The sequence below is a fragment of the Patiria miniata genome, unplaced genomic scaffold (assembly GCF_015706575.1).
Source record: "Patiria miniata isolate m_02_andy unplaced genomic scaffold, ASM1570657v1 HiC_scaffold_2, whole genome shotgun sequence".
NCBI lineage: Eukaryota > Metazoa > Echinodermata > Asteroidea > Valvatida > Asterinidae > Patiria > Patiria miniata.
In genome coordinates, this window is record NW_024037058.1 from 3,143,711 (window position 1) to 3,251,368 (window position 107,658).

The 107,658-nt window shown below is 40.6% G+C and overlaps 1 protein-coding gene and 1 long non-coding RNA gene across 2 annotated transcripts; one reads left to right on the top strand and one right to left on the bottom strand.

Moving 5' to 3' along the window:
* Nucleotides 1-562: 562 nt before the first annotated feature.
* Nucleotides 563-2,864, top strand: LOC119726942. The gene is made up of 2 exons (XR_005270872.1): nucleotides 563-853; nucleotides 2,601-2,864. It is a non-coding gene; the product is annotated as an uncharacterized LOC119726942 (long non-coding RNA).
* Nucleotides 2,865-56,854: 53,990 nt separating this feature from the next.
* LOC119727013 (protocadherin Fat 4-like) lies at nucleotides 56,855-107,446 on the bottom strand. The gene is made up of 32 exons (XM_038198895.1): nucleotides 106,956-107,446; nucleotides 101,749-101,959; nucleotides 100,720-100,835; nucleotides 99,427-99,674; nucleotides 97,863-98,130; nucleotides 97,112-97,240; nucleotides 95,948-96,070; nucleotides 94,741-95,059; nucleotides 87,781-87,893; nucleotides 86,234-86,392; nucleotides 84,817-85,101; nucleotides 83,262-84,137; nucleotides 82,180-82,362; nucleotides 80,994-81,143; nucleotides 80,138-80,271; nucleotides 78,437-78,622; nucleotides 77,961-78,165; nucleotides 76,419-76,633; nucleotides 75,532-75,690; nucleotides 73,635-73,979; nucleotides 72,293-72,491; nucleotides 71,716-71,915; nucleotides 69,914-70,814; nucleotides 69,574-69,770; nucleotides 67,347-67,458; nucleotides 65,791-66,393; nucleotides 64,687-64,881; nucleotides 63,092-63,274; nucleotides 62,275-62,460; nucleotides 61,439-61,540; nucleotides 61,016-61,253; nucleotides 56,855-59,783 (listed from the first exon to the last, which is right to left on the bottom strand). Exons 1-32 carry the CDS (start codon nucleotides 106,990-106,992, stop codon nucleotides 58,766-58,768), a joined length of 8,595 nt encoding a protein of 2,864 aa, XP_038054823.1. The 5' UTR covers nucleotides 106,993-107,446; the 3' UTR covers nucleotides 56,855-58,765.
* Nucleotides 107,447-107,658: the final 212 nt, after the last annotated feature.

The following is a 107,658-nucleotide window of genomic DNA, read 5'->3' on the forward strand; positions in this document are numbered from 1 at the left end:
CTTCTGACAATAAAACTGTTAATTGAAACACTTTGTCTGTTCTCTGAATATGTTGTCTCCTCCAGCAAGCTTGAATGTATTTTTATTTCCTCCACACAAAAGGTTTTGAACTGAAGGACACGTGGTAATGAGGCTCAGAAACAGTTATTGTTTGTTTGTTTGTTAGTTATGGTGTTTTTGTTTGTTTTTTTGTACACCCAACCTGAATGATATTATGTTAAGGAGAAATGACGAAAAAGTGGAGATTCTTCGATTCGAATGGGCAAGGACGCGCAGCGTCTGAGCCCTTTTGAATCAAAGAATCTCAACCTTTTGAGTCGTTTCTCCGACTTAAACTACGTCCCTCCTGCAACTATTTTCCAATTAACAAGGGAACAAAAAGCGTTGATTCTTATTAATGCTTTGAGGTATGATATGAATTCGATCCATTGTTCAGCAATGGATAGCTGGGTAAAAGCCTTATCCAGGGCCCTCATTATGCGCTTCAGTGTACAACTTTTGTTGCATTCTTCACGATGATGCATGCAGAGTTGCATACATACAGACGCCATTGGTCGCTTGTAGTACAAACACAATGTATCTCTGATGGAATTATACATGTACATGTATGTTAGTGCTGCAGCTAGCACATTATACTGAATTACAAAACTATTAAAATGATATCGATGCGAGCGTACGGGATGGAGGATTTTTAAACCAACCAAAAGGAAGTTTGGCGAGCAGCTTATTTGTAGAACACTTTGTCCACTGAGATGAAGACATGGAGTACAAATCGAAATATCTCAGTCACCACGGGAATTATTTTGTTTGGAAATTACATAACATTGGAATATCATCTGAGAAGTATTGATTGGTAAGTTTCTGGCAGTCAATTTGATTATTCAGTTACGTATCTATTTTCTATAATTGTCATCGAAATGTCTCTTTTGTTCTATTTTTACGGGTCATTACTTAAATAACAAAGAAAGAGTGATAATAAAACTGTAAGTAAATGGGTTAAGATATGAACACACAAAAAACTGAAAGCGAAAACGCGAAATTCAGTAAATATCATTACAAAGCTAATTTTAGAAATTAAAAAAAATAATTGACAAACAATAAAACATGACTTTCAGTTTTAACATTAAAATATAAATAATTCATGTAAGTAAACAAATAAGAATTAAAAATACTGGAAACTAAAAATATATTGAAAATAAAATTACAAAGGGAGAGTATTTTATACTATTTCACTTTGAATCCATAATCGTAACCGACAAAATTGCAATATCTGAGCGGCAAAATGAAAATGCAGAGAACATTCCATTGTGTCAGACACAATTCAAGAAATAACCGAAATGCTGACAGGCAACATCAAAGCAGTGCACTGTATAAAAATACTTAAATTGAGACGAAATCTTTTTGGAAATACTCTGTAAATTAAGCAGTTTACGGAGAGGTATAGTTGTAGTTTAGCTGTATTTTGCTCAAAGTTTTTTTGAATTTTCTGGGTTTTTTTGGTCTTGGCCAGCACGAAAATACACTGTTTTTATTACTGTAAAAGATTCCTTAAATCTGCGACGAAATTTTGGTGTTGTTATTAAGTCAGGAACCTTTTTTTTTCAAAATAACTTGAAAATTTTACAAACCGTTACTTTTCCAATTAATTCCATTTATGTATGGAATTGTTTGCAGGGGCTATTCACATTAAAGCCTGTTGATTCACAACTTATCTTCAGTTGAGTGTGCATCCTTTTTAAGAATGGTGCATCCATAAGAATGTACAGATAACTGTACATTCTTAGAAATAATCGACACTAGAGTGACGTCACAAGTTTAAAGGTCATTGTCCGTAGGCGGTCTCCCACTTCACTGTCTCGTGTGATAGCATATACACATACGACATGCGCACAACGCACAAAATTATGTCGAATCTCAATTTCTTCGATAAAGAGCGCCACCAAGTGTCCATTGGTTCTTTTTGAAGCCTCATAACCCCACAAGGTTTGTAGAACAAGCCTTTTTAATTTACCTGTTTTCATGGTTGTCTATCCATGCCCCTAGCGTGGCCTGCAAGCCCTCTATCATCAACCCAAATAAATATAATCAGTTGCAATAGCCATGCAAGTACTGGCCTATACCTGTCTTCTTTCATAAACCAGATTTACTCGACAACCTTCCAGACCACGGCCCATTCAGCCCGAGACAACAGCGAAAGCATTCCCCCGGCCACACCATGCTTACCCCTTGCTAATCCCTGCCCAATCATGTTCGCAGCCTCCCTTTCCTGTAAATCAAGTCAAAGGCAGTTTTTGTTTGTTTATTTCAGTGTTTTGGTCTCTTTTTTTGTGGGAGGGGGTTCTAGTTTAAAGATTGAAGTATATGTGGGGAATCAGCGAAAATCATCGAGGCGCTCCATACTAATGTTGTTATTATATGCGCCCCATACTTCTTCAGCTCCACGAAATGTATACATTTGCCCCACGAAATGTATACATTCGCCCCAAAATGTATACATTTCGGATGTGTACACAAAACGGCTACCACGTTTTATAGTCAGTACGAGTGTTCGACTATCGAATACAGAAAATCGAATCATAGCCTTTTTTTTGCATTGGCAGGTTACGTTTTCAAGCTTTTCTTGCGACTACCCCTGTTTTTGAACTGACCTGAAGGAGCTGTGAATCAAGTAATATCCTTTTTTGAACCTGATACCGGGGTATGTATCTGTACTACATTATTTTTTAAATCTAATTCTTAAAACGGAAACTTTTGTAATGGAAAAGTGTGTGAAAAAATGCCCTAGCCCGTTAAGTTGTTTACTAATTGAGCCTTAAACACGTAAGGGCCCTGCACAATAAAGAATAGATCAACTTTGGAGATGAGAGAAGCTTGCCATCCGTGTTTTTATTTACCGGCGAGGCCTGCCGACAAGGCGACTCTACACTGATGTGTGGCTCCAAATAAACTATGTAAATTGTTTTTCTTCATTTTAAAAAGGCCTCACAGGCTACATTTGGCACTTCAGGCCGACAAACCTTGCACACAACTCTTCATAAATTCGTATAATATTCTTTCAGGTAAATGAGACCATAGAGCAAGTATGATGAGACGTTTAAGCAATATGATGTGCAGAAAGCTATGTGAGAATTTAATATAATGGGTAGAAATATAATGGGCCGAAAGCTATCTTTATGTGTGGCCTATCGCATACTTTTTTCAATACCAAACTTTCGTCGACACCTTTCACTGCCTAGAAATCTTTGGAAAGGATGGTCCGTGTTTAGAGCAAACATTAGGCCGACAAACAGGGGTCCAGATGCCCCAGTTAGCACCCAGTGCAGGCTAGCCTCAGCTGGCCGGTGTGGCGCGGGTATTTAGCATGTCACATCTAGCCCTGATGGATGCTAACACCTTCCCACCAACTATCAGCACCTAGCAAGGTCGCCTCGTCTCCCCATTTGCGAGTCTTGGTGTTGCAGAAAGCAATGACTTTGCCCTCCTTCTGCAGTGCCTTGGTACAGGGTGTTGTTTCCAATCGGTGAAGGTCGGTCCCACGAACACAATTGATGTCATCATGAAGCCACATTGGTTATCAGCGACATCAACCAGCACAACATTTCGGAAATGATTTTTAAAAAGGGATTGTTGATGAACGTAATGCACTTTATCCTTGATATAGTAACATTATAAAGATCGATACATTCTGAAGAACCGAATTCTTGTACTTCTAAGAGATGTTGCAAAAGGTTTAGCAATAATCAGACAATATATTCGGAGCATTTAGAGAAAGTGTGACTCATTACATTACTCTCTCTTTACTCTGGCGACTTCCGTCGGACATTAGTGATGTCTGTCCAGCATTGTCTTTCTATCATGCAACTATGAATTTCCCTTGGTTGTAGCTGGGTGTCTTGGCAGAGTGTATCAACATATGTAGTCATTGGTCATCCCACGTTTTGTTTCCCTTAGGTTGGCTGCCACAGAGAATCAAGCTGGCCACTGCTTGGTTACTGGATCTTCTGCAATGCCCTGCAAACTGGAGCAGTCTCCTCTCGACAGTAGTTGTTAGTTGTAGTGGTCCGTTGAGCTCTGGATTGGTTGTGTGACTCTTCCAGCTGATGTTGAGTGCTGACCTAAGCAGTCTGGTGTAGCAACCATCAATTGACTTTCTTAGTTTTGTTGTTATTGTCCAGGTTTCTGCTCCATTGAGGAGAACACTTTCAACAGTTGCCTGGAAGACTTTTGACCTTTATCTTTCTTGACAGTCTGGATTGCCGTATCTTATTTAGCCTATTACAAGCTGTCCATGCCATAGCGTTTCTGATTTTAACATCTTGCCCACTGTGCTCCTGACCCATGATCCTAGATGCTTGAAGCCATCTACAATCTCCTGCTGGCTGCCATTCTGTGTTTTCAATTCAACATGATCTTGGTTGAATACCATACACTTGGTTTTTGCTGAATTCTTGTGCAGCCCAACTTGCATAGCTGCCAGCTCTACTCGCTCCAAGAGTTCTTAACTCATGACATAACGCTTGATTATTAGGTAATAAGCCAAATACAGCATTTACATCACACCAAGGGTTAAAAATGTCGCAAGTCGCAATGCATCCGCAAGCAATCGCAAACAGTTGTCGATTATCTGTGGTGACAGCAACAGAAAGGGCATATTAGGATCGCAGGAAATCGGTGTCTCCAATTTAAGGATGGCCAAAATGACACCTGTAATAGATGCATTGGAAAGACAACCCAAATGGGATTTTCTAAAAATAAATTAATTGAAAATATGCTGTTTCAATTTACAATAGACCCGCATGTCTATAAGTTATAATGTAACTACATGTAACAGGAAACTGGGACTTTTTAAAGGTAACAGGGTCTAACGTTTTGCCCGAGGTGATGGTGATGACCATTCAAACAAATAATGAAACAAGAAATTAGAATTTAATCGACTTTTCTGAAGCAGATTTTTTCTTCGAAATGAAATGAATGATTTTAGTACCAAACAATAGACAATACACATGGCGTTGGCTTTCATCGTTGGTAATAGTGTATTCAAACAATTAACTTGTAACCACAGAAACGTATTAAAGGTCTATGGAATGAAATTTTCTCAGGAACACATTTTGTGCAACTTTCTACTCCTCAAAATTTATGAAAACTATTAGACATCCCTTTTTGGTTAATTTGGTTGAAAGGTGCAATTCTTTACACATTTAAAATTATCCATGCTTTTCCGGACAATTGTTGCTGTAATGCCATTTCAGGAAGACACTGTGCAGTTTAGGGCTTTCCTGTTCAAATTGTCAACCCCAAAATGTACTCAGTGAAAACATTGTGAGTATGGCCATTGGCTTACTGCCATGTGCTGACAACAACGAATCATCAAAGAACAGTTTATGTCGTCAAAATATCCAAAATTCTGGGAACAGTTGGTGCTGAACTTGCTGTAACAGTGAGGTTTCTGCCTGAATTAACATCACACTTTTGCTCATGAATATGGAAATTTGAATTAGCATAAAAGCCAAAAAGGCACCAAAATACCCTTGAAAATGGCAAAACGAAAGTTGAAAATATGGTTAAACGGGACACAAATGTGCATTTTCTAGGATTGCATTAAAAAAATTGCATTGCATGGGCCCTTTAAAGAATTTCTATTTTGTGTACAGCAACATTGACAGTTCTCGTGTCTTAAAAGGAAATTTGACCAGCGCCGACTGACATCTGAAACGGTTAAATAGTGTCTTGAGTCTCGCCGCAAACTGCACCACGGAATAGTGTGACATTACAGCCTTCTTGCCTTGATCCTATCTGTTTGTATTGTGTTAAACTGCTAGTTTCGTTCTTAAGCCGCAAAATGTCAAGCGTTTGGTTCGACAGGGAACCGAGTCTATAACAAGACAAGTCGCGGAAAACACAACATTTATTTATAGTTTGGCGCGCGATTCAGTCTGTCAGCACTTCTGGTTTCAGTCAGAACTCCCAACGTCATTGTGTTGGTTTTTGTCGTCAGAACGTGGAGATTGTGATAGACAACTGTTACGCCGTCTGTCTATACAAACATAAAAAAGTCTGAACTTTTGCGACCTCTATATCCAAAGACCAAGAATGACCAAACAATATTGCAAGAAACTCCGTCCGATGGCCGGTCGAAAGGGAGCAAAAGGTCAACACCAACTACGCGTGGTAAAATCAGGTCGTCATTTCCCGCCTTGAAGTTGTGCTGCTACCTCGTTTTTGGCGCGCTGCGGCTGGCTGGAGATGCGCTTGGTTAGGTTCTGATTGGGCGCGCGGATAAATATTGCACGATGTGATTTATCTGGAGGGCTCACGCCGGCTTGGATACCCCGTCAAGGAAACCCCAGGAATACAGTGTCGTGCTTGAGCTCTTCTAGGGGACCGTTTTCCAGACAGATTAAATGCTTAGTTCACCCTCCATGCCACCACGTCCGTGTTTGTTTTACGAACACGCTGCCAGCGATTGAGACGAATGAACAGAAATTGAATTTTACGCAATCTGGAGAGACGATAAATTCCCCAATGTTCCAGACGTCCCCGCCTTTTTCCCAGAGACCTATGATGCGTAATGCGACTGGGGACCCATGAGTTTAAGATTTGGCCTACTTTTTAGCTTCTTATATAGTGCGATTATAATCTCTACAGTAAATGCAGTAGAAATCAATTAAAACTAGAAAAGTGTTCGTGTAAGAACACTAGCTGTTTCGTCTGTTTTTGAAATTGCTCTGTCACACGTGGTGACGAAATGATTCGTCATGATGTCACTGCATATCATGTATAACACAATAACACCAAGTTACAACTCAATCGGACCTTTAGTTCTCTAGATATAGGCCTCAGAAAAATGACCCTTTAATGTGAGGTCACATGACATGTTATGACGGCAGCATGACGTCACTTTAAAAAAAAATGTATAACACATTCCGGTATATATTATCAAGTTACAACCAAATCGGACCTATGGTTCTGTAGATATATACAGGGTGAGTCAAAAAAGCGGAAAAATACAAAATGGCCAATAGCTTTATACATTTGGTCCATAGGACATGTGTTACTATGTATTTTGTGAATGTGCAAAATAACAGATGTGACGCAATAGACAAAGATTCGCGTCAAAGGCAAATATAATCAAGTATATACTTTTTTAAAGATGAAAAAAGAAGCCGTGGGAAAAAGTTGTATTGACAACATAATTGCTCAAATAATTTCACAGTATTAAAATTCCCAGGTCAGATTCGAATAAGACATTTTATTCAAGGTTGTTTCTTACATACTAGTACAAAACTAATGTTATAAGTATATAAATCAAGAACTAAATCTATTCTTAATATGGATCAGCAAAACACATGTTCGTAACTGAACAACGTTCCATTTGACACGGAAAAGTGTCATTTTGACACCAAAAAAATGTCATTTTGACCTAGAAGAATATCAGGTCAAATCTAAACCGGATACTGAGTCGAATGACCCTGACTTTTAAGAGTGTAAGAGGTCATGCTTGAATAAACCCATTTTCCACAGAAACAAACTAATTAATGTGCAGTGTCCGTTTTGAAATGCGTGCCAAAAGCACCGCTACAGTAAACCATTGAGTAGCGTTCCAGAAAAGGCGCGGGAAATGGATACCCGCATCGTTAACGTTGCCACAACTGTTTCATTGGCTCCACGTTGTACCCTGATTCGAGGCAGGTGCGTCGATTAAAGCCAACCTTCCCCCCTAAATGTTTCACGATGTCGTTTGTCTGAACAAAGTATAAAGGTCATCAATCCATCTTAGTTTGTTTAGTCAAAACACAGGGAAATTGATAGAAAAACGCAGCACCCCAATCGACCCATAAACCAAACCACAGACTGGGCTCCTAAAACTTTTAAAGCCATTTTCTTTTCTTTTTAAAATTCTTTCCCACAAAGTGAATTCCTCAATAAAGTAAATATTAGTTTCTGCATTTTTTACCGAAGCAAGTTTATCACTTCTTATTCCCACGGTATAAAAGACTTGACAAGAATATAATAGTCGATTGGCGTATACATGCTTGTGAATGATCGAAATTGAACTCTTCCATACTTTTATGGTTAGGTATCTCCTTGTCTGTGCATGTGATATATTATTGGTATATAATCGATTATTGTCACAGCAAATTCTATAAAATTACTGATGTTTGTCAGAAAAAAACTCCATTAAACTAAGGTTTAAAAAATCGGAAAGAGGCCGGTTAAGTGGCTCATCAATTAATTGTTCAGGGAACAAGTTTTGCAAGTATTGCTCAGAAAGAATGAGTGCCTTCCAATCTTTTCCTTGCTGATTTTCGTCCTATTCGCAGACACAAATACCATAAGTTTTGAGTACTGGCAACCCTTGACGTCAGGGCGTGAAAGCTGCGCATATTTGTCAATCTTTGTATCTACCGAGGCTATGTTTCCGAATCGCAGCAGTTTTCTTATTGACATTTCTGTAAACCGATAATGCATCTATTATACGCAGGACGAGATAACCAAATTAAGTGATCTATCCGGTTTGTTTACACGTAAAGGCCCTCTTGGGTTAGAGTGCGTCCGTTTAGGCTCGAAGAAGACTTTATTACAGGTGAAAGTAAAGTTCCAAACGCTTATTGTTGCATTTGTACTGCAAGATCTATAACCCCAAAGGCGTTTAGCGGTTTTCAGGTCAGACCTACAACAAGGCCTATACGGACTTCCCAAATTGGCTTCTAGCTAATTTGTTTATCACGATACAAGATGCTTAAAGCGGCCGTCCGTGATGGGGGCGCTCGGTTTGCGGGCAGGAATCATCTATTAGCATTGAACTCGCGTGGGGAACATTGCTAAATGAATGATGGGAAACGGAAATGTTCGTTCAATTCTCGGGACACGTCTGCCTTTCGTCAGACGTCACATTTTACTCAGTGATTCCCCCCGTCACACGAGTGTGAGGGCGGGGTCGCACCGCGATATGCGGTGAAAACAGGGGGCTCCGTGCAGCACAGCGGGGGCTGCAAACTTCCTTGTGAGTGTTTTTGGTGTCATACATTTGCTTCTTCCCAGTTGGCCTCTGCACTAACTCAATTTGTAAGCTAAGTCTCATGCGTCAATCATTTCACGATTTCTTGTTTGTAAGTTGTCTCCTATCCTATTCCTAAGCCTTGGGTAGTCCACAGATAATGTTTTACATCAAATCTCATCCGGCTGTATGATCTAATAAACAGCTGCTGTCTTCGATAGTGAGTTGAAGCGCGGAATGATCATAATTTCTTCTGACACATCTACTTAACACTCCAAATCAGATACAGTTTTTGTTTGTTTTTGAGGCGAATTTTTCATACTTTTCTGGCTTCCTGATGTGCCGTGGAGACTGGGCATGACTGATGGGAAGGGGTCCCAGGGGACACGGGAGTTGATGAAGAAGAAGAACCAGCAGATGAAAATGGATCACATGGCTAAATGTTTGCAACAGTTTGCTGATGAAAGACACCCGTGATGGCCTCGTGGTAACATTTGACAAAGTGCAAGTCTGATACGTCACTCTTCACGGGTCAAAACTTGAACCTCTTTCGTCTTGTCGGTCGGATTGCCTATAGAGTTCATTGTTCAGAAGGTTAACATTAAAGATGACCACCACCAAAAACAAATTACCATTACAATCAGGGACGAAATGGATAAGCTTTCACATCGGTGCAATGAAAATCTAAATAATTTCTTATAAGATTGTTTCCACGCTCCCACTCCGGCCCACGGATCTATAAAGATCATTGGAGACATAACTAAGTTTCAAACAAGCAGACACAAAGACAAGTGTGAGTAGGTTAGGGGCGTAAACCCCTTGAGGGTGGGGGGGGGGAAAGTTTGCTCCCACTTTTGGACTAGAGGGGTTGATAGGATCGCCAGAACAAAAAAAGAAAGTGATCGACCTCCTCCCGTCATCATGACGACACAAGGCAATAAAAGCAAGTTGTCTGAAATGTTAAATAAGTTACAGAGAAAATGAATAAAGAGAAAGCACACAAAGTTTCTGTGAAAACAGCGCCACCGTTGCCAAATAGTTTCCAGTGCCACCTTGCCCTCGAAAATCCCCGATTATTGTAAAGCAGTAGGCCTATCATCGCCACGGTCCTGTGAACGTGATTACACGCAAGACATACAGAGCGGTTTCGTCTACCTAAACACCGCCCGCTCAGACTGCTGGTAACCGTTAGTAAGCAAAAATTGTTTGGCCTACAAGAATAACCAGTTGACTGTATGATTGACAAGACTGGGCCCCCGAAATGCCTGCGTGAAAATGATACTGGAGATCAAACTTAAAGGAGTCTTGTGTTGTTGGGACTAAGACGGACAAACTCACGAAGTTTCCGATATCCCCGGGATAAATTAAAGGGTTCATGTGATGAATTTGTCTTGGGAACACATTTGTGCAACTTTCTACTCCTCTTAAATGTATGAAAACAATTTAACATTCCGTTTGGTTAATTTATTGAAAAGTGGACTTCTAACACTGAAAATTGTCCATGTTTTTACGGACATCTGAGGGCGCTGTTGCTGTGATGTCATTTCAGGAAGACACTGTTCAGTTTATTGAAAGATGAGAATAAGATTAAATGGGACACACAGGTGCATTTTCAAGGATTGCATTAAAACAATTACATTGCATGGGCCCTTTAAGCCATATAAGACACTATTTGTACGAAGGGAGAACATTACATGACATTTTGTTCAATTTAAAATGAGAGAGAAACGAAATTTGGCAAGATAAAAATCAGTTTTGGTGGATATATATGTCAACTGCAATTCATCAATATCCTGCATATTATTCTGAGAAGACTGTTTCGGGGTACTTTAGGGCTGAAATTATACATGGCGCTGCTACGTACACAAATGGGTCGATGGCAGAGACGTTTATCATGCCGAACATTAGTTACGAGCCAAACTTTCATACTTAAAATTTCACATTCCAGTTTTCGGATAATTTGGCAGGTTGCGAGCCCATTCATAGAGTTAATTTATTTATTTATTTATTTAGTTATTACATTCCTTTACCCAGGGTATGCCCAAACAGGTCGAAACTGGTTTCCATTGGGCCCTACATACACTACAAAATGACTACACATAATGTACAAATACAATACATTACAAATACAATACAACACAATGAAATAAAATAAAAGCATATTGGATTACTGCATGATTGTAAAGCAATTATCAGAAATATTGTACAACTATTACAAAAAAACATGTACAGTTTGAAACGACAACGGACTTTCCTAAAGGCCTAAGGTGAATTAAGTGAACACGAAGAATTTGGACTTTTCTTGTGACATCGGGAAAATATATTTCTATACATTCGCTAATTACGGGAGGGGCGAAAAACCCGTGAAAAGCCCTTTTGGGAGAAAAAAGGGCAAATCCTTATCCGGATCCTTATTATTATGGCAGCCAAGTTGGTTAACTCCGTAAGTCAGCACAGATTTATATTTGTATAATCAAATCATAATCATTTGTATTAATATGACCTTTAGAGTTTAAGTATAATTTTAATTAATGTATGGCCCAATCTCTTTTGGCGAAAGGCAGATAAATTGTAGAGCTTCATTGTAATTTATGCATTAAAACACACTATAACATTCTAGCCGTGCAGACTTGCTGGGTGCATTTTTCCTCCTCTAGAACCTCCCACAATCAACTCGATTGACTACCCTCACTGACACAACAGAGGGCGGTATACAACGAACACAGCTCCTCTAACAACAATGGTTGTGTTCAATGTACGGAAGTTACGGAAGTAGAGGTAACATTTTCCACGTGATAAAAACCCACGATTGAAAAAAGACTTTCCAAAAAACACTGGGAACCCTAGCAATTACAGAACAATTGAAATAAAGAAAGTCTGTCTCTTTCCCGTCTCTCATCGTGTACTTCTTTTCAAAGACATCCACAGGGGTAAAATAAAACTTTATTGCTGCAAAATCCCACGTTTTTTTCCCGGCCGGCGCAAAACAAAGAGGCCGCTTTGGGCAATGAACGGGCCTAATTGAATAAGTCTATCCCAGGACGGGGCCATGACTGCATCAGTGCCGCTCTGTCCATAGTACCATGCCTTTTGTACAACTCAGACACCGTGAAATATAATAAATGCCGTCTGTGCTAGTCACGTTCTTGGGCTAGAGATCATCTTTCAAACTCGTCATTTTCTGCTTCCTGATTGTAATGATCTCGGGCTAGAGAGGCAACCCATCCACAACATGATTTTTTTTGCCCCAAGGGGAAACCAAATATTTGTATCAATATTTAATGAAGAGTTGATGAGACTGATTGCGCGAAACCGGAGAGTAGGGGATGGCTGGAATTTTTATTTACATAAAATACATATCTGATTATTTAAAATGTCGATATATGGTTATGGAACCGGGTGGATAAAACACTGCCTAATGTCATGGCTTAAAATGTTAAACCGGTCAATAGGATAATGACAAAACTTCACGTATTGTTATAGGCCTATAAAAAAAATGAAATATGTTATTTCCATTTCCATTAGTGAATTTGTTGTCCAGGAAAGTGTACACATATGATTGTGAATTCAAATCAGAAGTTGAAATTAAAAATGAACGATGAAATATTCTTTTTTCCCCCGTAAAAACAAAAGTTTTATATTTACTTTTTCAGCACTGATTGTTGATATTCTGTAAGTCCCTGACAAGTAAATGTGATTCTAAATTACAATCATGTAGATTTCCTTCATTATTATTTCTGAAATTTAGTCTAGACCAAAATACGAACTTTTTAAATTTAGTTTCTCATAAACGGAATGACTTTTTAAAACCCGTAGCACCGGCTTTTATTTATCTAAATCTCGTTATATCAAAAGCACAAACGACATTATTTCACAATTTTGCTAATCCCTCTCAGGCCTACAGACACATTTCTCTATCCAAAACCACAATTATTTCAAAAAAAATAAATCCCGACACTTTCAACAAAACATGCGGTCTGCAGGATACGCCCGACCCAAACACACGCACACACACAAAGAGAATACCCTGACGCAAGTGTAATGTGGAGTCGGTGTTCACCCCCAATGTGGATAATAGTTGGATACATGTATAGCGCAGGGGTGTATAGTGAAAAGACCGGCAGTTATATCAGATCAGCCGAGCGGCATTAAATCTTAGCTCGCGGGCTCCTGGCGAGCGCGAGCCCCGCAGAATACCGGGAGACTGCCGGGGGCTTCCCTTCCACACGATGAGGCCCGTAGAAAAGCGACAACGGCGGGTTATCGGCAGACTTGTTTTCCAACGTCGCGGGGGCACTCGCCAGTGTGAGACAAGCCGTTGTTCGTGGCTGTCAACCCGGGGAGCGGGCCACACTTGAACACGCTAAATTGTAACAGTCGCAAAATCAGCGTGTACCAGGAATAACGGCGTATAAAACATTTATCCTGCCACTGGAACTTGTTAATAATAAATCGGAGCGTAGTCGAACTTCTATTTGTTGTTGCCCCTTCTTCACAAATCATCTTTTAAAAAGAACCAATTTTGTATATTTATTCATGTTTAAGACATTTTTTTAATATAAGAATAAAGGAAGAGATTTTTGTATCTGCTAACTTTAAATTATAAGAATCGTACGATTTGTTGATTATGCAACCAGTAAATCGTGTTGTCGGATTATATGTCAATATGGACACGGGAAAATAGCATTAAAGTACATTTTCCAAATCAAACATGGTGGTACCTATACGCCCCTAGCAACGCATTCAGTACCAGAGCGATTATCTTGGTAAATTATCTTTAGTTAGATAATTGTATTAATCAAGGTTTTATCAAAATGACCTAAATTGTTCACAACCATTAATCCCGTAATAATAATTATATAAGATGTGTATAGGCCTACTTCATGAAAAATGTGGAGTATAAGATCAAAGATGTAAAATACAGAGCTGTTTCGGTATCTCTGTGTGTGATTATGTCCATATGGTTAAAGCTCTTGGCCTGAGCACTGCCATGCGGGCCATTGCTGCAATTCGATCAGTAGTTAGTTCGTTCGATCGATCAGTAGTTAGTAAGGGTTTTTAGTCCGCTGTACCGACGCCTCAAAATCTACAAGGAGAATCATATAATATACCTTTGGTGCATTAAAAAAATTAGTACTTTGATACCCTTCCTTTTCATTTTGTTATTACAAGATGTAAAATTGCCTCAATTATGAACAAGTGTTTTTCCCCTTTTTAAAAATAGATACTGATTCAAAAAGAGACAACACAGCGCAAAGATTTTAGGCCTACAGTTGCTTCAGCTTTTTTTTTCAGGATTAGTACTTCGAACTGCGCCCAAACTCTGAACAATAGGAAAGCTGTAATTGATGCTGTACGAATAGCATGAAGAACATCTCCTTGCAGAGAGCACGGTATGTATTCACACTGTGAATCTGCCAGCAAGATGATGGATGACGGTAATTAGGCTAACTGGTACCCGACAGCTGGTGCCCATTCTCAGTGCCTCAGGCAATGTGATGTAGCTTTAGGGACCTCAGATGGCTGGGGGCCACTATGAAGAAAAAAACCCGCGAATTTCTGATGAATTAGCTGTGTTGAGATCGAATGTTACTCGTGCAACGATCTGACAAGATTTCACAATGTGTCTTCTGGTCGATGCCTCATTCCCTCGCCTGACGAGCTCGCTAGCGGTCTGCCGCGATGCATTGCTAAGTGTCTTCGTTTCCCGTACTTACCTTTACACGGGACGTTTTACAGAGAACCGAGTTCAGTACCGACCGAGGCGTACGAGGGTCGGCAATCTTCACGGGCCGGTGACCGGGACCCATGCCTCTGGGGCCCCGCTTGGATCGCGAGCATGGGCCAGGCCTGGGTCCCTAAGGTGGTGGTCTTTCACTCCGATGGCGCCAAAAAGTTGTCGCCCGTAAACCGTGAACATGAAAAGCAATGTATCAAACTCGCCCGCTGACAGAAGTTGGAGTAGACTGATACTAGAATACCTGTGTTTCTGGGTCAGGGTTGCCTGCTAGGACAAAAACCCTTGAACATACATCAATGAAGAACAAAGAGTAAAATGTTTTCTCCATCAACCTATAATGTGAACTTACTACTTGCTATACATGTAGATTTGTATCAGTGCAAATGTAACATGTTCACTGCGTACTACAGATGGTCACCTCCACGAAACATCCCATCTGCTTGAGAATACAAAGAAAGCCCTGGTGTGGAGTCTGGGCGCTTGTTGAAGTAGAAATGTATTTTCATAACTTAAAAAAAGACATGAGACAATAATTCCAGATCATGTCCGCTTCTTATAACTTGTTGGTGGTCATCGCCCCACATGGCTCCCCATGATAGGAATGCGCACATATAAGCAAAGTATGACGTTGTGTCAAGGCGGTTAATTGTGAACTTTTGAGTTATGATTAGACGACATTTTCCAACATAGCCTACCGTCTGACTCTGTAAATAGAAATTCGTGAACCTTTTATTTATACAGAGAATGTTGGACTAAATTTTCAAATTTTACTGATGATACTGGCCATTGCGACCAACATAAATAAGGGATTATCATTAAAGTATAAGACACAATAGAAGATCTTAAGCAGTATCTAATGACATATTTCGTGTATATACACATATTCTAAACCAACTTTAAACCAATAAACGCCATTATTAAACCTAGAAAAGTAGCGTTTTCAGTGTCTGAAGAAAATCGGAAATTGCTCTATATTTGGGGTCGGCTTGTCTTCTGTCACAGCCGATAATCGTGTGGCCCCTCCAAAAACAAAACTCGTCTGGTTTTGTCGTCATGCAAGAAAATGGAGGGTCCATTGAATGGCTGCCTGCCGCATGGGTGTGATGCAGGCATCGTGACAGTGTACATGAATGGTGTGGTAATGATTCCAACACGTGACGCAGTGTTAGGTGACGGAGTAGGCGACCGGTCTAATTTTCACCGGCGTAAAGAAAAAACAGGTGACGGCCGCTCGTCACAATATGCCCGCCGGTTACGGGCGCGCTCTGCCCCCTTTTCCCTTTGACGAAAGGGAACTAAAAAGAATGGCAATATAACTGACAAAAATAAGTGATTTGGGTGCTGATTGTCCTGCTTATGAATTCTCGTATTTTTTTTTACCTCTGGCGCGCGACACCATCCGTCAGCTGCATTACTTTTCCAGGAGAGGAGAGCATTTGATGGGAACCGGGTTGCGCAGTGTAAGTGTTGTCAGCCACGCATGTTAAACTTCTTTTAATTTCTCACCACAGAAGTCCACGGAGGTCTACGGCCGAAAATGAAATGTGACTTTTATCCGTGATATCTTGCACATGCAGACTTTGATTGTCGAGATCTCTGGAAATCAAATTTGTCATCATATGCATTCATCCTGAGAATGTTGCTGTGAAATGTCATCATGTTCATTTCTCCATCGTGGGTCTTACCCGGAACATAATGAAACCATTTTTTCCTCGATTCAAATCAGTGAACAAGACGAGCTTTCAGTGACAAAAACGCCGCCAAAAACGTTTACCTCAGCCTTTTAATTCAATGAAACAGATTCTTCAGCACACTTTCCATATTAAAAATAAAGTGGGGTTAGGAGTTCGGGTACACGGGTAGGGCAGGTGTGTTTATACAATGTCACAGGGAAGGGCCGTTGGAGGCTGAGACTAATGCGTGGTTCAGGCCGGTTAGTGTTGTTCCGGAATCGATTCGTTGGACGCGCGTTCCTTTCCACTCGCATCCCATAGATTTTCGTGCTGTTGCCCGTTTTGATTGAGTTACAAGGCGTTTCAAGATATCGTATTTCGTACACGGGAACAATTTGGTTTGAATCGATGGGAAGACCGCGACCGGCGATCGCCAGATGCGCAGGCCGGCCGTAGCGAGAAATGAACGGTCGGGCAACAAGGTCAGGGTGGCCGTTTCTGGTGTCGTAGAATAAGTTTTATGTAATGATCTTAACTTCAGCGTAGTAACAGAAGTAAATCTTTTTGAAAGGCATTGGAGAAGATATGTTGTTTTTCCATTTTCTAAATGTATTGAAAGTTGAAAAGATGATAAATAAAATTGTTCATGGTGAGTTCTATTCCAAGCGCATTAATTTCCATGTATAAGAAAGCCCAAAGAATTTCTATTTTGAACATACGGTATAATGTAATATCGCAATTATGTATTTTGATCATTATTTGAGTAGTTGATCTTGCTCTGGGCTCGAATTTGGAGGTTTCAATAATCAGCCAGAACATGATTACCATGAGTGAAAATTTCATTATTATATCTCTGAGATTAGGACACTTTACACGGGCAGTTTGTGACCCGTTTTTCGATTTTGGCGCCGAGATATTTCACTGCTTGAATTAACCCCGTTTTATGTAGGCAATCACTCACAATTCCCGGAGTCTTTTGTGCTATGTTCCACTGTCATGCTTAAATGAAATAAAACTGCGCGAAGAAGCGAAGGGCAATTCGCGTGCGATCGGTGCCGTTGTTTTCCCCCGTCAAAAATAATAACGGCAAACAGAAGGGAGAAGAATCGTGGCAGAGATACCCAAGGCCAGAACAACAGATCTCTGACGCCGAGGAACACGCCAGAATTGTGATTATTTGAAAGGCAGGGAAGAGTGGGGAACAAACAACGGTCTCCCCCCCCCCCTCCTCCAGCCGGCTAGCCAATGGTCCCCTCTGGTCTATCTTGCCATCATCGTCCTGGTGTGATGATGGGCTTGCAGCACGGCGGCCTAACACAAGGCCATGTTCACCGCAGTGCTTGTGACGCGCTGCCGCCGACGCCCCGTTGGTGTTCGGTACCACCACCCCGTTGGCTGAAAACTCTTGTGTCACTCATTGTATGGAAAGATGAGCTTTGATAGGAGAAATGTTTGATTGATATGGTTCTGTGGTTGTATTTGTTTTGCTGTTGATGCTGATGTCAGCTGTGCCTCAGCTTTCTGCTCTTCTCCATACAGAATAACAAGCAGAAAAACAATCTCTGATCGCAGATATATATTCGTCCTTGTTACAGCAGGTAGCTTTTAAAGGTGTACATTCGTCCGGAGATCGCCAAATTATGTTTTAACATTTAAGTCTGGGTCACAGAAATCCCCATAATGTCACATTTTTAATGTACGGTTGGGTGTCCCTTTATATATTCGTGGGTAGCGCGTTTTAGAGCCCAAATTAGCGCAATCAAGACATATGTCCTTTTTAATTCGGAGCTTTCGGTACAGAAAGGAAAGAGGAAGAGCAAACAAAACTTAGCCAAAATTTAACCAAACCAAACCCTTTCAAACCAAACAGTAACCACATCAAACACCAAACCCAGCAGTTACACGATGAAATTGACAACGCCTTTAATGAGTTCCGCATACCAATTCTTAAGATATCCTAACACAATCCAATCGCGTAAAGGCGCATGCGATCGCATCTTTCCCAGAAAGAAAAACAATGCTTTGACTGACAGATCCGCTGAGGTCCGGTGATTGTCTCGGCTGCACAACCTCAATACAATGGAAACACTCTAGCAATTTCCCCAGAAACTCCATGATATTTCAGAAAATAATATCCCACCCCCTCCGGGGAATACGTCCGTATTTACCCACGTCTTTTGTACTCGCAAAGCGGCGCATTAGACGCGCTTTTCAGCGGTACATTTTAACCGCTGTCCGACTAGAATCAGGAAATTGTCCGGCAATATTAATCGGGGAAACATCCGCCGGATGAGAAGTTAAAGTTCATGGTTTGTAATGATACAATTTTTTTGGCTTTATTTACTGCAGTATCTCTCTCTTTTATTGTCCTGCCATTAAATACGTTTCGCTGTATTTCCCCCCCCCCCCATTTTTTTAAGTGCACAAATTACAGGGAATCTGAGCCAAGGTCCAAGGAGATTTGGCCTCTTTTCTTTAAAAAAAATTACAGTTGAATATTTAATTTTCGACCGTTTATTGCTGAAAAGGGATGTTTATGTTAAAATTTTATTTTCATGCGTGATTTTTTTTTTTAGAAATTGGTGCGGTATTGTAACGATTTTAAGCTTCGCACACTAATCAAGACCTGTTTTAGTAGCCATCTTCTTTAAAAAGCTTCTCGGCTTTAGAATGGGTTTTTAATTGTTTTACTTCTTTCATGTATGTCGGCACTCTTTAAAATGTTTCCTAAATTAAAAGATTGCTCTGATATTTTTCATTTTGAAAATATTAGCGTTGTTGATTAATAACCAAAAATACCATTACCAGAGCCTATAGAAAATTATAATGTTTTTCACCAACAAGATCAAACTCGTCCTGCAGTGCGAATAGATTTCTAACCGTACCAGCAATCCTTATCTAATGTGTATTCAATCTGATACTGTAAAGTTTTGCTTCGTAGAAACTACCGCACTTGCCTTATGCGGCCCAGATGGGAAGACAAATTGCAGCTCAGATGCTCCTCAACAATATAATCAAATATTAATGATCTTGAAGTAGGTTCCGACTCGCTGAAATATCGCAACAGATGCAGGCCTAAGAATAACACGACCTCCAATAAAACCTGACCTGAGAAACAGCCACCAATTCTAGTTCGTTCATTACAGCCGAACAATTAACAAATCCCATGCCGTAACAATGTTTGCCTCCATCCCCTTTCCATTTGTGCGCCTCATTAAGTCCTAAACCTGACAGTTGGCGAGACAGATAAATGGAGAATGTAGATATTATCAAATAAAGACAAGTGAGTGTCAAGGTGAGACGGCGAGGGAGTTGTTGCCGTATACACGGCTGGCCAGCAGGAACGCATTGGGTGTACCGGAGGCGCCTGGTGATGTGGACCGTGCGCCAGCAGACAGTTCCCCGGGGTGACACGGCCATGGGTCCGCCGTCCGCCTGCAACCCACTTGGCCAAGGTCATGGTCAAGTCCGTAATGAAGAGAACAGCCGGTTTACCTTATCTAAACTATGCGCTATCACGATGAGATGAACAGGGGACCATACATGCCGGCTGTTGAACTGATAGCACGAATGTATAGCTGGAGAAAGCCCAAAATATGTCACAAAATAGCTTTGCATGCTCTCTTGATAAGATGCTTAGACATTTGAAGCAATTTGCTCCGTATGAAAGAAATATTTCAAAGATATGCATGTGTAAATGTAACTGAACAATAAACGAACATCGAACTTGGATATGTTTCGAAGTGTTCAACTTCACTGGTCATTGAAACTATTGTTTAGATCAGGCTGGTTATTCTTTTGTAAATACAGGCATTACATTTAGAAAACAGCATTTCTGAAGATTCGCTACAATGAGGAAGACTCTTTCACCGAGTTCCTCATGCATCGATTGAGCCCCTTTGTGAACCCGATGAGCTAATCTTTACAAGAGTTTTGAGTACCTGTATATTCAAGCTTAAAATATCCATTTACTTCCATTTAAATAGTTAGCAGAGCTGTATGGGTCTCACTCATTCTATCCCGTTTCAATAAAATCTTCTTTTTTTAAATGCTTTTTCCCCCTCTGTAAGCGAATTATTCGAGGCACGAAACGTGTTAGTCTCACAGCGGGGCTCTGCTGCGCGATCCACGGTGCGTGAAGTAACCGCCTGCCCGCTGTGCCCCTCCCTTCAATCTCGCAAATTAAACAGATGAAGTTTCTCCGTGGGAAAGCTAATGGTGGCAGAATGCAACACTGATTCCGGCGAATCCGGCTAGCTGTTAGATGACCCGGGAGGGGAGCACACAATCGCATGGTCTGCCATACCGGTCTTTTGTCCAAACTTGCAATAATTTCGGAACCATTTTTTCTATCTCGGAGAATACACGACCTTGGAATGGGAGGTTAAAAGTTTAAGTTTGGATAAGACTTGTGCCACAAAATCATTTGAAGCTACGGTGGCCCTGAAAAGGCAAACTAAAGTTGATATTTTGTTTTACAGTATGAAAACAGCATAAGTATTTTTCCAAAATTCTCATTGCAACTTGAACGAGAATAAAGAGATTTTGCAATTAACCGAGTGCAATTTCAGTTGTCTTCCAAATCGGGAGTTCTGACATATTGCTCTGATATATTGTACGCTTGGGGGAGAGGTTAAATTAACCCGGGAGCTAAATGTTGAACAGACGCCTCAACAAAGTTTCCCATGGGAGGACAAAGTGAAGACACTGCCCCCACTGTCTCTTAGTCCGTCTTGTGTTGTACCGCAACATCCTCATTTTTTCTTGTAGCCGAAAAGTCAAACCCTGCCGCAGGAAGTGCACTTGTTTCCCCTCCCTACTCCCGAGTTAGACCTATTGTTCACTAATTCAAGGCCCCTGGAGCTTTTATCATGCGAATGAACATCAATATCAGGCTTTTTGAGACTTGAAAGGCAGTGATTAGAGCGCCTTGTCCCTGTACTGAGCAAACAGTTGGGCCAGTTAACAGCCCACTAACAAGATTGTCTGGCAGCCCAATTGTGATAATGAAGCGCGCTAAAGCGCCGGCCACGCTCATCTTGACCTTGAACGCTTGTTATCAAAGATTAAAAAAGAAACCCAGGCAGAAAAAAGAGGAAGGCTTCCTTATATCCGTCGAGATTTCACAATTTGGACCATTGTGGCGTGAATTATTCCTTTTTGTGTATGGATTCTTCTCTTTTGATACGAGTCAATAATGTAAAGTTAGTTACTCATACTTGGTTGAAGCTACCCATGGCGTCCTACAGCCAGATGAGTTAGTGTTGCCTCTTGGGATAGTCCGGTGAGATGAGCCTACTCGTCCCGTCGTCCCTTGCTTCTTCAACTCCCTTGGACCCCCTGCTACGAGGGAAGCGGGTACTAGCGTAGCAACTAAGAGTCATCCTAATCCAATCACGAGCATTTATAATTTACTAAGTACTTCTTATCAATTACAAAAAGAATCTGATTGCTCGACTGACCCATCATGGCGACATAGTGCTTTGTATTATTTGGATGCTTGTTGTTGCACTGGGACAACTTCTCCCCTTGAATACTGCTGCCTGAGACATGCAACACATGGTTGGCTGATCATTTCATGTCTTAACTCGAAGTAGAGTTGTTTAAGTCTTTCTGCACTTTTCGAGATGTGAATTTAATGGCGTGTCTTAGTAGCTGAGACCATGGAGGTAGCCAGGTCCCCTCCCACGTATTTGGCGTCATCCACTCTTGTACTGGTGCTCACTGTATATCGTCAGGTGTAACTCACCCGCGTCGACGCATGTCTTATGTTGGTGTCACAATAGTGCTTCAAAACTAGGGATGAGTTTTGATGCAAAATGAGATATAATACACGCTGTACGTTTTAAACAATTATCCTCATCTGTAAAGGGACTTTGACCAATTACTTTGTGCACATTAGTCGGATTTCCTGGTTACAGTTTCATTTTGAAGGCGTCAGAGAAGTTTGATTGTTTGTAAACATTGATTTGTGAAGAAGATGGCTTCTTTTGTAGTAATGTAAACTCTTTTCATATTTGGCCTTGCGTCTGAACTCTGAAGGTTGAAGTTTCGTGAAAAGATGCTTTGCCTGTCCCAAGACCATCCCAGAGAGCTCATTAACAAAACATAACATACAATCAAATTTGATCCAGAATCCGGGTCATAATTTAACCTGGTATTTTAGGGGTCAAGTGACACATTTACGGGTCAAATTGACACTTTTGCCGACGTTTCCGTGTCAAAATCACCCAATAGCAAGCGATCTAGCCTGAGAAGTGTCATTTTGAATCATGAGTGTCATTTTGACCCAGGAATGTCATTTTGACCCAGGAAGTTTGACCCAGAAGTGTCATTTTCACCCAGGAGTGTCATTTTCACCCTGAAAAGTATCAGGTCAAATCTGACTTGGATTCCATGACTCAAACTTGACGAGGTTGTACTCTTTAAACATTTACAGAACTGCCGATATATAGTTTCATTAACAATATAAAGGGTACGATCTGAATGATATGGCATTAATGGGATGACCCGTTTGATCGTGGGAATTTTTATGCCATCCTAAGAACAGAAAACAACTTGAATATATCTCCTACCTAATAAACAGATTCTTCGGGGACTTCACAATTTGACACTGTAGAGGTTAAAGCTTATTGTTCGACTTGCACAAGTCTAGTTTTACTCTTCTGAGTTGGACACGTCGCTTCACTGCAGGGCGCCAGCTAGGTCCGTCTCAAGGTCATGTACAGCGATTGATAAGTGCCACTAAATCCTTTTATAAATGTTACAAAATGAAGTACATCCATGATCTTATTACAACATGTTAACTAACGCCTCGCTAGGCTGCTTTGACACTTTTTTTCTGAAAGAGGGAGGAGAGAGCATAAAATTATTTGAGCGGAAATAATGTTCAGTTTCGAACTTGAACCAGAAACGCGGGTTAGCGAGTGCTGATTTCTGTTGGGAATTAGTGTGGTTTCAAAACAAAATCTTGGTACGGGACTGAGTTTTATTGATCACACGTAATGGTGATATACATGGGTATTCTTGAAATATCGAAATCTATATCGTGGTTGCCTGGAAGCAACTGCAGCTACAATCAACAACAAATAATAATATGCACTAGAATACAGGTGTGAACGAGAAATTTATGTAACGTCATGAAAAAATGCGACATTGATGTGTTACGCAAACCACAACATAAAAGTCCGGTCAGATTCACCATACAAAGAACGATTCTCAAATTCACGTGGAGTGAGCGTGTGTACCATATTTTCTTCATAATAACAAATTTTATTCTATTTTTGGTAATAAAAAGTCTTGCCTACACTTTCCCTAATCCACAGTTATCTCTTCCGCTGGCAGGCTAGAAGATGCAATATAAAGAAACAGCAAAGGCTCAGTGCGTGCTAAGTGTAAACTCCACACATGGAGTCTTCGCAATAATTAATGGCGGGAAACCTGCTGCATCTCAATCCGGCTAAATCCTCCTCTCCCACGGGTCCGGAGGACTCCTTCACTCCCCTCCAGTTTGCAACTCCGGACACTCGGAGTCAAACACCTGACGCGGAGGGGCCGTGATCCCCCGGGCCGAGTCCCACCGCCTTGCCGCTAAGCCCCGACTTTCCCACTCGTCATCAGAAGGAAACATAAAGCGGGAGGCTCTTAATTCGCCACCTGCACAACCAGGAGAATTGAGTGGGTTCGGGTCTTGGGATGGTACTTCCACAAATCCGGTCTTCTTCCGTTTGCTTCCCTTCAAGGAACAACGAACTGGTGGTGTTTAAAAACGACGCTTGAATCAGAAAAACAAGCTGTCTTTGATTGCTTATCAACTCGTTTACAAAAGTGAATGTGCTAAATGCAACATACATTGATATTACGGACCAAACCTTGCATCCCTCCTTAATTTCATTCTACAAAAAAAACCCACCGGTTAGCTTTGAATGGGTGGATTGCCCAACAAGGTTTTAACCTCATTGAAAAATAGCCATTACCTCAACAGTCTTTCAAAATCAATACATGGAGATAAATACATTTTTTCATAAGTCCTTTTACAAACAATGTCATGACACCAGCAACAGGGCACACTGTGGAGTGCATGATTGGCACTTTTTTTTTAGCTGCGGGATAGCAGCTCAACACATCATCATGCCTCTCCGTTAGTTAGTTAGTTAGTTAGTAACAAACGTTGACATTGTCTATTGCTCCTACATATTTTGACCGATTTCAACCAAACTTTGTCCAAAGTATCAGTAGCCCAGCCCCACCATGTCACATGACCAAACTGAGGTCAAAGGTCATCATAGGGTCACTAGGGTCAAACACCTGATTTTCTTTACAACTCAAAACACTTCTCCAGAAATTACATGGCACAATCACGTACTCGTTTCATGCATGAACACGAATTCGCTGGCCCGCAGCTTGCGAGATATTTCTGATCGAGCTCGTTACAAAAGGAACTATAATTTATTGATTCTTTAATGTAGATGGTCCAGAGCCGTATACACAGAGTTTGGTCAACTTGGTTACTGGGATGAGGCTTGTTAAGTCGTTCGATGGACAAGATAGACCACATCTCATTTGTTTACAAAATTGCGTGCTGTGGTCACGTGACGCCGACTTCCACTGTTGTTTTCACTGCAAGGGAATTTTTTAATGTGCATGTTACACCACTCAGAGGAATAGAAATGGAATGGAAAGGCTGTTCCTTCTGTCGGCAGCCGACAACATGACTTCAATTCAAAGGTGACATAGTCAACACTCTTAGGAAACTTATACAGGCGCCATTTTGTAAAGAGTGAGTGTTCTTTTCGCGACACGTACTGTACATTTGACTCTAGTACATTGCCCGCTGCTATACAAGATGCGGACTTACCAGTTTCGGCAAGTTGATCGAAAGAGACTTCCACAGTGGTATACATTGGTCGTGGGTTCGAATGCTACTCGAGTTCTCTGTTTACTCCAAGAACACAGTGTTTTTACGGGGAAACTGAATTTGGAAACGGATTTCAAATGTCACCTTTAGCGTACACGCCTCCGTGAACAAGACTTAGTGAAGATAGGTATACACTGTGCCTGTTGTTAAGCTGTATGTGTAAATTTTCATTGATAAACAGAGCAAAACCACTCTCTTTATTTGAAACAAACATCGGCTTTTCCATGAAAGTCAATCAATTTCTACCTTTGTTATTATCAACGGTATTATGCCACCTTTGTTATTATAAACGGTATTATTTCTGTGTTGTATAATTACAGCAATAGAGGGCGCCCCACATTTAGGGCAATGTCACGAGCGCGTCCTTCAAAAACATGCCCGACTCGAAGTTGGTAATCTTGTGCTTGCGCCCAGAAGTGGATTTTTTTATCAGCTGGACATCACAACTGGAAGTCATTAATGGCAGGGACGCAGTTGGCCAACAAAACAAAAAGGGGGACAAAATATGAAAGATCCAGGAACAAATAGCGCCCAGGCTAAAATAATTAGATTAAACTGCTTGGTGACAGATATTAAGCACATGTATGATAATTGCAGATGGGATGTATTTATGCGCGGAAGGAAACACAATTTCGCCGTGGAGTCATATTGGTAGAACCAAAGGACGTTGGGTGAATGGTAAATATTTGGTTAATGGGCTATGAGATTAGAAGAAAAATGATAAGATCACTCAAAAATGTACACTGGAAAACGTCGAGAATTTTATTACAAATACATTGTGTTTATCTAAAAGAGATAATGTGAAAACTGGATTAAGGAAACGTGAACTTAGAACAAAGAACCTTTTTCAGCACCATGACTATACATATTTTTTTATGAAGAAAAATGTACGAACTTTGATGATTTAGATGATGAAAAAATTACTTCACCCCTTATTCAGCGTGACTAAAAAGTATGTCAAAACTGGCTTATCATCCCTCATATAAGTCGATTACTGTACGGTGTCCCAAACTGAATTTGGTGCGTAGTTCGGAAGCGGTGTTGGGCCAAATTTTGTTTTACTTTGAATAACTTTTGAACGATGGGTTGTAAGACCAAATGATGTCACAAAGCATCATGTACCTTTTCTTGTTATTTTTTGTTTTTTAGTAATTTGCTAGGTCAAAAAATGACGTCACGCTCTGTTTATAAGTGTGTTGTCCAATGGTGACGAATCACCATTCTCCCAGGAAAGTGCACATGTAAATTATGTCTTTATGAGCTACTGAACTCACACCCTGAACACCTCCTCGTCCCCCTCCCCCACCCCCCTCAAAAAAATGGTCTCTGTCTTAAAAATAATTATTCCGGAATCACGTTGAAAATTGGGCTTTTATAAAGAGTATATAGGTCATCCTCTTGACCTCTGATTTCCTTTTTAATAAGACTTGTCGATCGGTTTCTATCACAGTTGATGCGACGAAATATCCAAGTGGAGGGAATAATCCAAATGAATAATGACACAGCATATGAGATTCTATTTTAGAAATAAAAACATCTCGATCTGATAGAAGACAGAATTCCTCTCTCACATGCGGTGTTAATTCAGTTGACTCAACGGTGGAAGTCTGGATTTATCCAACGGTTTCTCTCTTTGTATAGACGTGTCTTAATGTCAGTCAGACACGACTCGCCTGATTGAAAAACGGTTACAAATGACTGGTAAGTCTAACCAAGTTTGTCGCATGGCCAGTTGTCGACTGCGGAAGCAATCAAATGGTTACTGAAAATCTGGAACTCGCCGGGATCAGTGTCCTACAGAGGAACGCTATTAAGAAGCGATTAAGAGTTATACACACCAAGAACAAAATGCTTGTATTAGCACTGACTCTCAAGAGGCTCATAACGCCGCACTGATTGGTTAAAAACAGTCCAAGGCAGACGTAGGAGAGCGCTGATAGGCCAGACCCAGCCGCCGGAGGGGTCGCGACAAAAGGTCACTATCAAGCGGTCTGACAGATCCGAAGCGGAGCGTAACGCAAACTTGTAAGTAAACTTGGGAATCAAGCCGCGTGGGACTAGAAATGGAGAAGTCTAAAAGTGAGTCTGTTGTTGAGCGAAGGGGGGAAGACTGGGACACGGAGAGAGTTGAACTTGTGCCGGGGTCCCCCCTCAGCCTTTTCCTCATTCCAGGGCTAATTGCCGATTATGAAGACGGTGGATGTTGGCCCCCAAGAAGGCGCCAAACTTGACAGGGTGATGACGGAGAGCTGTCAACGCCTGGCCTGACTAGGCATTGATGACGGGCCCAGATACATAGCGCATCATATATATTGCACACACAGTGCCCTGGCCAATATTATGCACGTATTAATATCGCGATCATATCTCTGTGTGCGCCCTAAGGATTACGACCATCCCCTTGTAATACTCGTTGAAGTCAAACTCTTTGCGTGTTTACATCGTAGTATTCTCGGGACTTAAGACCCGTAGGCCGGGCTAGGGAGTAGGGGTTGATGATGGCCCTAGGGGTACGGGATGTCACCGGAGGTTATTGGGAATGTAACATTGGGGCAGGGACCCCCCACAGCCTGCTGGGAATTATGACAAATAATGTCTAATATCATGATGTGGCGCGTTACTAAGCGAAGCCTAGCCCGTGTGCTATGGCATTCAACGGAAACATTTGATTGATTTTGTTTCCCAGCGGATACTCGGTTTGCCATTTTGACTTGCAAGCGTCCAATTTACAATAGAGACAAGTTTTTGTTTGCTTGTGTTTTTCTGTTTATTACTGCACCCAAACTATACAAACGAGTTGAAACAAACTCCAACGTACAATTCAAATTACACAGCTTAAACACATTTCTGAACACTTTTTTGCACCCACTTTTTAAACATGTTTAAATCCACGACATGTTTAGCTTTATGGATGTCTGTGACATGTTTAGGCACGTACGAGCCCATTAGTACCATCTAGTACACATTGTAAACCTAAATCAAAATGACTTATCGGGTTGAAGCCAAATGACAGACTAAGTGCACACTTTTATCACACTTTCATTATCATCTGTCTACGAAAATGAAATGGGACATTAAAATATATATTTGACTTTTTATAAGTTATTATTAATGACACTTTCAGGCTTTCATACTGTGCAAAATCCTAAATATGTCTCGGACTAAACAATATGAAAAAATGGGGGTACAAGAAAAGTGTTTAAAAGCCAAGTTCTATTTTTAAAGTGTAGAACAACTTATCTTGCAGAACATGGGAAACTACCTGTATGTGAAGGCAAATCTGTCAACTTCTTCTTAAATAGAAAAAGTCGGGTAAAAATATTTCGATAAAGGTACTTTTCTCTGATGTTAGTCGAAGGAGTGACATCGAACGCTTTTTGACATCATTTTCTTGACCTACATATTGAGAGTCAAATCAATGCTTCGGGTCTATAACAGTTGTGACAGCTTTAAACCAATGGAATGACAATTAAAAAAAGAACGAACTTATTCAATTGATATGTTCGACTAACACGACTTCAGACAGATGTCAAGTAGAAAACACTGTGTATGTAAACGTCATTTCGTACTTAGTTAAGGGGCTTAGTTAGCGAAACTTTGCTCATTGTACGCGATTTAGATTCATTCAGTAGCGAATTACCATGAGCAAGATGTAGTTTCCAGTGTATTTTATTCGCCTAAATGCGGGATGGTTCTGTCGAAGCAAATAAAATCGAACAAAAGACTAAAATGACAGAGCCCAATATCTCAATGCTATATCAGTGCTATAGTGTCATAAGTTTTTCTGAATATCGAAAATTGTTGCGGAAATTCATCAATGGGCCATGTCGTAAATATCAGAGGTAGAGTAGACATCAATATACGCTCCTCTTATCAGTCCAATCACAGTGGAAGATATGTGTATCAGTCGAGCAAGATAGCCTCTTAAGATACACTTCGTTAAGCACAATTCACATAAATTAGAGAGAAAAGAGACAAGGCTTGATGGCCGCTTTTATCAGAAACGAAATCTCTAATAGCGCCGCCAACGCCAGACATAATAGTCGAACTGACCTGGCGATTGGAAGTTTTGAGTAGGTTAATATCTCATCATAATCTCTCCATAAGTTGAGGCTTTCTCAATTACAAAGATACACTTCACAGGCGTTTACAGTCACCCTTTAGCTCTCCCGAAGTTTATTCTTCATGTCTCGAGAGGTATGGGGTTCAGTCGCTAGTTTAGCGTCGGAGGGTTTTGCAGTAAATCTCTCCCCCCTTGAGACACGAACCAACCACAAACCGTGTACCGTAGCTTACTCCCATCCAATCGACACGTCTCTTGTAACACATGAGCGAAGAATTCTTCTCAGCTGGGTTTTCACGCTACTCGCTAATCGCGTCCGAATTACACGCATAAAACTCAAGGGAGGGAGCGGTCATGTAGCGGGGAGCGTGTTTTCGGCTAAGTTCAAAAGACCGTTGATTGAAACGGTGAGTCGTGCTAGCTGGCTTTTTCTGGGGGATGTTTTAGGTTGTTTTTATTGCACCCAGTTGTCCCTTTTCTTCATGAATTTGTGGCCGTTGGGTAACCGAACCCAGGCGATCTTTGCTGCCGAGATTTTAATCAGGTTGCAGTGGGGTTACAAACCGCGGTTCTCGCTTGGAGATGTTTTGGGCTTGTAACAGTAATGGTAAATGAGACATCAGTAACGCCGAGTCTCTCCACAACAACTGCCAACAAAATGGGCTGTAATTGAATCAGTGCATGCATAAAATAGAACCCGATACTCCGTTTACATTCGTCGGTTTGTTGACAATCGTGGAATCGATACTCGTTTTCAGACGTCGAGAGTGTTTCGGGGTTCATACCACTCGATATAATTGAAACCGGTTTGACCCTATATCAAAGAGAAATCCTTTTTTCGCCGCTGCCGTTTCTACTGAGAAAACTTGTTGTATAGTTTATATTTTGTTAGTATTGAGACCACCGATGGAGTCACGGTTAGCCAGTGAACGAACAGTGCGATAGCTATAGCGTAGGCCTATATCTTTGTTAGCGTATTTCACATTGTCACTCATAATATGACATAGCTGAAGGCTGAAAAAGAGTTCATGAAAAGAACAAATCCTTATGTGAAGACGTCTACCAGCGAAAAGGGTTTGGTTTCTTGATAGTCTGTTTTACTATCTGTACCAAAACGGCAATCACTGTCAAAGTGATTGTTTTCCACGTTAGTCGGTACGCCGGCCTGTCTTTTATTGTCTCTTACCTTCTCTCACGTTTGCTATACCGACATGTTTGGGTCTGAGTCTTCTTGAGTAACTATTCTATATGTTTCATTCTCCCCTTTCATTTTCTGCAAGGGTGGACAAGAAGACCACGCCCCTGCAAAAGCTCCTTGGGGTGTTGAGATGATTGGTTGAATGCATCCCTTCCTGAGGTGCTGGGTCCAGTAGCCTGCCTACCCCCCCCCCCCCCCCCTCCTCATGGGGCGAAGAACCACCCTGTTTCCCCTCCTCCAATAATCCAGTCTGAATCCGGCTTGTCCAAGGCCGTCTTGTTAGCTGAACATGCCACCTTGGACTAGACCGTAGTCTGTCAACACCTCCGGGCCAAATGCAGCCTTTCTGCGCCTAGTTGGGCTGTGACACATTGTTGTACCTTTGGTCTAGGTCTTCAAACAGACATGACTAATGCAATCATTCATGACAAGCTCAAGGTTGGGCTACTCAATGTTCTACAGCGTTTGTTAAAGCTAGTTTTGTCTTTTAATTTCCAATCAAAGAGGTTATATGTTAGGCATCTTTGGCCACCATTTCACGTCAAAGTTTTGCCTACTTTAAACCAAGAATACAGTTAGGTTATTGGCAAGTGTTCAAGTCCGCACATCCTTTCCGGTATTACACAGAAGATCGAGGAAACAAGGATATACTCTAACATAATTCCCATGTATGCTACATACCTGCCAACTATGTCGAATTTCTCGTTGGGATTAAATGATGTATCAATTGCTGGCATCGGATGTGACTCAGGTACAACAATCAGCTCACGAAATCAGGGGGCGGAAAGGGAAGATCTACCGCTCTAGTTCTCCCTGCTGGTCATGTCGATCACAAGATACGCATCATCCATGGAGGTGGCATTCGCAGACACTATAATAAGGCTTAGGTTGAGAGGAGGAAGTTGGCACACAAAGAATGGGACAACTTGGACTTAGTCCGCGATACGAAGTGACAAGGGTGTCAGTTAATGGTTTATATCGAGAAGAGGGGAATGTTGGTTGCTGGGGCCTGTTCGTGTCACTCCAGTTGTGTCGCAGCAATCTTAAACAGGAAAATGCCTTACGAAACATTGTTATGCACACGAAAGACTGGAGATCTAAAATTGTTTTGCAGATAGTCTACGGCGGAAAAGCAGGCATGACTGCCTTTGAAAATACGCTGCCTATGGCTCAAACATTTGATCAGGAAAACCACCAAAAAAAACCCAATAACCCTTTACAAATTCCCTGAATCCAAGTTCCGGAATTCAGAAGTTTTTGGGAGACCCTTAATTCATTATGAATACGATAATATAACACGGTATAGTGCATGCTTTCTACACCGGCTATACAATATCACGAATACGTTTCCATATCAGGGAATCCAGGATAGGTTTCCATATTAGAGACTGATCAAGGATAAGTTTCCACTTCAGGGAATCAAGGATAAATTTCCATAATCAGGGAATCGAGGATGAGTTTCCATATCAGGGAATCAAAGATACGTTTGCATATCAGGGAATCAAAGATAAGTTTCTATTCCAGGAAATCAAGGATACATTTCCATAATCAGGGAATCAAAGATACGTTTCAATATATGAGGGAATCAAGGAAAGTCTCCATATCAAGGAATCAAGGACATCTTTCCATCTATCAGGGAATCAAGGATAAGTCTCCGGGAATCCAGGATAGGTTTCTATATTAGGGAATCAATAAGTTTCCATAATCAGGGAATCAAAGATACTACCATATATCAGGGAATTAAGGATACGTTTCCATATATCAGGCAATCAAGGATAAGTTTCCATATATCAGGGAATCGAGTGTAAGTTTCCATATATCAGGGAGTCAAGGATAAGTCTCCAAATCAAGGAATCAAGGTTAAGTTTCCATATCAAGGAATGAAGGATGAGTTTGTATATCAGGGAACTTCAGGATAAGTTTAATATCAAGGAATCGAGGATAAGTTTCCCTATCAGGGAAACAAGGATACATATCTCAGTACTAACCCTTCCCGAACTTTATCTGAATACCCAGTGGTAAACCCAATGATTCATATAGGCCCAATACATATCTCGACTCCGGAATACAACTTTGTGTTAAGGACAACCTCTACTACCTCTATATCAAAATTCCATTTCCTGATTACATACCCATCAGCCGTATCTACACACTGACGTTATGTGACACGTGCCATCCTTATGACATTCATGTCATCGATTTACATGGAATGTGCACCCGATGTGACATGCTCGCATCCCGCACGCGCCTGATGATAATGCATGCGATAAGAATCTAGCTTTCACTCCTACATATGGTAACAGTTTAGCACCGCAAAAAATCTATCAATCAAAATCATTTCTCGGGAGATGAGAGGAACATGAAGGGAAGAAGACAGGAGGAGAAAATGACGAATGCACCTCTCACATGTTGAACGACAGAATATGACAAACGAACCGGCCAAAAAAGCACGATGAAATATGATCGGAAGAGAGGTCAAGATCCGGGCGCTTCCTGACCTGCGTTCTCGGCCAATCAGCGTGGTTTACGCAGCCATCAGGCCTAATTGGAGTCGACACGACTCTCGTAACCGCCAGCAAGCCAGCCCTGCTTGATGGACCCAACTTCAGTCCCTCCCCATGTATGATGGCGGAGGACTAGAACCCATCTTCGCATCTAGGCCCACTTTTGTCTCATGGAAGAGACTCCCACCGCTAATCAAGCCCCCAACAAACAAACAAACACACGAACGAGTTAACTATTCCACAAAACTCTTGTGCTGTGAGAGCCAACCGCAGCTTACACGCATTGAACCTAAACCTGTACCCTGGCATCGCCCACAGTTTGCCGAGCAGTTCATCATCGTCACAGTTTAGTGTTCCCGATAATTGAGAACAGTGATCTGATCCCATTCCCTAATTCTCCAACAGGAAAAACATTGGTCTGGTTTGTGTCTCAATCACTGCCTGGCCTGTCGTGGAGGTCTCGGCACCTTTCAGCACGAAGTATGCAATCGCAGCTTCCTGTATCCCAGTTGGGACTAGTTCATTTGACGGCTCAGTAAAAGAGAAAACTTTCAGTAAATGAATTTGGCGGGGTGATATTTCCCCCCGTCTTAAAACAATATCCAAGTTAAATTCCAAAAGCCGGGTAAACGTAATTATAAGCAGTCCTCACTGCTTCGTGATCTTGAGGTTGCAGACCAGTAAATAAACTGCCATAGACCTGAATGATAAATACAGCCACTTCTCAAGATCAGGGAAAATACTCACACAACTCTCTATAAAGTGTTTGAGAAGCCCATCCAATTAAATCTTATTTAATCATCTTTCATTTTCGGTTCAATTTTTTGAGTCCAAATGACTTTTGGAAGAAAATTCCATCCAAAGACAATCACGCCTAAAAGCAGTCATGAAGCCCATCGCCATTTAAAAAAACGATGCCTACGCTCCATTGCAAAATAGAGCAACATTAGGGCCTGTTTTCATCCAAATATCACAGAAATACAATGTTGAAGTCCTGATCACGGCTTCCACCCTTTGTTTTACAAACCCTCAAGTTCATGACCCCAAAAAATGCTTTAGTAGCAAAACAAAATGCCAAGGGCATACGAATCGTGATTTGGCCCGCTATAGGCAATTTTGGGCCTATTTACTGGCCTGCAACTTTGAGTATGGTGACCCGCAATGACAATCACAAGTAATACGCCATATTTTGTGAGCAAAAAAGGGGCTGTATCAAAACAATTTTGAGGATGCAAAACGGCAGAAATGTCACGTTTATTGAAGCAAATGTTCAAATTCGGAACTTCACATCAGTTTCAGAATTATAGGTTGTAAAAGTGTAATTTCTGAATTATAGCAACGTATACACTTACGCTTACGTCACTTAACTTACTTCTGTCGAAGTTACTTCAGTTTCCTCTACTCAATGTGGCCTAGTATTGCGCCCCGTTGAAATCCATCCAAACAACCGTGGACCAAAATACACGTGAAGTTCACTCAATTACAGCAAGTGCCCATGGCGAAGTCAAATGATTCCATGCAAACAGATAAGCCTCATTTCTTTTAAAAACTACGCAGTAGCCAATAAAATGTGTTTTTCTCGAAATAATTACGCTTAGGCCTAATGGTAACAACCACACCAATTCTCTTTCGTTTTGCTATCTGGTATATCGAGTTATCGGTATTTTTCGGACAAGCCACATGTAGCTTCTTTGTTCCAAGACATTTTTGTTTTATCTTTTCCCAGCTTCATTCGATCCTCCAGTGTATTCGATTGTAGCGCTTTACTACTCGATTCCTAGCTCTGATAACAATCGATGACTTTTATTCGATTCCTACTTGATCGAGAAGCGCACGACCTATATAGCTTTGTTCTTTTTCACCCGGCACTTGACTTTGACAACTCAACGTTTTCTGATATTTTCTGTTTCTCCCCTTGTTAACCCCTCGAAAATCCGGAAGGATATTTGGGAGGGGGACACATGCCCCCACTTAGTAAAAGCATTCTTTCCTACGTCAAAACGTGATTATGTGGGTCACACCTCCGATGACTGGCCCTACACGTTCCTGGCAGACCACACGCCGACCTAGATTCCCCACCCTCGTCTCCATACCCCGGACACCCTTTCCTCGAAAACAATAACCAGTCATGGTCAGATCACGTCTCATTAAATCAAGAGCAAAGTCAGCACGGTCATTGTATACGTCGTCTCGTCGAGCTTGCGCCTGTGTGTTACAATATTCCCCTTCTTATAGCCCCAAGGCATTTTACCTATATCCCCTACGGGGGTAATATGATTGTGAGTGTCCTGAGATCCCTTTTCACCTGGAGCCACCATGGCACCCGTCTACCTGGCTGGAAGGATACAGAGACGAGGGTCCTACAAGCTTGACCCTCTTACGTCTTTCAGGTCACAGGCTGTGCGTCGTTTCAGGCACTCATGGGCCCTTGCGTGAAGGCGTCCTACCCTCTTCCTTCCACTGATCCGGCCTGTCACTTCAGCTAGACTCCCTGACAATTGACTGCTTTCTGATTTACTCTTCCGTTTGCAATAAAATAGTGACAGAAAATATTTAGAAGTTGCCCCTTCTATTTCTGTACGTCTTTCTGTGTTCATCCTTTCATTTGTCCGTAGCTAGGGTGCATGGGGAAGTGCTGGGAAGGGCTGGTCCCCTTTACTGTGTATTTGTATTGGCAACATAAACTATTTAACCTAAAAAAATGTAGCCATTGGCAAGATATCTGCCGTTATTACTACAATCGTACAAATACCCACAACTGCAACGATATACATAATCAAAAATTATCGGCAGGCTATATCATGAGTCAAGTCCGCTCATGCACTTGAAGTAATAAGTTCTCGAATATTATTCCACCGACCCGAATTCATCATTTCCCGCGAAAGGCTCCTGCCAAACGTAAAAACAATTACAGCTGAAGGAATTGAGGGTTCAAAATAGTTATAAAAATGGCCCCTGGTGTATTGGCAAATCCCGTGCTCGGCTCGGCAGAGGCGGCTCACACTAAACACACCTGCCGTCACTCGTCGGCCCGTGTGATGCGCCGATCCCCGCTGATACGGGTCTGCCCGGCATTTTGAAAAGATCCGTCAACACTCAAGCCCAAGACTAATACGAACCTCTTTTCATTTCCCGAGATATTTTTATTTCTTTTAAAGGTGCGGTGGTTCTCTAGGCAACATATTAAAGGTGCACCGTCAATGGATATAAAAGACGATAACTTGACTAAATTTTGATCGAGCTTGGAGAACGGAAAGAGAAGTGCATTAATTCTATGGCAGATCTTCCGATGTACTTGAACAGGAACCTCTGTCTCGGAGATGTTGTAGCGAAGGCTTCTAAAAAAACCGGTCAATGGCCAAACCGGGGGGGGGGGGGAGGTAGTGGCAGAGTGCAAAGGGATAGCAAAAAAAAAGGGATTATAAATGCAATATCAGGAACGGGACACACAGCCGTCACTAGACGGGGGTGTTGGGGGAGTGACACCCCCTTAATTGTTTTTGTCGGTAAAATCGTTCGGCTGTCGGCAAAATCGCGTGCCCGTCGGAAAATGGGCCCCCTATAGGAGGATAATATCTAGAACCCCCCCCCCCCAGCATTTTTATTTTACGGAGGCCGGTTGGCCGCGAAAATTATCCTGTCTATCTGTCGGCAAATTTCTTGACACACTTTCACTTTCAAAGTGAGCGACGTTCCTGTTGGGCCGAAAATTCGACTTGGCAACGGGTATATACCCGGGTTACGCGACCTATAGCTGTACCCAGCACGATATGTGGCAGAGGGGTACCCCCATGTCCCTATACCGTAATCGCACCCTAGACTATTGCTACTAGCACACGCCCTTTTATATCTCAAACTAATTCTTGAGATTCTGGTAACACAATAACCAACACAAGGGGGGGGGGGGTGTTCCCTCTGTCACCGTGCTACATGTGACGTGACTAATAAAAACTAAAACGAAACTCAAAGCAAGTTTAAATCTTTTAAAGACCACTTTCCTAATACAACTTCGAAAACGACAAGTTCAATTACACGGATAATAAAACTAAAACTCCTACAAAACAAGAACGGTGCAAAATAAGTTAAACAACATACAAGTATGTATCAATCGTATCAATTATATATCAAATGATTGAAGGGCCCATGTAACGTAATCGTTTTAATGCATGCAGTCCTTGTACGCCGACATGCGCCTTTGTGTCTCATTTAATCTTATTTATTTTGCCATTTTAAGGGCATTTTTGATGTCTTTTATGTTTTTATGCTAATGCGAATCGGCATATTCATGTCAAAAGTGTGATGCCATTTCAAGCAGAAACCTCAATGTAACAGCACCAAAACTTGCCAGGATTTTTGATATTTTGCTGTGGCACAGTCGTAACTTTTCTTTTCTTTGGTGACTCGTTGTTGATTCAGTACATGACAGTAAGCAAAGTTTTCTCGCAAATGTTTTCAATGTGCAAGTTTTGGGTTGACAATTTGAACCAAAAAACCCTAAACTGAACCAGTCAGTCTTCCTGAAAATAATGAGATCAAAGCAACAGCTCACTGATTTGTTAGGAAAAGCATGGACAATTAAAAATGTTTAAAGAAGTGCACTTTTCAATAAGATTAGCCAAATAGGGATGTCAAATATAGTTTTCATACATTTGAGAGGAGTAGAAAGTTGCACAAAATATATCCCTAGTAAAATTCATGTTATGGGCCCTTCACAAATGTTAACTGTATGTTCCGGTATTCGTTTATTATTTGTCCAAAGATTTTGGCGTCGGTTGGACAGAACTGTCACGAAATACATATAGAACAGAAATCTGAGGAGGAACATCTTTTTTTTTCCTCAACCAATTTTTCATTCCCACATTTTTTGAAATAGACTTAATATTTCCAACTACCTTTGTCCCAAATCGTTCATTTAATCATTTTATATGGATGCCGAACAGCCGTCATTTTGTGGTTTTTATTGGCAAAATCGTGTCACTATCGGCAAATATATCACCATAAATAGAGCCCCCTAGTGTCGTATGCTGTCCAGTCCTGTACTCATTGAGCAGCGCCACCTAGTGCCAGATAATGTGTAACACCCCCCCCCCCCCCGTATCATTTTCTGGCTATAGGTTGGTGCCAGGATTTGTGGTCATGTAACCGCATTCAAATTGGCCTGACGACGTCCGTGATCCTCATGGTTAAACTCCACCATTTGGCCAGTGGCTCGATTCAGCCCCCTCCCCCTCCCCACGTACCCCCAGTCCACGGCCAATGACATGTGCTCGTTCCCCCCGACAAGATACTTCGTGTGCTGTCAATCTTCTTCGTAACGAATCTCTAGCAAAGTGGAGTTGGCACGAAGCAGCCGAGTTGATTGAGACCTCATATGCCGGGGTGGTCCCGACGGCAGTTCGTGGCCAATTCCAGCGTTTCCTCCATTTATACCATGGCTGGTTCACCTGGCTCTGATCATGGAGTCAAGGGTGATTGGCACTGGACCCCGATGTGACCTGACGTAAACCCAGCAAGCCCCCCTCCCTCCGCCCCCCCCCCCTCCCCCAACTTGGTATGACCACGACCACTGCTGTTATACCAGATCCCACTTTTTGGTTTTGTCCCAATTTATTTGATTTTGAAAGGAAAGATAAGGTCTTAAAATTAGTGGTTTTTTTTTACTTTCGTGAATAAACAACATGGTGATTGTGCCCTTGGGCACGACACTTTACCACAGTTGCTTCACAGTGAATAATAATTGGTAAACTGACTAAGGCGGAGTCGGTTTACATTTAAGTGTTCATAATCTTGAAATGAACCATTGTGGCCAATTTACATTCAATTTCAATCTTATTGCCATTTCGTATGGTGTTTCAGAGCCTCTTTGTTTGGTCTTATGCCAATGCAGTTGACTTTCAATGGCAAAGGTTTCAGAGTTTGTTACCAGAATTTGTTTTGTTGAGCTCGTTTCTCTGATAAATTTTAATGTTTATCCTGCCTGGCAATACATAACTTTGATATTTGTAGACAAACCAGTTCTCAAATTGTTGAAGTAAAACAGTTTCCATATTTCTTTTTTTGTCAAGTTCAGAGACATCGCACGCAGTTACTGACGAAAATATGTAGCGTGAAATGCGTTTAATGAATATTTTAATTTAATGGAAAGAGATGTGAATGAAAGTTAAGATGGGTCCAAATAACCCAGTTAATTTATAGGATGTTAATACACAGTTGTTCTTTGAAACCGATAACAAAATATGACTATTAGATCTATGTTTTTGATGCACCATCTAAAGTGATATTTTGATTACGATATCACCACATGAAAATAATGTGAAAGATGGGTGACATGTTATTAAGCAATGTTATTGACAAAAAGGGTGTGGGCATGCGGGATTACGTCAGGCGGTGAAAACATCTATCCATTCGCACACCAGTTTTCACCGGTTTCTATGAGTTGCCATTTAACACTCCAGACTCAAGAACCTGTGAGTTTTAAGTAACTAGGTCTGGGAACTAGACAGAGCAATGTCAGAAGCTCCCGGATGTTCGCGCTCACCTATAGCCAAACGCAAACTTACGTGTTTTTTTTTTACCAACATCGAATTATAAGCGCATCAGTAAAGGTATTGGAAACCATTTGCAAACGTTCAATAATATCACTGCCAAAATATTATGAAATATCAGACTTGATTGTAAGTAAATAATGGGACTATGCATCCTGTGAAATCATAGCGCCTATATCTATTATGTTGTCATTTTCGGGGAAACAAAAGAGACATTACCATCGTGTCCTGGCGATGGTTATAGTACTAAACCTTTGCGAGAACAAAAACTCTTTTTTTCCCCAAATACTACTCCAAATTGACAGAGTTTAGTGTAGTGTGCAATCGGTTACATATCCGTGAATGAAAAACTTTTCCATACCACAGGGGCCATACCACAAGAGCATGCAAGTCAGAACGTTTTAAGAATATTTTGGAAGGCAGAGCTTTCAACGGGAGCCTTGCTCTTCGTCGAGAAAAAATGAAGATACATTTTCACAGTTTTCTCAAAAAAGTATCTACTGAGCTGAAGTTGCATCAGATTTACTGTGTTGTTCTTTGAATCGACAACAATACGATTTTCTTTTTGGTAAATGGTGGTTCTTTCCTTTAATAACCATGGATGTATCCTTTTTGAGCTTGGGTGGTTTAATCATTCGTTTTAGATAAGAATGACAGATAAGAATGGCAGAAGTCCGATTTGAAGACACTATCTCTCGAGCTCCTGGGTTATTTTTATCCTTCACATTACCGTTTTACAACTCAACACTTGTCCTCCCAGTGTCATAGTTATCATATTACATATACAGTGAACCCCACAGGCCATCTTTGCTCTAAACGGAGAAAAAAAATACTCGGGCTACAAAAGAAGGTATTTAACAAAATAAATTTTGCTGATTTGGCACTGCTACTCTCATATCAGGAAGTGTCTTTTTAAAGACAAATGAGTGCATGTTTTACCATGGGACCGGTAATGGCAAACCACTTGCACCTGCACAGCATAGTTATATCAGACTTTGCCTACAGCGGGGGATGAAGACAAGGAACCGAGATAAGGGAAAGATGAAGATCAGAAGATGACGAGGAGTTAGGCCCAGGGAGCTTGGAACATGACAAGACACTCATGGTTAAAGAAAACCCAGACGGGGATTTAGGTTCTATGACGAGGGTAGGTAAAAACAAGAAGTGGTTATGCCCGTGGCCTGAGGCAGGAGTGGGCAGGGCAACAGCGTGAACTCTCGGAGAATTTCTCGGTCATCGCTGGAGCCAGGGTGGATTTTCAAAATTTGTTTCTGTAAAGTGTCCGGACCGGGAGCGGAAAAGGTGGTTACTTGGTGAGAGAGGAAGAAAACAAGGGTTCTTACCTGGGGTGATTTATGTCGATAGTATGCATGTAGTGTAAAGACAAGGGTTGGATTGATCTCGTGGAGTATACAGTGTATCCAAAAGTCGGGCAGGTTGATCTGATTGTAAGTCGTTAATCCCTGAAAGGGCCAGGGCGGAATCCGTTTTCCCTGTACATCTTCGCCTTTTTTTTCTTGGAGAGTTTTTTGGTACATGTATTATGTCTTGGACACCAATTTCATGCAAATCAGACGCAAAATGTCGATTTTTGACGCGAGTATACCACTGTAGTGTTCCGGTCTCGGAGCCAGTGTCCTCTCTGTATATCGCAAATTGTCTGACTGACGGACTCATTGATTCGCTGATTATCAATCGTTGGTATTTTTGCCAGTTTGTTTGTCGATTATATTTGTTTGTTCTTTATTTCTATTTACAGGTTCACTAAAAATGCTGTCATTACACTACATATTTTAAAAGCATTTCCCTTATTTGATTGATTGTTTGTGCTTTGTTCGCCCATTAGGATTGTATGCCGTCGCAGATAAGATCTTTATTTTGTTTCTTATAGTTAGTTTGTTTTCCGCCTTATCAGATATTCTTTTTCTTCAATTGGTTCATGCATTTCATTTGCTAGACAAAACTGGGTTCTATTTTCTGAAGGAATAAAGTATAAAAAGGCTATTCTTGTTTTCAAAGGTCTAAACAAAACGACTCCTTTGTACATCACGAATCTTTTAACACCATTTACACAGATTCGTGAAACAAGACAATCAACTAACAATGCAATATACATTCAAATCAGAACTACGCAAAGCCATCAGTTAGTGATATTTCTGCCAATAACACTCTGGTTCAAAATGTGCTGATCTACGGAGCATAAACTTGGTTGCCACGGCAATTTGGAGCCGCATCGGGAATTTCCTCGTGTTTTTTTCCAAAAGGGTTTTCGCTAGGTTTTCGCTCATCCCGTAATCAGCGATTCACCTTATACTTGCCTTATAATATTTCTAAAGTACTTGCATTTGTAAGTATTAATATTCGTCGTCTGTTTCACCAATGCACTTTTTTCTTATGAGTTTTACATTGCTTAACAGTATTGAATAAATAATTATTTCTTAAGATAACCTTGACCTTTGATCTCATATCAAGCCAAGAATACCCTACTAACCCCCTCGTCTTTATTCTTTTCAACTTTTGCTGGCCGATGTAATGTTACAGTTGCTTTGCAGTTACAGTCCAATCGCCAACATCCTCACTTCAATTTCACAACAGTTGTGTAATTGAGGGATTGAGATACCCCTGATCCATTCATGTCTCTGTATATTACGAGAGAGGAATCTTCCATCAGCGGGCCCCTGGAGCATTGCTGGACCGAGCGGACGGCGCGGCAAACGGTTGTCATCCAACTTGTTCTTCTGCTCGCCTCAACCGCCGGTTGAGGCGAGCCGAAGACGGCACGGAGAGAGAGTTTCCCCACAAAATGATCAAGTCCAATTCACTCAATTACGATAATCATATCAACCTGAACAAAACAGCGTCTCCTCTTGCGATTGCCTGTCAGAAGAATGCCCGGCAAAACCGTTCAAAGTCCACAGAAGGAAAACAAAAAATGAGCAAACAGAATGACCCTCTTATACACTGAGGAGAACAAGAGTCTCTTTTATCAAAAGGACGTCCAGTGGGACGGGGGATTTAATCTACCCGAAATGCCACACCATTGATGGCAAGTCATCGGGGGTTTACTGGTAGCCTCAACCCTCGTCATTGTTTTGCCAACTTAATATCTCTAATGTTATCCTCTGTCATTTTCCCGTTTTTTCATCTCTTCGTGTTTTCTTCTCCCCTCTTGTCTCCCCTATGAATCCTCCCCCTTTTATCGAATCTCCCCTCTCATCTCTTTACCCTCCTCTTAATCTAATCATTCGTTTTTCATCAAGATTCGCCTGAATAGCTTGAGGAGAGGAGGCAGTGAGATGCGGTCCCCATGGAGACCCTTAGCTTGTTCGACCCTGACGTCTCTTCAGTGTCTACCTTATTCTTATTTTCTCCCCCGCCGTATCCCGTCCACGCCAAGCGCGCCAACCACTTTACGGGCGGCCCCTTCTACCCAAGCACTTGCCCAGGGAGGCCCGAGGGAGCATCCCTGGACTCATGCATCCACGCTCGCGTGACTATACGCTTTCTTCCTCTTCGTTCTTTTCAAAACTTTCCTCCTTCGCGGCTTTTGCATGTGTTAAACTCCGTTAGTCCTTTGGTTTGATGTTGCAAATGGTTCTCCAAATCGCCGAGGCGGGGCGGCTAAAGTACAGCATGCACGCTCAATCGAGCTGCGAATGCGTCTTGATTGCCTGCAAAACCGCCAGTCTTTTCAAAGTCACACGCTTAATTAAACCCGAGAGTTTGGCCAGAAAATGCGCGGCATACGCTGAATAGTATTTGGGAGACAGGCTAACATGGAAATCTCCGGATTCAAATGACTGAACATTATCTTCGTTGTGAACATTGAAGGCAGTATTGAAAAGTGAGCCATGCATGGGTTGTGCCGGGATGGGGCTATTACCGAATGTATACAGGCAGAGCATGAAATGTTAATTGGATCATAAATGAGGCTCGCATGGTTTTCAAAGTAACTAATATTCCGCATTCATTTTTTATACAAGGTAATGCTCAAGAATATTTATCAGTAAATAACATCAAATTTCGTCCTGAAGGTTTGGTATGAAAGAAATCACGTGACAGTGCACCTTGTAATTATTTCGCTCTTTATCAATACCACATGTTGTGCTGGTTAAATCGTGGAAAAAATGTGAAAAACGAAAAGATACGAAATGTCCAATTACTCAGGTGTTGAAACAAATCGCCAACCTCATATAAAGGTTTACCTCCACATCAAGTTTTACATCACGAATCGTCAAAACATGCTGGGCCTACAGCTTGCATTTTAATGTCTATTACATGCCTGATGCGAATTCAATACCTCCAAATAATCAAGTATAACACGCTATCCCTAGGCATGAACATCACACCAAATCATTATCTTTCCATGTATCGTTTTTGTGAATGGAGCAACCAATCTGTCATCGTCGTACTATTGTTTTATTGTACTAGCCTCCATGCCTCTTCGAATGTTCTCTTAGTAAAAAAAAAATCGCTAAGAACCATTGTCAAGAAAAAAAAAAGCTGGGCGATGTGTTCGTAGTAACCATGCCCGTTTGAAGAACAAAACCACCGTGCCGCGCCGGGGGCTTAAGCCGGCTTGCGCGCTGTAATCCCCGTCCAACGGGACCCGCCACAAGAACCCTCCCCTCCCGAAATTATTATGGCGACTTGTAAAGCCAGCCCCTAGACAATTACTTTTCTGGGAATGCAATTGCAAAACGGCCCATGTTTTTGAGCTGGATCTGACGGAGACGCTAAGCCCCTCCGAAATATTGCCCCCACTTTTATTTCTTGCTCCTGTTTTTAATTTTCGTTATCATTTTGATATTGCGGAGCAGAAGACAGGGAAGGCCCTTTTCTGAGCGATTTGGAGATCACTGTTTTATTTTTATCAAGGCGCTTTTCATTTACCCCCAAGCGTAGCTCTGTAGCTCGTCAGAACAATTTTCATTTAGAAAATCTACTCCTGTTAAAACTAAAGACACTGTTGCGTTTCTACATGTTACACGCCCCAAATGTTGTTTCCATACTATTATGCATGTATGCTTCCCCTGCATTTTTTCCAATCATGTAAATAGTTTGCTATGAATTGTTTCATTTTCGAACAAAGCGATTGTCTTTACATAAGTCTGCAGAAACAAAGACATCTCGTTCAACGTTGTCGTTTCCCTTGATAAGAAAATAATGCACCTTTTACTTAGATGTAGAAATAGAGTTTTTAGGCATGTTCGAAAATGTCATCCTTGCCGTACTTTAAACCGATCAGCCGAAAATGTAAATCATTAATTAACAAACGACACGATGAAAATTGATGGCGAAAATATTGTTGCATTTTATATATTTCTGGGAAAAAATGCAAACCTGTTTGCGTTTTTCAAGCCTTTTTTTGTAATGATTGATAATAAATAAATAAAAAGGATATTCAGCTGTAGGCCTATTATGACTTGGCAAAATTGTTTTCTGGGAGGGGTCTCCTTCAAAAAGTCCAGATATTTTCGGACCGAATTACATGGGGCAGGGATGGCCACCCTTGCAATTATTATGGTAGAAAATGTTTAGTTATACATAACGCACACAAAAGGTTTTCATTGTGTACATATTATGCATTTACAGATGCGCATCCTCTACCCGATTGAAATTGAATCTTAGGTAGCCTATACGAAGAGGTATTAGTTAATCTTGGCTGCCTCTCATTATGTAGCACGGGTGAAATTTTAATGACTTTGATATAATCATTTCTTGGAGTAGGGGGAAAAGGATTCCAAAAGATGCAGGATATTTTAACGTCGTTCTGAAATCGAAGCTGAAGAGAAAACGCGGCAAAAATTGACATCAAAGAAACTATAGGCTTAACACATCTGTCAACTCAATATGTCGGTATCATATGACTTCTATTAGGAGCCCACGTCGGCACAGGCAAACGAACATCCAACACCACATCTTTATCTTAAATTTTCAGCTTTTTTCCCCTCCTAACCCGGCGCGAGAAATAATCACTTCTTGATGATTTTCCCTGCTTCCCAGCGGCGGCAAATTGGTAAGAGAGCAAGCAAGAAGGCACACGGCACGGCCGTGAAAGGAACGGTGGGATTAAGGCGGCCGTGTGTCGCGGACAAGACACGGAGCAATATCATCATCCGTCTTCGGTCCTGCGGCTGGCGGTGACTTCAGCTCTCTTTTTTTATATTTTTGTCTTAATCCGACGGCGGGAGAAGAGAAAAATGAGTCTCCGGTTTCATTAATCGCTACTTTGTTTCATCTTGCCAAGGTATCAGTTTCGTATTTAATACTGGTTATTAGACGGCAAAAGTGCGCGTGTTATATGCGGCGTTTTATTGACAGATTAATTTGGGTCGGTCAACAACACTTTTTTCGGCACCGATTTCGACTCCGGTGTCTCTGAAATTTGTCCCAAAATAACAGATGTGCGGAGAAAAACAGCTGTCGGAAATAGGTGCGAAAATAAATTATAAGTATAGCCTGGTTTTAAGCTCCATTACGAAATTTACCGTTACGTTTTGATGTTTTGAATTTTAATCACGTCACTCCGTTATGGTAATGTTTCACTTCTTTGTGTTAATGACTGTGACATTTTAAGTTTGGTCTGTGAATTTGTAAGTGTACAAAATATTATTTAAAATGTAGAGCAATGTGAAGATCGCAATAGTGTTCATTGCAAGCCCATTTGATTGTTTTCTACTCAGAGGAAGAAGCTTATAAGAAGTACTGTTGTTAGTTTAGAAATGAAACGAAATATGAATAATCTAAAAGCGAGACAGGTTTCAAATAGTTTTGTGTTATGAACAAGCTTGATCGGAAATATCTCGGAAGCTGCGTGCTAACGAATTCGTGTTCATGCATGAGTCAGGTGATTGTGCCATGTAATTTCTGGAAGGAGTAGTGTTTTGTAGTAGGTTTTTGACTCCAGTGACCCCATGATGACCTTTGACCCCAGTTTGGTTATGTGACATGTTGGGCTGGGCTACTGATACTTTTGACAATGTTTGGTTGAAATCGGTCAAATATGTATAGGAGTAATAGACAAAGTCAGCGTTTGTTACTAACTAACGGACTAACGGAGAGATAGGATGATTTGTTGAGCTGCTATCCCGCAGCTAAACAAAAAGGAACAGGAGTTCTAGCCCAATGTTTCGAAACAAGAGGTGTTTGCAAATACCAACCTTCGTGAGATTGAAATCCTTCTCAATTCGTTTCCACACTACCATCTCATCTACACGTGTTGAAATCAACACGGGTCTACCTTGAGCGGGACCGGGTGCCAAGCAAACACGTGTCGCAAGGCGTACCGTTCACACTCAACCGGGTTGTACTCGGGTCAGCTGTAGACGTAGGGTTTTCTACCCAGGTAAAGCCTCTCAACCCTGGTCCCGACCAGGGTTGGTTTTTACCCGTGCAGAACACCGGTACTAGTGTAGCAGTCATGTTTGATTCTTGCTAGTGTGAAAAGGGTTCCTGAAATCTCAGTGAGTCAGTGTTGGACCCGGTTCTTACACTGAGATTTTTGGATAGTATGAAAGACCCTTTTGTGGGAGTCCCCTTAAAGGTTGTAAGCTCCTCCCCCTTAAAAAGGTGACCCCAACCATTAATTAAACCCCTCTATCAAAATACCTCATCTTACATGGATGTACTCCAAGGTTTGAACCAAAAGAAGATTCATGTATGGGCCATACATGTGGGTAAAACCGCCACCCCTCCTTCCCCCCGACAACCCAAGAGTCCCTCAAAAAGTAATGTATCCAACTGCAAGCATTGAGCCACATTTTAGATGCTCTGGGTGGGATAGTTGTAGGTGCTTCATACTAACACAAGGCATTGATGGGTGACATGATGGTTTCCGTATACGAGGGGTTAGCTGTCCAATGACCGACGGGGCAGCGAGCAATTGAGCATTAGGCCTGAAATCCAAAAGATTCACTTGGAACTGTCTTGTCATATGAGCTACGATTTTGAGGCAGGTATGTTTCCTCCTTAAATCCATCCCATCCAGATACACAATCATGACACAGACACCGATCAATTTTTCTCCCACAATTGCGAGAAAGAAAAACGGAGAATTTTCCTGATTACAAATCCCCAAATCCCTAACAATAGTGATGGAGCAACTGATCAGAATCCGAGTTCGGGACCTATTGCATTAATCCCCTTCGGCTCAGTACGGTAAAAACCACCCGAGGCAACACACGCTGTGCAGGCAAGACCCATAATACCTGAGCCAGTCCCGTCTTCTCCCAAACTCCAGGCGTCTTTCAACAGCGTTTTTCAACCGAAATCCCCCTCTTCAAATCCCCCGCCGATATGCGATAGCCCCACGCCTCGCTCGAAGCGGTGCCGGCGGAAATTGGCCGCCCGCGACCGACTCGGTCCTGCCAGTACCGGTTAGGTCTGATGGACGCGCCACAACTACCGGCCAACAACCTCTTATCATGTATCCATTCTTCTTCTTTCCATTCCTTGATGCATTCTGCTGATTTGTTAGATTGCTCTGCTAGCCCATGTTCTTTTCTTTCTCAAATTTCAAAACAGTTTTTGTGACTTCTGTGTGATTGACTCTGGACAAAGTGATTTGGTATAACCTCCTCTTATAGGTCAGATGCAGGCATTTTCCAAAGCACCGGTGAAAGGAGGCAAAACTAAGGCAACTGTTCACCAATGTTCAAATCTGTGACGTTTTATGTTGTAGCGCTCTCTGTTGATACAATACGAAGCAGGCAAGTTAAAGTTTTGATCTTGCAGCTAGCATAAAATGATCAACTGATCGGTTGGACTTAGTGCAAATCTTTCTTCTGCAGGCTAGTAACGTCATTTACCTTAAAACGCATGCGTGAAACATAACATGTAATTGAATAAATATGTCATGTGATTTGCAATAACTTCATATCAGCCTAGTTTGAAAGGCCCATGTAATGTAGTTTTTATGAATGCAATACTAACTTGAAAATGCACTTTGTGTCCCATTTAATTTTCTTCTCCATTTTCATTTTGCCATTTTGGGGGGGCATTTTGGTGACAGTTTGGTTTTTATGCTGATGCGAATTTCCATATTCATGAGCAAAAGTGTGATGTCATTTCAGGCAGAAACCTCAACGTTACAGCTATTTCAGCAGCAAAATTTGTCAGAATTTTGGATATTTTACCGTCGTAAATGTTCATGCCTTTGGTGATTCTTTGTTGTTTCAGTACATGACAGGAAACCAATGTGCAAAGTTTTCTCACAAAATGTTTTAAATGAGCACATTTTGGGTTCACAATTTGAACAGAAAAACCTTAAAATGAACAGTATCTTCTTAAAATGACATCACAGCAACAACGCCCTCATTTGTCAGGAAAAGCATATAATGTTGGAAATTAAAAATGTTTAAAGAAGTGCACTTTTCGATAAATTTAACCCAAAAAAGGCTGTCAAATAGTTTCATACGTTTAAGAGGAGAAGAATGTTGAACAAAATATGTTCCCAAGTGAGATTCATGTCATGGGCCTTTTAATGAAATTCTACAGTGGAAAGCGTGGCACCACTGTGGCCTGCTACGCTAGGTCGGAGATCACAATGCTGCTTGTTGCGGATTCGAATCGCCGGATTTTACATTTTCATTTTTTCCCGCCAAGAGTGAACTTTCTTAAGTTGTGTTTAATCAAGTCCTATATACTGATCGATGAAATAAGTCCACTTTTTTTATTCATGGCCCAGGAGGATTTCTTTTACAAAAATGAAGTTAAGTCCAAGAACCGCTGCCAGCGGTGTATTTTGAAATAAAACTCTATGAACTACGAACCCATTGAATGTATTGCGCATGCCTCAGTGACGATAATTTGGATAGTGACAGGTCACGTGTGAAGGTTAGAATCCATATAAGGTATAAAGAGGCCGGATATCATAGAAGTCCAAATTTCATAAGAAAACGTTACCATTTGACGCATGCGCATTATGGTCCTTGGCTGTACTTGGTTGCAGAAAAAAGTAATTGCGGGTGGGGTTTATGAAGCGATGAATAGGAAGGACTCGGGATACCAGACCAAGATGGCGGCGCGCGGCACACGTTCAACCTGAAGCAGAGTGCATAGAGTGGTGCTAAAAACGACTCCATTAAACGTCTTATTGGTGGCAAATAGGATTCGGCTTCATCAGATGAATACCGCATACAAAATCGACTCAATTAATTGCAGTTTCAAATACTCTGACGCATTATTGATAACCATGCAACTCGTATTGAGTCATTTAAACTGTTCGCAAGCTAGACTTAAACCAGCATAGAATTTTTAACGTCAAAAGTCTAGTCTCGAGTAGACCAAATAGTAAATAATTTCGATACGTGTAAAGTTTTTGATCGAATCTTCAATTTGTATAGTGTATTCTGAATAAACCTGGTAATTTAAAAAGCAGAATCAGAAATACTACCTTCACCAAAACTGCAAATTTAAAGAGAACATTTAGTCCCACTCACTTGTGCAAAAACCGATCCTCAAGCAAACCCGAATCCATGGAACGGAAGAAGGCGCTTGCCTTTAATAATCAATTGCTCAGATGGATAGAGCTCCAACGGGCAAAATCAATTTCTGGCGTAAAACCTCTTATCCCGCGTGTTTTCATGACTTACATAGGATTTTGATCTGGATAATAAATATTCCGTGAACCCCGATGACAAGTCGTCAGTACGACCCCGTCGTCTAGGCTCCCGGCCCCGGCACTTAACTCATCCCTGGCCGCCTCGAACTCCCGGCGTCTCCGGCAAATTAATTTCCGAAAATTGTCTCAAGTTCTTCGATTTTTTCATCTCCAACCCCGTGGTTTCCCCTCTCGTGCCCATCATCTAAACATGTCCGTTTGTGAAATTACCAATTTTCTTGAGATGATGACGGTGATTTTTTTTTTAATCTTTCACTTCTTACTTCTTTCTTCGCCCCATTCTCTCCCGATCTCTCGCGATCGGCGAAGAGGGGAAAATTCTTCTTACACGACCCCGTCCTCTGCTGTCAGATTAATCGGTGGAGATTGAGGGACCTTAATTTTCTGTAATTACAGTCGGCCCGTCTTCAAAAAGGATTCTTGGATTTACGGTGAAGCGGCGAAGGCTCGCGAGGCTGGCGCGAAATAAGCCCGTCACGAACCGTCAGGTACGTACACGCGGTGAGCTAGCCAGCTCCGTGAAAGGGATTGGATGTTCGCGCTTGTCATGTTAGCAGTAAAAACATGCCCCGTAGTCTACCGCACGGGCATTAAAGCTGCATGCGCATTCGCAAACAACCTTCCAACTAGCTAATGACAATCAGTTCCATAGAGCCAATTTTTCATGTGTAAGTGGGATCATGTCCAGCGCAACTAATAAATAATAAAAATGAAGATGTGCACATTTAGACTGTATTTCCATGTAGGATTGTGCTGCTTTGTCTAAGAGGGCCTGGTTAGATGTCCAAGAATAACAAACACGCAACTTTCACCTGTCGATTGCAAAATCGCTTTATTTACGATTGCTTACAATTAAGTATAATAATTGAAACTGGCTTTATCGTTAGAAAGTTGAGCATTTAGAGTCAAAAAATTCATATAAGAATAATTGTTGACTGCTGTGATGTGGGATATGGCCCTCGCCATATCCCGCATTATAGCACCTGAGGTGAAGGGTGTTAAAAACGCCATATCCCACATCACAGCAGCCAACAATTGTTTTGTGATATCGTGCCATTAAGTGAAAGAGATAAAGGGTTGTAACTTACAATGCAAGAATTTTTTAGAAATAAATTAAATCACTGCGGTTTAATCTTTGATTACTGTTAAGCTTTCCTGCCGGACATGATACTTAGCGGTTGCAGTTCTCAGTCGCAAGACCCACGGACCAGTCGTATACGCACGCGCGCAGCGCAGAGGCAATTTATATGCAACGCAGTGATTATGAGGTAATTTATATGCAACGCGGCGTATAAAAAGTAAACTGTTTTACTGACTGGACACATGGCCGTTCTACAGAATAAAATTACAGTATCCAAGACACGATATAACGATCTCCAACATTACCCCTTCTAAAAAAAAACTCGGATCGATAATTTACCTGAACACAACGGTCAATTGCATGCAATAGGATTCATGACAGGATTTACAGAAGTCTATGTACGTTCATGGTTATGTTTTTTTTTACTGTAAAAAAAATATATAGATAACTTAATTTCTTTGAACAAAAATGTTCGATTTCTTTCCCCATGAAACTTGATTTTAATCCACTTTTTGCAAATATCATTTGTCAGGTGTAATATTTTGTGTATGGAAGTTTCTCAAACGTCAGCCGCACTGTGGAACTGCCACAATTTAATTCATGTGTATAGGCCCTATATACATTTCTATGTAGATACCGAGGATTTAAAAAAGCAAGTTGTTAAGAACAATCCACGGCTTTTTCTACGCGATTAACTATACGAATCAACATGAAGTTCGAGCATTTTCATCTCGCTCCCATTTTAAGGAGGGGGCATATCGTCATTGTAGGTTATATTGCACTCGTTGATAGCCAGTTTAACTAGAAGTGAACTCGTGAAGCGCACATGTTGAAAACTCACCCAAATTCCGTTTGTAAATAAGACCGTTTTCATTAGTCTGGTTCCCAGGCCGAAAGATTATATCTATTCGGACAAATCTTAGGTCCGGTAGCCGCCACGGTACGTACATGTACATGACAAAAACGGTCTGGGTCCTGCCCATATCCGAAAATATCCGAAGCTTACCGAATACACTCGGATATTTCAACTGCTCGGGAAATTTCTCGGGCGTAAAATAGTTTTAATCCGTTCTGAACAATTTGAGTTCATAAATTCATTGCTTACATTTAAAAAATTTTTTTTATCAATGTCAGGCGTAATACCCAGCATCTGAATTATGATATTCACTCGTACGAGGGCGGGCTTTGCTGCGTTATAAAACATTTTTGAATGTGGCGGCTACCTGAACTAAAATTTATCAGAAATGTCAGAATCTTTTGGTCTGGGAACCAGACTACATTTTCATGATCAAATTATATCACACTAAAAGTAGACCCAGTCGAATTGCAACTGGCTTCAACACAAGTATGGTGCCTAGTCTGTTAAGAGTCGTTAATGATCTTGCACTGTAGGCCTATGCGACCAAGCATCTCCGTTCAAAAAGCAACACTATTCATTGGTTCAAAAATCACATGTAACTTTAGAAACAGTAAGCTCAGACAGACGTAAAATTGTCATGGTTGAATCATAGAGAAAGTTACGCTGGAAAATAATAACATCAGACATATGCCACTTTGGCCATCTTTTTCCCGTCTTAAATTTGGTTCTTAAATTTTGGTCTCCATCTGAATGTCCGACTTAAGAGAAAAATCAATGGTAAGAGAAATTCAAGGCTAATAGATACCGTGGAAACAGTTATTTATATAGTTTGGGCCAAGGACTGTATTTGTTTTCCACATCATTCTCTTGTTGGTCGAGAACGCAGCATTCACTTAGCGATCCTGCAGGAGTGTTTCAACCTCCAATCAAAGCATGGAGCAAAGCGCGCCAATTTTCTACATGACTGCCGCTGGAGAACCAGGCGCCAATCACGCAGGTTAATGCATGAGCTGGCCTACTATTGTTTCAGCTAATGGAGGGTAGGTTAATGGAGACATACGATCATTTATAGACCGCTACACTACATCTGAACCCCAATTATCGGTGATTTGGTTTCGGTTCTAAATTCCCGAATTTAATCTACAGATCGGGCCTAAGTGACGCGCTGAAATGGAATGACATGCTGCGTGTCTCATCTCCACAATGGCCTTAGCTGTAATTTTGGTTGCTATTACTGAAGCGCTTCAAAATAAGAATCCCCCCCCCACAATTTTTTTTAATGTTTTTGCCATTTTAAAGATCATACCAGAGAAAAAAGAAACACAAAATTTAATTCTCACATCAAAACAAGTCAACCACGCTGAATTTCATATCACTTAAAAATCGATCTGTACTAATTTAAGATAAAATTTGAATGAAATTGGACCACCATCTTTAACTTCACAACTACATAATTCTTATTATAGTGGCTGCACATCAGATACGAATTCTCATTAAAAAGAAGACAAATTGGGATAGGACATCATTTGCATGGATTGTCATGAAGACAAAACAACAAAGGCAAATGGCAATACCCAATTCAATACCCAGCCCGCAAATTGAGTTTCTGGTAAAGCAATCTAAATAAAATAAGATTACCAATCTGGTCTGCTGTGCACCAAACCCTTCTCTAATATTCAAAACTCATATTGTCATATTTTTTTTTAACAGCGTTAAACGAGGGGCGGAATTAGGGCAACAAGAAGAGGGGAAATATTCTTATATGACATATAATTAATATTTTTCCGGAAAACGTTAGTGGGGATTTCAAACTGATTTATAGGATAATAAAGCCAGATTCTCCAAACGACTTCAAAGGTCATTCTTACAGCTTGTAGTGGCCCCTTTTGGTTTGTGACGCACACCACCACTTACGGAAATAGCCAGATAACAAATGGCAAACAAATTGCGGAGAACGTGATATAGGCCAAGGTTCCGCTTTATTTTAAAGCTGAGAAACGAAGACGTCTGGCGCCTGCAACTCCGCGGCCATCGCATGCCGACCGTGTAGCACGGGCCAGATCGTACTGAGTTCAAGATCAGATGCACGGCTAATATCATCGGGGTTTGTTACGCCACTGGTAGGTCTGCCCGTACCCAGTCACGTCTACCTACTGCGAGCTCAGCGCAAATTATGTAATACCCACGGCGCGTTTCACAGCAGCGGGGCCGGTTTTCACTGTGGGTGCCACGGTGCTTGTAATTGGCCAGCTTGATTTCACGACGGGCTACCGACGCCAACCCAAGCGGACGGACCAGGAATCGCCGTGCTTAAACGAGCATTTCACGAGCCGAAGAGACGGACAAGAAAACATAGCTGACCCGTTCAAGGGCGCGCGTCGCATTCCACCGGGGATACGTCTTGGAGTATAATATTTCTGGACAGCAATTATTATGCATCATAGCCATTCATTAAGAAAAACATTTGCATATTGTTGGAGCCATGCGCAAGAATAGCCAATCACGTGGAAGTCAGGTTGGCAAGAAATCCACGTTCAGGGGCCATTTTTTGCGCAGTAGACATGCTCCGAATTCGATGCTTGTCACTGTAATGTCAATCACCTTTGGCTTGGTGTGTCAGTCATGAAGTAGGCTGGTCAAGCTCCGCCTCATGTCGCAAGCGGCAGGACAGCCCCGTGTTCAACATTGTAGCGAATTTCCTGTTTTGATTGACGGGTACAGTACGGCTTATATCAGTCATCACCAACAAGGCAATTCCCGCTATCAGGGCATATGTACTTCAGGCGTAATGACCAAAAACACAGACCAAAATATGTATGTAATAATAAATAAATGAATAAAATTGAGCTTTCTGGCATGCAAACTTGACGACAACATTTTTAAAAATATTATAATAGGGCAAAAAAGAAATGAGACCGAGTGACAGCGACGGGTATGCGCTGATGTTTGGTCGAAACCGTCGAATAGGTAGGACCGATCAAGCAACTTCAAATCTTGATATCAAGCAATTTCGTCTGTAATTAGGCCTATGTTATTTCAAACCCACCCACATTTCGTCCTGCCGTTTGACTGAAAAATGATGTTTTTCAACAACAAACATTCCGATAAAATCCATGACTCGTCAGGATGACATAATGCATGCCGTAATTATGTCAAATGTTGATGCGCTGGGTTTTGGATAATTATTTGACCGATATAACTACCTATCCACATCACGAAAAAAGTATCAAGTGGCTAGTTATACCATACGATTACTTTATTAATGCCAACATAATAAAAATGAAGCTGTAACTTCGACGGGTATATAGACTTACAAGTTTTGAAATCAATCATAACATTAATTCTAGGGTTCAATTTTAACTTGCTCTTGTCAGGAAAAAAAATGTTAGTCTTTAACCGCTGGTGGCGCTATTACAGTTTATGGTAAGAGGAATGGCTAGCGGATTCCTGAAACCTTTCGTTGTGTCAGTTTGTAAAAGTTTATTTCGTAATAGCTTTAGTGTGCCTCATTATTATTATTATTTTTTAAATTTCTGTTCAATTTTAGTCAAATTCTAAAAGAGGTACTGTCCGTTCTCGAGCGGAACAAAATCAGTTTTCTCAAAGAATTTTCATTTTGTTTGTTTCCTACAAAAAAAACCCCATCTTTTTTTCTATGTTGGGTTGCAAAACTCTGACAAACGTTTTCTTTGGGGACTGCTTTCTGTGCACATTTCTTTAGTTTCTAACGACACAATTGCCCACTCAGTGAAAAATATGGAGCCTCAGCCAAGCACATCTCAGTGGTTTTATCATTGAGCCAGAATTTGATAAAATGTTAATGCCAGTTGCAGACGATGGGTGCAACCAAGCAAATGAATTCCCATAGCATACCAGTGATAAATTCCCATACTTCAAAATCATTTTTAAAAATAGGCCTACTCCAAACTCTCACAGGTGTTCAGGCTGCACAGAAAAATGATGATCAACATGTCGTCTTTCATTTTCCTTTCAATTTTTGGTGGGTTGACCAATGACTTTTTGAGAAATTCTCACCCAAAGAAGACCACCCCTAAAACAAATATTTCCCAACTTGATAAGTAGCCATTTTGAAAAAAGATCCCTCCACAACATGGCTAAATAGCGCCACTTTTGGACCCAATTGCATCCAAAATGCTCAGAATTGGAAGCCCCAAGTCCAGGCCAGAGGTGCAGTGCCATATGTCTTCAATCCCCCAATTCCATGACTCTCAGAACTCTCTAATATAAAATAATAATTAATCGGACCCCGGCGGACAGATTTTTGGCCTATTTACTGGGTTGCATCCCGATACCACAGTTTGGAAGGAAAATGGCCCGGAGTCAAGTTTCCTAAAGAAATGGCGGTTGCTCGGCCGTTGGTGGCGCTATAGCACATTTACATGACTATTTTTGTTCCTCTTTACTGTTTACTGTTTTATATATTATATGGAGCTATAGGAAATTGATATATTGAGGTACAAAGAAAAATTTAAACCAATTCTACACCCGTGACAAAGTCTTGTTAATTCTAGGACAGGCCTATTTTTTTTGGGTGGGGGGGGGGGCTTTAGAGAGTAAAAAAAAAAAAAAAAAAACCCGGAAAAACGCATTACAAAATACACAGTTTTAAATCATGTTTCATATACTCCCTTTTTATTCCCATTAAAAGCAAAAAAGCCCCATTCTCTTACAAGCATCAGTCAACTTTCTATTGCATTCCTATACCGGGACCATAAAGCATCAGAACCATGCAAAAATATGCAAATACAACGTTTAAAAAAAACCCAATATATGAACATATATAGTAATCAAAATATTGATAATAAACCCTGGGTAAACATGAATATTTACACATACCCAAAATATATTTGAGACATCAAAATTAACATCTTGAATAAAGACCAAAAATTGTTGAAAAGATCTGGAATAAAATATTTCACAAATATACTTCTCATTCTATATATCACACTGTCAATTTCTTGAATTCCTGTTTACAACAAGAAAGCCTGAAAATTCATTTCACAGCAAAATTAAACCTTTCAGACTCATTTATCATGATATTCCTCCACAACTGTTGAAAATTAAGAAAACTGTATGTCAATAAAATACATTAACATCAAAATAGAATAACAAAATCCATATATACACTATTATAGTGGGATTAATACAGTCATCATTCACCACTCTGTGTAAAAATTGATATTGGTTAATATTCAAAATATTCCAGGTACATATTTGAAAAGTTACTTGAATAAAACATTTCATAACGCTAGTAACTATTTCAGGATATGGCTCTGCCAGCCTGCCTACCTTTATCATTGAGGATTTAATACTTACAATAGAAATATTTAATAACAGAAAGAGAAGGATAGCCAAATTGTAATCACGGTTTTTGACTCAGTAACTGGGATTTGAACCTGCAAACCATCCAGAAAACCATTCCGCTGCTAAACCATTTTAGCTATATATATCTTTTCAAATGGCACTTGTCAGAAGCTATGAACCTGTTTGCACCATGTAGCCGTCAGGACACACAGTCGTGTTTTACTATACTCTCGAGGACAATGCTTTGTGTTTCCAACAAAAGACCCAACTCCCGAGGACTGAAAGGATCTGTTGTTCTCCCTTTGTGTGTCAGTCCTCAGGGGTTATGTAGAACACTCACAAAGTCACAGGACAGTGCCACAGATCTAGGATCACTCACAGAGAATATATCTCCTTATTAACTATCATTCAAAATGCACTAAAGGAACGGACTAGTGGGTTTTTTTGGCACATAATCCATAATCAGTCATGTCATTAAAACTGTGATTATAAATGCACTATTAGCAAGTTATATCAATAATGTTTAACATTATATCCACAACCTCATTTCTGAAATTTACCACATCAAATTATTTAAGTATCCAACACTCTTCCCATGAATGCCCCAAATCCCTTTCGATAAAACAAAACCTTTGTTCCGTAGTCTTTTTAGCATAATTTCCTATATTATGAGAATGATTAGGCAACAAGTATGTAGCAACATAAAATCAATAAAAGGTATTGTTATTTTAATTAATTTCCTAAGTAAGAAAAAATGTAAAACTATACTGCGTAATAAACACAAAAACAAGTTAAACACAAAATGTAACTTTCTGCGTAGAAATATTCCAGACTTTAACAGCAAGAGTCTCAGAAAGATATCTGTGTAATATATTATATTATTAGGTATTTTCTGTGTATGAACGTAGGCATTACAATTTGGCAAGTTATTCATTAAATTCCAGTACCTTCTACAATGCTTGAATTAATCACGAAACCAATTTAAAAAAAATGTGATTTCAGTAAATTGTATTTCAGACCAGAAGCTGGCTTATTATACATCAAACACCAGTACTCCAATGAAACAGTACTACAAAATATCAGTATGTAGTTGAGTCCTCACAAGTCTATCACAAGTCGATCAAAAGTCCAAAGTTAATCAAATAAATTGTGACAAAGCATTCCTTTGTTATTTTGAATTATTTGTTACTTTTCACTGGACCTGTGAATTACTTGTGACCTTGCCATGGATATATCGCCTACTCAAATATGTCATCATCGAGGTCCTCGGTGTCAGAATCCAGGAAAACTGGATTCTGCTTGGTGAAATCATGAGGGGATTTGGAGATTGATGGCCTGTTATTTCGTTTCTGGTCTTTGACGATGTCATCTTGGATACCGGTCTGTGTTGCTGATGTAGACGAGGTCTTCCTCTTGCTGTTGTTGCTGGATGCAGCTTGGTCAGGGTCTACTACGGCAGGGACTGAGGGTTCGCCATTATCCTGATGTATCTCCTTGGCTGCCTGCTGGCTCAGAATCTTGTTGTCTGGTATGAAGACAGGGTTTTGGTAAGCCACTGCCCCTACAGAAAGCTTACGGCTTACAGAAGGCCGACGCCCAGCTGACTTCTTCCGAACACGTTTATCTCCTGGCTTCTCATCAGGGGTCTTCTCCTGTACCAAGCCCAACTGAGCCTGTTCCCAGTCATCCAGGTTGCTTCCTTTAGCCTGTAAGGTGCCTCGATCTCCGATAGGCATAGCTAGAGTCCCCATGAACTCGGCGACCGCCTTCTCACCTTCTGTCTCCATTTTCTCTTTTTTCTCTTTTCCATCCATGACATCCACCTGCTGACCTTTGACATCGTAACCGGGAGGCAAAAGCCCCAGAGCAGTTGCGAGGAAGAGGTTGTCAGGCGGTGAGTAAGGTGGAGGATTGTCCTCTGGTTCCTTCTCCTGGTCCTCAGCTTTGGCAGTAGAAGTAGCAGCGGCAGAGGCTTCTGGGATAGCTACGGATGCAGTCTGTTGGCCTGGGGAAGGCACTGATGAGGCTTTCTGCTGCTGTGTCTTGGGCTCTTCATCGACTGGATAATCCCGTTCTGGGTAATCCAGCTGTGGGTAATTCTGCTGTGGGTTACCCTGCTGTGGGATTGCTTCCTGTGGATAATCCCGCTCTGGGTAATCCTGAGATGGATAATTCTGATAATCCCCTGACGGGCCTTGCTGTGACCGGAGGTCCCCACCTGATGATACAATCACTGGTTCAGCATCACTGAGATACCTATTTCAAACAAAAAAAACAAAGTAAGACGTTGCTAGAACTGGAATTGCCTTGCCACTGTTCTCTTTCCATCAATGACATCCACTGCTGACCTTTACATCATAACCAGGTGGCAAAAGCCAGACGCTGCTAGAACTGGATTTGCCCTGCCACTGGTACCCAGTAAGGCAGCGATGTCAACGTTAATTATACTGATGCGAAAAATCTGACACAAACCCCATTCTGAAACGTAATTTGGCTGTATGCAACTGATGCACAAGAGCAAATTGCAATAACATTGTTCTAAACACAGCAGTGTCAACGTGAAGACATTCTGTTTTCTTAATTCTAGCAGTTAATACATTATTTTTGGTGTTTAACAGCCAAATGCAATAATGCCATAACTAATCTTCTAAGCACAATTGGGAATCGAGCAAAAAATATACACAATGTGCACTGCTCTCACTGATTTCCATCTGTATGCCATTTGTAAAAAAAATCTTGCTATTTGCAATTTTTCAAAGAAGTTGTATTCCATTGGTCTGTCCAGTTTCAATTTGTGGTTGATTGGGTGAAACATTTGTTTTTTTACATTAGACACAAACTCTTAAAGTAACTCATATTTGTTTAAATTCTATGAAGGTCAAGCAGAAGGCATATAAAGATTCCTTAGGCAGTGGCCATACGACCCATGGTTTACCACGGAGCACAAAATTCAATTTTTGCTGAGGGAGGAAAACTAGAGTGCCGTGGCCTCATGGTCCGGAGCATTGAATTTGTGGTCAGCGGGTAATTCTGCAGGTTGTGGGTTCGAGTCCAGCCTGGGGTTATGGTGCATGTGCCCTTGGGCAAGGCACTTTGTCACTCATTGCTTCTCCCCACCAATGAGTAAATGGGTACCTGTGACGGCAGAGATGGTTATTGTGATTGATAGTGCTTTGCGCCAAAATGGCAGCATCCAGCTGTATACTCTCCAGGGAGCTGAGATGGTATTTGGAATGTTTTATTAGCCCAACGAGCAGGGTAATAATTATGAAGTGTCTTGAGCCCCAATACTGGTGGATAAATGCATTTTATAAACACACATTATTATTATTATCGACCTGGAGAAAAACCCTTGTGGCACAGGAGAAAATCAACAAAGAAATCTACTCACATAATTATAGCCCGAGCCGGGAATAGAACCCAGGGCACAGTGGTGAGAACCGAGTGCTTTACGCACTGCACCACCCTTGCAAATGAGAAAATCTTACCTAGATCTCCATGGAATGAAGGAATCTGATGCTTTGTAGGGCACTCGGCGGCGATATCGGCGCAACCCCAGGCAGACCATGCCGATAACGATGATGACGAGGACCAGGAGTGATATCACAATGATGATCCAAACTGGGAATCCACCACCCACTGTAGGTGACCCATTATTGTAACCACCATCACTTCCTAGTCCTAATATCTTGATCAGTGGTTTGCAATCCTTAGTTGCAAGGTTTTCTGTGAAAAGCAAGTGTAACATGGTTTATTTCAGGTTGATAGTTTGCCTTGGGAACTAGTTTGTCAACTTCCAATACCTCGGGAGCTAATATGGACTGTTCACCCTCACACCATGTTATATTTGTTATATTGTCTATGTGATTCAATATCGTCTGTGTGGAGGTTTGAATGAGTTCATTACTTACCAGGACACACACAAGAGTACTGGCCAACACCTGCTTTGCAGACACCTCCATAAGTGCAGGGGTTGGGATCACAAACACTGCTGTCTATTTCACAATTCGGACCTGCAATTTGAAAAAAGAAAGATCACAATTTAAAACAAAAAAGGTTTGTGCATTTGTCCATCATGATCCTTCATACTAAGAAAATCAGAATCAATCTCGACTTGATGAAAGCATTTGTTGTTGGCTTTTGTTCTTCAAATACTTCATTTTTGATAAGCGCGTGTAGACCAAGTATTGTCTGAGAGCGTGCAAGGAAAAAAATCAGCTAACTACTGCAGAACAGTTTTGTATTTAAGTCCATCACAAGTCATCCAGTCTCAAGTCCGTTGTTCTGTGATATTGGAGTTGATATCTTGTACGATGAAAGTGTTTTAAAGGCAAGTTTATTTTCATGCAAATGCGAAGTGCATTTTGCGGCATGAAACGTTCACTGCAAAGTTTGCCTAAGTTGAAATGTGCTCAACGAATTCGCAGCACAAAAACTGAAACTGACATCACAAATTTGTGTTCGCGTTGGTTTTTGCGCTGTGTGTGAATAATAATTTTTAAAATAATAATAATATTGGCTTCTTGTATAGCGCTCATGTCCGTCACTAAGTGACGCTCCTGGCGCTCTTATTATTACCCTGGCTTTAGCACGGCTGCCATTATGGCGCTCAAGCATTGAAGGAATTTCTTCCTACCAGGTACCCATTTACTACACCTGGGTGGAGAGAGGCAATCATAGTAAAGTGCCTTGCCCAATCCCACAAGCACCATGTGAAGAGTAATTGGCTACCAAGTTGAGTTCTGACCTGTGAATGGTGGATCACATGGTTTGCAGTCTATACCACCGTAGCCAAATGCACAACCAGAGCAGTCACGCTCATAGGGTTCAGTGCAGCGGCAATCGTGACCACCATTGGGCACGGGAACGCAGGTACCATTGTAGGCACAGATGACATCATTACAGACAGTGGGGTCCAAGTCACAGAAATAGCCTGGAATTTCAAACAGTCAACAAATCTGATTAATTCATGAATTAATACAAATCAGTCAATACCTCCAAATACTAATTGTAAAATGTAGATTGTTTTATTATTCACATCAATTTACTAATTTTTCATTTACTAATCACTTGACCAATGAATAACTCAAAATAAACAAAATATGGCAACTCCAGTGTTAAGAAAGGCAATGTAATGTCTGTGAGAGAACCAATTAACCATGATATCTAATTAATGGTTAACTGGCAGAGAAACGATCCAAAATTCCTAGTCCGTAATCTCCTTGACTATACTAGATGATGGATGTATAAGACTTGAAAAATATGTTTTCAGGTTTATTCACTGAGCTCTTAAAAGCTCTTACCCCATATCAACAAGCGATATGTATTGAATCATAATAATAACTATTAACAGCACTTATATACAGCACAACCCTAAAGTCTTTAGCACACAAAACTGTAGAAGTTGAACTGTTTCAAAAATGGGCTGATAATTAAATGATTTGGTCATTTATTCCATTCTTCCAGATCTGAAAATGTGAACTTTGATTTTGTTTCCACAATAAAATATTACTTTTTCCAACACTTTCCTGAGGATTTGAATGAATAAAACCTAAGTCACATACCTTCAAAAGGTGCTCTACAGTTGCATGTATACAGTCCTATACCATCAATGCACGTTGCACCGTTCTGACACTGATGTTCAGCACAATCGTCTGTGTTGCCATCACAAAGTGGGCCCTCAAATCCACGTTTACACTTACAGGTATAATCAGCAGTGTTTGCTGTATTCACACACTTGACAGTTCCTGGCAAAAAAATGGAGAAGTAGTGTTGAGTACATGAATTCAGATTCCAACAACAAATATAAGGTTGTGCATTAGCCTGAGAAACTAGATAGTGTGGTTTGGAATGTGAGCACTTCGAATGCAGGAATGTGAGTACTTGGACAAAAAAAGGTGTGCTGAATATGTCCAAGCAAAAGGATTTGTACTTTAGTCCAACTCCTGCCCCAAACATACTTGCATTTCTTGTCCAACAACTCAAATGCAAATTCATTCAAGTAACTCACTTAACACAGCAGTGGTTTAGGTTTGATTTCTAGTTAGGACTCTCATCTAGTACATTGTAAGACGGTGACCTGGCAAACCGAGTCCACATAATTAACTATTTTGACCTCTCACGCTTATTTTTGACACTTTCAAATATGAATTGACAGCATTTCTATTCAATCTAATCACTTGTTGCAAAAGCTGACCATCGACACAAACTCATCTTCGGTACGGTCAGACAACCGTCCTTACCCTGCGCTACATAATGGACTTTGGCTGCCACTGAGTAGGCCATGTGACACAGGCTCTGGCCCCCATAGGTTCTCAATCCAACAAAAACATCCCTACCATTCAAGGAAATTCTCTGGTGATCATATACTGGTGATCGTTTACTCCAAAAAAAAATTACTGACATTTGCCCTCAAATATGTTCCAACCACACAGTTTGCCATATTTTTGTTGACTAAAAAATTGTACTAAAAGGCTACATGTAACCTTCTCCTATGTCCTATCAAGTTAAAAAATATGACCTAAAGAACGATGAAGAATCACGTGTATTCAATGTGTAGGAAAACGTCACAAAGTCTGCACAGACAATTTGATTGGCTGGCGACTGTCAAAATAGTATATAAGTGGACTAAATTTGCTAGGGTAGTCTTACAAGGTACAACAGTATTAAGACGCCATAGCTAGCCAGGATGAGGACTCTATTCAAGTAGTGGTTCCCCTACGAACCACTCCTTATAAGAATCTTATAAGAATCTTGTGAAAAATCTGAGATAAATCTTATAAGAATCTTATAAGAATCTTATAAGAATCTGATAAAAATCTGATAAGAATCTGATAAAAATCTCATAAGAATCCCGATTTCCTTTATCCTGTGATGTGATGTCAGGAATTAAGACACTGTTCAGTTCAGGGATTTCTGCAAATTGTGAACCCAAAAACTTGCTCATTGAAAACATTTGTGAGAAAAGTTTGCTCATTGGCTTTTATACTGTTATGTACTGACACTGACACAACAACGAATCCAGGACAATAAAATCCCCAAAACTCTGGCAACTTTTGGCACTGAAATAGCTGTAACATTGAGGTTTCTGTCTGAAATGACATCACACTTTTGCTCATGAATATGAAAATTTGCTCATGAATATTTGAAATTAATTTACCTAGAGGATTACATTGATTCTCTTGGCAGCTGTCCACCTCCACTGTACAGTCCCGCCCACTCCAGCCAGGTAAACAGTGACAGGTGAAGTTTCGTATGCCACCAAATCCATTGACACACATACCGGTGATAGAATGGGAGGTATGGCAGGGGTAGGGTGTGCACTCATCAATGTCAGTACAGGTATCGCCATTACCTGATGCAGAAATAGAACATAAATATCAAGTGAAAAGACACGGACAGAATCTCTATTTTGAAATACTGGGAGAAAATGAAGGTTTCCTCAACTTATTTTGTGACATGGGAGCAAAATGGCTGAAAGGTCCCACGGTATGCCTTGTTGACCTATTATGTCAAATATCTTGGATTGAATTACCATGAAATACCATGAAATACCATGCCGCACACTTAGCACAGGATTTTGGTCGATTATAATTCATTACAAAAAGCGTTCAAACTAACCTGATTAATAGTGTATTAATACTTTTCAAATTGACAGCCTTTTGGCAGGTGCATACTGCATGCACATTCTAGTGCGAAGCAATTTGTTAGGGTCATCTGAAGTCACAATGAAATAGCAATTGTTGACATCATGAAATTTGATTTGCTTATGCAAGAAGCAGGAACTGATCCTAAGGATGGTCAACAAGCTGTATCATTTATTACAAGCCAGAATGAACATGGACATTCAACTCATGCACAGAGCTTATGCCCTCCGCACTGTAATTTTACAGTAGGTGAGTATAACGCTTCCCATCCTACAATGGTCTCCAATCACAAGTACCCCCTAACTTGGTTTTGAAGACAGAGATTGAAGTATAAGACTACTGGGAGGAATAGATGCATTGCAGCCCGCACTTCAAGTGCTAGCACAAAGACATCAAGAACAAAATAAGTTGTGCATTCTTCATGCAATACTTGAGCAAACGAGCACGTATATGCAGTATGTTCTTCCTACTGGGGCTCTCAAAAGTTATCACAAATTGCCATCTCTTGTTCATTCACGGAGTCTATAGTCCAGTGCGAGTTAAGTCACACTCAGGTATTACTCAATTTTTGAAGAAAAACATAATAAGTCAATCATCGAACTGAACTACCCACATACCTGTAAATCCTGCTTTACATGTGCAGTATCCACGGAAGCATGTTGCGTAGGGGCTGCAGTAGCCAGGCCGGCTACACCGGTCATCAGATGTCACTCTGATGGTGATGACTTGCCGGAAGCTAAGATGGGTGGGATCAGTGACTTGGACGAAGAGACTCAGCACATTGGTTGTCCAGGCGTCTAGCCGCTGTGCTAACATCAAGCGGTCTCCATCGATAGAGAAGAAGTTATGGGAGTCTTCCTGATTGAAGAAGCTGAAAGCAAAACCACCAGCTGTGTCCGGATCTTGGACAACGAAGGACCCAAGTGACTGACCCACCATTAGGGTCTCTGGGATAGTAATTGTGGTGTTCCCATTAACTGTCAGGGATGTGGGAGGCTCAGGTGCATTGGTGAGCTGAATATGAAAGTTCTTGACTAGCTCCAAGCTAGTGCGGAGTTCAGCTACTTTGACTCTGATGGTAATAAGTGGAGTGGTTTCATAGTCTAGGAGGCGCTGCACTAGGACCCTATCTTGCTGGATGTAGAACGGAGTCCCATGTAACATCATGGTATACACATATGCAGATTGTGTACCATCAGGATCGTGAACAGATAACTGACCTGCAAATAAAACACCATAAAAAATAGTTTGATTTTTCTAATACAATTTTACCAAATTTAGCAAGAAAATGCAGAATGTACAGTTTTATGAGCTCAAATTTTGTTGAGAAATGTCTTAGATGTAACAAGAATGCTAACGAAAGGCACATGTCTTTCCAAAGAACTATCCGTGGCAGTTTGTTGCATTTAGTCGGTCGTCAAGACTATTTATTACACGACTATCTGACTAGTGATATGTACTGTGGTCAGAACTAGTCGAGGCATGCATCAGCTCAAAATTGGTTGTGCTATTTTGTCTAGGATGTTTCTCTGTATAAGTTCACTCTCTGTAGAATCATACAGAAACGTTAACTTCTACAACTTAATATGGTTGAATGATCCATCAGGAACACCAATTCTTACAATAAGGCCAAAAACCCTAAACTTGTGTTGCCTTCATATGAAAAATATCAGGAGAGGCGGTTGATCAGGTATCAGGAGAGTCGGTTGATCAGGGATTTTTTTTTTTGGGGGGGGGGGGGGTTGTTGGGGTATACATAGTTCACATATAGGCCTACCCTCTCTTCTATTCCAATCCATTACCAGTTCTACTCTACCAACGTACACGGCACATTTTGGCTACGTGAACTACATGTGCAAAATACATGTACTATGTACATGTACATGCACATGCAAACAAAACACATAGAAAACATTTCACTGTCCAAACGTTTTTGAAATTTTGAGCACACTTCAGAACAAGACAATTTCTATAATTTTGCTGCTACATATGCTATGATTTTGCACACATGCCACGATTTTGCACACATTGGCGAATTGTTCATCCCAAAATGAAAATCATCAAATCTTGATGTGCACATGCACGGTTGGAATATCTATCCTGTTAGAAATTCTCTAGGTTCCAAAAATGAATGACTAGGAGAGATGTACTTTTTTCAGCAACTTTTTCTTACCAACTTCCGCATCTATTGAGACTCCCTCACTGACTGTGATAGGGCTGAGGCTCATGTCTAATGGGGCTTCATCTACATCCAGGACAACCACACGTACGCGAGCAGTCACCACCTGTTCCAACAAAAGAAAATAATTGTGATTGACTTTCAAAGTAGTTGGTGGAGGTGGGTATTTAACAATATTACAAACCTACAGAGTTTGATTAAAGGCCAGCCACGACAGCCATGTTGGTGATTTGCTTGCTGATTACGTGGATTGAATTTTCAATTCATTTCAGATTCCATGGGATCTTTCCACAGAGTATTTAAGAGGTGTTCTTAATTCCCACCTCTAGAACTGAACTTGATTACTTGTTGCTATGTTGATAATGTAGCAAGTGCAGCTGGATCACGTGATGGGTGCGATTAGTGGGTGCGTTCGATTAGCTCACCGGGGTCGACTCGAGTTAGCCCCATTCTGGGGGCTCACCTGGGTCAGCCATCACAGACCCTGCTCATGGAGTGGAGGCACTGGTGGAAATACGTCACACGCATGTATTGTTCATGCCAAGAAACAGACAAATATGCCGGCCGGACAGAAGAAGATCAAGTGAGCCCCAACATCAACTTTATTTGAAATCCAAACATAATCACTTAATGAGCTCATTGCGACTTTAGAGGCTGCTAATTCCAGCCTGAATTTGTTACCTTTCGATATTGATGGAAAAGCAGTAGATGGTTTGTCAATGGCTACAGCCATGGCTACGGGTGTCACGCGAGGATTTTGATGGCCCACGGATTAGCCTGGATCTCGTGGTTAACGCATCTGCCTTCACCCGAGTCGATCTGGGTGAGCTACTTGAATGCACCCAGTGCTTACATGACTCTTGTGTCTTTCAATGTTACCAGTGTGAGAATTCGCTGGCACGCATGCAATTAGTTGTGTAATTTGGTAAGTTAATTTCAGGCTGCTGAGCTCTTAACAACCAAGTGACTGGTGCTTCTTACCGAGTGTCGCTTTCCTTTTGATCAAAGACAAATGTGAGTTACAAGAAAATAATTAGCTAATCAAGAATCCCTTGTCCAAATTGACCTCCTCATTTGTTTAGTTTGGTCCTGCTATATGTCCATGAGTGGTTTGTCTGTGTTTGTTTCATCTCCCTAAAGGCAAGCCTTCTAATTATGAAAACATCCTTAGACTGTGAATGCAGCATTACAGTATTGCAGCGAAATCCGTATGTGCTGTAGGCGTCAAAAGAGGGCACAGTTGTGGATTCTTTTACGTCCACATGGGATTCCCTGCTATGTTCTCAGCTAGGCTGTAAAAGTTGTGTGTATTGCACGCTCTCTCTAGCTCTCTCTGGTAGGACGCACCTCCTAGTGGAGCGACCTAATGCGGAGCTGGGTGACTGAGCGCCCTTGCACTACTAGAAGCGGAACTCCAGTCATGCATGGCAGGACAGGCCTTGGAAGCTTACTAAGGATCCAGGTATCCAGACATGCATGGTACGGCGGGCCTTGGAGGCTTACTAAGGATCCGGGTATATCAGTTTCCCATCAGGGAAACAGGATCGAGAGGCAGCCCTAGGAGGCTGACTGAGGATCTGGATATACCACCGTTTCCAAGCAAGGAAACAGGATTGGAGTGAGCCACATAAGGCTGACTACATGGATCAATAAGGCCCAACGGCAGCTGCTAGGAGCAAGACTACTGGGTAGCATGGCCAGGGCACAGAGAAGAGCTGGGTGTTGTTTTGTTAGGAAGTACTCCTAAGGCAACAAGCCCTTCATAGGAGGCCGCTGTGCAAACCCTCCAATAAGAGGCACCCATAAAATAAAAGTTTATAATAAGATGAGCCACAATCACATATGCACACCCCTTAAGGCCCTGTACAGTTGATCAACAAACCAGACACCCTTTGTTTCAGTTCATTGTCCTGGTACAGTCATGATCTTGTCGTCCCCCCCCCCCTCCAAATAGAGACTATTGAGCTACCAACTGGAAGTGGCGGTATATTTGGCCAAACGGACCCAGGTTATTCTCGCATATAATGGTGGCAGTGGCTGCCGCGCTACGGTATTCTCAGTCAGAGAAGAACACAATCCCTGGTAGAAAGACTGAGAGGGCTGGAGAGTTAAACCTGGCTTGGTACGTGGAGCAATATCCTCTTGGCCAACATTAGTTTGGCCAATACCCGTGGCCAATGCTGATGCATTTATTCAGGAATGACTTGTGAATGGCACTCACCAGACTAGGGTTGACACTGTCGCTAGCCTTAACATACAGCATGTATTCCTCCTGTGCCTCATGATCAAGGATGCCCGCTACTAGTATATACTGGCCAGTGTTGGGAATGACAAACTGGGAGGGGACGGTGTTAGGGTCAGGGTTAGTTGCTCGCTTGGACCTAGCATGGAGCCCGTGAACATCTCTCTTTCTGCGTCCTGTAAATGGAAATATAAAGAATCTTTCAATGACTATTCATTATAAGACTATTCATTTACATTGGAATTCTACAGTAACGTCTGATTGAAAATAAAAATTAAAATCTGACTCTCAAAAAAAAAAAAGCATTGATAATTCTTACCAAGTCTGTTTAATCGGTTGTACTCATTTTCTGAAATCAATGACAAGACAGGCGGTGATTGGCCTGATGTTGGGGTTCCATCAGCAGCAACGACCGTGACGTAGGCTACGATAACCTTTCCATCCTGGGCATCTTCATTGACAGTTACCGTTGCCAAGGTGATGACCTGACCCTGTAGGTTGCCAAGGTCGGGTGGGTTGACGTTGGTAGTGGTGTCACCGGCAGCTGCATTTGTGAACACGATGCCGGTGGGTCTCTCAGGTCCATCCAGGACATCAATGACAAACGTTTGCTCCACGGTGTTCACTGGGAGTGAATCGCGGCAGCTGACATTGATTGAATGTTTTGTGGCTGTCTCGAAGTCCAATCCCTCAGAGAAGGCTACTTGAAGTTGTATCTCGTTGCCAACACTGGCTAGATCGAATCGTCCCCCTGCATCATCAAGCAACACGCAGTAGAACCTCTGGTCTGAGTTAGAAGGGTCTTGGACTTGGATGGTTCCTACGATGGTGCCTATGGCTGAACCTTCTAAGATCGAAGACCCTGTTAGCTGGATGCCCGTAGGTGGCAGGTTCACACCCTGTACTGGTATTGTGAACGTCTGAACATGAAGAAGAGGTATAGACACACCCACATCCTGCACACGGATTGTCACCTCAACTGAGTGGTCATGTAGCGTCCCAGTATCAACAGCAAGCTTGTTACCCCCGGTGATTTGAAGAGCGCCCCCAGGGGTCTGTGTTTGGATGCTGAATTCATGCTGCTGTCCAATGTCTTCATCAACGGCATCTAGAGTGGCTATTACCGTTCCAGAGGACAAGCCAGCTGAGAGGGTTCTTGTTGAGCTCATTACGATTCCAGTGGGTGGCTCATTATCATCCAAAACCATCACAGTCACACTCTACAGAGGGGAAAAAATACAATGTAAAAAAAAATATCACCACAAATGTTCAATTCCTGTGTTAATTGATAGCTTTATTTTGGACCAAACTGCCATTTATATACCAATGCAAACAATACAAGTTGAAACTGATAAATGCTCCCTTTTCCTCAGGTGTTGTCTTGAAGCTGGAATGCCATAGAAATTGCAATCCAAAAAAATGCCTATTTAATGGGACACCAGAAACAGCTATGCTTGGTAATAGCATATTGGGATGGGTGTATATGAGTTTGCTTTGCATTCAATAGGGGATGTTGAACAATAGAGAACAATAGAGGACAATAGGGTCCACAATTCTGGAAGGTCCTCAATATGATGATCGTGTACCAACATATGGGAGGTCTTTCCAAAAAGTTAAAGTACCCCGGTACATACAAAAGAAGAGCAACAGGGGGTCCACGATTGCTGGAAAATACAGTGGGCGGGTCAACACCGGGTTATGTGGAAGAAATAAGGACCGAGTTATCGGGAATTTCTGCTGTCCCATTTGTGTCTTCGGTCCCCATAATAGCTATCACTCAACAGGTACGTGGTCCCCACAACTATTGACAGAACAAGATTGTGCGTGCATGCTGACATGAGATTATACTGTACCATTTGGGTACAAACCATAGAGACATATGTAAATGCCTATCCAGAATACAAGTGTATTTTTAAAATACCTAACAGAAAAATCTGGGTTTTGCTTGATCATGCTGGAAAACAAATTGCTGTTTTTCATGTAAAATGCAAACGTCAAAATATTACATTTAATTTCTTCATTTTTTCTAACCTTCCGGGGTGCAGGGTAGTGCATCATTATTTCTTTGAGAAATAAATAAAAATGAAAAACAAACACACAAATACACACTATAGCTATTACCTTAGTGAAGCTCAGCCCATCAGCATCAGTGCTGGTGATATCTATGTCGTAGCTATGGCGTCTCTCATAATTCAGCTGGACGTGTGCGATTAACATTCTGCCGATGATTGCAAATGTGTCCGTGTCTGACACTGTATACTGGAATATGGTCTGATCATCAGTGTCAGGGTCCACGGTGTTGAGAAGGGCAATGGAGTCACCTTTGAATTGAAAAATTGGAGAGCAAAATTACAGAGGTTAAGATATGTTTTTGTCTAACGTGTTTGGCTACACGTATGTGTTCCAGTTCAATTGTACCCAGACATTTTTTTAAAAGAAGGTATTTACAGAATTGTGAACCTTAGATTATCCCATTGGCGGTATTCTAATGTTTGGCAGATCGAGTCTCGGTTTCTAAACTCACTTGAAAACTCACTTGTTCAGAGAGTCTGTACCAAACACCAGGCAAGCCAAATTCTGCAACTATGCCTGTATATGTGGTGTATTGCAAGTTGGATCAACTAAGTTAAACAAGATACTACATTTTCCTTCTATTCAGGACAAACAAAGAGCAGACACCAACTATCAGCCTACATACCTCCATTGTTGTTCTCTTCAATTTCAAAGACCCCTGTCGCTGACTGTATATCAGTAGGCTGCTCTGCCACATCTCTCACTGTGATCTCAAACTGTTTGCTTATACCCAGCGATCCAACATCACTACATTCCACTACGATGGTCGGCATCGTGTTGCTAGCTGCGAAGGTCTCATAATCAAGTCCTTGGCTCTGAAACACCTGTTGGATTAAAACTGAACTTTTAGCAAAAAGTGGTGATAAAAGACGCTGAATGTTATCACCCCGTTCTCTATTATCTGGATATCAAGATCACTCATCATCGACTTGACTGAGTGTCTCCTGATGATAAACAGAGCATACTGTTCGAAATGTCAAGTTAAACTAACTGGGGCCAATTTCAGTAAACGCTAAGACACACCTTAGGAAGGGTAACTCGTGACTTGTCCTAGAATTGATTTCACCAAACTTAAAATGTTTTCAGCACGTCCTTACTTCATTAGCAACGCGGCTCAACTCTTAACTTAAAATCGGTCTGAGGATCATCTTATCAAATTAATGCGTACATTAATTTACATATCGTATGGAAATTATTGCCGTTAAAGACGAGTGTCGGCTTAGAGTAACAGTTTTGAGGAAGAAAACTGCTGAAGAAACATGATTTGAAAAGATTTCTGATACATGGGTAGTTTTAATAGAAAAGCTTATTAACAAAATTATAGCCTATGCCAACACTTAGTCAACTTAAAAAAATATAGAGTGATGAAATGGGGCGCAAGAATGACTCTATTGTATCTTGTGTAGAATTACCTTGGGTGTGAAATTTATTGAGTAGAGTATTTTTTTTGGTAGAAAGTTTGTGTTCTATGCGCGAGTGTGGGAAATTGGTTTTGTGCATTTCTTTTCAACGATTGTTCGTCAAGCAGTAAAAACAAACATGAAACAGCTACCAAGTTGGTACTTTTGATGCCTCTTGCTTAAGATGGGTTAGTGAAATTGACAGTGTGTTACAAGGCACCAAATTGCCGCGCTGATCAGTGTATAGAAGGAATGAATTACTGATCAGTGTAGGGAAGCATGGAGGAAGCAATATCATCTTAAAAGGAATGGAAAACTACTACTGTCGTCATTCCTTAATCCCTATTGGATGAAAACGCTTGGCAAAAGAATGTCAAACGTCCTTCAAAAATTCCATTTTCTTAATTCCAATGTGTCTGAGAGCAAATGTGTTTGAGAGAGCAAATTGGAAATTGTAAAATTTCTACTGCTATGTTCATTTGGACTTCAAAACATTGACTTCTTCAAGACTTTTATGGGTGACTTCTAGACCAAAAAGAAAAACAAATAAACAATCATTTTGTTTACCTCTACATCAAATCCATTTAATCGAAACAGGCCCCCAGCACTGTCCTGCAATGCACAGCTGAATTGCTGTAATGTGTGCGCACTATCTGGGTCCATCACTGTCAGTGCTCCAATGACTGTCCCCCGGGCACTATTCTCATCGATTACTGCTTGGCTCAGGAGAATATCAGTAGGCGCTTCGTTGACATTCAGGACATTGATGGTAAACGTTGGTGTCTCTGATACCAGTTGAAGATTATCAGGATCTCGGGCAGCAATGACGAGGGACAGAGAGGTCTCTGTCTCAAAGTCCAAAGCTCGACTTGTGACAACGCGGTTGGAATTAGTTGTAGCTCCTGCTTGTAGCTATAGTAGACAAATTGCAAAAAAAGGAAGAAATATTTCATTTGAATTTTGAAATTTGCAAAAGTGGGATCTGAACCAACGATTCTTGGGTTGCCGTACTGCGCTCTACCAACTGAACTATCTAACCTTATGCTTGTTTTTCCCCATAAATGTCAATTGGATTTTTTAAAAACACTGTATAGTAATCACTCAACCTAAACTAAGGGAATAAATGTGTGGTTTGGCGGTTTTAAACACTCTGTTTAAGACCGGATGGAGTCTGCATGCTGATAATTACCCATTCATAAATACCTTTTCGGTCAAAATGTCCAAACGTTTTGGTCCAAAAGTAAAAACAAGTGAAAAATTCAAAATTTTCAATGATTTTGTTCAACAATTTCACTTCATGTTTTTTTTATACACCCCTCTAGCTATATAATGGAGTGTCCAGCTCGTGAGTAAGTCATAAACAACTCCTTTAATGGAGATTGGGGCGCGCGATGTCGTGCAAAATGCAGCTGTGGTGGTGCGTTGTGAATTTAAGACTATGAAATACTGCCTCACTGGTAGTATTGCGCATGCCTACATACGTGAGGATTGTGAATGTTCAACCAATAAAATGATAAAAGGCACTGTATTTCATAGAAGTCCAAAAATGTATGGACACTGGAAAAGTATTTAAGACCAACCAACCAATCTTTATCATCCGTTTAAGATCATCCATTTAAGACCAGCCACGTAACAGGCTCTTGACCTATAGGAATGGGTAAACTGTCTTAGGTATTTATGAATATGAATTTAAGTCCAAACATACAATTTTGTCATAAAGTAGAATCTGGCCTGGAAACACTTGGTTTTTTACTCATACTATTTAAGTTACTTTGCAAGTTTTACCCTTTTGTTCAAAAAAAGTTACATTGTTTTACATTCTATTTATTCCCTGTGAATCAAGATATGCTTGGAGTGCTGGTCTGTTTTAGGCAGTACAGGGAATATTAGACAGTTTAGGAAAGAACAGTCACTAATGCGTTAATCTGTAAAACCAGATGGCAAAAATAGGCAATTCCTTCTAAAAAAAAATTAAAACCATCAATAGTGAGGCGTCCTGACAGAATGAATTGGAAGTTGGCACAAATTCAAAAACTAAAATGGAGTGATTTTTTTCCCCGATTTATTGATATTTGTAACCTTTGTTATGTATATCACACATGTTTGAAAGAAATAGTAAAAAGTAGTGGATTAAAAGTGTTTTTAAGGAAAAACAGCTGGCATCTTTCATTTTCACGACTACAAAACTATTAAAGTCAATATATGAGAACTTTAAACAGCAATATATTTTATAACTTGTCAACGGAAAGTCTGATTTGAATGCAATAAACAGTATTGCAAGGAGAATTTTATTATCTTTCTTAATACCAGCAAACCCTCATTTCGATCTCTGCCCTATTCTGTCTTATTTTTGCCAGAATGTCTCACAATTAGGTATTTGGAATTTTCTTTTCACGAATAGATGGGAAACTTGCTTCAAAAGTTCTTTAAAACATTAACTAAGAATTGGAATACATTGACATACTTCAAAAGCGTTGGCTGCATCCAATATAATCCGGAAGGTGATACTATCTCCCTCTGGATCAATGGCCGAAACAATCCCCACGAGGGCGCCCTCCTGATTCTCATGGACTGAGCTGTAGTGGAACATCAAGCTACCTGGTGCCTCGTTTACATTATTAACCTGATGTAAAGAGTTAGAATGTAAACATTAGAGGATTATTGATGGTAGAGTATATCATTTGTCATTTTTGCACTTTCTTTGTTTGAAGCAACAAAAGTGCTCAAAATCTAAAGACTGGTGCTTTAACATAACCTGATCAAGTTTTAGTCCTGTGAATGCTGTATATTCCGAGAAAACAATATTCCAGGATCTCAATTTCAATTCAAAAGGTGCCAAGTCCTTTTTTAAAAATTGTGCCTGAAATCAGCATCCCGGACACGTCATTCAGCCAATTGCAGCTATGCGACGTCAGGCACTGAACTGACCAAAAAAAAAAACCAACCGCGCACGTGTGCATCGTGTCAATGCTTGCGTGCACCCATTCACGGATTCACCAAATTACAAAGCAGCTAATAACGGAAATTTCCAAAAATGAGTCATTTGACAAATCTTTGAAAATGGCCTTCTTTAATCATTTTCTTCAAAATGACAGAATGCTAGAAAGAATAACTTCACAGGGAGTTTAGTGCCATCCCCGTCTTTAAACCAAGTATGCTTTCAACAATACGTGTGCCTGTTATTTTTTGGATAGCTGTTAATGATCTACTTTACCTTTAAATATCAAACATGAGTTTATAATATACCCATCACTGGGAAAATGAACTCTCCGTGGCGAACTCTTGGTGGCACACTGCATTGTGAAACGCCGGAATTGAATTTAGTTGTGAGACTTTGACTTCTAGTTTTACCGTTATTTCAAATGTCTTGACAGCAGTATTTTCACCGGCCTCAGCTTGGACGATGATGTAATGCGTAGACGTCTCTTCATAGTCCAATGGTTGGGTGGTTCTAAGCTCCGGCGGGTTACCAGCTGATCCTTGCTGGATAACGAACAGCTGGGAAGCGCCACCCACAATGGTAAAATTAAAGTCACTGGGTGGTGTGATGACTGCACTCAACGTACCTGAATTGTGTTATAATGATGGACAAACTTTCATCAGCACCTTAATGCTAGGCCAGTAGTACCACAAACTGTCAAGTTATAACTGTTTTAGACCTTTTTGACTTTTCTATGATGTCACAAGCTTTTACCATGATGTCACGGGTGTCGCTGGGGAGGGGGTGTCAGTTTTGTCGGAAAAATCATGGTGCAGTCGGCAAAATAGAAAATGAAGAATGGAGAAGGAAGGGGAAACGAAGAAGGAAGAAGTAGAAATGGAGAAAGTAAAAAATAAACACTGCCGCTCAAAACCCAGCGAAGCTAACATCCAGTTCTGTAACCAATGGCAAAAGATTGCACCGGTACATATATTAAAAGTTCAATTTTAGGATTTAAAGGCCCCCTCCCCAGTCTGGGATTAGGGGACGGACCTGAACAAGATATGCTCACATGTACTGAGCGTGTAAACGCAGTTTTACAATGAGAATATGTCCAAAACTATTCGATATGATAGGGCCAAATTTTGACGATTTCGAAGTTGAACTTATCCCACTGAAAAATTAAATCCATTCAAAGTAATCAACTTAATTAACCATTCATATATTTAAAGAGGAAATTAGAAATGGAGTTAAAGGGATCATTTTGGACGGAAATTATAAATTTCATTAATTTTGCGTGACGGTCCGACTACAAATTTCATGATAGTACCCCCCATTCAAAGCGGTCTACGACGCCTATGCATGATGTGGACTTGGTGCACAAGTATTCCCTCAACAGTTACAAAGGGAGAGTTGAGGAGACATTCCAATGCATTGCCAATGACACCTGATGCTCATGCAGAGACACTATAGGCTTTATTAACGAGTCGCCCACATTACATTAAAATCTTCATTTTTGGAACTTGCGAACACTAATAAAAGTAACAAAATAAAGCCATTTACATATTGAAAGCATTTTGCTCTGATGAATAATTAAAAATTTGTGATTAATAATACCCTAACATTTTAAGCCACATTTAAAAAAAAATGAAAGTGAAGCTTGAAAGTAAAGCATAAATAGTCACCATCCTATTCAACAGCTTACAAGGTTATGCATGATTTGTCACAATGACTGTGTTGCGCGGCAATGTCGCACACCTGCATGTGAACAAATACGTGATGTGTTGCGCGATTTTTGAATTAAGTGCCGTCAAGGATATCAAAAAAGTGGCAATTTCCTCCTATATGTTGACCAGCTCAGGGGCAGGTCGCCGTTAATGTCCCTCGCCAGCGTCCAGTCCCCTGGGCCAGTCTTAAACGTACTTGTTTAAAACCGACCAAGCACATAGTTTTAATGAAAGTTAGGAACTAACCAACGAGCGTGTCGGCCGGTTGTTCTTCGGTGATATAGGATGAACTCAAGGAAATGGTGATTGATGCACCGTTCTCTCCACTGGTGCCGTCATTGTACACATTGATGGCAAACGTTGTCGGTCTCGCAAGTTCTGCAGTCCCATCTGAACACTGGACTTCAATGGCAAACTGGTTACCAGCCATGGAGCTTAGATCTTGGCTGACCTTATCAGAGAGAAGGGAACCGGGAAATACAAGTAATATTTGGAAACAAAAGATCGTAAGCACCACTGCATCAGAGAATTTTGCGACAATGGAAAATGCAAGCAATAGTGTAACCGAAATGCACGCACGCCTCATCTTTAAGAATGCGTGCGGTGTGCGCACGATTGTGGCACCACTTCAAAAAATGGCTTTTAATTTATTTCACCGGATTCATAGATTGGCTGGCCCTCTGGGACCTGTGAAAAAGGAGCAATTGATCTATCGTACATACCTCTAAATTGTTTCCATTGATCATAAACTTTCCATCTGCGTTATTGACCAATCTATATGTAAACGTGTCTGTGGCGTCTTCATCAATACATTGCAGCTGTGCTACAGTCTGTCCTATGGCAGAGCCAGCCCCAACGTAGGTCGTTGAGATCTCCAATCTGATTGGTGGATCATTCACGTCAATAATCTGCATAATAATATAATATTCATAACCATGTGAGCTATATTTAAAAAAATAACATCCCACGCTCAAATCTATATGTACCACAAACTAGCACATGGGCTTGGGAATATGCATTTTCTTTATTGGTTTAGCAACATTTGTGGATATTTCTTGCATGCTCTCTGACAAATGTCCAACAGTGTTAAGTTTTATTTTTATACCGTAGCTTCCTGCCTCCAATCTCTCAGTACGTATATGTATGTTAGAAGCACTTGGCTTGGATCATAAACACATCAATTCACACAGATTAAATGCTCTTTTTGTCATTTTCTTGAAAATGTGAATATAGATACAAAAGTTCCTCACGACAAAATTACAGATGTCACAAATCTATGTGGTTGATAACTTGATATATCAAAATAATATCACCATGCTAGTCCAGCAATAGGGTTGTACATAAATTAGAATCTGTGAGATAGTAGGACTGCATATAGGGCTGTGATAAATATCCTGAATACTCCAAGATGTGATAATTAATGGAATACTGATTTAAATATTCAAAATATGTAAGCGGTCTTGAAAAGATGATGACCAATGTAGAGGGTTTGTGGTTTTTGTTTGACAAATGCCACACTTTTGTTGAAAGCCACTTTCGGGCATGATTTGAGAGCTTCTATGAGGAATATTAACTCAAATTTCAAACACCAACCATTATGATCAAGCATCAGCCATTCGGCCACCTTTTCTGTATATTATTTTAAAAGCTCTTTGTCAATTTTTGACAAATGCAGGTAAACGCAATCCCGATCAGTGACCACTGGCCAGTTAAGGCCTTTGTGCAAGTTAAACTTGATCAGTGTATTTCACAATTGAGTACTTAAATAACTGATCAAGCTCAGGCTGGAATAATTGAATACTAAATTATTCAAAAATGAACAGCCCAACTTCGTGTCACTAGTGTTGTAGTGGAGTCCATCATAAGTCATCCACTCCCAATTGTCCTATTAAAGTCACAAGCTATACAATAGTAATTGTTCGTCCACTGTTCAGGGGTTCGACCTTAATTTTTTTTTTTCACTAGCCAGCTGGGCTACTGAAACACACTCTTAACTAGCCTGTGGGCATTATCACTAGCCCCGCCTGTTTTTTTTTTATAGATTGTCTCACATAAACAGCAATGTGCATACATGTGAAATTTGTATCCTGAGACAATCTTGTCAGTGTTTTTAATAAACAGATCTAATAATTTAACCCAAAACAGTCAATAAAATTAGACACAAATTGATACAGATTTGCTTTCTGAATTTAATGATTTATTTCTTCCTGTCCTTTTATCTTTGCCGTATCGCAATAATTGTTTGACTCGCCAGCTGGGCTACTTGAGGAATAGTTTGACTAGCCCGCCGTTGTTTTGACTAGCATATTGGCTAGCAGCTATAACCGCAAAAGTCGAACCCCGCTTTTACTTGCAACGCAAATTTGTCAGTTGACTTGTGATGGAATTGAGGACAACACTGCAAGTTAAAAAAGATATGGGACCTTGACATTGAACTGGAACGTTGATGTTAATCCCTCGGGATCTTCTGCTACTACGGTAACGGAGTGAACTTGACCAATCAGGGGAGACTCAAAGTTTAGGCCTCGGGTGCCAACTTTCAGGATGCCATTCTGATCTGAATAAAAACAAAATGAACAAGATGAAATTGTTGCTTCATATATTTGGAAATTTTACTTGATTCTTTGGGTATAAACTACAAGACAAATGAAGGCGGTCGACAGTTTGGGTGGCCACCCTTTATCATCTTGCCAATGATAATTATAGCGAGTGAGGCAGCTTCGCCAATTCAAAGACAATGTCAGTTCCCTGGGGAGTGCACAGCTCAATGCTGCCATTTTGGCTCAAAGCAGCTAAAATCAACAACAATATTCATCTTTGCCCTCACAGGTACCCAATTTACCAAGGGCACACGCACCATAAACTCAGGCTGGACTCGAACCCACAACCTGCAGAATTACCCGCCGACCATGAATTCAATGCTCCAGACCACAAGGCCATGGCAGACATAACAGACATGGCTCATTAACAACTACATTTGACAAATTAAGTAACTGGCTATAGTGGAATCCAGCGATTCGAATAAGAAGCTTTTACTGTGGTGGCGTCACGCTCACATGCATGCTGCAGGTTTCTTTTATTTTAAAGATGAGACGTGCACGCATTTTGGTATTCCTATTAGTTAAAAGAGCCCGGAGTACGTGCGTACTCCCCGAGCGCGACTAGCACAAGCCTTGCCCCACCACAGAAAACGGCTGCTGTCAGATTTGTCCATAGACTACCAATCAATGTACTGTGTCTGCAGGGTATGAGTTAGAATACAATCTACCTCTCACTCACCAAGAGTTAAGATGTCACCGCTGTCAATGATCTCAAGGGTCAGAGTGTCTTGATCTGGATCAGTAACCATTGCAGTGGCAATGATAGTGTTTGCTGCAGTGTTCTCGTTCACACAAGCATGGATGGGAAGGCCGAAGATAGATTCATCATCTGTAATGAAACATCAGCAATGGGCATAATCAATCCTAAAAAAAAATTCATTCATGCCATTCATTCAAAACGTTTACCTGCATCAGGTGAAACAGTATACACCATGCTATATTACCACAGGGTTTTACTACACAAAATAAGGTTACTTTCAGCCAATGGTGTGACACTGTAACTTATAAGCACGTGTACTTCACTGTCAGATCGTGTTTCTTTCATGAAATACCATGGAATACTTAAGCCATTTGGAGCAGAACAAGGAGTAACAGGCAGGATGGTTTAGGGCGGTACATGAACCAATGGGATAAAGCCAGCCTCGACTCCATGGCCGCATGCGCGTTCCTTTACTAATCCTGGCCGTGAGGAATAAACAAAGCTGACTGGCTATTCAGAGCATGCGCGCATATTTTGAAGGGTGCACGCCCTATATGCACTCGCGCATTATCTCCTGCACGTCACGTCATGTACATGTATGAACATTATGTTTAATACTATGCGATGGTCGTACAACATGGTGTCTGGAAGTTCTGTCCACAGATCACAAAAAAGGTGTGCATTCTTTCAGCAAAAGGAAAACAATTCACACACATCCCCATTTTCTATTTGCTGAAAGAACACTTATCCGTGATCTGTGGACACAACTTTAAAAGGAGGTTGTGTTTAAAATTCAGTAACTTGAAAAGTACATGAGTGATTTGAATTATTCTTGAGCTAAAAGAAAGCTTATGAATTGGCCTTTCATATCCCAGATTTTGAAAGTGCTACATGCAGAACCTCACTAAGACAATAGTCCTGACATTTGAGTTTAATCTTTTTGACTCACCTTTAGTGGGAGATTTAAATTAAAAAAACCCTTACCCCACAATATGGGGATAGGGGTCTACTCTTCTTACACATTTAAAGAGATTGCGCATCCTTGGAAAAGAGGTTGGGTAAAGGCATGCGCTTTCTTTTTTGTTCAAGCCAAAATGTTTCTATACATTTTTTCTCTTCCATCATAAAAATGTTAGAAAATAAATTGTTTAACTGAAAAATTTACCTCGATCGCATAATGCAGTCACTTGCCACATAAAAGCATTTGGTGGTTCATTCACATTTTGAACGATGATGGTGAACGTCTCCAAGTAAGCATAATTCCCAGTATCAACGGCTTGTATGGTGACATCGATGCCAGTAGGGTAGTCAGTGAAGCTCAGATCAGCAATCACTATCAATGCCTTACCTATTAGAACATAACATGCATTCTATCCTGGATCATCTACATGTACAAATTTATACTTGGTATGAAACTACTTAATGCCCTTCCAGTGCAGCCCGTTTATAGGTTTTAGGACCAGTGAGCTTGTAACAACCTTTTCTGACAGCTGGAAGAGTAATTAGTGAAGTCTCCCATCATTCATTTGCATATGCAAATAGACACTTGGAAGGCATCACAAAATCTTAAGGATTAGAAGCTGGTGTGATCTGTGGATCTTTTACCCCTTGATTTTATTTTTTACATGCACATAACCCCCCCCCCCCCTGCCCCTCTAGGCTATGCCACTGCTAATAAAGGGAGATAGATTGGCACAATGGTAACTTTCCTCGCTATCCACAACAAAAGCCCGGGTTCGATTCCTGCCCGGACTGCATGTGGATTGGGTTTTCAGTCCTACCTGATTCGGTGGTTTTCCCCATAATATTCTTCTGGGGTTTTCCTCCCACCTCTAAAACTGTAATTTCTTCTCAGTGTCTGCTCTCTACAGGTTCTTTCAGGCTTGTGAGCTACAGTGCCTAGGGCACTTTTGAGGAATCCTTGGTAGAAAGAAATGACATAAAATGATAACTACAAGCACTAAATAAACATGGATGTGCAGTGGCATGTACATCTAGGTTTCCATGTTTCTTTAAAATTGTTTATTAGGACCGAGTTATGGGGACTTTCTGCTGTCCCCACAGCATTTTCGGTCCCTACAAATACCTTGTATTGACGAGTGTATGGCCCCACAACTACAGAACAAGACTGGGTGTGCTCTTCTTACAAAGGTAAATTGTCAGAACTGTAACCATATAATTGTCAAGTGCATGGTCTGGCTTAACGTTTTTGGTGGTTGTGTAAGCCATTGGTAGTGATATCATTACCTTGCACAGTAAACAATGAGCTGCCTGTAGTCACACTGAGCTGATGTGTGTCACCTTCGTCTGGGTCCTCTACGGTCAGTGTTCCAACGACGGTATTGACAGCAACATGCTCCTGGATTGTCGCCGAAGACAGAGTAATCCTTTCTGGAGGATCATTGGCGTCTGTCACACTGATGGTAACAACCTGCTGGACAGTCAAACCACCTGTATCCCTAGAACTGATGGCTAGAGAGATAGTAGGGTTTGTCTCGTGATCAAAACAGGAGGCTTCAGCAACCACCAGATCAGAATCTGAAACTGAAAAACAGCTGCTGAGTGGACGTGTGATAAGGTTGTATGTGTGGCTGTCACTAGCGTCTTCATCATCTGTCGTCAGTGTACCAATGACAGTCCCAGTAGCTGTGGTGCTGTTAGGACTAGCCTCTGCGATCGTTGTCGATGATAAATGAATGGCTGTTGGAGCGTCATTTTCATCTTGAACCATGATGGTAAACATCATAACATTTGACAAACTGGGGCTGCCGTTGTCTTGCACTTGAACCACAACGGAGTAGGACTCCGTATCCTCAAAGTTCAAGGTACCAGCAACTTGAAGTTGATCCTCCTGCAGATCAAATTTGCCTTGGCCATTGGACACCAGTGAAAAGGTCACATTTTGACCTTCGTCTGGGTCCGATGCCACGACCATGCCTACATTGTCCCCAATGGCAGCATGTTCACTGACTGTATTAGATGTAAGCGAGGGCTGCGATGGTGGTTCATTCACATCCAGGATGGAAATTGTAATGTCAAAGGTTCCCGACAGTGGTGGGTCACCGGTGTCAACAGTGACTACCTGGATAGTGTAAGCTGGATCTGCCTCATAGTTAAATCCACCTATAAGAACATAAAACATCAAAGAGATGAAGAAATGCGGCTTAAAGAACAAATTACAAAACACTGAAGCTAAAAATGCAAAACAAAGAATACAGTCGGAATTGGTGACTGCTCTATGTTCCGACACCCCTATGTTCCGACAACCTAGATTGTGTTACTCCCGGTTAGGGTTAGGGTTAGGGTTAGGGTTAGGGTTGGGTTAGGAATAGGAATATGTGCAGTCGGAACATAGGGGTGTCGGAACATAGAGGTGTAACCGTCGGAATTTGCCATTCTGTTACGTCTTTTTTGCTTTCATCTAGACAAGGCATCAAGAGCTATATATGTTTAGGCACCACAGCTACATAAGGTGTAGGCAAACGGAATGTTACAAGTGTATGGACTCAGTGTGCAAAAAAACTCATTAATGTGCAAAAACAGTGACAGAGAGACTAAGGCAGATTCTCGGCTGCTGTAATCCTGAGGCCAACATCAAGCTACAGGCTCATGCACTTTTAGGTGATTGTTTGTTGGTATGTTGTTGTACAGGAAGTACTAACCAGTGGTCTTGTACGCACATGGAGCTGTTGTATTTAAAGTGGTCATTCAGTGCTGTCTACTACTCATGCTTAATGTCCATAAATTACTTGAAATTACAATTTCAAATAAGTATTGTTGCAAACATCCAATAGTCTCATACCATGAGTTTTCAATGTATCTCCTGATGAATCAATATAGAACTTTGCCGATGGGTCCGATGTCAGTGTGTAGGTATAGGACTCATGGTTATCAGAATCCACTGTGTGTAGCATGCCTAGAGTAGTCCCACTCACTGTGTCCTCGGGAATACGGAATGATGATGGAACGATGGCATGTGGAGGGTCATTCACACCTTCCGTGTCATCAGTAGAGATACATTCTGCTAAGCTGATGGACCATAAGCCGTTCATTTGACATGTGATAGTGGGGGTGCCAAGTGGATTTCCTGGGATGAAAATATCAAACTAAGCATGAGATCATATTTCAGACAGATTGACACTTACAACATTTGCAAACATCGAAAAATAAAACTATCAAGTCGTAACGAAATACCTTACTAGGATGTTGGTAAATGACAGTCTAAAGCATTCTGTAAAATTATGGTACCTGGTGTGAAGTCATTTTGAAGAAAAACGGTACTTTTGTAAACATTTCCAATGGTGGTCGGCCGACCACTGTTGGAAAAACCTACCTATTTTTCAACTATTGCTCCAAATTTTCCAATTTTTTTTGGTCCAAATTTTGTTAGATGTTGGTTCCATGTTCATGAACGGGTGCAGGCCACCTAGACTTGTTCCCTTACCTTACAATTTCCGGCATTTTTGATCCATTTCATCTTTAGTGGAGTCAGGGAAGCAGACTACTTGAACATTTTTGTTTTTCTTGGTTTTTCCAGCATTTTCGAAAACAAAACTTCATACATATCAGTGTAACAATATTTGATCTATTATACTAAGATTATTCGTAACATATGCCTGCGCACTAACAGCAATCTAGTCCATCGCAGGTTACTCCCCAGCTAATGCCGGTACACATACTCCTGGGTGGAGAGAGGCAAGTGAGGGTGAAGTGGCTTGCCCAATGACATAACATATGGCTAGCAGCTGGATTGGAACTCTGACCCTCTGATCATGAGTCACAAACCCTAACCACTAGGCCACACTCCCACCTAAAAATCAAGTGTTAATTTCTCCTCTGCCTTTTCACAAGTAGGAAATTACAATTGAAATTCATTGAATTAAAATGTAATACATAATTTTTCATTGAAAAGGGCCATCAAAAGTTGATTGCCCATTCCTTCTCGACCTTTCACATTTTTGTGTAAGGGCAAATCTTTGTTGTTGTTTTTTAAGCCTTTCGGAGTGTTCATGTCACTTTGAATTGATAGCCCTATTTCGTTCTTGGTCCGTGCCTAAAAAGCCGGCAGTGCCAGCCTAAAATTACCCCTAACCTCGAAAGACAAATGACGAACAAGCTAAATTGTTCTACCATTGCAAGACATGTTTTACGTCATCTGCATCAAGGGGAAATGAACCCTAGTTCAAAGTCCAAAGCCTGTGATACTGCCCCATTCTTACCTTGAACACAGGACAGACTGCATGTACTGCCATAGGTTGTATCAGGGCATGAAATATTAAAGCCATCTATGCCAGCAGGTTGACCGCAATCGACAGCTGTGCAGGAATGACCGTCACCTACTAAACGGAAGCCGTCATTGCACAGGCAAACGTAGGACCCTAAGAATGAAATCAAATTATTTCATCTCAGATTTTTAATGAAGGTAAAAAACAATGACCGCATAGATTCATAGCAGTCTAGTACAGACAATGAAAACTCAGTCATCTTCTGACTCCTGATCCTCAAATTCAAAAGGAAAGTCATGTCAAACTACATTTGTCTTTTTACCTGATAGAAGGGATCTTTTTTATCTCGAACAATAATAATAATGGATCATTTTGGCTGGGTTGGATTTGTTGGGTTAGGGTGGGTTGGGTTAAGTTTAGTTGGTTTTGGATTGGCTCAGTTGGGTTAGGTAGGGTTGGGTTGAGTTGGGTTGGATTGAATTGGATGGGGTTGGGTTGGGTTAGGTTGGGTTGGATTGCAAAGGGTGGGGTTGGGTTAGCATTGTCTGGCTTGGCTTGGCTAGGTTTGGTTGGGTTGGATTTAGTTGGGCTTGGTTACCTTGGGTTGGCTGGGTTGGGTTGGGCTTGGCTGAGTTGGGTTGGATTGGGTTGGATTGGATGGGGTGGGGTTGGTTTGGGTTAGGTTGGGTTGGATTGGAAGGGGTTGGGTTGGGTTGGCTTTGTCTGGCTTAGCTTGATTTTGATTTTATTGGGTTGAGCTGGGTTGCATAGGGCTGGGTTGGGTTGGGTTAGGTAAAGGAATTCTGGTAAACAAGCTCTTATTTCAGTAATATGTCTATATTCAAACACTTAATAAATTCCCCATTTTGCATTTTGTTCACTCCTACCTTCGCCGACACCATGTTATGATAGGAACATTTCTATTGTTATGGTAATTAGGACTGAGTTATGGGCCTTTTTGCTGTCCCCATAGTGTCTTGTCCCCATAATAACTATCGCTCAGCAAGGGTGAGTGTTTGTACATCTGACGTGTATCCCACGTATAAGGAACGTACTTTAACCCTCCTGCTATTTAAAAAGTCACAGACAGTCAAAATTTCCATCCACTTCTTATCAGTTAGCAGTCAGATCATATGTCAAGCAAACACTGTGACTATTCAAACTCAGTCAACAGACCATGAACAGACAAAGCAGGCAAGTTGTGGGCACAGTTTGCTTATCAATCACCTGGAGTCAAAGCATAACATGAAGTAAACTGGTTGAACAAAATCATTGGAAATTTGCCAATTCTTGACTTGTTCTCGCCTTCAGCTTGGGCCATTAATGACCAGGAACCAAGTCAGTTGAAAACCACACATTTCAAACTGTTCCAGCACACTATTATTCCCTTATTAAAACATACAATGAACACATGAAATGCATAAAAGTCACAAATGAGAAGTAAAGTAGATATATCAAAGCAGTTTCATGTGGGAGGATGTGCTTGTTTCAATGCATATTAAAGCAATGAGTAAATTGATTGTTTGTATTACATGCCTTACCATTGATATTGACGCAAATTTGTTGGCAATTGTTTAGACCTTCCTCGCATTCATTAATGTCTGAACATGAAACATCATCATCACTGAGAACAAATCCAGTATGGCAACTGCAACTAAAATTTGAATAACAAAAAGAAGACAAAACAGCAATTTTAATAAAACAAACAAAACAAATGTTTTACTTTTAGTTCCTACTCTTTGGTAACTACTACATACAGTAGAACAATTATGTTTTAACTTGTAGCTAAACAAATACAATAAGTTGCTTTTATTTAGAATTTGTTTGGAAGGTTTTTCAATCATGGCGGCCACCAAAAAAATTAGAGACTTTATAATTCTAGTGGGAGAATGAAGTAAGAAAAAAATGTCTATTGCAACCAGTGGCGATCCTAGACTCTAAAATTGGGAGGGGGGGGGGGCAAAAGGGGGGCAATTAGGGGGCATGGAAATAAAAATAGGAATTCAAACCGAATTTTAAAAAATCCATATTTAAATCCCACCACTAGTCACAGATCAAAAGGAGAGAAATAACATTTCTACTGAAGGCCAGCAGATCAAAGGATGAAGGCAAATAAGCCATAGGCTATGAGTTCCACAAAGATTAAATAGAAAGAAAGCTGTTGTAGACAAAAGTGCTGTAGTTGGGTTTATTAGAGGTCCACACAAGTTCAACACAGATCAATCACAAGTCTATTAAATGAACTTTGACAAAGGCCTTTGTTATTATTATGTCCCAGTTACTTGTGACTGGACATGCGAATTGACTTGTGATTTACTTTGTAAATGGCTTTGTGATGGAATTCAGATTGACTTGACTATAACACTGATTTAACAAAACATAAATTGACAAGAAATCATTATCAATCAAAAAGAACTCTATGAGCCGATAAAACATCTATGAAAAGACAAGACTCACCACTATATATCAGCCATTTTGTGCCATTTTTGTTTGGGGGCAAATAAATATTCTCATGAAACAACTTCTAGAATTCTGGAACTCAAGTAAACAATTTTTATCTGTACGTAATGATCTACAGGACTTTTGAGGCTTTTAAGGAGGGAAAAACATAACGTAAGAAGAATATTGGCAACATCCTGAATAACTTAAAATGTCAGCAAAATAGCTTTTTCCTTGAACTTGATTGACATTTTTAGATAAGGCAACATTTTTTTTTGTTTAGATATCAGAACAGAAGATATCAGGACTATCAATATTTCAACTCCAGCCTAACGTACGGCCCGTTGCCAAAAGGGGGGGGGGGGCCTTGGCGAGCAATTGGCCCCTTAGCTCGGGGCTGGCGACGGCGCTGCTGACGTAGCCTTAGACTGTCCATGAACTTTAACATAAAAAAATGTTTTCGACATTTTCTGAACTTGTTTGCCATGATTTCATTCCTACAACAGTGCACAGTACACAATAGGGGGGGGGGACCAGTGGGCTCAAGGGGTTTTGGTACAATGGACCCTTCATTGGCAAACCGGTGGTACGTTGAAAGCAAAAAGGGATTTTTTTTTTTAAAACCCAGATGCGAAAAGGCACTCCATGTTTTGTTAACATTCCTAGTAACATTTCAATACACTGCACAATAGTTTAAAAAAGAGCAAACAAGTATGGTTAATCTGAGCTATAGTCTGGCACAGCATCAAAAGATCAACTCATGCATTTCCTGCAAATCCAGACAGTTTGCATGAGTCAGACAGTACCATTTCTAATTTCTTTTCAGGGTTTTAATTTGGTTTGGATAATATGTCTCACATGCTTGTGACTATTCTTGCTTAACCATGATTTTGATGAAATCCCAGAAAAAATGGATGAATCTTGTCGAAAATTAATTTGTCTACATACACATCAGTGTTGACAATTACATGTGCATCAGTGTTGACAAGTTATTAGACAAGATGCGAGATATAAATTATATAAATTGTCCATAAATTACTTATTATGAAGAAAAATTAGTGGGAACAAAAATTGTAATTTATATTTGTCTTCATTGATTAAATGACATAAATGTATGTACATGTACCTGGGACTGACTTCATGAAATCGAATGAGTAGGAACACAGTGCAAAGCAGACCAGGAATGAATTGGTAAAAATACAGTGGTATCTCAAAACTACATTAATGTATGTAAGGTAAGCAGGCAGACTTTTTTGGGCAAAAAATTAGGCCCAAGCCGGCACCAAGTCATGGGGAAGTTTTCTATTGTTAATTGGCAAATTAGGACCGAGTTATGAGAACTTTCTGCTGTCCCCATAGCGTCTTTGGGCCCCATAATAACTATCGCTCAACAGGTGTGTGGTCCCACAACTATGAAACAAGATTATGTGTTCTTCTGAGTGCACATACATTTCATGTTTGAGTGTGTCTTTTTAACAGTCATTTTTATCAACTTATAAACACAAACATGAAACAGCCCTTGTATCCTCATCCATTACTGCTGTAAACACATCTATGTGATATGTTTTGCTCAAGAACAATAAAATTTAAAAATAAAACAGTTCAGGACATGCAGTGTTGTAGTACTCGTACTCGGTACTCGTACTCGAGTACTACGAGCACTTTGGTGGGTCTGTATATCGGTCTGACTGGGCCTGGGCCAATTACGCATATGAACCATTTGCCGTATGGCCATATTCGGAAATAGAAGCACTCGTACTTGTACTCGTACTCGGCATACAAGTACTCGTACTCGTACTTGGAAGTACAAGTACTCGTACTCGAAGACCTGTACTTGTACTCGTACTTGGTAACCTAAGTACTCGACAGTACTCGTAATCGGAAAAAAAGTACGCGAATACAACACTGGGGGCATGTCTAAGCTGCATTCGGATCTAAAATAAATTAGGGACTTGACAAATCCAAAATGCATTGTATTTAAAATAAGAAGAGTTCTGTCAAGTTACCGGTAGCTTGAGAGTATTGAGAATTGTGGCAGCATGATTTTGCATTTTTACAATTCTGTTAACAAAATTCTTTTGACTGTCCATTCTGTACCAATCCTGAATAGTTTGATCTCCATTATGGGCTTCATTATTGTAAAACTCTGCAGCTGAGTAAACAGCTTTTGTGCACTACTGTGCCTTGCAGTACCAGGCCTCCAGATTTTTTTCTCACTCATACTAGGCATTGAACTATTGTCTGCACACCAGCCAGCATATCTGAATGCTTCTTGCCTTTGTTTTTTTGCTTGGCTAATCTTGTGGAAGCATGTTCAAATTCAGACTTTTTAATGAAGTTGTTTGCTACTGTCAAACATGACTGACTAGAGTTTCTGAATGCTGTGTAAATCATTAGGATTCATGGTCCAGTGATTGGCGCCTTTGAAACTGCATTCAGCACACATCAGAAACTTCAAACACAAAATGTCCACAATTTTGGAATAAAAAGTTTATTACATGCATGACATGCAATGAAAAAAAAACGGCTTGGAAAAAACTGAAGTAACTTTTCTTTTGAAGACAAAGTTGCTCGAAATCATAAGTAGGGTGCATAGCAACTAACATGTGGAAGGTTTAACTCAGTGGCTACTGTACGTTGAGAAAACAGAAAAAGCCACTTTTTCAAGTCTCGTACTAAAGCACATGAAAAAAAAAGTGTGCTCTTTTTAAAACTGACTTCAATTAATGTTTTCTTCTGAAAAGTTACTACTTCAGGTTGAATAATTTCACAGGGTATTTTGTACACCCCTAACTGTACTTTGAGATACATGTAGTTATTTCTCATTCGTAAATACCTCAGACAGTTTACCCATTCCTATTGGATGAGAGCCTGGCTGGTTTTAAACAGTTGATAAAGACTGGATGGCTGGTGTTAAACACTTTTCCAGTGTCACAGGAAATTTTGACTCCTTTGAAATCCGGTGCCTTTTAGTTACCATTTTATTGGTTGAATGTTCATCATGCACACGTAGGCATACAAATACAACCAGTGAGTCAGTATTTCATAGTCCTAAATTCACATGAGACAAGCACAGCTGCGTTCTGCACGACATTGCGCATTACATGCGAGCCAATCTCCATAAAAGGAGTTGTTTACGACTTGGACTCTACCATAATATAGCTACAGGGACGTTTAAAAAAACACAAAGTAAGGTTGTTGAATAAAATCATGGAATTAAAAAAATTCTGACTTGTTTCGACTTTTGGACCGAAAAGTTTTGATTTTTTGGACCGAAAGCATTAATGAATGGAAATAAATATGTGCTTGGCCAGTATTAAACAATCTATTTAAGACCGGTTGGAGGCAGGATGCTGATAATTTTCGGCTAGGGTAATTGTCAGCATCCAGACTCCAACCGGTTGAGTGTTTAAAACCGGCCAAGCACATATTTATTCCCTTTATCAAATCTGTAGGTCCATTTTCAAGTTTTCACCTATGTTCCTATGTGCCTTTTGTATATAAACTTCATGACCTTTTCCCATTTGAATGTTTCGCTGTTTAAGGGGAATATACATCATTTGCTTTTGCTGTAATTTTCAGAAATGGATGGAATTGGGGGGTTGGAAATATATAGCAAATATAGTTACACTGACTTTTTTGAGGTTTTGGGTTCGAAAATGCTATAAAAACCAAGAAAAACAATCATTTTCCTGTAGTCTGGTTCCCTGACTCCATATAAGAAGAAACAGAGCAGTTTACATACATTGGGGAATTGTAAGGTCAGGGAACCAGTCTAGCTGGCTTGTACCCGTTCATAGGTGTGTAATCGATTGCAAACAAGTCCGATGGTCAATTGGGGCCAGTATTTGAAAAAAAGCCAGTTTTTTCCATCAATTTCCAATGCTGGTCAGCCGACCAGCGTTGGAAATTGATACAAAAATACCACTTTTCTTGAAAATGACAGTATACCAGGTGCCATGATTTTACAGGATGCTTTACACTGTCATTCACTAACAGTCCAGCAAGGTATTTCAAAATGATTTGGTAGTTTTATTTTTTGATGTTTGCAAATGTTGTATTTTCCCTTTAATCAAGTCCTTAGACTTAAACAAGAGACATTCCATTCTATAGAATCTGAAATGCACTGAGCTTTTTTTTTTTTGTATTAAGTAACCCAAGTTAGGTTGGGTCTTTATTTACAAAAAAATAATGTAAGTGGAAGAATTAAATGTACGTTGTTCTTGCTGGTTATTCACATGCAAGAATGTTATCGACTGGTTCACATCAATAATGTCCACATCAATGACTCCAAGCTATTACGTTTACTTCCTTATTCCCACAATGCGGCAGAGTTTTGTATTTGGTAGGTGCCAAACTTGTATTCAAGTCTAGACTACACCCGTTATTTCTTTTCAATAACGGCTTTCCGTGTCACCAATAGCAGGCCTACACATTTATCATGCAATTACATGCGCAGGATTTTGGATTGAAAGCTTAACGATTCTATGGAATGTGAAAAAAACTTATGACCTATAGCATCATGGAATAAAAAAGCAACCCTTCCAGTAGCTGTACATCTGAATTTCAACTTCAATAAGATTATATCTGAAGCTGCATGAAAGGGTTGTGAAAAGGTGCCAGTGGATACTTTGTACAAGCATATGCAGAAAGCGTACTAAGCTCCATTTTCTGTTATTTATACTTTCGGTCCTATCTATGTCTTGTTCTTGTCTTCAGTGTAACTTTAGGCTTTCCATACAAGTTCTGATTTGGAAACATGCCTCTATTCAACCCTGTCTTAATTTGTACTTGTTCTTTTTTTTCCTTGTAGTTAAATCTATGCTTTTCTGTATTTTATTTCTGGCATTCAAATTCAAGTTTAGTCTGCATTGAGTATTTATCAATTGGTAACTCTTAATTTATACGTACAGTGTTATGTTTTATGATTGTTTTCCTGTACAATGCTTTTTTCACTTTTAACTTTTTGAGTTTCTTAGATTTCCCTTTAATTGCAATGTACGATCTTGGATTTTTTACTTTTGCTTAGGATTGAACAGAAACAAGTGCGAGTGCACAATAAACTCTGGCCTAGTTCCGGAATGTCTCACTTCATATGCAAAATAGATGCACATGCGCATCGATCAAGACAAAGGGTTCCGAAAACTTTCGCCAAGAGTGCATTGCAATTGGTAAATTTTTGGTGAATTAGTAGTTATATTTTATGGGAAACTTAGGAGGCCCGGTTTTGGTCAATTTTGGGGGGACAGACCTACCAACCGACCGACCAACTGACCGACCAACCATGAAGTGACATGTAGATGCTCCTATCAGAGCTTAAAAATGATGCGTTGAATTAAATTTGATTGAGTTTGATTAAATTTGATTGAGAATACACGCTTGGTGAAAAACCCATAGCCTTTTATAATCTGTTAGATCTCTGGTTTGCATGAACGAATTTCCATGGCATTTTTACAGAATACACACAAGAATATAATTAATATAATCCATCAAGATGAAATACTCATGTTAAGTAGTTTTTGCGAAATTAAAGGATATGTCTTTGCCTAACTTTTTTGGGGACACCGTGTATTTCATTTACATGATCATTACTGTCAATCACATTGCACATGGCATATAATAATGACTGACATAGCGCTGGGTAATAATATCAAACAATGGACTCTGTGCGCCAACAAAAGAGGGCATGTTTTTACCACTTTTGAGTGTCCAGTGGACATACCGCGTGTGCGTACTGTTCTGTACTGGTTCGTGCAAAGTACACACAACTTCCTGAATGTGCCAAATGTGCCAAAGCTATTAGGCACGGCGTCTTCGTGGCGTGCGCATACGTTTGAGTTTAACTTGCGATGGTCTCCCAGACTTATCCTCACCCAAATAACTTTGGATCATTCAAAATATGCAGTGGATGGACCGGGAACCAGTGGTCTCCCCCAACTCTCCTTTTCTGGCCGTTAAAGGAGTACATGTATATGCATGGAGCTCATAGCCATGAGTGCATACAAGGCACTCACAGGGGATATATGTGTGCTTATAAAGACAATATCTCAACCTCAACGTACCGGAATGAGCCTTGCTGATTGTCGCATCGCTGTGTGCACCCACTATGTCCCGCCAAACATTCATTCACATCTTCACAGGTCTTGCTTACTGCATCATAGACAAATCCACTCGGGCACCTACAGAGGTAGGACCCATCCCGATTAACGCAAGTGGCATGTGCTGGGCATGGGGACACCAACTGACACTCATTGATGTCTTGACAGGTTCTTTGGTCCGTCCGTAGCTCGTAGCCAGTAGGACATGAGCAGTAGAACCCTGAGTCTGTGTTGAAGCAGGCATACTCGCATCCACCCATGTTTACATTGCATTCGTTGTTGTCTAAAAGGATAGTAGAGTAATAAATTGTATAGTGTCAGGTTGGTGCGGTGGTTACTTTCCTCACCCCCCACCTCTTTGGCCCCGGTTCGAATCCCGCCCGGATCACATGGATTGAGTTTTTAGTTCCTACATGATTCCGTGGGTTTATACCCTATGGGTTTTCCTCCCACCTCTAAAACTGTAATTACTTCTTATAGTCTCCTCTCTACAGGTTTCTTCAGGCTTGCGAGCTACAGTGCCTGGGTACTTTTGAGGCATCCTCGGTTTTTTTTACCAGAAAGAAATTTAAAAAAAAGAATGATTAGATAAAATAAAATAAATTCTTTAGCCTACACTTTTACACGTAAAGAACTTACAAGTTTTATTCCCTGAAATAAAAAAACCCACAAATATACACAATTCTGCTAATATTTTAGACAAGCTTTTCCAAGATTAAATTTTGGATATCATAAATTGTTAAGTTTTATACTTTTCCCCATCCAAAACTTTTCCATCTCATCGTTCAAATCAAATCAACAACTGTCAGTAAAATTTAGACATTTTCGATAAACCATTTCTAAAAGCTTTTCAAAATAAGGTCCTCAAAAATTATGCAAACCCTATTTTTGTCTCAAACAGAGACAAATGGAAATTGTTCAGCTACTCGTCATTTTTCAAATCATGCATGTATAACTAATACTAACACTGGAAAGGGTGAAAATGGAAGAATTACTATGCATTTCACACTGATACATAGCAATATATTTGCCGTGTACACGCGAAGCAGATAATGAATTGCATTTGACATCACAAGACAACACAAACTGATGACCTATCATGCAAAACAATTGTATTTGTTTATTTGCAAAACTTCTCTAACTCTATCCAAATAAACTTTTTTTTTAATACCTGCACAAGTGACTCCATCTGGCTGTAGGCTAAATCCTGTGATACACTGACATTCAAACGATCCCACCATGTTGTTGCAGGTGTGATCACAACCACCGTTGTCAATGGAGCACTCATTAATATCTGCAACAGAAGTATAGATGACACACATGCATAATTAATCAATGCAGTCAACTGAATTACTGAATTTTTTTCTGACGAGCACATGATGCCTATTAAGAGTTCCTGTGCCAGGAATTCATAATGAAGTCCAAAGGGTATTACAATCAAGATATGAGAATGGTCGAGTGTTATGAGAATGGTAGAGGAAATGTAGATTTGTGCTAAGAATGGACAAGGCGACGCCGAGTCCATTCTTAGCACGAATCTCCAGTTCCGAGTCTATTCTCTGACTTAAACTATTTTTTTTTGGTCAAAACAACAAAAGGTTTATTCAAAAGAGTCCCATGCATCAACCCACTCTCCGCGTTTTTGAATAAGTGTAGATTCATCAAATTACTCATACGTACAAATTAACCACAGTACAACGAATGGTAGGCTTCAGAATAGTTGGGCTCATGTCTCACTGCCAAAAGCAAGTCAACTTAGTAAGTCATGTCTGATAGCGACAGTTTGGGATTTTTCTTGACACAATTACCTTCAAATCTCAAGCTCGTCAAGTGATAGAGTATGGTGCTAGTTTGCAATATTATCGCTTTTCAATTTTTTTTCCATTTTACCTCACTTCCGCAGTACAATTTTCAAAATCAGGTATATGTCATTCGTTGTACAGCAAACTGTAGATTTGTAAAAATAATCTACACTTTGAACAATAGTGTGACGTCACGAGAATAGTTTAATTGTAAAGATACAGCAAAACTTTGTTTACAGACATGCATGTAATTCAGAAGTTGTTATAAACAGAGAGAAAATCCAAGCTTCACAAGACTCTGCAGTGATTTTCTGTTTTTCATGGCACAAAAGGTAAATAAAAAAGGAGGAAATCAGCTTATCAGAGGAAAAGTTGAATGCCTACATCTAAAAAAATTGTCTAAATCTTCAAGATAAAGTTCTCTTTGAAAACAATAATGTAAAAAGGGATTCCTTCTAAGGATAAAAATGAGATATTAGCCCCCAGAATGCCCTTAATTCTGAAGACCAGTTGGTTCAAACAAATTTCCTTACCACTACAAGTATGCTGGTCATCATTCAGTGCATATCCATCATTGCAACTGCATACGTATCCAGTGGAATAGGCGGTACAGTTCATCTCACAAGCTCCTATGCCATTATTGGCCTCGCAGTAGTTAGGATCTGCAACGTCCAAATTCAAACAATAGGTGAGGCAAAAATCCAGAAAATCCTTTATTTGCTGTTTTGCTGGTACCCTCTGCCGATGGGGGCGCTGTTCAAAACCGACGATTATGCACAATATATGGTGCTTTTAATGAGTCGCATTAAAAAAAAAGGCACCTGTAATGGCAGATGAAAGCAAAAAGGGCACGATTGCGTTTTTACAGGGCACTTTTTTGGGGAAAAAGGGCACTTTTTCGGATAAAAGGTGCACTTGTTCAGGTAAAAAAGGGCACTCTTGACAAATATTGGGGGGTAAGCGCTGGTGACAAAGGGCATTTGAATGGAAAAGGGCAGTCTTTTCAAAATATTGGGGGGAAATTACACCCTTACCCCCCCCCCCCCCCCCACGGTACACTTCTTACCCTTGCGTGTATTTTTACAACCGTCGCTCAACGACTATGATCTGCCCGAAAAGGGCTTAGTGTTCAGCAAACCATCAGCGTTGGACGTTTATCATCGCGCGACTGACTATAAACCGGCATTTAGGCCATAGCTCAGGTCATATCCCATATCATAAGGGTGCTTTAAGTCAACCCATATTTGTGCCCTCTGGACATGACTACTGAAAAGTTCCTCCTACCTTCACTCAGTTGCCTGGATGGGTGAACTGCATGAATCACATATGGAAAGACAAATGGCCCTGAAATTCGAATCCGGTCTCCCCCGTGGTCTTTGTGTGCACTGATGATGTGGTGTTGGAGAAGATCTGTCCAATATATGCGATCGTCGTACAGGGTAAGATCAAATGGATGAAACAAGAAGTGTTGGTTCAGGAGAACAGTCCGACCTGTGCCATCTAGATTGCAAGACTCTATGCGATCCGTCCAAGCATCCGCAAAGAAGAGACGCTAAAAAGAAAAAGAAAAAAAAATCAAAACATACAACCCACCCCAACCAAACCTAACCCAATTTAAATAAGACAGGTTTGAATGGTGGACATGATCAATGAATTGGAGGTTTGCGGTACCACCATGTAAATGATATCTGTTGTTAGTGAGTTGTGTGGTTCTGAGAAGAACCAGTTGGGTTAACTCGACGTTTCAAACAGTATGCTCTGCTCGTCATCGAGACTGATGACAAACAGAGCACACTGTTCGAAACGTCCAGTTAAACCAACCGGTTCTTCTCAGAACCACACAACTCATTAAGAGATATATCAATCACATGGTGTTACCGCAAACCTCCGATTCACTAACCTAATTACCCAACCCAACCCAACCCAACTCAACCCAACCCAACACTCCAACCAACCCGACCAAACCAAACAAAGTCCATCTTATCCAATCATAACTTTCAATCTAATCGAATCTACCTTGATTTGTCGATGAAATCTACATGTAACTCAATTCTCAACAAAATCCATTTTAAGATTCTTGATTTAATTAAATGCAATTTAATGGAATCAATATTTTATTCAAATCTTAATCTAGTTGAACCTATGCTTCAGGGAGAGTCAAAAAGAGAGTGACCCGAATTAATGATTTTTTTTTCTAAAACAGCAATCAAATTTGAAACACCAATGAATTAAATTTATCTTAAAAAGAGCATGTTTTCCACTCATCTCAAAGAAAGAATTTCTGAAATTGATCCATGCTATCAGAAGTTACGCACGTTTTACTAAATGAACGAATGCCATTGGGAAGCTATTGAGCTGCCTGAGAATTACAGATTACACACAAGCATTCAAATACAAATGAGATTTCAATAATTTAATGCAAGACTGAAACATTATTTTTACTGTCAGAATTTGTGTGTAGAATATGAGGAACAAGTCATCTATTTTTTTCTGAAATATTAATTGAGAATTTGGTATGTTTTCTTTTGCAAGTTCTCCTCCATGCATCGAGGTGGGAAAACATCCATGTTTCGTTGTATTTAATGGGTACCGGTATGCATCAGTTCGCAGAACCGTAAATGATCATTGACGGACAGCTGAATTTTGTGATCTTCATATTAAAATAGATGTAACTTGGGAACTGAGTATGCAAATTACGGGAACTTTTCACAGTTACTGGTCAATAATATGTACTTTATGTCTGTGTTGATGTTATGGAGTAAGCCACATTTTTTCAATGTTTTTTTTCTAAGTCAGTCACTTTCTTTTTGACTCACCCTGTATTTTATCCCCCTTCCCTATATCTTACATTTGCATCATAATCCATGGTGATTGCGTTTGGTCTTTGGATATTCGTCGACACAATGGTTTGTTGCTGCGTCCCATTACTCATACGAGCTCTCTGGATACTGGGCGACCCAAAGGCCACATCCGTGAAGTACATCATGTCATTAAGGGGATCAAGAACAATTCCTCTGGGGTTGGTTATACCATCTGCTATGACAACCGCCTTGTTTGTGAATCCATTTAGGTCAAGGCGGTTGATGGTTCCCTGGGCTGTCAACAAATACAATGTAGATTAAGAACAACTTTACCTACTTATTAAATGCTAGCATTTGGTCATAATCTGCTGCTGTTAATACCCATAGAATTAAAGGTATTTGTCATTTGTGCATTTTTTTTTCGTTTGGAGCAACAAGAGTGCTCAAAATGTGAAGAAGGGTGCTTAACAACTAACTTGGTGATGTTTTAGCTCAGTGAATGCTGTATATTCCGAGAAAACAATATTCTAGGATCTCGATTTTCAGTTCAAAAGTTGCCAAGTCATGTTTTGAATTGTGCCTGATATCAGCGTCCGGGACACATTCTCATTGAGTATACGCGCTTGCGTGTGTGTCGTGTCAATCCTTGCGCGCGCGCACCCATTCACAGCTTCACATTCACAACTACTAACAGAAAATTTCCAAAAATGCGGCTTGAGACACATCTTTGGAAATGACCTTCTTTTAATGTTTTCTTCAAAATGGCAGCATGCCAGACAGGGAGTTAAGAGCCATTACTATCTTTAAAACAAGTATGCTTTTCAATAATAATTTTGTAAGTTACTTGTTTGATAGCTGCAAATGACATACATGTACTACCTTTAAGAACATAATAAGCACATATAAATCTGAAAATGGTACAATTTGCTTGACTCTTCATATCTTTAAATGAAAAATTACTAACAGTCCCGTCATTATTTACTTGGGGCAGGAAGCAATGACACTCTGTTGTTTTTTGTTCTGAAAAATTATGATTCACTCAATTAGAGTCACCACTTGTTTGGAGTGGAGAGACCTGGATGAAACTACACCTACAAGCAGGGATTTAGTCCCTGCAAGTCCATCATAAGACCTTCAGTCCTGATTCAACTCACAATGAGCTTTGACAAAGGCATCCCTTTGTTATTGTTCATCCACTGTTACTTGTGACTTGACTTGTGATTTACTGTGTAGTGGCCTTGTGATAGGCTTGTGATGGACTTGACTCCATCCTTGCCTACAGTACAGTAGCTTACTACTTGCTGTGAAAATACAGGTGCTGGACCACAGAAGGAACTCACCATAGTCTGTCCAGAACAGTTTCTTGTTAATCCAATCCACTGCTATTCCATCAACTTCAGAGTCGTCTCCAGTGGACACAACAATTTCCTTGTTAGCTCCATTGTCTATGGAGGCCCTATGAACATAGAATTATGAGGTTTCATAAGTTTTCAGAAAAAGGCAAGGGCCACGTTGCCAGGCTTAGTAATAGGAAATTGAATTTAGGGTGAGGTGTACACAGCCAGGCATATTTGACTCTCAGGAAAAACAAACAGAAACAAGTGTCCTGCAGGCCCCCCTAAGAATAATGTCTGAAGTACAGAATGCTGAAACAGTACCCGAGTACAACTTACCCCAAAATACCAACGTAGTTTGTGGGGTTTTTTTTACTAGCAATAGCATTACATGTATTCATATCCTTCACGCATTTGTTGTTGTATTATTGTCCACAAAATGATGTCCAACCGATTTAATGATAAATACTTTGCTCAAAGAAAAAAAATACGTTGACGATGGTTTTAAAAGTTCCACATGTACATGTATGGGAACCCTTTTTTTTATAAGGGTATGTGCTTCGCCGGTTTTAAACAAGTACATTTAAAAGCCGGCTAGTGGCCTGGACGTGGATAATGGCTGCGGTGCCAGAAAAAGTGTTTAAAACCAGTCGACTGCAGTCAGTGTTTTATCAACCATTTAAAAAAACCCACGTGATGGGCTCTATTAAATGCCGCCCTCGTTTGTCAGTTGGGAGAGATATGTCAAGTAAAGATCAGTGGTCAACGTTTGCTTGCGGCTGAATGAGAATCATATCTAAATTGCTGATTTAGGGACTGTATCAAGAGAGCTAGGTATCGGACTTACTTGGCATGGGCTTGCAATTATACACATGTGCCTACTGGAAAGGCCAAATCCACTCCCCTTTTGAGACTGTTACATATGGTGAAGGGATGTAAAAGTTTTGAATATGTCTATACCTGTTTGTAGAAAATTTGGTAACAGAAGTAAGCGCTTGACAAATATGAATAAAATAGGAAAATAAAAAACGCCACCTGTATATTCTTCTGTGGTCCTGGTCACTCCAGTAGAAAAGGCCTGCCTGATAGTCAAAGTCGAGTGCCACAGTGGAACGTGCGTCCTGTTGCAGAACCCTTGAATCTGTCACATCAATATTGAATCGGAAAATTCTATACTGGCTCGAGAAGATCAGGTAGGCCTCAACGTCATCTGGCGTCTGGATGACCTGGGATTGGCATGGGCCTGCTGAAAACCAAAGGAATTCAAACATTTCACAAAACACGGCATTCAGAAAACCTATGTGGTTAGGCCTATGTGGGCTCTATAGTAATTAGAGTTTAACATTTGTGAGAAACTGCAGATATTTTTGTCAAGATAGTAGGCTGTTTTTTTGCGCATTGATTGTATCATTATCACCTTTCGTTCAGCATATCATGTAAAAGACTTTGTAACAAAAATGCCCTTTAGGCCATTCAACATTGATTTTTAGGTTTTCATCACCTCCCGCCTCGATTTTCACTCCCACCCCGACTTTTTTTTTAAAAGACGGGCCTTCAAAAGGACTATGTTGAGTCTTTTTAACTTTTAAACTGAGGTTTATCGCTGGTTGATGTTTGAAGACATTTGTGACAACGATTCTCTTGAAATCGCATTTTTGGACAAAAGAGGTTTAAGGTTCATTGTGTTTAAATGGTGATATTCTTTGAACAGATTGAGCAATTTCAGTAATTTTTTTTCTCTAAAAGTAATGTATGAAATTGGCTTTTAATTTATTATTTTTTTTGGTGCTACATATTTTTTTGTAATTTGAAATATAATTTTTGGGGTTTGGGTTCCGCTTTTTTTTTTTTTACTCACCCTGTACTGCCGACCAGTTTACAATCAGGTTAAGTGTGACTTGGATGCCTAAATACAATGGGACTTTGTTTCACTTATGGGGAGTGAAGGCATTTTGAGACTAAAATGTGAACAGTGATCAGAGTGGTCATCCAAGTTGTGCCCTTTTAACTGATTAAGACTCTGATCACCATTAATCCTATAATGAGTTTGATAAAGGGATGAAATGGATCCTGCCTGATAAGATTTCAGGCACAATCAAGTGTCACACTTAAATTCAGTGAATGCCCAATAATAATGTGTGTGGATAACTGGTGGTTGTTTATTGTTGTTATGACATGTTAGAGGATTATCCCTGTGTGTCAGTAGGCTGGGGTGCTGATTAAAGCATGGAGCTATAATAGCTCCATGCTTTAAAGACTGCCTACAGGGGATGAAATTGTTGTGTGAAAACAACAGCTTTTCAAGGGCTCATTTTGTTATGTTCTTCACATTTGCCGAAATTTGATTGGCTATTTGCTACCAAAAAAAGGAACCAAAAACCTCTCTAGTTCTGACTTAATGTTCAAAAATTAAAACCTGAAATCGTAACAACCAATTGATCTGATGCATATGACAGCAAAATAGTCTGAAGCCTTGGAGCTGCTTAAAGTACACAACCAAAATCCTCCAAATATCCAATGAAATGTAAAAAACTTGCTTTTGGTTGTGTTTGTACAAATGCACCTGTACATGTATCTAGCTCCAATGTACATGTACCTTCAAGTGAAGGTTATGCATTCACATGACAGCCAACAAAGCAGTGCAAAAGTTGAAAAGAAGGGAACATGTATGTACACGTATGTACCACCATGGAGGAAGTACATACAGCTAGCCAATTGTTAACAATCTTTCCATGGTCCACCAAATTTATGTTTCAAACCAAAGTTATGCTTTCAAAATGTGAACAACTGATGTACTGGCACAGCTACATTATGTACCAATGCAACAGCAGCTAGGAGCCCACGCTCATTTGCAGAGTACAGAAAAATAGACAGTGACGCAAGTACTGTACTGAGAAGTCTACAATCCTGATCACATGATCACTAACAAATCAGTGCATGCATAAGTCGAAAAGAAGGGAAGCATGTCCCCATCTACACGTAGGCACTCGTACCACCATGGAGGAAGTCATAGAGCTGGCAAATTGTTAACAATATTTCCATTGTCCACCAAATTCATGCTTCAAACCAAAGTTACGCTTTCAAAAGGCGAACAATTGATGTGCTAGCTGGCACAGCTTGGTACCAATGCAACAGCAGCTGGAGGCCAGGCTTGTCTGGGAATTACAGAATAATAGACAGTGATGCAAGTACTGTACCAAGAAGTCTACAAAACTGTTCATGAATATCAAACAATATGGCTGGAAGTCTAACATGTTGGATGCATTATAAAATGTAGTATTCAGACACCAAAGTCGAGTAGTCACAAACAATTTAACAGTAATTTCTCACAAAACTGTAAATGTTTATCAGTCCCCATCTATTTTTTTCTACATTAGTGACCAACACTGATGCAATAAAGGATAAAAATGTGGCTCCTCTTTTATGTAAAAGAGTGAAAAAACTCCATATATGGCTCTTAAGAAGAGTGGAAGTTTCACTTTTTTGGGGATGGTTTTTCAGTATGGGTCATATTGAAAACCACTCTAAAAGAGTAAAACGTCCACTCTTTTCAAGAGCCATATGGCTGGCAACTCTTTTACAGTGGCTTTTTACTCTTACACTAGCAAGAGAGTAGGGATGCTGCTTTCTTTTCAAACTTAATTCGTTCAAAACTACTACAAAATAAGCAAAATAATTGAATGCAACATGTTTGGGCCCATCCTCTTTGCCGCTACAATTAAACTTCTTTGTTTCATTGTTACGGCTATCACATGGCAAGTGAGGATATGACAAAGCAGGCGCGGTTGTAGAGCCAATACTTTTGGGGGGCTTGCGGGGTGGATCCAGAATTTTGTTTAGGGAGGCATGCTGAGATGTAGACCGGTTATTTTCTCAGGACAATTAGGCCTCCGAAAATCAATAGGGGGGGGGGGGGGGGGGGGGGGGGGTCTGGGGGCTTGTGCCATATTTCCAATGGGGAGCGATGATAAAATCGTACAATCAGGCACACTATATTAACTAAAAGTGTACAAATGCACCCTTCTCACGACTATTTATTTAGGGGACACCGTTCGCATGTACATCACATTCTTACATTTTACTAGTGGAATTTGTTTTTTTTTGGGGGGGGTTGGACAATAGAATTGGGGGCTACACCCCCCCCTCCCCCCCCCCCGAGCCCCCCACGTAGAACCGCCACTGTGACAAAGGACCAGAGACAACAGGCCTGGGAGGCAGGGGTGTTTCGGGGGGGGGGGGGGTTCAGTGATGGTTTCCACTCAGTGTGATTCTAAAAAAAAATAATTATATGCTCATAATGGTCTCGCCAATTGCCTTCTCGGTACACCGACGATGAAGTAATGTGACATTTATAGAGGATTTTGGACCCATCTTAATCATTTTGCATTATAGTTTGTCCATTCTCAGACTGTGTTCATTGTTGAAGTGCAGTTCAGTAATAAAGACAACTAGCTGAAACAAAGAGACAACGTTCTTATCCATTTTAGAAATGAAGAAATCTAGTTGAGGCCTGATGTGGAATTAAAAATATTGAATTTTGAGCTAGAATTCCACAGGATTGTCATCATGCTTTTGGTAACCACAAAATCCAACTTACAACAATATGGGATCAACAAATACAGAACAAGTATGCATGGAGTGGACACAAACTGGGGAATTCATATGTGACCCGTTCAGGTCAAAAATGAGATTTTTGCTTATTGTTAAAATATGCATATTTTGCTTCTAATACATGTAGGTGGTTTAATTTTTGAAACCGGACATTCCTGGGCAAAGTTATGCTATTTTGAAGTTCATCGTATCCAAAAGTAGAAAACAGAGAAAATGGCAGTGAAAGTTTGGGGTCTATTTTAAGACCTGTTTCAAGTGACATTTCTTTAACTGATATACCTTAGGCCAAAAAAAAAGTCTCCGGTTTCTGGTATGCGCGTGCGTCGCCGTAGCCATGCGCGTCGGCAAAATGAAAAAGTTTTTTTTTCAATAAAAGATGATGTCTCAAAACCGCCAAACTCACTGGTTTGACTGGAATTCTGCTGCTGCACAATTTTAATGTGTTTTTAGATGGGGTTATGATCGAGAATAAGCTTTATGTGGCCTCTCTGGACTCCCATATATTTGCACTAAGTTTAGTCGGGCACCATTTGCAGTCATCAGCCGACATTTGAAGCCAAAAAAAAAAAAAAAAACAGGTTAAAAAAAAAAAAAAGCCGCGTCGCCGCACCACTTTTGGGGCAAGCTCCATACCAGAAACCGGAGACTTTTTTTTTTGGCCTTAACAAATCATCAAAAATACTATACTTAGAGTTCAAATTAGGGTTTTAAACTTTTATATTATATTTTAGAAATGTTCAGGATTACAAATATGCAAGAATTAGAAAATCCACAAAAATCACCCCAGAGTGTTTTTTTTAGCCCTATCTCAATTTCAACCTCTGCCCAGAAGCGTCTGCTTTGACGGAACAGGTCACATATGTGGGCCATATAACTCGACACCCTCCCCCTCCCCAAACCACTGTCAATGATATTTCCACTGAATTCAGAAGAGGAGTGAAGATGACTTTGTTTAAATTGATGCCACTCATCCCCTTTCCCTCAATCACTCATTAAACAATAGAAAGAAAAAGGGGGAAAGAGTATCCACTGACATCAAATGATCGAGGCCCAGCTTCCCCTCAAACCCCCCCAAAACACAAAAACCTAATTTTGCAATGGCCAGCCTTCCACTTGCACAACCCCCATCTGGCCCCAGAAAATTTGGTGCTGGATCCACCTTTGCATTATGACTGTGCAAAGCATCTAAGGATTTCTCCTAATGAAATGTAGGAATCTTTCACAGTAGTTACATATCAAACTTACTGAATTGATCTTTTTCAATTTTCCAACACTGAAGTGTGACACTGAGAAATTTGCTTAATTTTCACCTTGGGAAAAACAGACATTTGACCACCACAGTTTTCCATTGAATAGACATTTGATATCAGAATCACTTCTGTGGCCATAGCCCTAACAATAAGTTTTGACCTTTACTAACAGTTGAAACAAATTAACGGTAAGAAATTTCTTTCAGAATTCTTATTCATAAACAAATTTATGTGTGGCCCTGGACTAGCTAACCACAAGTGACCACTTATCCAAGCAGCCTGTTAGGCCTACTGGGGGCCTTGAATAGGTTTCTATCAACATATCTAAACAAGTAGGTGTTCAGACTTGAACCAAAACACCTAAATAAAAAAATAACTTACCCAATAGCAGTAGACTTAGTACAGCCAAGGTCCACATATTTGTAGAAGATGAGCCAGCAGGCTGCCGGGACAGTACTTTATCAAGAGAACCTTTTGATGCTTGTGTCTGCCTGTGTCGTAATATGAATTAAAAGTCCGGATCCAGGGTGAAACTTGCCAACTTCAACACTACCTCGGGCAGCATACAACGGTTGGGGTTGGCTGGTACTGCGCGGCTGCCTAGATCAGTCAGGCATGAATGCTGTACTGTCACTACGTCATCATAGCCTTGCGCTTATCAACAACCGTACAGGAAAACCCCTAGAAGTATTGTATTCTCAAAAACCATGTCAAACAAGGAATGGACATCAGTTAAAAAAAAGTTGTTATGATTGATGTACTTGGAAAGATTATAGTTTGATGCAAATGTCGGAAATTTACACACACAAAAGGAAGATGCTGTATCAGAAGTAAAACTACAAAACATAGGTTGGTGTACTTTTAATAAAAGAAAGTATCCTTTACATATGATTTCAGGGAATAATTTGCCAGATTAAAATGCTTCGTTTTTTTGGTTAACTTACCAATGCTTCTCATACATGCTGCCTGAATTCAGACCTTAAACCAAGTTTTTTTTTTTTGGGGGGGGGGGAGCGGGCCCCTCTAAAATGGTGGAAAGTCAAGAATTTGAATTTGCTTGAACAATATGGAGACATGTGACACA

Excerpts from the sequence above, each read along its gene's own strand:
- LOC119727013 (XM_038198895.1), bottom strand. The coding sequence starts at position 106,992 with ATGTGGACCTTGGCTGTACTAAGTCTACTGCTATTGG. Across the intron at positions 76,634-77,960 it reads ACCGGCCGACACGCTCGTTG|GTACGTTGAGTGCAGTCATC; the intron begins GTTAGTTCCTAA and ends AACACAATTCAG. Across the intron at positions 64,882-65,790 it reads ATGTAAAGCAGGATTTACAG|GTAATGGCGATACCTGTACT; the intron begins GTATGTGGGTAG and ends TTTCTGCATCAG.